We start from the raw sequence: 136,864 nt of genomic DNA, 5'->3' as shown, positions 1-136,864 counted from the left end.
CAGAGCTCAGGAGTGTGGGTGAAGGGACTAAGGGGGGTCAGAGCAGGGGTCAGAGGGTGGGCTCAGAGCGGGGGCAGGAGTGAGGGGGTGCTGGAAGGCCTGGAAGAGCTGGCGGGGAGCGGGGCAGCCAGATTGTTTGAGGTGCGGGTTGTGCAAGCCCCAGGCTATTCTGGTTTTGGGAAGCAGCTGCCTGTGGCCTAACCACATCCCGGGCCTGGGTGCGCCCGCCCGCCCGCTCCCTTCCGGGCACCTTTCTCTGACCCTGAGCAGTCTCCTGTCTGCACCAGCTCCCAAGGCCTCCTGGTCTGGTCAGACACGACCCCACTAGCCTTGGATGGACCCCAGCCCCCTGGCCAAGACAGGAGGTCAGGCCTTTCTCCCGGGGGCCCCCTCGAAGGAAACTCAGGAGTGGGATAAGCCGGCACCAAACCTCGAGGCTGACCGGGTCTTATTTGTGCATCTCATGTGACTGGGGGCCCGTGTGCTGCTGGGTGGCCGGCTCTGCGTGTGTCAGTCTCATGTAACACCTGTCTGTCTGCCTCCCTGTGTGTCGGTCCTGCTCTCTGGAGCTCTGTCTGAGTCCGTGTGCACCTGCCCTGGTGTGAGGTGCTCAGTGTGTACATGTCTGCCCTGTGCCCACCTCTGTGTGTGTCTGTGTGTCTTTCTCGGCCACAAGGGCCGAAGGGCTCTTCTTGCTGTCCTCCTGCCTCTCTTCCACAGAAGGACTGGGTGGCAGCGGGTGAGCGGCTGCCGATCTTCCACCCCCGGCCCCCAGGGACCACGGGCCTCATCACGTAGCCCCGGGATGCTCAGGGCCACAGAGCAGCTGCTGCTCACTGTGCCACCCACTCCCCAGAACCCGGTGGGGCTCACAGAGCAGCAAGCCCAGCCCAGCCTGAGTCACCACGTCCCCTCACCACGGTGTGTCCCCACCCCACGCCCGCAGAAGGCACTTCCGAGTCCCAGCCACCCGCGGAGCCCTCCCACCCTGTCGCCCCCACTGACCTGCCATCCCCTGGCTGAGCCCCTCCCCCGCCCGGTGCTTCCCCGAGGGGCCCTCAGCCAGCCTCTCCCTGCTCCCTGAGCCCCTCCACCAAGCCCCCTCCCTCCACAGAGTTATGGCCCCCTCACTAGGTTTCCTCTCAAGTGAGGAGCTCTTGGGGACCAAGCGGCAGCCCTGACGGCCCTGGCGCTCCCTGCCCTCCCAGTTCACGGGGCGCTTAAGGGGGCCACACTAGCCGCCTCCCCTGTGCGACCCACACCCCATACCGTAGGTTGCCCTCGCTGGCCCCCACTCTGGCAGCCACCCTGCACTGAGAGAAGTCGCTTCCCAGCCCCGGTCGATCAGGTTTTGCCCAGAGCCCGGGTTTGGGGGGCAGCGGCTGGGCTCCTACCTGCGGCAGGGGTCTGTGTGCCCAGACGGGGTTGCTGCCCTCCCAGGCTGGTCTGCTCCCAGGGCACTGCCATCAACACTGCTGTCCCCGCAGCCCCCAGCCCCCACCCAGGCAGGCATGGGGGTGGTTCCTCATTCCCTCGTCCCCGCCCCATAGGCTTCCACCTCTTAACTGACAGGCCCAGGACCCTGCCAGTCAGGAAGGAGTGGAGGGGTCACCCAATGCAAGCCTTTATCCCAGGAGCCCCCTTTCTGCACCCAAGGCCTCGGCTGAGACAGGCTGAGCCTCCACGTCTGACCCCCAGCACGGCTCCGGAGCCCCCTAAGTGTGTGGCTCTCAGCGGCAGTCTAAGTGAAGGAAGCGATGCGAGAGACAGGCTGCTACAGAGACAAGAAGAGACGTCGGTCCACATGTGCTATATAGACATGATATCTCCGGAGGGACACGAGAAAGCGGCGACTGGTGGCCCTGGGGTTCAGGAGAGGGAGCCAGGGCCAAGGGCTACTTGAAAGAATGCTTTGTAAGATATGATTCCTGGGGTTTTCTTAAAAATAACATAGGAGGGGAGAATTGGGTGAGGTCTAGATGAGATAAAATGGCCAAGAGTTGATAAATGTTGACTTTGGTGAGGATTCCATGAGGGTCAGTGAACTCCTCTCTCTCCCTACCTGTGTGTATGCTTGAAATGTTCTTTAATAAATAGTTTTTTTAATGAATTATATAAATACTGATAAATAGACCCAAACAAAGGAGAGCCATCAAAGACCCTCTCTCCCCTGAGAGAGTCCCAGCATCTACTGCTCTCCTGGGAACTCCCCAGAGCCTGCAGCTTCAACGCTCCTGGTCCCCTGTCCCCTGCTAGGTACCCTGTCTGGCTTGCTCTCACCTGAGGCCACGGCACCTGCATCCCAAGGCCAGACAAAGGGAGACCAGGAAGATCCCTCAGAAATCACCCAGATCATCTGCCCTCCCAGAGGGGCCTGGGACTGGCCTGAGGTCTCAAGCGCACTGGGGCTTTCCTCCCACTGACCCTGACCATCCACTCACCCAGGAGGAGGGGCCTGCCCCACCTGAGATCTCCATGAAGTCATCCAGGCTGGGCTGCAGAGGCGTCAGGTCTGGCTGGATCATGTCAGCGTTGCCAACATAGGCTGGAGGGGGCAGTGGTGATGTCAGCAGCATCGGGCAGGGCGGAGTGGGGGCACCCATGCCTGGCCATCCTCCCTTGGCTGCCTGGATCCCCTCAGGCCTCCCTTTCCTGGCGCAGCCCCTCACCGTCCTCGGGGGGCAGCTGCAGGGGTGTAGGGCCGGGCTGAGTCATGGTGAAGAGTGTGTCGGAGATGTCGGACAGAAAGCAGTCGAGATCCAGAAGCTGCCGCCCGCCGGTCTCCTCCTCTGGGCCCGCCAGCAGGACGGGCACCACGCTGGTGAAGAGCTGCTCGCACCATCGCTCCGGCGGCTGCCACCCCCCTTCCACCTGAGGAGACAGAGCTGTCAGCAGCCCCAGGTGGGCTCCACTGCCCTACTCCTTCCCAGTCTGGAGACACAGGGGTCTCCCACCGCCCCCTGCCTGGGGGATGAAGTGGTCAGCCATCCAGGGGGCCTCTCTGCAGACAGCCCCTCCTCTCCTCTCTCCGGTGGACCCAGTTTGCTGCCTGAAAGGCTAGGGTCACCCCACTGGCCTCCAACAACTCCTCCCAGGAGAGAGGCTGGGGTGGCCTGCTGAAGAGATGAGGGTCCCTTCCTGCCCCTACACTTTTCCCTACCTGGGTCCCCAGTTCTTAGAGCCCCATGCTTCCCCACCACTTGCTTAGTGAACCAGAAGGCTTGGGGTCTTCCCACCACTGCGCTCCAATGCTGCCCTTCCCAAGAGGAGAAAAGCTCAATTAATCAACCAGAGGACACACCCACTCCACTCACGTCCCACCCTCACCCCACCACCACTGCCTCGCCCACCCAGAGGGAAGCATCCATTCTCTGGGTCCAGGGAGCACCCACCTGCTTTGGGGCCAGGAGATCCCCTTCCCTGCTGGACTTACGGAGCTGCAGGAACACACAAAGGTGGACACTGGATCCCTTTCCGCTCCTCCATCGCTCCCCGCCAAGGCCTCCCTACTCACTAGCTCCCCCAGATCAACCGGATCCCTCACTTCCCCTCGGAAGCTCTTTGGCCCTGGGAGGTAAGGAGGTTGCGAGGAGGCCCTGTGGCCACTGGGTGGCGCTGTCGGCCTGGGTCTTAATGGAGGACAGGGTCGGGGTTGGGGTTGGGGGGAAGCCCTCCGGGGCTCTTGCAAGAGAGGCCGTGGCCAGAAGTCGCAGGGGAAAGGGCCCCCCACTGACCCGCTTCTTGTAGTAGATGCGCCACTTATGGTACTCGCGCATGACCACCTCGATGCGCCGCTTCCAATAATTCCCCTCCAAGACGACGGCCTGAGGAGGGCCGGGTAGGGGACTCAGTGCGAGGGGCGGCACCGACCCCACCCCTCACCCAGTCTCCCTCTGCGCCAGCCCCTCCCGCTCAGCATGAGGAGTGATGGGCAGGAGGGGCCTGGCTTGGTGGGGCGGCAGGTGGTTGGTCCTGTGGTCTCAGCTACCTCCGGTTTCCGGTGCTCATCAGCCTCAGGCCCCTGCAGGGGGGTCACGAAGCCACACACGGGGCTCTTCCTCCGCTCCACATCTGAGAGAAGAGCGCCAGGTCAGGGGTGTCCAGCTCCCTCATCTCCCATCCAAGGGGACTGGGACTCAAGTGCCACACTATGAAATCCTGCTTGGCCTTCCATGCTCTGATTAAGTGCCACCTCCTCCAGGAAGCCTTGCTGCCTGCTCTAGCTCTCCCAGATCTCCCTCTTCTATGAGACTCTGTAAAACAAACCTCCCACACCCCATCTGCCCCCTTGGGAGCCTAGTAGGTGTGCAGGCAATGCTTGCTGAATGGCATTGTTGGGCCACACGAAGTTAATTGCCCCAAGAAGGTCCTGGTCAGGCTGGCGGGCTAGAGGTCCAGAGCCCTGGTCCCCTGCTTCAGGATACCCAATTCCATCTGAGAGCCACCGCTGGCCCACTTCAGGCCACCTGCCTGAGCCCTTTCTCTGCCTCCTCCACTCCCATCCCTGTCTTCAACCTTATCTCTCTCCAGGCTCCTTTTTGGCCTATAAACAAATTCCAGGCTCTCCTTTACCTCTCAAACCTTCCCCTTCCTTTGCTTCCCAACAAGCTAAATTTCTTCCCATCACCCCTTTGCTTTCCTCCCAGACTCTGGCAGACCTGTCACTCACCACATCCACCTCTGCCCTCCCAGTTGCATTGTCACCTCCGGTACCTCAGCATCTGCCCGCACACCCACCCCGCTGGCCCAGCTCCTGAACTCAAGGCTCTGGCCCTCCCCAGTCCTGTCCTCCGAGACCTTGGCTGCAGGGCACCCTCCTCCTCCCTAAGCCCCGGGAACCTTCCCTCTGTTCTCCTACCTCCCTGACCACTTTTCACTGGCCCTTCTGCCAGGCCCACTCCCCCTAGCCTCTCTCACCCTGCTCCTTTCCAGTTTCAGACCCATCTTCCAGCTGCCTGGGGAACCTCCATTAGGAAGTCTCAAAACACCACTCTCAGACGTTTGGGAACTTCCCTCCCAAGCCCACGCCTCCTCTGGACTGCATCCCAGTCTCCCAGCTCCCCACCATCTCCCAGTGTCCCCATCTAATCCTTGGACTAACCCTCTCAATCCCAAGGGTGTGTGGCATTTCTTCCACCGTCCCCGCCCCTCCCTATTCTCACTGTTCCCCCTGGTCTAGTGTCATTTCTCGCCTAGCCCTCCCTGACTCCAGCCTCACACTCTCCAGCCCATCTTCCTGCTGCGGCCAAGTCAATTCTTCCTAAAGGGCAGTACAGGTCTAAACCCCTCCATGGCTCCCTGAACCTCCAGGATAAAGCCCTCACCCCTTAGCCTGGCTTCCAAGCCCTCCGGGACTGGCCCCACTGCTTCTCCTGCCTTTCCATTGCCTTCATATGCCCCACCTTGAAGCCAGACCCTAACCGCCCCCCCCCCCCCACAACAGCCCTCTGGTTTTATTCTACGTGGAATCCCCTTCCCTTCCCTCTGCCTCATCACGTCTGCCCTCCCATCAGGATAGCCTAGGGCTGCTCCTGTTCTAGGAAGCTTTCCCTTGTCTGAAACCCCATGGTCCCATGTGCCTCACTTTCCACCCTGCCTTGGCCATTTCTCTACATGCTGGCCTCTCCGTTGGGAGTGAAGGCAGAAGCTGTTGCTTTTAGCCCCAAATCCTTACATCTGGCACAGAGCTTGGCACACAGCAGTCCAGGCTGCGTGGACTCCTGGGGGTTAGAGCAAGGAGGATCTCAGAGTATCTGTTCCTGGCTGCCTAGTTGAGGATATGAGCACCAGGAAAGACTGGGCTTGCCCAGGGCCCCCAGAGAGTCAGTGCTGAGCAGGCCCGGTCAGGCTCTGCCCTCCCCCACTTGGCAACCCTGTGCTCTGGACAGAAGGGCAGGGATCATGTGGCTTCGTAGAGCTGGGACATGCTTTATTTAACAATGATAAGTTCATCCATTCATGCAGCCTCCTAGGCCCTTGCACCTATGCTGGGATAGATGCTGGGACAGGGGATCCATGAATGAATCGGGGAGGAATCTCCCAGCTTAGTGGGAGAGACAGGAAAGCACAACATCACACGAGCTAAAGCAAGGTGGAGAGTCAGCTCATGAGAGGTGCTCTGGGATATCAGAGGAAATCAGGATGACTTGGGGGTGTGGAAAAGGAAGGGCTCTTGGAGGCCAGGAGCCTGCCGAAAGGGTGGGGGTGTGAGGGGGAGGAGCCAGGCAGCCCTCCAGCAACCCCACTCCTCCCCCTTTCCTGCAGCCCCCCTTCAAACCTTCCGTGTTCGGGGAGGAGGAGTCCTGACATTGGTTAATAATAGCTGTTGCTATTATCGCAATAATAGTAGTAAATCCCAGCAGCTCACCTTCAGGGAGCCCTTGTGTGTTTCAGGCCCTGTGCTGAGATACGGACCATCTATCTCGCTGAAAACTCACAGCAAACCTCAGCAATAGGATCTATTATGATTCCCACTTGACAGATGAGCAAGCACCAACTGGGGGAGGCTAGGGACTTTCCCAAGGTCACACAGCTAGGGTGTGCTGGAACTTGACTCAATCCCCCTCTGACTTAGAACTTGGGGTCCTTCCATCAACTTGTGCCACAAGCTGGGTGAGGACCCCTGGGTGGCATCAGAAATTTCTTCTGCAGAGAGAAGGGTCTGCACCCCATCCAGCTTTGAAGGGAAAGGGTACAGGGTGAAAGCTCAGGGTGGGGTGGGAGGGTGAGGGAGTTAGAGACACCTTCTCCCCCCGGCCTATCAGCTTCCTGGTTTGGGCAGGGCCCGTCCTTAACATTCTCAGGCGAGGGCTGGAAGCCAGCCAGCTGGGAGCAGTGAAAGGAGCACTGGGCTGAGTTGCAGAGCCCTGAACTCACAGCCAGTCATAGCTCTGCTCCTTTTATGCTCAGTGACCCTGAGTAAGTCACTCGCCTTCTGGGTCTCACTTGCTCATCCATAAAATGGGGGTGATAAAACCTATCTCCCAGGGTTGCTAGGAAGCCTTAAATAAGACGATTTAGGAAAGTGCCGGGCACAAAGATGAATAGAAACCAAAAACAAACAAACAAAAAAAACCCACTTGTTTTCTCTGCTTGAATGGAATCCAGTGGAGCCACTACAGAGAATACCGTGTGTGGTCCCTCCTACACTGTGTGTTCCCAGCTCAGCGCAGCCTTTGATCCTACAGGGGGACCTTACTGAGCTGGACAAGGTCCAGCACAGGTCTCTCAGCCTCTGCTACCCTGCCATGGGGCATAGGTGGGTTTTGTATCCCCAAATGAATGACCGTGACCTCCTCAAGGGTACATCGGATTCAACCATCATTTATTAAGCACCAACTTTGTGCCAGCCCTGTTCATACCCGTTATCCCCATGCCAGCCATCAAAGTTAGGACTCTTGGCCTCATTTTATAGATGAAAAAATGGGTTCAGAGAGGTTAGACAACTTGCCTGCAGTCACACAGCCAGCAAGGGGCAGAGACAGGGTGGGAAACCAGCTCTGGGTGACTCCAAGACCAGAGTCCCTTCCACATGGCCTCTCTGGGCCCCCTCCCCGCAAATCTCCATGGTGGGGAACCTAAGGACGTCAGTAGAAGGCTGGTAGAGACCCACCAGGATCTGAGTTTCCCCTTTGCGAAGGGGTGCGATTGGCCCGGATAGTACTGAACGCCTCTTTCTACCCTGGCATTTGAGGCACCTGACTACACTAATGGGATGCAGAATGGGCCTTGAACCGTTCCCCAAATCTCAGCTCACTTTAGGACTTCCGAAGGGTGACCCCTGCTGTGTCCAACTTCACAGTGCAGAGCGCCCTTTGGGACACATCCCCCAAGACCCTCTGGGTTTAGAAGCTGTTGAGGGGTCCTGATGCTGGGAACCTGGCCTCCCCCAAAGCTCTCTGTGGCTGCTGGCCCTGAGGGCCCTGGGGGTTTCCGGGGCGGCCCCTTTGTCAGCCCTCCTGCTGGGGCCTGTGGTGCCCACTCACACTGGATATACCAGGCCCTCCAGATGGCGTTGTTGAGGCGGATCTTGTCCCGGCACAGCAGCTTGAGGCCTTTGAAATTCTTCCACTTGGGAGAAACCAGCTTGCCACTGTCAGAGGGAGAGGGCTGGGTCAGGGGGGGCGTGGAGAAAGGGCATGGTTGGAGGGGGCTGGCTCCACTTTCTTCCCATGCACGAGGCACTCATCTATGGTGGGCAACTCGATGGACACCCCTCCCAAATCCTGTCCCTCACTCTAATCTGCCTGAAGTGTCTACCCTGAGAGGCAGACCTTTAAAATACTCTCCCAGGTCCCCACTTGGGGCCTCTGTGTTCTTTGGTGAGACCTGCTGAAATCTGTTTATCAGCTCAGGTGTCAGAAAGACAATGCCCATTGGCCTCACAGGCATCTATCTCATAGGCTGGCTAAGGAGGGTTTTCGCCTGTTTCTTACTTAAGGAAACTGAGGGTCAAGACACGAAGGGGACATGCCCAAGGTCACATGACATGATGGAGACTCACTCAGGACCTGTGGCTTTTTCTCCACCAGTCTCACTGGCCCCCGTAGGCCTAGGGGATGGGTAAGCTTTGTCTGAGTAGAGACAGAGCCTCTTCACCAGAGGCAGCCTCCAAGCAGCCAGCCACGGCCTTTTCACTGCCCCTCTGGTGTCTGCCCAGCCCAGAATCCCAGGATGGCAATCTGGACTGACCTGGAAGGTGCACCCCTTCCCAGGGGTGTGTGCAACACCATAGCCACCAGGGCCCACCCAAAGGAAGGCAGCTAGGATGGTAGAGTGATGGCAGGGGGCACCTTGACCCTAACCCTGACCCTGACTCTAACCCTAGTAGTCAATCAAATCCATGAGACGGAAGGGCTCTACCAGGTGAGGGGCTTGACTCTCAGGGTCCTGATGGGCACAGGCCAAGTCTGCCACCCCCGGGGAGCTGGCCTAGGAGGCCAAGATGTTCAGGGTCTTAGACCCCTGCTGGCCCCTCCCTCGCTCCTCATGATTCACAAGCTGGGCTATGCATGAGTCCCCTCTTCTCCAACCCTTGCTCACATGGAAGGCTGAGGCCCCAAGGCTTAGTCTTTCAGAACGCCAGGCCTGCTCTCTCCAGGGCCCTCTCCCAGTTCCTGGGGGTGAGGGGCAGGTGGGTGGCAGTCTGGCTCCTGCAGCCCCTTGAGTGCATGGGTCACTGGGTCCCCTCTACTCTCTGGTCTCCAAGCTCCTGTGTTTGCTCTGGGGTTGGGGGGGGACTGCTACCCCCAGGCACAACAGGCCTCATTACCCAAATAGAGTACATGGCCCAAGCACCCAGGCCCGCTGGCTGGCCCCTCTCCCTCCTAAGTCAGATAAACACCATCTGTCTAGAAGGGAGACATGGAGTAGGGGCACTCTGATACCTCCTGGGCCAGCTTCTTCTGTGGCACCTGGGGGGACTCCTGAGTTTGTTGCCCCAGCCTGTATCCCAGCAACCTCCCAGCCCACTCTGATCACCCCGCGCCCTACCCCCAGCCTGCCTGCCCTCCCTCCTCCATTTCCCTGCTGAGGCTACAGCGTTTGTGGCCAGGCAGGGCTGGGGGAGGTGAGACAGTGACATCCACGCCCAGGAGGAAAGGATTTGGTCTGTGCTGGGCCTGTTGGCTGGGAGGCAAGGAGAGGGGCCCAGCCTGGAGCCAAAAGCCTGTGACCAGGGTTCAAGGGATTCTTACGAGCAATAGAAATTCTGGGAATCTTGGGGATGGGATGGAGAAAACTCAGAACACCCCGCCCTCCCCTGCCCACACACACATATCTACCTTGTGGAAATTTCCCTGGAAATTTCCTTAGAGTCCTGCTTGCTCCACCTCACTCCTGAGGCCATTCTTTCCATAGCTAGCCAGCTCTGACCATGAACAAGTGTTCTCTTGGAACTTCCAGAACCTGCCTCCCTGAGGGTTCCACCCGCAGAACCATGGAACACGGGCCTCCTCCCAGTGCAGCAGTCCTCTCTCTGCCCATACAGCCCTGCTGAGGGTGAAGGCTGGTCAGATGTCTACAGGCTGTTCTCCGGGTCAAGCTGGCCAGTTCTTCCTGGCACCTCTGGACTCCTTGCCTTGCTGTCCCTGCCCATCTCCTTACTCTCTTGGGATACCCCAGCTTCCACAATCCTCTCCCCTCCAAGGAACCCCTACAATTAGGGGTCTTTAAGGGCTAAAACACTGTCCCAGTCTGAGCCTCAGTTTTTTCCTCTATGGGGGAACTCAAAGACTCCTCTGACACCGAGCCACTACCATCCCTGGCACTTAGGACCCCACCCGGGGCGGGCCACAGAGGTTGAATATTCTGGGGGTTTAGGGAGAAAGCCCAGCCCTCTCTACCCCAGCTGCCCCTGTATGGGGTCACATCAGCTTCCAGTCAGCCTCCTAGTGTGGGCGGTTCTTGGAGTGTGCTCTGCCCCCTGCCTTGCCATTTCCCCTGAACCTCCCCTTTTGGTCACTGTGGTCTGAGATAGGGGCATGAGCCAGCCCAGGCAGAGCAGTGTGTAATGTAAAGCAGAAAGCTTAAGTTGGGAATGGATGGGAAAAGGGGGACCCTGGGGGAGTCTGGGGAGCAGGGGTGCCCAAATCTGGTGTACCGTGACCTTAGATGCCCTTTCCCAGGAGGTCCCCTGATGTCCGAGGAGGGGCGGGAGGAAGGGATGGGAATTTGAACTTTCCACACAGGTCTGGCGCTCTGGATGATCAGATTGCAACACGACCTGGGCCCGGGGCCAGAGCGTGTGGGCCAAGGTTACAAAGCGTCCAGCCAATGGGAGTCGAGGCTGGGCGCCACAGTGGGGGGTGGGCAACACTCTTCCCCAATCCCCACCCCAGCTCTGGATCCCAGTCAGAGCAAGTGCAGGTCTGTAGCCAGCGGTTCTCAGAAGAGGAGGAGGAGCCGCAGAGGAAGAGGAATATTTACACAGAGAAAAGATCAAGGCTGGCCGATCCCCCTTTCTCCCCTACGGTTCTCGGTTGATAATTTATCCTGGTCCCTCCGCTCCGGGGAACTTTGCTCTCCGGGGCACTGAGCCAGGACCCCGGTTCGCGCCCTCCCCTGGGACACAGGAGTGGAGCTGGGGCCGTGCGCGGCCGGCGTGCTCTGCGACGCGCCAATCAGGGGTCCCAGGCAACATTAGGCGCTCAGCCTCGCGTGGCGACCCGGGTGGGCGAGGCCACGCCGCCCGGACACCAGCCCCGCGCGGCCTGCAACACCCACTGCCGGACCACAGCTGGGAAACTAAGAGTTGCGCCCCTCTGGGCCGGCCGGGGCACCCTCCTCCCGCCACCCTCGACCTAGCAGGTCAAGAACAGGTGTTCCGGCAATTGAGGGGTGAAGGGTGGACGAGAGACTGGGTTTCAGTCGACGTTGGCTATGAATTGGGACAACATGGGCGCGAGGTGTATCGCGAGGGTGCAAGAATAGAGCGGGCCTGGGCGGGGACTGCTGCGTTGGGAGCGGAAGGCTACAGGTTGTCCGGTGGAGTGGCCCCCGGGGTGGAGGGTGGGAATGTTAGGATGGCCTAGGGTCCTGGGAGCGCAAGGGATGCCCTGGGGGAATCTTTGGGGGCAGAGGGGTCGGGACGGGAGAGAGAGGCCCGCGGTGGGCCTACGGAGGTCGAGGTGGAGGGCAGGAGATCCCAGCCTTAGGGAAGGGGGTCTCGGTGCTGAGGAATGGGAACCAGGAGGCGCGCAAGCATGTCGGGGGCCAGTGGGCTGGGCCGGGGTCAGAGGACGCTCCGGGCTGGGGAGAGGAGGGTATCCAGGATGTCGCCGGAGTCTCTGAGAGCAGCCGGGACCAAGGCTGGGGGCCCGGTGGGGTGTCCGGGGCCCCAGCGCGCGGTCCCGCCATGGAGGGCCGAGGTCGTCGGCCCCGAAGCCCCCCTCACCTGTAGGCCAGGCTCATGCACTCGAAGAGGCGGGTGAGTGTGGGGTCGATGCTGCGCGGCCCGAAGTCGGCGAGCCCCAGGGGCCCCTCCTGGTCGCGCCGCCGGGTCAGCGAGTCGCTGTGCGGCGATGACACCATGAAGTGACCGCTGTGGATGACCTGCGAGCGGAGCAGCCCGCCTGCGCTGCGCCGGGTACTTGGGTCCTCAGAGTCTGTGTCTGAGTCCGAATCCGGGCTGGGGACGACCCGCGGGCCCTGCAAGCCCGCGACCAGACCCGCCAGCGCTCCGGCCGTGGCCATAGCCGCCGCCGCCGCCTCGCCTGGGCTAGGTGCAGCTGCCCGCGCAACCCGTGGGGCCAGGCCGGCTCATTAGCATAGCCCCGCCCTCCAACCACGCTCGAGGGGCGGGGCCTCGTGGCGTGTGGGAGTGGACGGGGCTGTCTTAAATTAGCATAATCAATGCGCCAGGTGTGAGAACGCTGGCCCGGAGCTCCCGCGGTCTAGAGTTTGGAAGAGGAGGAGGTCCCTATGTCCCCTCCCGTCTTTCCTTATGCTGTGACCACTTGGAGTCCTGGTGGAACCGCCCCTACTTCACCCAAAAGGGGTCTCAAGAAGAGTCGTTCACACCTGAGCCAGAAAGCGCCTCAGTGCCAGGGATTCCTGCCCCCAGGGGTGCCCTCCCGTGAAGCCCCTCACCTAACTACTGCCCCCCTGCTCTCTTTGATCTCCCGGCTCACATTCACTCTCTCAGTGCTCCACGCAGCTGGAAGCACCCACCTCTCAGAAGTCTCGCGTGGCCTACCCACAGGAAGGTCTCAATACCTCCAGTTACCATTATAATCATCACTGCACCTGCACAGAGGTCCTGGGGGTTAGATGAGCGTGAATCCTGCCTGGCCACGCAGGATCGTTACCAGTGGTGATGGGTAATCGCTGGCAAGGCAGAGCCTTGGTCACCCTCCCCTGGACATCCCCTAGGCAGGCCATCTGCTCTGGGCCCCCTCCTCTCACCGACCCAGTGGTCCACCTTGTGTTCCTGTTTCTGAAGGCCCTCTTCTCACCCAGAGGACACAAACGAGGCTGTTCGGTCTGAGGCAATCACACCTGTCACCTCACTGGCGCCTTTAACAATCCTTAGAGGTAGAGTTCTTGCCCCACATCAGAGCGGGCACCAGAGTCCACAGGAGTGCAAACAGGCCCACGGATCTACAGAGGGACAGCCACAAAGCCTGGTCTAGAAGAATTCCGGCATTCCCACCCAGGGCTATCTCTGGTGCGGGGACAGGTGAGGGCTGGAGGCAAATGTTAACCTCCCTTGGTTTTGCAGAGGGTGTGGCCTAGTTAAGACACAGGAGGGAAAGGGGAGGAAGTGGTCATTTGGGGGCTGAAGGCTTGGAAAAGGTTCCCCCATACACTTTCTTCCATCCCCTGGTAGGATCACACAGCTCCCACAATCAAACAGCAGTGCCCCGAGGGCCCCTGGGACTGCTTGAGGTGCTGAAATGGTTACCCAGGCTGGTCACAGGCCAGCCCTTCCACACACCACGTCCCTTGGACAGGTTCCCTCTGTCCCTGACAAACAGTCACCTCACATTACCAGGAGCCCCAGCTGCCCTGCTCCACTTGCCCCCTGCTGCTCTCTGCAGGTGTTCCCTCTCCCAAATTCTGGGGCTCCTCATATGCCCACCTCAGCCTGCCTCCTCTGGAGAGAGGGCCCTCCCTAAGTGGCCCTTTTGGGATCCTTGGCACAGTGGATTTCCCTTATGTGCCTGTCTGACTTCTCCCCTGGCCTCCGGGCCCTGAGGCAGAACTGTGTCCTAGAGTATCTGAGCCCCCATGCTGGGCACCCAGGCACTTGGGGAACGCACTGTGGAGGTAGGAGTAGGAAACAGGGCCTCCTCTCCCTTGGCGCCTCCTAGCTTCAGGGGCCCTGGCTTAAGCAGACACCTGAATTGATCCTGCTCTGCCACTAATTCCATGAATGACCCTGGGCAAGTCTCTGTCTTACTGGGGATCTGTCTCTCTGTAAAATGGGGAAGTTGAATTCAGTGATTTCTTAGGGTCCTGCAACTTGAACCACCCTTGGTTCTAAGTCCCTGCTATCAGCATTCCAGCTCACCCTGCCAGGCTCCTCAGGCCTCCTGTCCCCAGGAGAAAATCTCAGAGTTGTGTTCTGTGGTTCAAAAGACTTTCCTTTGAGCTGGTTCTCAGTAGAGTGGATTATCTCCCTCACCCCTTGCCCTAACCCTCCACAGGCATCTGCACCCCATTTCTGCCCTCCTGAGGGCCTGATAATACCTTTGGAGGCTTAAGCACTGAAAAGACAATCCCTCTGCACATAATTCAAAACAAAACAACACTACAACAAATAAAAGGAAGTCCAAGATAAACAAGGGCCTATTGTATAGCACGGGGAACTATATTCAATATCTTGTAATGACCTATAATAGAAAAGAATCGGAAAAGAATATATATTATATTTATATGAAAAAAATATATATATATAAAGAATATATATAAAAAATGGAATCACTTAGCTGTACACCTAACAAACTAACACAACACTGTAAATCAACTATACTTCAATTAAAAAAAAAATGACACAAAAAATACAAAACAGTTACCCAAATGAATTTTGGAAAAAAATAAACTCACTTATCTGAATAAAAAAAGGAAGTCCACAAATTCTGATTTCTCCCATGATGACATCTTCAATCTTAAAAATACGTATATCAATTACTAAATTTTAAAAAGTGTTCTGGGACTTCCCTGGTGGTGCAGTGGTTAAGAATCTGCCTGCCAATGCAGGGGACATGGGTTCAATCCCTGGTCCAGGAAGATCCCACATGCGGCGGAGCAGCTAAGCCCATGTGTCACAACTACTGAGCCTGCACTCTAGAGCCCATGAGCCACAACTACTGAGCCCACGTGCCACAACTAGTGAAGCCCGTGCGCCGAGAGCCCGTGCTCTGCAACAAGAGAAGCCACTGCAACAAGAAGCCTGCGCACCGCAATGAAGAGTAGCTCCCGCTCGCCACAACTAGAGAAAGCTTGTGCACAGCAACGAAGATCCAATGCAGCCAATAAATAAACAAATAAATAAATAAAACCCATCACTAGTCTAAATAAATAAATAAATAATTTGATTAAAAGTGTTCTAAATGCCTCAACTTTCCTGAGGCCTTGAATGTGTGCTTCCTTCACTTTACCCAGCCTCCCCCAACCTATCTGTATGGCCATTTAAGGGAGTACGTATTCCTCATTCCAGGCACTGTGTCCAACACTTTTGAACCATCATCTCTAATGCTACTGAAGTAAGTGTTATTAGCTTCATATTACAGTTGAAGAGACAGGCTCAGAGCGGGGAAGCAGTTACTCAAGGTCCCCAGCTGAGAAAAGGCAGAGCCAGATCTGACTTGGAAGCCCTGGTTCCTACACCTATGAGGCTGCCACTCTCCATAGACCGAGGGCATAGCCGTTTCAGAGTGTCCTTGCCCAGATGACAGTGCAGACTTGCGTGTGCTAGCCCAGGTCACCCCTTCGCTCCTTTCCCATTTGGCCTGTATCACCCAGTGTTTATAACCTCTTGCTACAGACAAGTCTTTTTCACAGCTGTGGAGATGTAGGGCGAGGTCTTGACTGGGTGTGAAGATGTGGCCGTCCCAGAGGTCCTGCCTGACACCAAACCCTCCCTGTCTCCCAGCCTTAGTTCTCAGGATTGCTCCCCCAGACTGCCATTCGACGTCAGGAAAGCTTACCCATCCTAGATGGACCCTAGATGCCACTTCCTCCTCTAGCATCTTGTTCAGATACAACTGTAATTTCATTCTGCCCTGCGTTCACATGCACCTGCCTCTCTTCCCACTAGATGGCAAATTCCCCGAAAGCAAGAATCACATCTTACTTCTCTCAATGGACCATTTTCCTCTCAAGTGCAAATGGGAATTTTTGAATGAATGAGTTTATATCTATCTACTAAGTGTGCTCTACCTATTCATCTGTCTATCTATCTATCTATCTATCCACCTATCCAGCCAGCCAGCCACATACACACACATAGATAACATTTATTAAGTGCACATTATGCGCCTGTCCCAGTGCTAGGTATTTCACTTTTGCTAAAGTTAAAACATATAGAAAAGCAAAGATTTGGTACTCTTAATATCCATAGAGATGGAAAGTAGATTAGCAGCTGCCAGGGGTTGAGACTAGCTGGGTGTGGGAAAATGAGGAATGATTACAAGGGGTATGGGGTTTCTTTTTGGGGTGATGAAAATGTTCTAGAATTACATAGTGGTGATGTTTGCACAACTTTGTGAAATACTAAAAGCCAGTGAAAAGGGGTAAATTTGATAATAAGTGTATTATATCTCAGTAAAAAAAATTAGGCATTTAATATATTATTTCACTTACTGATAATCCTCCCCACTGTGTGTGTATGTGTGGGTGTGTTCGTACTCTTATTGCCATTTTACGGAAGGGGAAACTGAGGAAGGGAAGTGATTCAGAGGGTTGTTGTGAGAATTAACTATAAATAGTTAATGTTTATGGAGCCTAACCTACTCAGTCTAGGGAATCTTCCTAACAGCCCCATGACTTTCAACCCATTTTGTAGACAAGGAAACAGTCTTTGCTGAAGGTCACAAGGGAAAAAGAGAATGGGAGGGACTTCCCTGGTGGTTTAGTGGTTAAGACGCCGCACTTCCACTGCAGGGGGACTCGGGTTCGATCCCTTGTCAGGGAACTAAGATCTCACATGCCACGTGGTGCGGCCATAAAACATAAATAAATAAAATTAAAAATTTAAAAAAGAGAATGGGATTCAAACCCAGGCAATCTGATGGAAGCCTGCCTTACAAATACCTACTTTCTCAAATTAAAAGGACTAGCAATTGTTTGTGAGGATGTGGTGTGCACAGAACCCCATCCACTGCCACCATCGCTGTGTGACTTGGCACAATCATTTTGGAAAACTATTTGTCCGTATCTACCAGAACTGAACATCCACGTACCTTATGACCCAGCAGTTCCACAGAAACGTGCACGTATGTGCACCAAAAGACACGTACAAGAGTATTCAGAGCAGCATTATTCTTATTAGCTCAATATTGGAAACAACTCAAATGTTTATCAACAGGCGAACGGATAAATATATCACAGCACAGACACACTACGGAATCTTAACACAGCAATGAGACGAACACTCTACCACCAGATGCAACCATATGGATGAATCTCACTGACAGTCTGTTAAGCAAAAGCAGCCTGACATGGAAGTGTGGATGCTGTAAGGCTTCATTTATATAAAGCTCCAAAACGGGCTAATCTCTGGTGTTAGGCTGTGTTTTAGCCTTGGGATGACTAGAAGGGATCAAGAAGGGGCTGCTAACGTTTTGTCTCTTTATCTGGGTTCAGGTAACAGGTGTGTTCACTGTGAGTATTCACTGAGCTGGATACTTATGATGTTTACCCTTTCTATATGGACGTTAGACTTACAAGTTTTTTAAAAGAGAGACTCAGTTTGCACGTGCACATGCAGCCTCACGGAAGCCTGCCTTGGCTGGGGGTGCATCAGGCATCTAGGAGGTGGGGAGAGCGATGGTGCATCACGCCCAGAGGAGGATTTGGCAGGGGGAGAGAGCGTTGAGTGAGTTGAGGGAATAGAGGATGGAGAGGTAGATGAGAGTGAGAAAGAGGAGTCTTAGCTGTGTGTCTAACCGGCGGCAAGTAGGGAAGTCATTTCCCCTGTCTGGGTCTCAGTTTCTGTATCTGAAAAATGGATGAACAAATCATGAAGAGACAATTGATAAATATGACTACATCAAAGAGGAAGTTGGACTGGATGAGTTTTCATATCAGAAGCACCCAGCTGTTCTATCAAAAAATACGGGTCTCATCCTATGAGGAAAGAAAAAAGTCACTTCTCTTTGCGAAAAGTACACTTCATGCTTACAGACCTTCTGCTTCTATATTTACGTATAGTGATATTACAAGTAGTGTCATATTCTTCATACATTTTTTTTTTTTCAGCCGTGTTGGGTCTTCGTTGCTGCACGCAGGTTTTCTCTAGTTGCAGCGAGAGGGGGCTACTCTTCGTTGTGGTGCGCAGGCTTCTCACAGTGGTGGCTTCTCTTGCTGTGGAGCCAGGGCTCTAGGCGCGCGGTCTTCAGTAGTTGTGGCACGTGGGCTCAGTAGCTGTGGCGCATGGGCTTAGTTGCTCCGCGGCATGCGGGATCTTCCTGGACCAGGGCTCGAACACATGTCCCCTGCATTGGCAGGTGGATTCTTAACCACTGCGCCACCAGGGAAGTCCCAGTTCATACACTGTTTTTCATAAATTTATTTATTTTTGGCTGCATTGGGTCTTCATTGCTGCGCGCGGGCTTTCTCTAGTTGCGGCGAGTGGGGGCTATGCTTAGTTGCAGTGTGCAGGCTTCTCATTGCAGTGGCTTCTCTTGCTGTGGAGCATGGGCCCTAGGCGCGCGGGTTTCAGTAGTTGTGGCTCGCGGGCTCAGCAGTTGTGGCGCACGGGCTTAGTTGCTCCGCGGCATGTGGGATCCTCCCGGACCAGGACTCGAACCCCCGTCTCCTGCATTGGCAGGTGGATTCTTAACCACTGCGCCAGCAGGGAAGCCCCATACATTTTTAAATTACGAAAATACCAAGTGAAAAAATAATCCCAAATAGACTACGTCTGACCTGGATCGAGAACCACTTGTCTTTGTGCTCTGAGACTGTTAGAGTGGAGGAGGAGGGAAAGGAGGAGGAAACACATCAGAGTATATATCAAGTGAGTATCCAGCTATCTGCCCACCCATCCATTCATCTACCTGGGCATGTATCTATGCATCTTCTCATTTACCTATACGTCTATCCATCCCCTAATAGTCAGACTGTCCCCCTATCCACGCATTCATCTATCCATTCCTAACCTGTCAATCCATCCATCCATCTCTTCATCCATCCACCCAGCTCCTACCAGTCAATCTATCTGCCCCTCCGTCCTTCCAGCTATACATCTACCTAAGTTTCTATCTCTTCATCCATCCCCTTACCCACATACCCACTCACCTGCCCATCCAGCACACATATGAACTGGCTGTGGGTATCAGGCCCTCAGTTAAGCCAGGGGTAGGGGGGTGGGGGGATGCTCAGATACTTATAACCTGCATCCTGCCTCCAAGCAACTCTGCATGGGAGAGTGAGGCATGCCCACCAGCAACTCAGAGAGGGGCAGAAATAGTGCCTGGGACTATTTTGAGGCCTATCTCAAGCACATCCTCTTCTAGAGAGCCTTCCCTGTCCCCCAGGCTGTGAGTCAGGGAAGGCTGTCTAGATGAAGGTGTGCTTGAGGTGGGCCTCAAAAGACAAAGTGGGAAGCAGACACACAGCGAAGGGAGAAGCTGTTATGGGAGGGGAGAGCAGGGGCAAAGGCAGGTCTGGGGAGAGCAGGAAGCCAGCAGCCCACAGAGCTGCCGTGCTCCGGGCAGCCACCTCCTGGCCCCGCCCCTCATCTGGCTCCAGTGTGCACTGAGGCATCTGCACCAAAGCATGCCCCGTGGGCCACTGCCAGCTCATGGATTCCCTTACCAGTTCGTGAGATAAGAAAAAGACATAAATTGAGAGCAAGTGTTTAGAAACATTTATATTGATTTAATGGAGTAATCTGATAGTTGAATGTAATAAGAAGAAGCTGAGCTTATAATTTGTCTATTTTTTAATTTAATTTTTATAGTAATTCGTTTTCTATTCTTTTTTGCATACTTATGCATCCATGGCCGATTGAAAATAAAAATGAGCCCTTTGCCCGTCTGTATGGACTGCAGGCACTTAGAGAAGCTCTGGTAGGTGGCACAGCCTACACCCATGTACCCTCTGCCGAAGTGACCTCCAGGTCATTACCACATTTCCCTGAGAGAGGGGCAAGGCGAGGACTATCGTCCCCATTTTATAGCACGACTGGCCCAGGTTCTCACAGAGTAGGTGGCAGGGCTGAGATTTGAACCCAGGGCTGACACTACATCAGGCAGCTTCCCATGAGCTCTTGCTCCAGGGTAGGCTGAGCTGGGGGGTGGGCCCAGGAGAGGAAGGGGAAGCATCTGGAGAAAGAGCAGTCCAGAGCCTGTCCCAGGGTGTCAGTGGGTGCTCAGGGCACTGAGGGGGAGGACAGGAAGACTTCCTGAGGAGAGCGGCCCGAGGGTCAGCCTGGGCTTCCCCACGTGGTCCCAGAAGAACCAGGCCCCAGGATCTCTGGGAACGTACGCTGGGGCTAGTTCCAGGCCCGGCCCACTTCAATCCCTCTCCAGCTCCTTCCCTCCTCTTCTCCTCCTGCATCCACACTCCCCATCAGCCACCCTGTGGGATCCCTGAGGCTAGGGCTTCTGCCCATCCTTCTTGTGCCCAAAGCCCAAAGTTCAGCCAGCGAAACGGGTCTCTGCCTGGCCCTTGGCAGGAGCCACTGCACATTCAGACACATCCTCTCCTCTTGTCCTGGGGGAGACTAGAAAAACAGGGATTATGATTACTCCTCACTTACGAGCTTGAGGTCACAAGGCTCTAATTCCTGACCCTGTACTTTTTGACTAGTATGGTTGAATAGTAGAGAGGAGAGGGAAGCCATTCCCTTAGGGCCCTGGGGTGAAGCCCATAGTGGGGCAGGGAGTGGGTGGCTGGCGTGTAGTGCCAGCTGGGGAGGAAGAAAACAGTGGCCTGTGGCATAACTAGAGGGGTTATCTGCCCAGAAACTGTTTTTTTTTTTTCGGCCTCGGCTCAAAGCTTATGAAATCTTAGTTCCCCGACCAGGGACCGAACCCGGGCCCTTGGCAGTGAGAGCGCCAGGGAATTCCCTGCCCAGAAACTTCTTATTCAGCACTGTGGCTGCTTCCTGGGCAGCCTGAGAACCCCTATCCCAGGCCAGGAAGAGGCAGGAATAACATGGGCCAGGTGAGGCTTTTTTCCTATTCTGTCAGTGGACCAGTAACATGGGACTATATTTTTGCAGGACCATTTGGCAAAATCTATTACACCAAAAATGTTGGTACTCTTTGACCCACCAACTTCAGCTGCAGGAATCTGTCCTATAAAAATATCTTCATAAGCGTGCAAAGATGTACCAGGATGTTCCTTGCAGGACTGTTTATAATACTGAGAAACAGGAGAATGGTTGAATAAATTTTGATGTCCCTACAGTGGAATACTATGTAGCTGTTAACAACCTCATCTGTAAAATAGTGATAATAGGATTTGTCTCTCATAGTTTTTAATGGGGATTAAGTGAATTAATACCTGCAAAGTGCTTCCATAGTAATGCTAGCTGTCATCATTGTTACAGCTGTAGAAATAGGAAAAAATCACTAAGACGCAACGCTGATTAAAAAAGAAACTTATAAAACAATAGGTGAAGTGTGATCCCATGTGAGTAAATTAATAATAGTAAACACACATACGAAAAAAGAAGAAAAGTCTGGACATACAGGCACCAAACTATGATACTGGTAGCCTTTGGTGGGTGGGTAACAGAGACATTTACTTTATAAATGTCTATAAATTTTAAAGTTGGGTAATACCTGTGTATTGCTTTTGAAACCAGGGGGGGAAATCCTCCAAAAAAGTAAAGAAAACAAGAGGAGTAGAAGATGGTATGGGAACCCTTCCCCTCTTTTTGAGGACCCCGAAGTCCAGAGATCAAAGCTGCCTAAACAGCAGAAAAGACTCCCTGTTTGGCTGATCTGACACTGGGGAAGCTGGGGCCGCAGCTTCCCACCCCAGCTTGTCTGACACTTTATTCTCATTCTGCAGGGCCCAAGGACCCCATGGGGACACCTTCCCTTCAGGGCATAAGGCCCAGGAGGCTGGCTCATCAGGGAGGCTGGGTCGTCTCAGGCAAGTCATCTGCCCTCTCTGGGCCTCAGCTGCCCTCCCTGTAACATGGGCAGAAGCAGCCAGCCTCTTGCGTGTTGTGAACAGCTAGGGGAGCAGAATGTGCCACTGGCATCACAGCAGAGCAAAGGATGGGGGCCAGCCTGGAGTTGGTGTTTCACCAAGAGTCTGTCGTCTGTAAAAATGCCGATGGCTGCCATTTGCCAGTGGGCAGTTTTTACTCACAACACTGCTGACACAAAATGCGTGATGTCTTTTCCAACACTTCTCCAATTCACCAATACCAGCTGGGTGTCCTCCAATTCAATTCCATTGTGACACTGTCTACCTGGAGTTAGCATCAGATCCCACAAATTAAGGGCTCGGTCCCACAAGCCTGCCTCCACTTCAGACACCAATCACAAGTCCAGGTTGTCACCGGTACTTTTGACCAACCAGCTATAAATCAGGAGATCCTGTGATCCCTGGCTGAGGTTCCATAATTTGCTAGAAAGGCTCACAGAACTCAGGACATCTCTTTACTTACACTTTCCAGTTTAGCATAAAGGAGACAACTCAGGAAAGCTGAATGGAAGAGACGCACAGTGCAAGGTATGGGAGCAGAGAGTGCACAGAGCTCCCATGCCCTCTCCTGGTACGCGCCCTCCCAGCCCCTCCATGTGTTCGCCAACCCAGAAGCTCTCCCAACGCCTTCATTTAGGGGTTTTTATGGAGGTTTCATTACATATGCACGATCGATCGATTAAATCATTAGCCCTTGGTGACTGAACTCAATCTCCAGCCATCTCCCCTCCCCGAGATGGGGGGTGGGGCTGAAAGTTCCAACCCTCTAATCATGCCTTGATCTTCCTAGTGACCAGCTCAGAACTATCTAGGGGGCCACCAGTCAGCTCATTAGCATACAAAAGACACTTATCACTCTGAAGATTCCATGGGTTTTAGGAGCTGTGTGCTAGGAGCCAGAGACAAAAACTAGCTATGTATGTTTCCCATTGTACCACAACCAGGCCTCCCAGTGGCCTGCCAGGCCCTGAACATTGGTTGTCATGTCTAATCAACCCACCCAAACACCTGTACATAGGGCTGATGGTCCCCAGTTTACAGAGCACACCTAGCTCAGGGAGTTGTTTATTTACATGTGTTAGAGAGAGTAGGACAGTCATTCCAGGTCATACAGTTAATGAGTAGTGTAGCCTGGATTTGAAGCCAGGTGTGTCCGAAGGCAGAGCCCAAGTGTGTCCTTCCACTGGGCTGCTCAGAGGCACTGAAGGATGACCTGACCGCCCCTAAATATCAAGTATGATAAGCCCACCCCCAAGACAGAGCTGAAGTGCAGGGGCCAGGGTGGAAGGGGCAGCTGGCACACAGTAGGTGCTTTGTGAATACTTGCTGAGTCAACGAAAGACTGGTAAGTCCTTCTCCCTACGCTCTCTAGGAGGGGGTGTGAGGATTAGGGTCTCATCAGCTGCTCAAGACTCATATCCACGACCTAGAAGTTTGTAAGTTGGAGAGGGCTGCAGACCACGTGTCCGCAGACCTCGTTACACAGAGGGAAAGTGGGGCTTGAGTTGGCTCAGGGGCTGCCTCAGACCACCAGCATGTCATGTCAGTGACCACGCCAGGCCTCCTGCCTCCCAGCTCTGGGCCCGCCAAGCTGCACCATCGGGGTCTCACGAGAGCGGGCCAGGAGAGGCAGAACAGGGCCCACTGTGTTAGTCGACCCATTCTACAGAGGAGGAAACAGAGGGCCGGAAAGCAGGTGCGCCTGGCAGTGCAGCCTCCTTCTTTGTGCATTTCTGGCCACCTCTGCATGTCGAGGCGGGGTGTGGGTGTGGTTGCCCAGAGTCAGTCCCCGGAGAGTAGAATGGGGGTGCCTTGGAGGGGTGGAATGATTGTCAAGGCCAGGACCTCCCTGGCCGCTCAGACCCCTGCCTGCCTGAGAAACGTCAGGGTCAGACGATGCCCGGGCCGCCCAGGGCTCCCTGGCACAGAGGCGTGTACTGTAGTGCTCAAACCTGCCCCTGTTCTGTGTCTTTGGGGTCCTCTCTGAGTGAGACCCCTATACAAGGAGGGAATGGTATAATGGGCTTTGAGCGCTGGTTTCTCATCTTTCTTTTTTTTTTTTTTAATAGATTTATTTTATTTATTTATTTTTTGGCTGCGTTGGGTCTTCATTGCTGTGCGCAGGCTTTCTCTAGTTGCAGCAAGCGGGGGCTACTCTTCGTTGCGGTGCGTGGGCTTCTCACTGCGGTAGCTTCTCTTGTTGCAGAGCACAGGCTCTAGGCGCATGGGCTTCAGTAGTTGTGGCACAAGGGCTCAGTAGTTGTGGCTCGCAGGCTCTAGAGTGCAGGCTCAGTAGTTGTGGCGCACAGGCTTAGCTGCTCCGCACATGTGGGATCTTCCTGGACCAGGGCTCAAACCCGTGTCCCCTGCACTGGCAGGTGGATTCTTAACCACTGCGCCACCAGGGAAGCCCCTGGTTTCTCATCTTTAAAATGGGTGTGGTGATATGATGTTATATTTACTTTAGGGGGTTGTTGTGAAGATTAAGTGAAATATGTGAATGACGGCCAGTGGTTGGCACATGGTAAGTGTGGGTTTCCTTCTTTCTTCTCTCTCTGCCTCTCCCACCCCTGCCCTTTCTTTTTTTCCTTCCTTCCTAGCCAACAGCTCTGGGTGTGGTGTTAGAGAAAGAACCAGGTGCTGCAGGATACAGACAATGAGGGGACAACCTCCACCAGGGGACTCACGGATGGAAAAAGCCATCTCAAACCAGCTGTGGGTGGGCCGACAGTCAGCTCGGCCCTGCCCAGAATCCCCAGGCTTCCTCAGTGCTGGGAGCTCTGGGAGTCATACCAACCGTGGTCCCACACCAGCCTCATCAGGGCTTCAGACTCCTGGACTGACACGGGAGGGGGGTCCCAGGGAGGCACATCTCTCTCACCCAGAGTCATGGGGCTACTGGGGACCCCCAGCAGCTGACTATCACCTGCTCACCCACCTGCCTGCTGACCTCCATAACTCAGGGCCAGCCAGGAGGAGGCGTCACCTATTTATTGGTGCCAGGCCCTGTCCTGGGCATGTCCTGTTCCTGCTTGCTGGGGTCTGTCAGGGTCTCCTACTCAAGGTCAGCTTAGCCCACCTCGCAACATGATCTGCCTTGCCCTGTATCTCAGGAGCAGGAAAGACAGGTGGAGAAATGGATGAGGTGGGCACAGGCCATGAGGACACCCGTGAGCACCCATGAATACACCCCCTGTTGTGTGCTGCTCCTTGAATGCAGAGCACACACTCGCCCAGAGCTGCTGCCCAACAGTCTGGGTAAGAATGCTTAGGCCCAGGTTACAGATGAGCAGAGTGAGGCCCAGCAGAGGACAGGGTCACCTGGAGGACAGTCAGAGGCAGCAGAGAGAACAGAAACCAGAGCTTTGGAATCAGGCTGCCTGGGTCTGAACCCAGCCCTGCCATTTCCAGGCTGTGGGACCTTGAGCCAGTGCCTTGACTTTTCTAGGCCTCTGTTTCCTCATCCGTAAAGTGGAGAGAATATCCTCTTCCATCTCAGGTTATCAGGAAGCAGGAAACAGAGACAGAAGAGCCCCCACACAGTGCCTGGCACACAGTAGGTGCACAGCGAGTTTCAGTTCCTCCTCCCACTCCCAGCTGGCCCTCTCTTCTCCTTCCTCTGCTTCCGAGCCCAAACCCCTTCTTCAGCCCTGACCAGGGGGTGAGAATTGGCCTAAAGAGGGCCCCTCCCAGCCCGACAGCGCCAACATAGGTCTCAGCCCGCCTTTGCCCGCCACAGGGCCAGCAGCGAGGTCAAGGGCAGCCTCAGAGGGAAGACCCTGGGAGGGGAGTCTGAGGTCTGGGCAGGTGAGGTCGTGGGAGCCTCCAAAGCGCGGCCCCTCCCATTTCCATTCCACTCTGCAGTTCGTCAAAGCTCATTCCCATCCACCTCAGCTTACAAAGTCACCCGCACCAGTGTCAGAGGATTTCATTCACAGCGTTCCATGACCCCACGTGGGGCCCTGACCCCAGCTCTCAGCGGCCCTCTCACCTGAGCGCAGGTTGAGTCCTGATCCCAGCCTGAGCCCTGAGCACGATTCCAAACTGAGCCCAGGTCTAAGGTAGATTGTGTCCTTAGCGGGGTAAGGGGGTAGGGGTGGAGGGGCGCATTCAGAAGAATCACCCTCTCAAGAGAGGGAGAATCCTGGCTGTCACAGCTCAGAGCTCCTCCGCTGGAACCCCCCTCCTTCCCCAGAAGCTGTCTCTGCCCTGTGGCTGAGGAGCTGAGCCCCCCCGGGGTGGGCCTGAGCCCAGCGCTCAGGTTCCCAGGCCTGAGAGCCCCAGGCCCCTCTTCTGAGGATCTGGCCAGATGCTGAGGAACCTGGGCAAGGTGGAGGCCAGGGCTAGACCCCTGGCCTCACCTGCCACCTGATCCAACTGACCCTGTCACATCATCCTCCTTGTGATGGACCAGAGACCTTGTTTGGGGGGGGCTGCCCTGTACCCCAAAGCATCCTGGTGTCCCAGTTTGTTCTGTCCCTGTCTCCATACCAGTAGCCCAGGAACAAGCCCCCCCATGTCACAGAGGGAGAGCCAGGCCCAGAGAAAGGAAGTAACATGCCCATGGTCACACAGCCAGACACAGGCAAGAGCTCGAAGCTCCTAAACCCAGTCCAGGCCTGACTCTGGCTTCCTGGCCCCGCAGTGGACTCAGGAGACCTGGGGTTGGGGGCAGCGTGGCTGGGAGAAGGGTGGCTGGGAGCCGGCAGGGAGCCCTGGTCTCCCTGAGCCAGACCAGCGGGGATGCCTTTCACCACTTCCCTAGTCCCTACCTGTTGACTAGAAGCCTGGTGACTAGGAATCCACATGGCTTCCCTGCCCCACGGAGACAGCTGGCTTCTTCCTGACCAGCCCGGAGGAGTCTGGGTCCTTGCCCCGATCCAGGGCCCACTTGGAACCAGCTTCTCTATTGGCACCCACAACTGTCCAGGGCAGGGGGGAATGACAGGGAGGAAGGCCCTCCCTCTTGGCTTCCTGGACCCACACTCGGCTCCATGGAGAGCCCCCTGGACCAAGATTCAATCCCAGCCCAGCCAGTGGGACCGAGGAAGCAGTGGGAGCCTGTGGGCCTCCTGGAAGGGCAGGCAGGGTGAACTCTTCTTGGATTCTTGATCCTGAGCCCTCTCTGGGGTATGAGCTTGCCTCTTCGCTACCCGCCCCCCACCCCACCCCCGGCTTGAGTGAGGGGGGCAGGTACACGAGAGTATTAACCCCTTCAGCTCAGCAGAGCCATAGAAGCGCCCCTCCCCATTTGACAGGTGGGGAGACTGAGGTCCAGCATAACGGAGGCTCCGACTCTCCTCGGGCTAGGCACCTGCCCCCACCTGACCCCCTCCATGCCCCTTACCTGGATTCCGCGCGATCTGCGATGGGCGTGGTGGCTCCCAGCCAGGGCCACGGGGTCTCCCGTGCTGCGTCCGTGCGGCGTCCGGGGCGCACGCGGGATGCTCCGGGCCGACGCCACTCGCTCTCAGTGTCTTCTCTGCGCCGGCGGCAGATGGCTCTGCGCTGCCTACGCAGAGGGTGTGGACGCTGGCACTGCCCGGCCCCCGCCCTCCCGCCCCCTCAGGGTGTCCTTTGCCCCTTGATCCGGTGCCTCCTTCTCTCCTTAGCACGTGGGTGGCAACCGCTCACCCAGCCGGCGGCCTGTGGGGCAGCCCTGGCCCGGGCCATGAGCCCAGGCGCCTGCCAATCCCCGTCTGCGACAGGCGCGTGCCGCTCACCTTTAACCTCCCTCTCCGCAGGGCTTAGTGCCCGGCTCCCAACCCGCGGGCTGGGTTGGAGAAGGGAGGAGCCACAGGTGTGGAGCCAGGCCCAGGTGGGCGGAGGCAGAGCCTGGGCCAGCCTCGGTTACGCCCTGAGCCGCAGCCCCTCTTCTCTCTTGAGTTCCCATCCTGCTCACCGAGACCCATTCATTCCCTGAGCGCCAGCTCCACTCATACCCCGTCCTGAGCCCCCTCCTGCCTCTGAGACCTGCTCTCTCTGCCTGATTTCCCATCGTCCTCACTGATCCCCACTCCCATTCCTTGAGCAGCCCTCCCCTTCTCACACACACCCACCCCTTATGGAGCCCTCCCCCTCCACACACCCTTTACCCTCCCTGAGCTCCCGGTTCCTCCTGGAACCTCTTTCTGGCCTCCTTTCTCTCCCCTGGGTCCCTGTCTCCTCCTATGCCTCTGCCCTCTCCCCGAACCCCACCACTAAGTCTAAGTATGTCTCATGCAATATTTGGGGCATACTTATACTAAAAGATTATTCATACTGTTTATCTGAAATTCCGATTTAACTGAGCATCCTAGATTTATTCTACCCATATGTAAAACAGGGGAGGCAGGGAAGTTCCGACAGGATCTTCTCTCTCCAGGGCCCCTCTTAGCTCCAGCTACACTTATAGAAAAACCTCAGGTTGACCTGGAAGTGGTCTGGAGGGTTACATCCCTTGCAGAATAAGAGGAAAGCAAGGTGAAGATGGGAAGCAGGGTGGAGGGGATGGCCTTCACATCAGAGAAAGACAGAGGGAAGCAGAAGTTCCCTGAGGCAGTCCAATCCTGGAAGGTTTCCTGAAGGAGGAGGACGTTCATGGTTACTTTGACGCTGAGAAAGAAGAGAGGTGAGTTAAATGACTCTGGTGGATGGCTCCCCCTCCCTTAATGGAAACTGGGGAGGGTTGGGGGTCTCCTCATTTAAGGAAGTCTCCTGAAGATAAGTAGAAGGTATCTCCCCCTTTATATGAAGATTCTTTAGAGTGAGGACAGGGTCTCATTTCAGCAACAAATTACTTCCATTTCTAGCTAAGATTTGTCAAGCACTGACCACTTGCCAGGGTCCTGCCTACACTTCCTAAGCCCTTTATGTGGGTTTATTCATTGAATCCCTTCAACCACAAAATGGAGTGGGTGTTTTTCCTTATTTTACAGATGAGGAAACAGAGGCACAGAGATACTGAGTAATTTGTCTGAGGTTCATACAGTGAAATTTGAGTCCAGGTGTGCTGGTCCTGCACCTGCCATGTAATAGAGCCTGTGCTGGGGGCTGGGATTGGAAAAATGACACAGATTCTGTCTCACAGGGGACCTCGAGTCTAGCAAGGAGTGGGGATGTGTGAGTCTTTAATGACTCTGGTACAGGTCAGGCTGGGATCAGGGATGGGACAGAGTGTGCTGGGAAGGGAGGATTGATTCTGCCTGTGGAGGAGGAGGTGTGTGCTAGGCCAAAAGGATGGGTCAGTTCTTCAATAGTTTTAGGACAAGGCATTGGGAGGAAGGGTATTCTTTTTCTTTTTCTTTTTGGCCACATCACGCAGCTTGCATGATCTTAGTTCCCCGACCAGGGATTGAACCCGGGCCCTTGGCAGTGAAAGCACGGAGTCCTAACCACTGGACCGCTAGGGGATTCCCATGAAGGGCATTCTAGGTAGCGGGACGTCTTGGGCAAAGGCAGGAGAGGTGTAGAGATGCAGTGTGAGACTGGGGAATAGTCAAGAGTCTGGCTTGAGTGGAAGGGGGTCTATAGGCAAGTATGAGATGGGGGAAAAGGAAAAAGGAAGAAAATCATAGAGGAACACAGACATTAGACAAAGAAATGTAGACCCCATCCAGAAGAGGACAGGGAGCCATAAAAGAGGGGAGGGGGCGCTCAGCCCAGGAGGGGCATGTCTGCCTCAGCTGGGCCAGGACTGCACAACTGCCTTGGGGAGGTGGAGGGAGGACTTGCCCAGCTGAAGGGACTGACTGTCACTTTGCCAAAGGTCTTGGGTCTCATTCAACTCTAGATCCAGCCCCAGAACAGGACCTTTGTTAACAAAATAACACACTTGTAAATGTCGGCAGAATTGGGTGAAGAGGATTTGTCGACAGATCAAAGCTTTAGGGGTGAGAAAGGCTTTCCTGATTTGAGCCTAAGTGCCTGGCAGGATGCTGACTGTCTAAATCAAATAAGGGGGTATGGGGGAAACAGACTGTGGGCAGAGGTGGGAGATACTGCATCGTAGGGCTGCTGTGGGGTGACGTCCAGGAGGCTGCTGTCCTCAGGATGGCAGGTAATGTCTGAGCCCCTCACAAGGAAGATGGTGGAGCTCTGAGGCTGCTGAGGGTGTCAGGCTGCTTATTTCTTCAGCCTCCCGTGTACCTAGCCCCGTGCTTGTGCGAACATGTTCATAATATGGTAGGAGAGTGTCCCCCTCAGCAGAAAGATAAGACGGCTGAAGTCGGAGCATTCACTTTTTATGAGGTTCAAAACAGCTACAAATGATCTATTGTTTAGACTCCTGTGTCTATATACCAAAACTATTTTTAACAAAACAAAGGAATTCCATACCCGATAGAATGGCTAAAAAGAAAAAGAGTAAGCATATAAAGTGTTGGTAAGAATATGGAGTAACTGGAACTCAGATACTGCTGGTGGGTATGTTAAAAGAGTTTGGAAAACTGTTTGGCGGTTCTTAAAATGTTAAAGACACCTACCACCTGACCCAGTCGTTTCATTCCTAGGTATTTAGTCAAGAAAAATGAAAGGCTATGTTCATACTAAGACATATGCAATGTTAATAGCAGCTTTGTTTGTAAAAGCCTTAAACTGAAAACAACAACAACAAAAAAGCCTTAAACTGGAAACAATCAAAAGGTCCAGCAATAGGCGAATGGATAAACAAATTGTGGTATATCCATACAATGAAATATTATACTGAGATAAAAAGAACAAACTGATAAATGCAACAGTCTGGATGAATAACAAAAGAATTATTCTGTGTGAAAGAAGCCAAATAAGAAAACTAGTATACACTGTATGATTCCATTTATGTAAAATTCTCAAAAATGCAGTCTAACCTGCAATGACAGGAAGCAGATCAGGGTTATCTGGGGATGGAGTTGAGGGGTGTGGGAGAGACTGGAGGGAGTGATTACAAAAGAACATAAAGGAATTTTTTTTTTAATTAATTAATTAATTTATATTTTTGGCTGCGTTGGGTCTTCGTTGCTGCGCGTGGGTTTTCTCTAGTTACGGTGAGCGGGGGTTACTTTTTGTTGTGGTGCACAGGCTTCTCATCGCAGTGGCCTCTTGTCACGGAGCACGGGCTGTAGGTGCGCGGGCTTCAGTAGTTGCAGTGCGTGGGCTCAGTAGTTGTGGCTCGCGGGCTCCAGAGCACAGGCTCATTATTTGTGGCACACAGGCTTCGTTGCTCCGCGGCATGTGGGATCTTCCCAGACCAGGGCTCGAATCCGTGTCCCCTGCATTGGCAGGCGGATTCTTAACCACTGCACCACCAGGGAAGTCCTGAGGTCCACATTTTAAAAGGGATATGTGTGTGTGTGTGTGTGTGTGTGTGTGTGTGTGTGTGTGTGTGTGTGTGCTGGGATAACTGGATATCCACAAGCAAAAGTATGAAGTCAGATCCCTACCTCACACCATATACAAGATTAACTCAAAATGGATCAATGACCTAAATGGAAGAGCTAAAACTATAAAACCCTTAGAAGAAAACATAAAGGTATAATAAATCTTTATGATCTTGAATTAGAAAATGGTTTCTTAGATATGATGCCAAAGTACAAGCAACAAAAGAAAAAAATAGATAATTGTACTTCATCAGACTTTCATAAAAACTTTTGTGCATCAAAGGACGCCATCGGGGCTTCCCTGGTGGCGCAGTAGTTGAGAGTCCGCCTGTCAATGCAGGGGACGTGGGTTCGTGCCCCAGTCTGGGAGGATCCCACATGCCGTGGAGCGGCTGGGCCCGTGGGCCATGGCTGCTGGGTCTGCGCTTCTGGAACCTGTGCTCCGCGGTGGGAGAGGCCACGGCAGTGAGAGGCCTGCGTACCGCAAAAAAAAAAAAAAAAAAAAAAAAGGACACCATCAAGAAAGTGAAAAGACGACCTACAGAATGGGAGAAAATTATAAACCATATATCTGATAAAGGACTAGTTTCCAGAATATATAAAGAACTCTTACAACTCAGAAATAAAGAAACATGGGACTTCCCTGGTGGTACAGTGATTAAGAATCTGCCTGCCAATACAAGGGACATGGTGGTGCAGTGATTAAGAACCTGCCTGCCAATACAAGGGACACGGGTTCGAGCCCTGGTCCGGGAAGATCCCACATGCCACGGAGCAGCTAAGCCCATGCGCCACAACTACTGAGCTTCTGCTCTAGAGCCCGTGAGCCACAACTACTGAGCCCATGTGCCACAACTACTGAAGCCCGTGCACCTAGAGCCCATGTTCCACAACAAGAGAAGCCACCGCAATGAGAAGGCCGCGCACCTCAATGAAGAGTAGCCCCCGCTCGCCGCAACTAGAGAAAGCCCGTGTGCAGCAAGAAGACCCAACACAGCCAAAAGTAAATTAAATTAAATTAATTAATTAAGAAAAAATAAAGAGACCAATAACCAACTGAAAAATGAGCAAAGTGTCTGAATAGGCTTTTCCCCAAAGTAGATATAAAAATGACCAATAGCACATGAAAAGATGGTGAACATCATTAGTCACCAGAGATGTGGAAATTGAAATCATGAGATAACACTTCACACCCACTAGGAGAGTTATAATAAAAAAAGATAGACAATAACAAGTGTTGGTGAAGAAACTGGAACTTCATACATTGCTAGTGCAAGTGTAAGATGGCGCAACTGCTTTGGAAAACAGTCTGGCCTTTCCTCAGAAAGACTAAACGTGGAATTATCATATACCCACTCATTGGTATATAAGCAAGAGGAAAAAACATGTCACATAAAAACTTGTATGACAATGTTTATAACAGCATTATTCATAATAGCCAAAAAGATGAAACAACCCCAATGTTCACCAAGTGATGAATGGATAAACAAATTGTGGTAAATACATGCAATGGAATATTATTTGGTAATAAAAAGGAATCAATAGATATACAATGGAATATGATTTGGCCTTAAAAAGGAAGGAAATATTGATATGCTATACAACATGGAAGAACCGTGAAGACATTATGCTCAGTGAAACAAACCAGTTGCAAAAGGACAAATACTGTATGATTCCACTTATATGAGGCACCTGGAGTAGTCAAATTCATAGAAACAGAAAGTAGAATGGTGTGTATCAGGGGCTGGGGTGAGGGGGGAATGGGGAGGGAGTATTTAATGGACATAGAGCTTCAGTTTGGGAAAATAAAAAAGTTCTGGAGATGGATCGTGGTGATGGTTGCAGAACAAGGGGAATGGACTTAATGTCACAGAACTGTATACTTTAAAATGATTAAAATGGGAAATTTTATGTCACATATGTACCACAAAAAAAATCAAAAGGAATCATTACTAATAAATTCTACAACATGAATGAATCTTTAAAACATTATATTAGGACTTCCCTGGTGGCGCAGTGGTTAAGAATCTGCCTGCCAATGCAGGGGGTACTGGTTTGAGCCCTGGTTCAAGAAGATCCCACATGCCACGGAGCAACTAAGCCCATGCGCCACAACTACTGAGCCCACACACCACAACTACTGAGCCTGCGTGCTACAACTGCTGAAGCCCACGCGCCTAGAGCCTGTGCTCCACAACAAGAGAAGCCACTGCAGTGAGAAGCCCATGCACTGCAATGAAGAGTAGCCCCCCGCTCAACGCAACTAGAGAAAGCCCACGCACAGCAATGAAGATCCAACGCAGACAAAAATAAATAAATTAAAAAAAATAAATTTATTTAAAATATATATATTAAATGAAAGAAGCCAGTCACAAAAGACCACATATTATAGGATTCCATTAGTATGAAATGTCCAGAACAGGCAAATCTATAGAGACAGAAAGTAGGTTAGTTGCCTGGGGCTGGTGGTCGGAGTGGGATCTGGGGGAAATGGGGAGTCACTGCTAATGGGCACGGAGCTGCTTTTCTGGGGTGATGAAAATGTTCTAAAATTGTGCCAATGGATACACAGCTCTGTGAATATACCAAAAACCATTGAATTGTACAATTTAAATTGTTGAATTGTATGGCATGTATCTCAATAAAGCTGCTTTTTTTTTTTTTGAGGGGGTGGTGATTGAATCCTTGGAGAATAATGAATTTAAAGGCTGAATCGGACTTCCATGGTGGTGCAGTGGTTAAGAGTCCGCCTGCCAATGCAGGGGACACGGGTTCAAGCTCTGATCTTGGAAGATCCCACATGCCGCGGAGCAACTAAGCCTTGCGCCACAACTACTGAGACTGCGCTCTAGAGCCCGCGAGCCACAAGGACTGAGCCCTCGCACCACAACTACTGAAGCCCACAAGCCTAGAGCCCACGCTCTGCAACAAGAGAAGCCACCGCAATGAGAAGCCTGTGCACCGCAAGGAAGAGAAGCCCCCACTCTCCGCAACTAGAGAAAGCCCGCGCGCAGCAACGAAGACCCAACGCAGCCAAAAATAAATAAATTTATTTATTTATTTTTTTAAAAAAAGACTGAATCAGGGAGCAGAACCATGAAGATGAAGTGTTCCCTTTCTCCAGTCAGCCCCTGGAAGATAGTAGGTACCCCACAAATTAAATCCAATGGATCATTTCTAGAAAGAGGAACCCATTGCAGTTGCTGTTTTTGGAGAACCGACTAAGTTCCAGACATTGTGGTAGACACATATCAAGTCACCTAATCCTTCAACTACCCATTTTAAAGATGATATAATTGAGATTCAGGGAATTAAGGACTTTGCTCTTGGTCACATAGGAAGTGGCAGAGGTCAGAATGGGACCCAGGTCTGTCTGACTTCAAAGCTAAGGTCTAAAAATTGACCCTAAAAATTATTAATTTTATATAGAAGTTTTCAGGCTTACCCCAAAGTATTAATATAAAGAATAATACAGTGCACACCTGTGTACTCTCACTCAGCCTAAGAAACTGAACTATCTCTTAATGCCATTGAAGTCCCCTCTGTCTCCTCCCCGATTCCATCCCTCTTCTGCCAGACAGCCACACTGCTGAATTTCCTGTACTTTTACTTTGTACGTATCTCCAAGCAATAATATAAAGTACGGTTCTGCATGTTTCTAAACTTTACATAAACACTATTATACTGAATGTAGTCTTCTGAGGCTGCCTTTTTTTAACTGTATTGTTTGTGAGATTTAGCCAAGTTGACACGTGTAGCTGTAATTTGCCCATTTCTGTTGCTGTGTAGAATGAAGTGTTCCACTGTATTGGACATTTGGGTTGTTTCCAGTTTTTCGTCATTACAAGTAGAGACACTGCAAACATTCCCGTTCTTGTCTCCTAGTCCAAGACAGTGAAAATTCCTAGGAGTTTGTGTTAGTTTCCTATCGCTGCTGTAACAAATTACCAAATTAGTGCCTTAAAACAACACAGGTTTATTATCTTACATTTCTGGATGTCAGGAGTCTGAAATGGGTTTCACTGGGCTGAAATTAAGGTATTGGCAGGGGCGCACTCTCTCTGGAGTCTCCAAAGGAGAATCAATTTCCTTGCCTTTTCTGGTTTCTAGAGGCTGCCTGCTCGTGGCTTCTTCCTCCAGCTTCAAAGCCAGCAACGTAGTGTCTTCAAATTTCTCTGTCACTCTGACCCTCCGATTTTACTGTCAAACCTCCTTCTCTGATTCTGATCCTCCTGCCTCCCCCTTATAAGGACTCTTGTGATTACACTGGCCCCACCTGGATGATCCAGGATAATCTCTCCATCTCGAGATCCTTGATTTAATCACATCTGCAAAGTTCCTTTCACCATGGAAGGTAACAAGTTCACAGGTTCCAGGGATTAGGATGTGGACACCTTTGGGGTCTATTATTCTGTCCACTGCAGAGGGGACCAGCTGGGTAGTGTGATATGAACACCTTTGAATTACGAGTTTGTCAAACTGCCCTCCAAAGTGAATTGATTCTCTCTCCCAATAGCAGTACAAAAGCATTCCTGTCACTTCCCATCCTCACCAACACTTGATATTATCTGACTTTTTAATTTTTGCCAACTTGACACCTGTGAAATGTCTGGACTCTGACTGCTATGCGGTCAAGAAAGAGATGATGGTCAATGGCGCTGAACGTGACAAAGAAGGGCCCTGGCTGTAAGAAGCAGTCCATGACCTTGGCTAGTGCAGTGCCCTTGGAGTTGTGGTGGTGGGGGGCGGTGAAGTCAGACTGAGTCAAGGAATAAGGGGGGGGGGGCGGGTATGAGGAAATGGATGCAGGGAGTACAGAGTCTAGATGGTATGTTAGTAGGCTTGGACTGCCATAACAAAATACCACACACTGGGTGGCTGAAACAAAAGATACCTATTTCTCATAATTCTGGAGGCTGGAAAGCCCAAGATCAAGGTGCCAGCAGATTTGGCTTCTCGTGAGAGCTCTCTTCCTGGTTTGCAGACAGTGGCCTTCTAGCTGTGACCTCACACTGGTGGAGAGAAAAAGAACTTTGGTCTCTTTTCCTCTTCTTATAAGGGCACTAATCCCATCATCAGGCCCCATCCTCATGACCTCATCTAAACCTAATTACCTCTCAAAGGCCCCACGTCCAAATATCATTACATTGGGGTTAGGGCTTCGACATACCAGTTTTGGGGGGAAGTACTCAATTCATAACAGGGTACTTTCAAAATATTGGGTGGGGGTGGTGAAAGGGAGGTATCAGTCTAAAGGCAGAAATTAAAGGTGAAAGAGACAGACAAAGAAAGAGACATAACTACCACAGTGGGGGAGGCATCCTGGAGGGGCAGGTGAAGGTGAGACCCCATAGCAAGGGTACCTGGGCTGGCTTTGGAATGAGGGGAGGTTCCTCCTCCTGGAGGAAGGAGAGAAGAAAGGGCACTGGGGCAGGTGCAGAGAAGATCCAAAGAGGTGGAGCAGGAAGTGGCAGAAGCTCTCCCATGTGATGGGCAGTGGAGTCACCTACTGAGGGGGCAGGAGTGGGTGTAGGAGGTCTGAGGAGTGTGGGGAAGTTTCACAGGGGCCGTTGTTGTGGGATTCCACAGGGGGCCCACTGGGCTGAACAAAGGGGGATTGGTGATGAAGAGGGGACAAGCCAAGGCAGGAGCTCCCATCAGATCTCACCAGGGCCTCTTAGAGTGAAGACTGCCTCTTGCCCGGCCAAAGGAGGGCCGGACAGGGGGAGTGTCTAGGAGACCCCTGGAAGCTTAGTGGAAACAGTGGGTCTGGAGGACGCAGACCAGAATCAGGGAGATCATAGCCAGGAAATTGTGAAGTGTGGAAGAGCTCTTGATAATACCCAGGACCGTGGTGGAGGGACATCAGGGACTGTGGGGCACACAATGCTGCCTGGGGAGGTAGAGAGGGCTTCCTGGAGGTGGTGATGTTCCAGCTGAATCTTGAAAAGGAAAACCAAATTTCACTTGCCATAAAAATGTGGAAGAAGTGTTGCCTTCACAGTCTATCAGCAAGTCTGTCCTGCCCCACTCCATCAGTTTTGTCTCTTTCTCAGACATCTCCACCACGCCCCCTGTGCTCTGGCTGGATTGGGAGAGTCCTTGTTGGGCACTTTCAGCTTCTATGCCTTGGCTTATGGACTTCTCTTTGGTTTCACTATTTTCGCCTTCAACTTCAGAACTCCTATTCATCCCTCAAAACCCAGCTCAAATGTCACCTCTGCTGGTGAGCCTTTCTGTGCCCTGGTGCCATCTTGGTCCTTTCTTAGTAGTGTGGTGAAGTGGAAAAAGCTCACTCACTACTGTTTGATTTTAGACAGGTGACAATCTCTGAGTGTCTGTTTCCTGACAATGGCACTGGCCAAGCCTAGTTGTGAAGATAAGGTACATGACATCCTCAGGCATCACATGGGACTCACAAAGGAAGACATCGAGCCATGACACCCACCATTCTGTCTTGTACTAAAGTAAGCTGAGTGAGAATGTGACTCTGCCTTAATCCATGAGCTCTTAGAGAGTAGAGACAATGCCCTGACAGGGCCCAGCCCAGTGCCCAGCATGGAGGTATCGTGTGCTCCGTGGACACTGCACATACAGGAAGAACTGAGATTGTCCGTCATTTACTTGTAATGTGACTTTGGGGAGGTGACATCATCTCTGAGAATCTGTTCCTTCATCTTTAAAATAACAGTAACTCGTATTAGGTATTCATCTAACTACAGGTAAGGGACTCAACAATTCACTACCTCTAATCCTCACATTGTGTTATCATCATCCTATTTTATGGAAAGGAAAACTGAGGCTGGGGGAAGTGAATGACTTGTCCAAGTTAGCAGCGGGCAGGAGCTCCTGGCACCCGGCCAAATTCAGAAAATTGTGCGAATTCACGGGGTAAATGTGAAATAGCCTTGCAAACTGTAAAGGCCTGGGGTGGGAGAGTCCGTGCCTGGGGGTGTGGTGAATGATGGCCGGGAGGAGAGGAAAGGAGAGGCGCCTTAGATATCCGGACGCCGTGAGGAGGATGGGTTGCCAGGCGATCTGCGGATGCGGGAGGCGCGGCAAGGCGCGGCTCGGCGCGGCTCGGCCGGGGTGGGAAGAGGAGCGGCCTGCCCCCTCCCCATCCCACCCCCAGCCTCCACGCCGCGGCCCCTTTAAGAGCGGGCGGGGCGCCCTCTGGCGGCGGAGCGGCGCGCGCTGCCGGAGCCAGAGCCCCAGCCGGATCCCGGAGCCGGAGCGGAGCGGAGCCGGGGCGGAGCGGGCCGAGCGGGCCGAGCCAGCAGCCGAGCTGGGGGCGCGGGCGGGCGGCATGTACCGGGCCCGGGCGGCGCGGGCGGGGCCGGAGCCCGGCAGCCCGGGGCGCTTTGGGATCCTCAGCACCGGGCAGCTCCGGGACCTGCTTCAGGATGAGCCCAAGCTGGACCGGATCGTGCGGCTCAGCAGGAAGGTAGCGCGGGGGGCGCGGGCGGGGGGCTCGGGGGACGGGCCGCGGCCTGCCGGACCTGCCGACCGACCGAAGGGCCGCACCGGCCGGGCCGAAGGGCCTCCGGAGCCTGGCACGTACGAGTGGGCCCGGTGGAGCCGCCCCCGGGGGAGGGGGCTTCCTGAGCTGGCCTGGGGCGGGTGGGGCGCCGGAGACCCAGGGAGGCGCCCGTGCACCCCCGGGATGGCCGCGAGGCGTGTCCTACAGCGGCTGCTCCAGGGAGGTGTGTTCCGGGGGGCGGGGGGCGGCTGTTTGTGGGGGCCCTGGCTCGCACACCCACGTCTGTAGGGCCAGAAAGGGGAGGCGCCTTCCATGGGGAGAACTAGGGGCCTGTGTGACACCTGGGGGGGCCGTTGGGAGGGCTTCCGTGGTCTGGGAGTGTAAGAGGGGGCTTTGTGTCTTCCGGTGGGGAGGGGTACTGAAAGCTGAGGCGTGTATTCCATAGGCCACCATAAGAGAAAGTTGTATATTTCACAGGAGATAGGCCCGGGCTGGTTGTCTGCGGGGGGGCAGAAAGGGAAAGTGTACATTGGAGGGAGGCAGGCAGGAGGGGCGTGTGCATCCTATAGGGGACAGATGGAGGGTAGTGCGTTCTCCAGGGGCAGGGAGTGGAGGCTCGGCCCGCCTAGTAACAGAAGGAAATAGCGTTCTCCAGGGCCAGGAAAGAAAGGGGTCTGCTTTCTGCAAGAGAAGGAAAGCTGGGAGCAGGTGCTAGGGAATCAGGGAGGAAAAGGGGGTGTGTATTCCTTGGGGTGTGGGGATTCCACTGGAGGGCAGAGGAGGGGGTGCGAGGGAAGAGAGGGGGGTTTGAGGGGGTGCTGTGCAGGGACAGGGTGAAGACATCACTGGAGAGTAAGAGCAGGGGGTGGGAGTGTTTTCGGCACAAACACCTGAGGAGGAAACAGACAAAGGCCTGGAATGAGAGGGAAGCTGCCCATGCATGGAAAATGGGACAGAGGAGGGAGGGGGACTCCTCGGGGACCTGAGCAGACATATTAATTGAAAATTAAAAATTAACTAACATTTGTAGAGGCCTTCGTAGTTTTCCTCACGTAAGTCTCACAACAACCCTATAAGGTAGATGTTTTTAGCTCACTTTGTGGAAGAGGAAACTGAGGCAAAGTGGGGTCTGGGCTCTTATCGTTCCTCCACCTGTTGGCTCGCCATCCTGAGATTGGGGCAGGAAAGCCAAGCTTTCGGCTTGGCCCGTGGGCACTGTTGCCCACAGTGGCAGTAGGTGGCCATGGGCAGACTCCCTGAATGGGCCTCTGGGCTCTTCCCTGCCGGCAGTTCCAGGGCCTGCAGCTGGAGCGCGAGGCATGCCTGGCCTCCAACTACGCTCTAGCCAAGGAGAACCTGGCACTGCGGCCCCGCCTGGAGATGGGCCGCGCTGCCCTGGCCATCAAGTACCAGGAGCTTCGGGAGGTGGCCGAGAGCTGTGCAGACAAGCTGCAGCGACTGGGTGAGGGACGGCCGGGAGAACTGCCTGGGGTGGGGGGCAGCTGGCCATCTGGCTGGGTGGCCTTGGGAAGTGCCAGGCTCTGAAGGTCGGGACTTGGGCAGACCTATTCCCCAGGCAAGTTTGAGGGGTGCTACTGCTGGAAAATTACCGAGTTGGGAAAGTGAGCAGTCGATGGGTAGAGCTGGGTTCGAGAGGCCAAAATGGGCCTGGGGTGCTTTAGGAGACAAAGCCCCTGCTCCCTCTTTCGCACTAGGACTGGGGGGAGGAGCATAGATGGATCTGGCAGGCGCATTGTGCAGATGAGGAAACTGAGGCTCCAGAGAGGGGAGGGGAAGCGTAGAATCACACACAGGGTCAGTGAGAGTCAGGTCTGGGCCCTGGGGCTCTGCTCTGTCTGCCCTGAGTGACAGGCCCTAAGGGCAGGGGCTAGTTCACTATGTCCCTCTGTGGCCCTCAGAGGAGAGCATGCACCGCTGGAGCCCCCACTGCGCGCTGGGCTGGCTGCAGGCTGAGCTGGAGGAAGCTGAGCAGGAGGCTGAGGTGAGAGAAGGGGCAGCTGGGCCTGGGGACCAGGAGGGGGGCCCCATCCTATCATCATCCCCCTCCCCTCAATTCTTACATTGCAGGCTTGAGAGCCCCCCTTCCAGGAAGCCTGCCCTGAGTGCCTGGCTCCCAGGAGTGCCCGCTGCATTGCTGTCCGCACTGGACACAAGGCCCACCGTCCCCACCTGTAACTTTTCCCCCAACTTCCTGTGAACATCTCAGGGCAGCTTAGGCTGGGTCTACAGAGGAGCTGGGACAGATGTCTCAGAGCTGGGTTGGGAGCACAGTGCTCAGTGAGTTGAAGAGGTGGAGGAGGGCCCTGGCCCTGATGAGAGACACCTGTCTACTTCAAGTGTGTCTCCATCTCTGATCCCGCCTCATCCCTGGCCCAGCAGGTCTGGTGATAGTAAGGGAATCAAGGCTTGAGAGTAGAGGACATTCATCCTCAGCACTGTGGCAGGCCCAGGCTGGAACTCAGGTGCCCCATGCCCGAGCTGTGGGTGGTCGCCATCGGGAAGGGTTCAGGGTGGGAGGAGAGAGGACCAGCCCTCAGTCTTTGGTCATGTTCTTCCCAAACTGTCCTTTCCCTCCTGTCCCAGGAGCACATGGAGCAGCTGCTGCTGGGGGAGCAGAGCCTGGAGGCTTTCCTGCCCGCTTTCCAACGAGGCCGTGCCCTGGCCCACCTGAGGCGGACCCAGGCGGAGAAGCTGCAGGAGCTGCTGCGGCGCCGGGAGCGATCTGGCCAGCCAGCCCCCACTGCTGCTGCGGATCCCCCCAAATCCTTCCCCGCTGCCGCTGTCCTGCCCACTGGGGCCGCCCGGGGGCCACCAGCAGTGCCCCGGAGCCTGCCCCCCTTGGACTCCCGCCCAGTGCCCCCGCTGAAGGGCTCCCCCGGGTGCCCTCTAGGCCCAGCCCCTCTGCTGAGCCCTCGGCCCTCGCAGCCAGAGCCCCCCCACCGGTAGGATCCAGGGTATGGCTCCCCACTGGGGGGCCCAGACAAACTTGATGCGTGGCTCCTCCTCCTCCCCCACCGCCGGGGTTGGGGGAGGGGCAGGCCCCTCCCCCTGGCCCTAGGCAGGCCCTGGCCCTGGAGGCTGAACTGGGGAGGAGGGTCACCTGGAAGATGCCCAGAGAGAGGGCCGGGAGTGGGGTGGGCAGGGTATTATGCCTCTGCCGCTGAGGAAACTCTGCCTTTTTCTCCCCGGCTGGGGCCTCCCGGGTGATGGGCCAGCCCCAGTGAAAGAACTTTACTCATGGGGGCCTGGGAAGATGCCCACTTCCTTCAAGGGCCCTGCCTAGGGGGCCTATCGCCCCCTGCCACTCCACTAGGCTTGCACAATGCCAAGGCTGACAGGAGTGTTTTCCATCATGTCCTGAGCCTACCTTTCCCCCAGTTCTGGGGTCCACCACCTAGGAGCCAGGTGGTCAGGCCCCGCTCATGCTCCAGACCCTGGGGCAAGGTAGGCCAGGGGCTTCTGACCTGCACCAGGTGAGAGTGGGCCCTCCCCCGGAAAGACCATTCTGTATTTTTCTGTCCCCGTCTCCTTAGAATGGAAACTTTTTGAGGGCAGGTCCTTGTCTTTGTATGTTCTGTCCCCAGCCCCGCCTCCCAGGGGCCGTCAATAAATGTGATGATGAGGATGACGATGCTGCCTGACTTCTCTCTGCTCCCTCATCCAGCCACTCTGCTGTTGCAGCCTCCACATCTCAGCTCCTGTGCTTCCTACTCTTGAGATGCCCTCCTTTCCTCTCTGCCCATCCAAAGCCTGGCTGTCCAGGTCCAGCACTGCTTCTGCCTCTTCCATGAAGCCTTTTCTGATTACCAACCCATGGGAGTCTTCCCTAACTGTTAAACTTCCCAGCACTTCTGGCCAGAAGCACACTCTGCCCCATCACTGTTCTCCAACTGCCTCACCTGTATGCACCTTCTTTTCCTGGGTGGCCTGTAAGCCCAGTCAGGATGGTACCTGCTCCTTCTCTGGCCTGCCAAATGACCACCCCACTGAGTGATGGAGAGGGTTCCACAGGGCTGGAGCTAGCTGTCTTCAGCTTGGGTAAACATTAGGTGACCAGCTTGGCCGATGACTGTGGACAAGAAGATGAGAGAGTGGGAATACGTCTTGGATCAGCTTAGGTCAAGTCTAATGAGATGAAGTTTGGCAGGAAGTCACAGAAGGTCCTGCAGGTAAGAGGGGACAGTCAGAGTGCTGTAGAAGCTAACGTGATCTTGGTCCATGTTAGTGGGGCTATAACCATCTAGAATGAGGCAAGTGCTGGTTTGGCTTTACTTTTTACTGAAGTTTTAAACTCTAAGGGGACCCCAAAACAGCACCTTTGGAGTATAATGAGAAAGAGGATTGGGGCTAAGTCCCCTATGGAACAGTTGAGGGATCTGTTTTACACACAAGTATGCGATGGCTAGCCTCTGAGTCTCTAAAGGACTGCTTCACATAGAGCAAGACGTTAGAGTCAAGACCAACGGGTGGGAACCACTGGGAGCCAGATTTTGGCTCAGTATGAGGCTCTTGATCCACGGGTGCTGCGGCTGGTAGGCTGGTCCCCATCCCTAAAGATGAGTGAGCAGCACCTGAGTGACTGCTTGATGAGCTCTTAAGAAATACAGGCAATAGTTAGAGGGACTGGCCCATCCGAGCTTTTGGAAGCCCAAGTCCAGTCGGATTCACCCCCAGCAGGGGCAAAGCACTGACAGTGCCCACTTGAGAAGCTTCATCCCACAGTGGCCGTGGTTCTCCTGCTCTCACTGCTAGCACTTGACGTGCTGGAGACAAGGGACGCTGGGGAGGACACCAGGTGCCTGCCTGAGATGACAGAAGACTGAACAGCCCCAGAAGACCTCCCACATTCTCCACACAGCCTGGGGCAAGCTGGGCCCCTCTCGGCCTGGCCTCCCACTCTGGTCCATGCTTCTAGGGAGTTTTTCGTTTGTAACCAAAAGGAAGAAGGGCTAATGGTGGTCATGCCTAAGCCTCCCTCCACTATTGTGAATTGGGGAGCAGCCTCTACAAGGCAGAGGCTAATGTCCACAGTCTGGTTCAGCCTCCCCTCCCCAGGGCAGATAAGAAGAAGAGGAAGGAATGACCCAGGCAAGGGAGGGACTGGGAAGGGAGAAAAGTTTTACCATGAGAACCAGATGGGGTCTTTCAGAAGGCCTTCCACACCCCTCACCTTCCTCAAGAGCTCAGACTCAGTTTTAGAGCACACAGGGAGTGAGGCCCTCTGTATTCAGCTCCAGCATGAAAAACACCAAAGACCTGAGGCAGGTGGGTATAGATACCACCAGAGTGGAATGGGCCTAGTTCTGGGCCATGGGAAAGACTTAGAGTTGGATGGTTAATAAACTTGATTAACCCCTCTGCTTGAAGGTACATGGAATATTCTGGAAAGTTCCAGGCAGTCTGGGCTCTCCTGCCAGATCACTTCTGGAACTTTCTATTTCCAGGTCTGGGGTCGCAGGGAATGCTCCTGGCTGTAATCCTCTGTGAGAGAGAATAAACTTGAGGTAGACCCTCAAGGGGCCCATGAGAAAGGTCCTACCTATTGCAGGCCACCAGTGCTTTTACAAACCAAAACCAAAACCAAAAAATTGCCCAAAGGGCTTCTCTCGTGGCTCAGTGGTTAAGAATCCACCTGCCAATGCAGGGGACACAGGTTCGAGCCCTGGTCCAGGAAGATCCCACATGTGGTGGAGCAACTAAGCCCGTGCACCACAACTGCTGAGCCTGTGCTCTAGAGCCCGCGAACCACAACTCTGAAGCCCCCGTGCCTAGAACCTGTGTTCTGCAACAAGAGAAGCCACTGCACTGACAAGCCTGCACACTGCAATGAAGAGTAGCCCCCACTCGCCACAACTAGAGAAAGCCCACACACAGCAACGAAGACCCAACACAGCCAAAAAAAAAAAAAAAAAATTGCTCAAATAACAAAACTCTCACTCCTTTTTGATAAAAACAAGGTGTTCCTCCCCCTCAAGAAAGTCTATGTGTACCTCCTTGTTTGGAAATCACTAGCTTCTGCATATTTTCCTAAGCCTCCCACCTTGTTTTCCAAATTTGAAACATAATAACATTAAATGTACTTTTGTGTGTGCCTACTAATCAAGGCTTACTGAGCTCAACCTTTACCACTGAATCATGTGGTCACTGCAAAGCCATGGCTAAGAACTTGCCCCTGACCTCCCAGGCTAGAGAGAATCTGATGGTTTCCAAGAGACCAAGTTGGACTAGCTGAGGGTTTACCCCAATTTATACAAGGATTTTACACAAAAGATTGAGTGCAGGAATTGGTGCTATTGTACCAAGGGACCTCTGGCTTTGTTTGGGACCTTGCCACTGCTGTAGAACTCTCAAAAGATTCTTCTTGTCCCACAATGAAAATAAGACTTATACTCTGCCTCCCCGCATAAAGTGTGAGCTCTTTTAATAACATAGGAGGTAACCTAGGGATCTGCAAATTCAAATGCCTGTAGGGGCCAGAAGGTTACAGTGCAAAGCAGCTCTGTTTCCACAAAGTACACCCTTCCCCATTTTCCTGGAAATGCATGATCCCCCCCACCTTTTTTGTTTTTCCTCTTAATAGACATGGGATACAGAGAGAGATTTCTCTAAGAGTAAAATGGTGCAAGTGTGTGCATCACGGCCTCTGACACATCCCCTCTGCTGGTGAGAGTGCAGGGGACCAGGGAGCAAGGTCCCATCTGAAAGGCAGACCTTACAGCTTCTCCCAGACTGTCACGAAAGTATGGGAGGAAGCTCAATGGTGGCACATTTTCTCACTTTTTTGAGAGGAGTCAGAAATCTAGATTTTTATGCAAAGTCTTCCAAGTTTTGAATATTGCCTAAAGTTAAGACACTGTGCTAGCCACAGCCAAATGCTGTGTGCAGGTCAGCTGTGGCCTGTGAACCACGAATCTCGGTCAGTTCTTCGTCCTCTGGAAACAGGCCTTCTTTTGTCTAGCAGCAGTCCCCTCCCAGGACCGAGGATGTGAACACTGACAGGGCAGAGGCAGGATGGGAGGGCCAACCCACCTCAAGACTAGCGACGGAGCCCCAGGTTTGTATAGCCTTAAGAGACAGTGGCGAGATGGCTAGATCCATAGTGACGCTATGACCTTACAACAGATGGTGAAGGTGAGCTCTCTGCTTCTGGGGGATGAGAGCACCTAGCAATCCCCAGCATATGCAAGTTCATGAGGTCCAGACTCAGGTCTTGCTACCACCCTAAAACACTAACAGAGGGACCCCAGCTGCTTTGCACAAACCCGATGGCCCCCAGGGCTCCAAGCCTGGCCTGAGAGCCAAGCCGCTGAGGGCAGGCAAGGCACGCCTTCTACAGTCCTGCTCAGAGGCAGGAGACAGTGTGTGACCTCATCACAGGGCTGAGGAACTGAGAGGGCAAAGGCCAGGAGAGCGCACTGAATTCCAGGGAGTGAAGTAACACCGCTACTTACCAGCTGTCCCTTCTCTCAGCCTCCCTTCATGGGATCTGGTGACATTCCTGGAAGCCCAAAGGCCCGAGACAAGACCCCTACTCCGCCATTTTCCATAAGCAGGTGTGGTGGCCACTCACTTGGGCTCCACCCTTGGTGTCTCAGCTTCAGGCTGTGGCTATAAGGGATGGAGATATATATACATGGTCAGTAATGACCACCGGACAACTCACTGGCCTAAGGTAGGCTATTCTTATTCATCTTGGCTCATGCTGGGACCATTACAGAGGGCAAGGCACACTCAGCGAATGAGATGCCAGAACCGCAGAAGGAAGCAAGAAATCTTACTCCTTCAGCACTGGGATGTGTAAAGGATCTTTTCACCCTGCAATAAATAAAGGACAATGGAGGGGAAAACAGTTAGGCTCAGGAGGAATAAAATGAAGTCCTGATCAAGCCCAAAGACACTACCACAATTGCCTAGACATGTACACCTTGACTCCTATGCTCTTGTCCGCGTCGCCCCATTAGGATCTGTGTGTGCCGCTCACTCAGCCTGGCACTCTTCTTCACGCCTTACCCAATGAGCACAGCATGGAGCATGCTGGGCCCCTCTTGTCCAAAGTCTCTCTTCCTAGGTCCAAACTTATAGTTTTGTTTCAGTTTGTGACCAAAGGGAGAAAAGGGACTGAAGCTGACCATGTCTCAGCCTTCCTCCTCTATCAGGAACTGGGGAGCAGCCCCTAGAAGGCAGGGGCTAATGTCCATGGCCTGGTTTAGCCTCTCCTCCCCAGGGCAGCTAAGAAGCTGAGAAAGGACAACTGCAGGGGGACCAGAAAGGGAGAAATGATGTAACAGGAACCAGGTGGGGAGGGTCCTTCAAAAAGCCTCCCACACATCTCCCCTCCCATGAAGAGCCCAGATTGAGTTTCAGGGATGGTAGGGAGTGGGGCCTCTCAGAGTTTAGCTCTGGCCTAAAAAAAACAGAGGCAGGCAGAATGGCACTATAGAATAGAGTGGGCCTAGTTCTAGGCCTAAGGAGAGGCTTAGAGTTGGATGATTAATAAATTTTATTGACTACCCTGGTTGGAGTTGCATGGAAAGTTCCAGAAGTTTCACAGAGTCTGGACCCCACTACTCCAAACCTTCTGGGTCTACCTCCATGTTCTGGGGCCCAAGGGGATGTTCTTCACTGTGATTTTCACTGAGAGAAAACGAACTTGAGAGATCTATGTCAAAGAGCCCATGAGAAAGATCCCAGATTATCACAGACCACTAGTGCTTTCACAAACAAGACCCAAAAGAACCCCAACTCCATTTGATCGAAACTTTGATAGAATCTTGTCCCAAGGACACTGTTATGCCCCAACTCCTTGGCTGAAAATCACCAGCCTCTGTACTTTTTACTAAGCTTCACTTCCTGTAGTTTGTGTTTTGAAAAGACTTTCCCTCTTGTTTTCCAGATATGAAACATAGTAACATTAAATGTTCTTTTTTAAAGTACATATGCCCTTTCCCCCAAACCAAGGCTTCATAAGCCCAGCATGTCTGAACCAGAGTAGGCTTAAATCTTTACTACTGAATCATATGGTCACTGCAAAGCCACGACTAAGAGTTTGCCCCCAACCTCCAAGGCTAGAGAAAACAGAATGGTTCCCAAGAGACCAAGTTGCACTAGCTATGGGTTTCTCCCAATTTATCCAAGGACTGCCACAAAAGATTGAGTGCAGGCACTGGTGTTAATATAGCAAAGCACCTCTGGCTTTGTTTAGAACCTACTTAGGCCCTTACCTTTGCAGAAGATCTCCTGCAAAGGTTTTCCTACCCCACAGCTTTACGCTCCACAGTACATACCTGAGTACCTACCATCTCACAGCTAAGCCACACCCCACGTGCAGTGATTCACGGTTAAGAGAACTGGATTACCACAGCTCTAGCCAAGTGACAACCCACTGCACCAATTAGGAAAAGAGGAAACAAAGAACAACCAAAAAACCCTCAGCCAGCTCTGAATAAGGAAGTGCGCTTCCATCCTGTGCCTCCTGTCACTCAACAGTCCGGTCTACTCAAACTCCCCCAATTCCCACAGCTTCAAGTAGCCATGTTTCAAGGACTTGGCTTGTAGGACCTGCGATAAGCACTGCCAGCGAAACAGGAGGCTGGGCCACACTCAGGTGACTCAAAACTCCCAGTTCGTTGCTCTATTTTTGGGAAGGGAGGAGCTGCACAGTTAGCAATGGGGCTGGCTGGTCAAGGGATGACCAGGCGCCAGGCACAGTGTCCCAAGGACAAACCTGACTCTACTGGCACTATATATATATATATGTATGTATGCATGTATATATATATATATTTTTTTTCTTTTTCCCCCCTGCTGCTGCACCATGTGGGATCTTAGTTCTTCAATCAGGGATTGAACCTGTGCCCCCTGCAGTGGAAGCACGGAGTCTTAGCCACTGGACCGCCAGGGAAGACCCTGGCATCATACTTTAATCACTGAGCCTATTAGAACATGGATAATCAAGTGTGACAGACCGAAAGAGAGCAAACGATTTGCTCCTCTGCCATCACGCCCACAGAGTAACCTCTCCGAGGTCATACATTAGATAAGCATGGGAACAGGAAGGCTCATTCCTTACTCTCATGACCTTGCTTTCTTTCCCACTCCCACTCACCACCAACAGAAGGCGGAGTGGGGTCTGACCACCAAAGAATGGCCAGGTTCCCACAGATCACATCCTTACCCTACACTGGGTCTCACCTGTGGCTTGGGGAACTCACAGAAAGACAAGTTTCTTATCACCCCAGAATTTTTCTTTTGGCAGTCACAATTGGTCACATTGCACGTTTCAAGGTTACAGAGGAGCCCCACGCTACACACGTGGGGCAGGAGCAGACGAGTCTTGCTCGGAGCTTTACAGGAAAGCCACAGCAAGTGTTCCAGAAATTGACATCATCTGGAAGCAGGCACCCCAGGGCCTCCAGGAAACCCCTCACTCTCGGGCTTTCGGGACTCCTCATTGGGAGCCTTTTTCTTGGGCATCAAAAAGCCTCCTTTTCTGGACCAGAAGGGTAGGGATATGCAGGTCAATGGCTAAGCTGGACGGGTGGGGAAGGGAAAGGGGAGAGCAGTTCCTTCGGACCCCAGTAGAGGTAGACAACAGCAGACAATGGAGGCAACGGGTTCAAGAAGACAGGAAAGGCCGTTTTCTTGGGGGTTGGGGGGGCGGTGGCGCGGCTGCTCCCCTTCCCTCCGCTCTCCGATTAAAAACGAAAACCCATGATGATGAAAACAGTGAGCAGAACCACGAATAAAGCCGTGTCTCGGGTCTCGTCCCAGCGTAAGCCTTTCTTGGCCCGGTCCTCCCGCTGCTTGCGAAGGGCCTCCCGCCGGGCCCTCAGGCGCCGCTCGCGCTCCAGCTGCTCGCCGTAGTGCGCCTGGTAGAAGGCGTCGAAGTCGAACATGGTGCGGTTGGCTCCCGACGAGGCCTGACCGCGGCCCTGGGTCCGAGAGGCAGGCGGCTGGGTGCGGGGCGAGTCGGGGTCGGTGGCGGGCGTCTTGGAGGGCCGGACCCCGGGGCCGCGCAGGTCCTCGTCGCTGAGCAGGCCGCGGTCATACTTGCGACGCAGGGTGGTACTGCCCAGCACCACGTAGGCCTGGGAGATGCGCGTGAACCGCTCGGCAGCCTCGGCGCTCCCGGCGTTGCGGTCCGGGTGGTAAAGGAAGCTCTGCCGGTAGTAAGCCGCCTTGATCTGCGCCTGCGTGGCCGTGGAGGGGACGCCGAGCAGCTCATAGAGCGCCGTGCGCGAGTACGGGCCGTCGCTCCGGGAATAAGTTCTCGCTTTTAGGCCCAGGCCCAATCCCAAGTTTTGTGGAACCCCCCGGGCCTGCCACAACCTCCACAGGAATAGCCGTGACCACCTCACATCGCGCTGGGCGGCCATCTTGAATGAGTCAGGCGGGCGGTGCAAGATGAACTGGCCAATGGGAGGCGTGCGTTTTTCGCATGCAGTCGGCCCTTGTAGCCAATCGAGTAAAAGAGAAGGCGGGGAGATGGGTGGAGCATGCGTATTACGAGGCGGGCGTCAGGCCGAGGACATAAAAGCCGGACACCCGAAAGAAATCGCGCGAGTGTTGTTGCAGAGGCGTGGGGATGGCGGCACGTGGGCAGAGACCCGAGCACAGCGGGCCTCCGGAGCTGGTGAGGCCTGTCTTCCGCGGACACCCCTCTCCTCTTCTGGGGCCTCCGCGTCTTGATTTCTTCCTCGACTCCCCACCCTTTTTCTTTTCTCGTCCCTGCAGTTTTACGACAAGAATGAAGCCCGGAAATACGTGCGCAAGTAAGTGGAGCTTGGATGTTGCGAGGCGTCAGGGGTCGGGAACCGGCAAGTTGCTCTGGTTGCGGAGGTTGCTTGGAAAGCACGCAGAATTTGGGGGTGGGGGAAGGAAGAGACCTGAGTTGATCCCACTTTTGACACTGGAAGAGTCAATTTTAAACTTTCGAATGGGTCTCAGTAACCTTAGCATCAGAATGGGAGGGATCACGCCTACTTTCTCTCGTACGACAGCTTATTTTAAGCATGTGATAAAACAGGACGCAGTGGAGATGTGTAAGGGATCAGTGCTGTTGGGGGGAAGGAAATAATATTCATGGAATGCTTACTGTACGCCGCAGTTTACATTATCTCAGTAAATCCTTAGGGCAGCTGTTGGTAGAGTATCTGAATTTCGTAGAGGAGAGTTTTTTGTACAATTATGAAGTTAGTTAACAGATGACGGCTAGAGCAAGGACTTCCAAACCTTTTTTTCCGATACAGTATTCTGTAAGAAAGTTCTGCAGATACCTCTTTTCTCTTTTTTGTTCAAATTGGACTATCAGAGTCAGCAAAAACCCTTTGGTCTAGCAAATACAACTTTTTTCCAGTTGCAGAGCCCTGTGTTAGGCATTTTGAAAACTGGTACATGTGACTCTCCCTGGATCTTGGGAAAGCCAGATACACTCTAGACCTCTTCTGTTCAATATGGTAACCAGTAGTCATCAGCCATCTATTGAAACGTATTTAATCTGATACACTTCATGTGAAGAAAATGTAGAATGCTTTATTGTTTTTTATGTTATGTATTGAAATGATGTTTTGAGTATACTGGATTAAATAAAGTGTAATATTGAATATGTTGGGTTAACTATTACTACAGTTAACTTTACATATTTAATTTCTTTTTAAACGTAGCTTCTAGAATGTCCCAAGTGGCTTGCGTTATGTTTCTCATGGACAGCACTGCTATAATTCTTATTGTGTCTTCTTCACCCTTCTATATGGGAGTAGCTACAGTGGATAATTCTTCTAGAAGACATGTATTTAATTAATACAATGTCAGAGCCTGGTAGAGTTGAAAATACCCAATGGTTGGTCATTAGATGAATGATTTGTTAACTTCGCATTAGCTCTGCAGCTACTACAGTTTTAATTTGTGTCAGAACAAAATAACACATTGTATTACATGGACTTCTGGGGTCACTTTTAAATAGTTGTAGTCCAGTTTGTTGACCGGGAAAGGGTACCTCAGGATGATTGTTCCTTTTTCTCTTTCTTTGGCTTTTCTTGGTCTGGGTGAGGTTTTAGCCCAGAGCTCCTTTACCACTTGCTTGTGTTTCTGCCTTTTTATAGCTCACGGATGATTGATGTCCAAACCAAGATGGCTGGGCGAGCGTTGGAGCTCCTCTGTCTGCCTGAGGGTCAACCTTGTTATCTGTTGGATATTGGGTGAGATCCCGGGGCTCACTTCAGATAGTCCAGGTGGGTGGTGGGATGTCTTTGCTACTCACAGTGTTGAGTCCCCATTTGATTGTGTCTTCCAGCTGTGGTTCTGGCCTGAGTGGAGATTACCTCTCAGATGAGGGGCACTACTGGGTGGGCATTGACATCAGCCCTGCCATGCTGGGTAAGTATGTCCTATTTGGCACTGGAGTGGACTCCCCTGCATGAGTATGGAACAGTGATGCAGATTGATTCCTCACCTACTCTTCTCCAATGTAGATGTGGCCCTGGACCGAGACACGGAGGGAGACCTGCTTCTGGGGGACATGGGTCAGGGCATCCCCTTCAAACCGGGCACCTTTGATGGTTGTATCAGGTGAGAGTCTTCAGGTCCTGCTTTTAGTCCTGCAGGCCAGTGCTTCCCAAACCTGGCTGTGCAGCAGAATCACACAGAATACTTAAAAATACACATCCCCCAGGATTTTCAGATGTGTAAGGTCAGAGCAAGGCCCCCAAATATGTATTTTGTATTTCAAAACTACTCCTGTGATTATCTTGCACTGCCAGGTTCAGGCACCATGGTATAAGTTTCTCTGCTTTGTGTGTGGGGGTGTGTGTGTGGGGGGTGGTCTTCTGAGCCTCTAGGAGCCATTTTGTGGGTCCCAGCAGCCATCTTGTTGACTTCTTTTCAAAGGACTTTGTAGTGGAGAGTGACCCCAATTGCTCCAGTCTCTTCGGTGGCTTAGGAGTCGTTTCTGTGGCGTCAGGTTCAAGTTTTGAATGTGTACCTAGTACTTTGATAACAGATCTTAGAACACTGAAATTACAGTTAGAAACGTGAAGTTGTTCTTTGTCTTCTGTGGTAAGTTCTGTTTAGTATTTGGTTTAGTGTTTTGTTGGTGGGGTGGAGGTAGGGGCTAGGGTAGGAAGTCATAGTTTAATCATTACCTGGGGGAAGACCTCCTGTGATAATAGATTGAGCTGTAGCGATACACAGTAGGAATCTGGGTGAGGAGTACAAATCTGGATTTGAAGGTTTTTTTTAGGGTATGGGATTAGCTTACATGTGGGAACAAAACAGGAGGGGAGAAAAAACATTTCAAAGATAGCAATTGCTTTTTAGTAATGATCAGGTGAGATGTTCTAAGCTGCAGAAAACCAAAGGCCAGCAATTTGGTCTTGTATGTTTCAGGAGTAAATAGTCATTTTTAGTTTGTTTTTAAGAGGAGGGGGTGGTATGGCAGGCTTTTTCTTTTCAACATTTGTTACCTGCAAGAAATTGTCCAAGGTGCTATGCTGTTTGTGGAAATAAAGGTCCCTGTTTTTAAGACTCCATGGTTTTTTAGGTGCTATAAGATGTGGACCAAGTTACTAAACGTGAGCCCCAGTGTGGGGTGTGTACTAGGGAATCATGGGACCCACCAGAGTTATGAAGAGAAGTAAGAGCACAGGAAAGCAGGAGGGGCCGGGGCTGGGCCCTGAGGTTGGGAGGAATTTGGATAGTCAAGGAGAGGGTTTCAGAGTGAAGGAACAGTGTGAGCAAAAGCACATAAGTGGGTGGGGAAAGGAGTCTAATAGGTGTAGGGAGGAATGAGAAATTCTACGGAAGATGAGATTGTGTGGGGTCGGTTCCTAGAGGCTTTTAACTCCATCCTGAGAAGTTTGGGTTTTACTCAGTAGTTGATGGGGAGCTGGGGAGTGACGAGATCGGGTCTGTGTTGTAGGAGGATTATTTAAAAGAAGAGAGAAGACGCGAGAGGAGAGATAAGTTAGGTTGTCGAAGCGATGGAGGCGGTAATGAGTGCTGACCAAGGAGAGTAGTGGAGGAACGTAAAAGCTGAGAGAGGCGGTTGGACACACCAGCAGGGTTTGGGGTTCTGTAGAAGTATGTGCACAGCAGTGAGGAGCGGAATGTCGGAAAGGAGGACATACTAGCTGCTTGAGGCTTTAAATCTGGGGATGGTGGAGACAGTTAGCAGGTACAGTTGAAGGAAGTGATTTAGGAGGAGAGCGAATGGCTTTGTGTAAGTCCAAAGCATATTTCCCTTGATTGGAGGAAGGGAATGAAGGGGTAGGTGGCAGGGAGAGCCTTGACCTGCTGAGTAATGCTAAACTTGAGATGTGTGCAGAAGCAAGGTTGAGGAAATGTTTCCTTGGACTGGCCACGAGAAGTTCACATTCACCTTCTGTAGACCCTATTTGGTCCAGCGTTGTAGAATAGTGACCTGGAGTGGACCTGCACGTGCCAACAAAGAGTCGGGGGCAGGAGGGTTTCGCCTGGAGATCGAACCTTGCGTATCGCTCCCTTTCCTGACTAGGTCCCTTCCTCTTTCAGCATTTCTGCGGTGCAGTGGCTCTGTAGTGCTAACAAGAAGTCCGACATTCCTGCCAAGCGCCTGTACTGCTTCTTTTCTGCTCTTTACTCTGTTCTGGTGAGTATGAGATCTCCTTCCCACCTGGGCTGGCTGCCTGTCCCTCCCTTGCCCTGCAGATAGCATGATGAAGTGGAGGTGCCCCGTGGGAATGCCATTTAGATGGGACCACACAGGATGGCAGGACCTCATTGTTGGCTACTTTGGTCCAAGTCTTCAGCCCCCAAAAAAGGAAAGCTCAGGGGGCTGACGCTCTAGTGAAATGCGAAGACACTGATGTCAGAATCTGAGACTGATCACAACTCCTGTGTCCAGTCTGCTGAATACCAGTCAGAAGTTGGCTTGGGGGCCTGGACGCCACAGAGGGAGGACAGGGACAGCATTTCGAGGCCACACAGAGGACACCTTCTAGAGTGCTCACATCCTTCAACTCCCACCTTGCCTTCCACCTACTGCCAGTGCTCAGATGGGGAGCAGGGTGGTTATTTACCACTGAGAGAGCCTTTATTAGCTTTTTCTTGTCTTTTATTTATTTGTTTGTTTGTTTATTTATTTATTTGGGCCACACCACTCGGCTTCAGGCCCCTGCAATGAAAGCGCTCGGTCCTAAGCACTGGACTGCTGGGGAATTCCCTGTCTTGTCTTTAGAAGTGATGGTGTTGATTTCCACTGTTTACTAGGATTAGATGATAGTCTGCGATTCTAAGTCCTAAAAGTGAGTTCTTTCACTTTTTTTTTTTTGGATCCGGGTGTTTCTTGGTCCCCTCAGTCCCCTCACCTCACCCCTGGCTTTCTTAGAGTGGGTGGTTCTGGCAGATAGCTGCGTCTTGTGCATTACATGGTTTCTCTTCCTCTCAGGTCCTGGGGTTAACCCTGAAGTTCTGAGGGCCTTTGTGTTTGGTTTTCTCTCTGCTGAAATGCTCTTCCCTCAGACATTTTAAATAGCCCAGCCGTCTACTACATTCCGGTCTCTGCTCCAGCGTCCCTCAGAGAGAGGCCTTCCTTGAGCCAGAAGTAAACTTGATAGTTGCTGTCATGCACCATCCCTTGTCCTAAGTTATTTTTCTTTTTGGCACTTAATCACTACTGTAAATCAGCTACCTCACCCACTAAAATGTGAGCTGCAGAAGTTCGGAGGCTGTCTCTTTTGTCCATGGCTGTTTCCCAGCCCTGAGAACAGTATACCTTGCACATAATGGGAACTCAATAAATATCTCGTGAATAAGGAAAGGAGGAGTGTCTGGGTCCTGACCCCATGGGATATTTGAAAGATAACCATGTTTCTGTTGCAGGTCCATGGAGCTCGGGCTGTCCTGCAGCTGTACCCTGAGAACTCAGAGCAGGTGAACCCCTTGGCTAGTGGAGGTGCAGGGAAGGGGGAGGGACCCAGAACAGGTAAACATCATCCTGCTCCTCACCCACCTGCCCTCCTGCTGTTGGGAGGTGATGGAGTAAGCAACCTTAGGCTGCTTGGTGGGAAGGGAGGGGCTGAGCTCCTGGGAGTGGTCCCCGTGGCCCCTGCTGGCACATTTTATGACCTAATGTCCTAAGGAAGAGGGAGGGGTACCTGGGGCGAGGGGCGGGGTAGGGGGGTCTGTCTTCTCTTGACAGATAAACCATCTGATATTACTGATTTCCATAACCGAAGAAATAACTGGGGGTGGGGGAGGGACATCAACAGTTGTCTGTTCTGTGGAGTGTGACGCATGAGCAGTGAGGGGTAGGAGGTACCGACTCTGACGGACAAGTGGCGAGCTGTCCCTGACTAATAACATGAATGAGTCTGCCTCGCAGTTGGTGGCCATTCATCTCCTGAGATTTGAGTCGGGAGGTGGGTCCCTGGGCTAGAAAGTGAGAATCAGGGGGACTTGGTTGGTCTGTAATCCCCCGAGGGAGGTATCTGCCGTGGCTGGTTCTAGGCTGCACCTTCTCTGCGTGGCTTTCAGGGACTCAGAACTGGGAATAGTCTGATAAAGACCCTCACTTCTCCCAGACAAGGTCCATTCTGGGACCAGAGCGGGGCCAGGGGAGGGGACGGGAAGCTGCTGCTCCCCCAGCCGCCCTGCCTGACTGCGCGCTTTTCTCTCCCCAGTTGGAGCTGATCACGACCCAGGCCACCAGGGCCGGCTTCACTGGTGGTGTGTTGGTGGACTATCCCAACAGCGCCAGAGCCAAGAAGTGAGTGCCGGGAGCCAGGGTGCTGCCCGTGCTGCAGGAGAGAGGGTGGCGGTGTGGCCCTCACAGGCTGCTGATGTGAGCACCAGGGCAGTGCTGAGTTGGGTCACTGGGGCCCCGGGCAGGCAAGAGGCCTGGCTGTGTCTGTATCTGTTTGTGGCAGGGAGGGGGAGGACTTGTCTTGCTCTCTGAGCCTTTCTGAGCCCAGCCCTCACTCTGCACTTTCTTGTTTCAGGTTCTACCTCTGTTTGTTTTCTGGACCTTCGACCTTTATACCAATGGTGAGGGACCTTGAGTTTGTAGGCCCATCTCTTCTGGCTTCCCTTCTTCTGGGGCCGGGCCGTCTACCTGTTAGAAGGGCTCAGGCCTGGGTGCCAGGCCTTCTGGGGCGGGGCAGGTGGGTTGACAGATCTCCAGGGTGATCTGAGAGCACTTTGGTTCCTGCAGGCCCAGAACGAAGATAATGAGGAAGAGGAGGCCAGGGAGTCCACGTTCACGGTTGAGAGGTAAGGCTGTCGTTCAGCCCTGCCTAAGGCGCAGGCAGTTGCTGCCACCAGGTTCATTAGACACAGCAGCAAGACTCCTCTGTTTCTCTCTGCTTTCACCAAGCCTGTCAGGGTCCGGTGTGGCAGAGACACCAAGGCGGAAATAGGACCTGGGAACCCTTCAGACCTGTGCCTGCACCTGCCTCCGGCTGAGCTAGTGGAGCCCTTCCGGGTGTCTGTGGGCAGCCTTCCTCTCTGCCTGCCCTCTTGCCATACCCAGCAGGCTGTCCCCTCCTCCCAAGGCTGCTTCCTTCACCTACATCCCGGACCCCATCCCCACTTGGCCCCTGTGGCTCTCATTCCTCTCACGCATCCTCATGTTTACCCTCCTGAGTCATCCCCATCAGCACACAAACATCCTGCACGATTTCCCCTTCTTCAGAAAGGGTCCTCCCTTAACCCCATAACAGCTCCTGGCGTCCACCCTGTTCATCGGCTTCCCTTTATGACCAAACTCCTCACACTGTCTCCTCTGCCATTCTCACTCCTCTCCTCTGGCTCATGCTTGTCTCATCACAAATTGCTCTCTTTTTTTTCAGTACGTGGGCCTCTCACTGTTGTGGCCTCTCCCGTTGCGGAGCACAGGCTCCGGACACGCAGGCTCAGTGGCCATGGCTCACGGGCCCAGCCGCTCCGCGGCATGTGGGATCTTCCCAGACCTGGGCACGAACCCGTGTCCCCTGCATCGGCAGGCGGACTCTCAACCACTGCGCCACCAGGGAAGCCCCACAGATTGCTCTCTTGATCAAGACCACCGCCAGGCTGTCTCGCCAAACCCATGGTCACTTCCCAGTCTTTTTTCCTTCTCCACCTTCATTGTAACTTGCCTGCTTATTAGGAGCTGATACAGCCGATCGCTCCCCTAACGCTTTCCTCACTTGGCCTCCCACCCACGGTCCCGGTTTTCTGTTAACCTCACTGGCTGTTCCTTCTCGGTCCACTCTGGGGCCCACCCTGGACCCCTTTTCTCTCTGTGCTGCTGCCTTAGACACCAGCTACAGGTTCAGAACCTCCAGGTTTCTATGCTTGGTCTCAATCCCACCTCTGCTTTCCAAACCACCTCCCCTCCTAAATATCCACACCTGGACTTCCACGGGTCTCTGGAACAAAACAGAGCTCTTGGTCTTCATCCCCGAACTTCCTCCCTCCATCCTTTCCATTCTCAGCCCTTCCTGGTTTCCTTACATTTTACATCTAGTCACTCCATCCCTTTTCCCCACTCCTACCTGGTCTCTGTCTTTGCTGCCTAGATTACTGAAAGCTACCTCACTTGTCTCCTTACTTCTGACTTTGCCTCTTTGAATTCATTTGCTGTGCAGCAAGACGGGGACTTCCCTTTTTCTTTTACTTTTTTGAAATGTAAATCATATCTTGCCATTTCTCTGCTCAGTATCTTCAGCTGAGTTCTTGTTACCTTTATTTTCCCTACCTCCTTTCACTGCTCTAAATCATAAGTATTCGTTTACTTGGTATTACTTCTGTCCCCAACTAGAATGAAAACTTGGTGGGGACTTGCACTGTATCCCTGAAACCAGAATAGTGTCTTGTTAGCAAAAGGTGTTCAATATTTGTTGAAGGAACAATTGATTATAAGGTAGTGAAGAATGAGGTGTTTCTTAGTTCTGATTAGTAGGGGTGAAAGGTTTTCAGACTCTCAAGACGTTTAAGAGGAAAAATGAGCCGAGAATGGATGAGTTAGGAAGGCCCACCTGTGGTGAAAATCATGAGTGCGGTCCTCCTGTCCACCATGGATTGATGCCCTCTGACCCATTGGCCCTCCGCGGTCATCTCCCTTAGCTTCCTCACCCATTCCCCGTGGGGACTTGGGGGCTCTCCTAGCCGTTTCTGCTCTAAGGTGCCCATTGCTTGCTCTCAGGGAGTGGTCCCGTTTCCTGCTTCCGCTCCATCTATCTTAGGCTCCCTCTTGTCCTCACGCCAATGTCTACAGACGACGTGTCCTAACTGTAAACTTAGGTAAGTTGTGGGACCTGATCATCCATTTCTCGTGTTTAAAATTGGGGGGGATGTGCCACCCTCTTGGGCAGTGAGTTGAGTCGAGGGCATGTCTGTACAGGACTCAGCACAGTGCCTGGCGCGGACCTCATTTCCCTACAGGCTCTTCCTCTTGAAGTCCTCGGATTTGAGGAGGGTGGGAGGAGGCCTTTGTCTCCTGTAAGGCTGATCGGGCTTCTCCCGGTGCTGTCACTTCTGTCTGATCACATTCAGGCCACTTACTGTAAATAAATAGGTAAATCAAGGAAAAGTATTTTAAACCTTTACCTGACTTGTCTCTAATTTCTTCCCCCCGCCCCCCAACAACTTTGCCTGACCTATGTATTCCGTAATCCTCGTCACCCGGCCTCTACCGTACCACTCGTCAGCTGCTCTCTCCAAAGGCTCCGTCCCCTCTGGCATTTGCACTGTGGACTCCGCTCTCCTCTTGGCACCTGTGGTTGGGGTCGCTTACCGTCTTCACTGCTCCCTTTGTCTCCCCTGATGACTCTTTCCCATCGTCCCTTCCGCAGCTCACATCTTGCCCCCTGTTCACTGTGCTACCCCAGAGCTCGTCCTTCCTTAGAGACTCCTGGGGATTAGTCCTGCATCTGTTTAGTCCTGCATCTCCAGCAGCCTGCTTTGCACCTGGCACATCAGACTCCTGCCCCCTCACTGTAGGCCCTCTTAACTTTCTTTCGTGAACTGCTATCTGCACACCCCAGAGTCTAGGACATGTTGTGTTCCTCCTGTGGTAGAAAGCCTCGCTGCTTCCTGGAGGGAGAGCACACTCCTTGCTGGTTGGTGTTCACACCTCCATGAACTGGACCAGCCAGGTGGGATTCTGAGTTGGTGTTTTTTTTTAATCTGACTTTTACTATTAGGTTAGAACAGATGAGAAGTAGGAGCCGGAAGGGTGTGTCATGCAGTCCGGCTTCCACTGGTCCTCAGGCGAGGAGGACACTTACGAGGACGACTCAATCTTCAGCTGACCCTCAGAGTCTCACTTGGACCCTTCCCCTTCTTACACTCAATGACTCCAGGCAACAGGGCTCTTCTGCTCCCTAACCTCCCTCTTCAGTCCTTTCCCTGTGCCTCATTTTCATGTATTGCTTCTTGTCTGGAATGCTGGCCCGCCTTCTGCATGAAGCAGCTTATCTCTGTGGCCCTCTCCTTTTCCCCATCACTGCCTTAGCAGCTCCTGGCCTCCCTGCTCTTGCTTTGCCTCGTGCGGACGGTCGCTACCACAGCCCAGCCGTGGACTCTTCAGGGGCAGGGCTGGTTCACAGCCACTGTAGAACGTCCACGGGCCGTGCACGCAGGTACTCAGGGAATGGTTACTCAGAGGGCAAGCAGCTTCCGTGGTGTGTTCGACGCTGAAAACAGTTGGAGTCCAACTGCCAGGTGGGGATGTGGTTTGAGGGCCCAGGCTCCCCCGTTCTCAGGGCCTCTCTCCCATAGAGCTGTGGGAGGTCCCTTTTCTCCTCAGCCAGGACTGGAGGCCAAGATCACCCCTTGAGGATCATTGTCAGGGCTGCCACGAGTGGGGCAGCCTTGTTTTCCTACCTCAGACACCTGTAGTTGCTGGGAGCCCCAACCTGGTCTGTACCAAGCATGCTGGCCTCACAGCCAGACTAGGGCCTGCTTTCCTTGGATCGGCTCTTGTGAGCCCCAAAAGTAGCTTGGCCCCTGCCTGCCCCACAGGCAGGTATGTATGTATGCCTAACCACGTGGTCAACCGCGTGGATGCCTGCGAGCGAGGGGGGGACCCCACGTCTCCTGCCTCCTCCTAAACAACCGCTCTGGCCCCAGCAGATGTCACCAGGAAGGGGGTGTCCAGAATGGGGGCTTCTGTTGTGGAAGGGGCATCTGAGGCCACCTGGCTCCAGGGAAGCTCACCACACTTACTTGCTGGGATTAACCTGGGTGCCAGCCAGGCCACTCTGTCCTGCTCACAGGACCTGCTCACAGTTGTGTCTCCTGCACAGGGTCCCGTACAGGATGGCGAGGCGGGGAGTGGTGAGGAAGAGCCGAGAGTGGGTGCTGGAGAAGAAGGAGCGCCGCCGGCGGCAGGGCAAGTGAGTGCAGGGTGGGGTGGGGGGGTGGGGGGGTTCTGGCCACCCAGGGCCCGGGGGCTCACCTGCCTCAGGGGTCCCAGGGGGTCTTGTTGTTTTTCCTGAGATGGTTCTGTTCTTCCCGCCCCTGTTACTTCTTCACACAGGGAGGTCCGACCTGACACTCAGTACACCGGCCGCAAGCGTAAGCCCCGCTTCTGAGCAGGCGGCCGCGTCCAGCGGGACAGCTCCGGAACCGCACAGTTGTGAGCTGAGCCATCCAGCCCAGGCACTTGCTTCTGGAGGGTTTTCTGCGTATTAAAGTGCCTACTTTATCAGCTGACAAGAATAGTGCTCTAGGAAAGTTCTAAAAAGGTTTAAAGTTCTAAAAGTATTTTCTTCACTAAAAAAAGTTCTGAGAGCATCCTATTTTGTTCTAAAAGCAGTAAACCACTTTCTGTGGAACTCCGGCTCTGGCATTTTCCAGCTCTGTGATCCTAAACAGATTTCTGAAGTTCCTCTATTGGTGGGGGCTTGATTCCCAGGTTATCAGTTAGGGTTTAAAGAACTTAATGTATGAAAGCATTCTTTTAACCTGCAAGGAACAAGGTAGATTAATTTAGAGCTGCTTATATGTGACTTAGATGAGACTATATTATGTATAACAACACCAGGCAAAGTTGGGAAGCATGGGCAGGATGAAATGAAAGGTATCCGTGGTACCCACTGGCCTGAGGCCTCTGCCCAGTCTGGTTTCCCTTTGGTCTGAAGGCACTATCCAGCCCAGCGGCCTGGGCTGACTTTAACCCCGAGCCGCCGCATCAGCTGACCAGTCCAGCACTTGGTTGCCTCTGGGGCCTGTCTTCTCTCCAATCACTAGTGGTCAGAAGGACAGGTTTGGACCCGGGTGGGGAGACTGTCTAGCAGGGTGATGAGCGGGGATCCAGTGGTGGCTTGTGACTCCGGGAAAAGTGGGAAGAGGGGGTCGATCTGGGCCCACAGTACAGAATAGGCGTCAGGTGTTAGGCAGGAGTGGAGAGATGTTCAGGCTGGGGTGGAGGGGCCAGAGGGTCTGGAAGGTGAAGGCCAAGGGAGGCGGCTGGGATCCTTGGTCTCTGAGCCCCGTGGTGCCACGTAGGATCAGCCCCAGTCCTAAGGCCGTGACACTAAGAAGTCTAGAGCAGAGGCATGGTACAGGTACAAATGTTTATTCTACATAAAAATTTCACAAAATGGGCAGCTGGTTGTACCAAGACCTTTGGTGAAGGGGTGGAGGAGGGGGAGGGGAGTCGCTGTTCAAGAAGGCAACACGGACAGCGGTCACAGTCACTGGGCAGGAGCAAAGCCGAGGGAAGGCGGGGCTCAGACCTGGCCCCGGCCCCTGCTGCATGCGCTCGCATGCATGCTCCTTGCCTGTCAACGGGCGACGGGTTTTGGGTGGGGGCACATCTCAGACTTGAGAAGTCCCGAGACAGTGGGGAGGAGGGAGGTGCCCCTCCCTGGCTGGCTGCTGAACACTGCATCCCAGACACCTGACACCCACGTGGCACGTCAGTGGGGGGCAGCAAGGGCAGGACGAGATTGCGGGCGCCTGAAGGGATGCTGACTTCCCGAGCGCAAGAGAGCAGGGACCACTGTCCCAAACATGCAACACACAATGGCTTGAGGACCCGACTAGGGCCTGCCAGGGAGAGTGGCTGGCCCGGGCCGTGGGCTTTACCAGTGCAGAGGCCTGACCGGGGCCCGCTCTGCCTCCCTAGCTCCGAGGGTGGCTGGAGACCAGGCACCAGTCAGCCTCTTCCAGAATATTACCTGGGGTCAGGCGTAGCCCAAAGGGGTTGCTCCTGGGGCTGTAGGAATGTGGGAAGGGAGGCTGAGGCAGCTGAAGACCTGTTGGACTCTGCCCCGAGGCAGGGGAGGAAGCCTGGTCTTGACACGGCCAGAAGCCAGAAGCCTTAGCCGGCCACGGCACCCTGAGCCTCCCTGGCAGTGAATTGGCTGTTAGAGGCTTAGAGCTGGGCTGTCTCTCAGGGCCACCCTTCCCCGAACCTGAAAAGCAGCACCATGTGGCCAGCTGGTCCCCAGCCCTCAGGGGGCTTGGCTTATGGGGACAGCTGGAGAGGACACAGGATGGGGCAGATGGGCTGGTCAGTAGGAGGCAAGGTTGGGGTCCAGAGAGCCTTGATCCCAGGAGAGGGCAGACCCCAGGCTGGAGTGGAATTACTGAAGGCTGGGGGAGGGGAGCATAGCTGACTACCCCAGGCAGCCCTGTCTATAAGGGGAGCGGCCTGGGCCAGGGCCTGAGTCTGTCCCTTGCCGGCCCATCCCCACCGGGCTGGCTGTTCCCCAGCCTGGCTCCCCTCTGCCTCCTCTGTACAGACGCACACTGTCACAAGGATCATGCACACGACGGCTCAGGGCAGGGTGGGAACGGGGGCCCTGTGCAGAGAAAGCGGTGTGGGGTGGGGAGGAGAGGGCCCGAGCCAGAAGGTGGCAGCAGCCAGGCAGCCTCCCGGGGTGGGCCATCCAGAGCGCAGTGGCGGTGGGGTGGTCTCTACCCGAAGATGCCTCCGAAGGTGGAGGCGATGATGATGCCCAGGACCACACAGCAGATGATGATCATGATCTTCTTCTGCACAGGGAGGCGAGGAGAGACCTCAGCGTGGAACTGGGGCCAGGAGGGAGGCTGTGGGGCGGCTGGGGAGGGGCTCTGGGGAGGGATGAGGGTTGGAGAGTCTGGGGGATTGAATGAGGGAGAAAGTGAGGACCTGGAACATGTCTGGGTGGGGTTTTAACTGGGCACCAGAGGCTCTGGTCAGAGCTGAGGGAGGGTGCAGGCAGAGCGCGGAGGGGGTTGTGATGGTCCGGGGGCTCCGTGCGTGCGTGAGGACGTGGGCTCGGGCAGGGTTGGGGCTACTGACCCGGCGAGCCTTGCTCTGGTACTTGACGGCCTTCTTGGTGTCAGACACAGCCCTTTCCACGTAGTCCACCGAATGTTCCACGTTGTACTCAATCCTGTCAATCATCTCTCCCTGCAGGGCCAGGGGCACCCGAGCTCCAGAGGGCCCCCCTCAGGGTTACGAGGGGGCCCAGGGCAGGATTTCGGGAAAGCAGCCTGAGGTTAGAGAAAAGGGGAGTGTGAGGGGGATGGGGCAGAGCTTCTCACCCGTGCCCTTCGCCCCTGCCAGGCACCCCGGCACCCTGTGCAGCTCCCTGAAATGCAGCCTCAGCCAGGGGGGCGGGGACCATGCAGAGGACGCTCAGAAGGGGCCCTGACCCCAGGGTTGGGCAGAGGACAGCACAGGGCAGAGGAAGGCAGGGGCGGGAGTGGGTGGGCTGGAGTCTGGCCAGAGTGACGATGGTGAGCCCCCCACTCCATCCTCCCCAGGCACGATGGTTCCGTCCAGCCCTGACAGGCTTTGGTCTTCAACCTTTAAGATCCCCCTGCCCAGTCCCACAGGCCTCGTGGGCCCTGCAGTCTGGTCCCAGGAAGCCCCCGGAGGCCACTCGACCATGACAATGCCCAGGACTCCCAGCAGCAGCGTGTTGAGGGCTGGCCGCTCTCTCCAAGCCCACTGCTCCCACTGGCGTCCACAGCACCATGGTCTCTCGCCCCAGTGGAAGCAGCAGCCTCCTCAAGGCCTCCCTGCTTCCTAACTCGGGCCATGCCACTCCCACACTTAAGACCCTCCAGTCTAGAAGAGACTCCAGCAGCCCAGCACCGCCTGCCAAGACTCCACCTCTGTCATCTCCAGCTCTCCCTGTGCTCTAGCCGCCCGGATCTCCTTTCTGCTCCTCACATAAGTCAGGCTCTTGCTGGTCTCAGGACTGTGGTGCTGCTGGTCCCTCTGCCTGGGCCAACTGCTTCACTCTTCCCCTGGGAAGTCTTCGGAGCTCAAATGCCGCCTCCTCAGAGAGGCCTTCTCTGACCACCCCGTCCAAAGTGGCCACTGCAGTGACTCCGTCACTCCAAGTGTGGCCCTTGGACTAGTAGCGTCGGCATCACCCTTGAGCTTGTGAGACATGCAAATTTATGAACTCCCACCCCACCTACCGATGTCTGGGAACGGGGACCAGAATAGGGGAACGTATAACAAGCCCTCCTGGTGGCCCTGGAACACTTTAAAGTTTGAGAACCGCTGCTCTGTCACGTCGCCTCCTAACGTCTGGCACAACTGGAGAATATGCCATTCATCATTTACTTATGCTGCCCTTTTGCCCAACAGACATTAGCTCTCAGGGAGCAGGCCCTCAGCTGTCCTGGTCACGGCTATACCTCCGGCTCCTAGAAAAGTGCCCATCCACACTGCCCACATGACACACAGCTGGTGAACAAGACAGGACAAGGCTGGGTGAAGGTGGGTAGGGCCATGCAGGGCCTGGGGTCTTGGAAGGCCAAGCAGAGCCATGCAGAGAGGATCCTTCAGGTGGGCAGGACCCTGAGGGCAGTTTCAACGGCACGTGGTTAGTTACCTGAAGACTTGGTCCCTCCCGGGCAGGGCAGCGTGGCGGGCAGAGAGGGTAGGGTTAGTGCCGCCCTGGGTGCTGCTGGGGGCTGGGGGGCGACGGTGGGGCCCCGGGCGCTCACCTGGCTCTCCACGAGCAGGGCCATGTCCATGAACGTGTCGTGCAGCCCTGGGTGCTGCTGGGGGCTTGGGGGGGACGGTGGGGCCCCAGGCGCTCACCTGGCTCTCCACGAGCAGGGCCATGTCCGTGAACATGTCGTGCAGCTCCCGGATGCTGCTCTCCAGCTTGATGATCTCACTGTGGCGCGTCTCGATCTCGCTCAGGGCCTGCTTGGAGATGCTGGAGTCCATGATGATCTAGAGGGTGGGAGCAGTGGGCTGGGACCCAGGGACCGGCTGAAGGGAGCGGGGGTGGGGGACTGGGACAGCAAGAGGCCGAGGGTGGAAGCAGGCCACCGGGATGGGCCGTGGCCTGAGCAGCACGTTCTGACAGCAGAGCCTGAGGCTTCTTCCTCAGCCGCAGCTCTCCCCCCACTTTCTGCTTGGCGCTTACTAGCTGTTACCTAACTTCTCTGAGACCTGATTTCCTACCTGTAGATTTCCTACCTGTAACACGGGGCTAACCCTCCCCACCTGTGCCCATGCATAGTAACAGCTGAGTGGTAGTTGCCCCGAGGGGCCCAGGCCTTGAACGGCCTTTCGGCCTCTCTCCCATCCCCTCTCCTCCTGTTCTTCCTCCCATACTGAATGTAGCCGACACCCCCTCCTAGAACCACACGCCCAAGCTGCCTCCCCTACCTGTGTGCCACCTCCTTCAGGAAGCCCCCCTGCCGGGTAGAACATGGAGCTTCACGTGCATGTAGAGAGGCCAAGGGCACCGTGTCCTCCAAGAGGGGTAAAAGGTCCTGAGGCTGGTGGGAGGAGCCCCTAGCCGGTGGCAAATGAGCAGGGGTAGCTAGGGAGCGGACCCGACTGGGAGGAACCGGGAGACGGGTCTTAATTCCCCCTTTGCCCCTAACATTTGTGTGACCTCTGCCTGGTCCCTAAGCCTCTCTGGGACTCGGCCTTCTCTTCTCTAAAACCTGCCACACAGGTGGCTGTGTCCAAAGACTGCCCAGATCCGGCGCTCTGCACGCACACCAGGGTCCCCAGGGGGAGGGGTCCACACTCACCCCGGAGGCAAAGATGGCGGGGTTCCCACTCTCCAGCATGTCCTCCAGCTCCTCGCTGGTCGTGGTCCGGCCGGCTGTGAGCAGGGGTCACGCTGAGCCCGGTCTTCCCCAGGGTGGTCAGCAGCAGCCCGGCCCCGCCCCTTGGCCCCACCCCCTCAGCTTACTGATCTCCAGCTGCCTCTGGATGCGGCCCTTGCAGCGCTCGCGGTAGTCAGTCTGCGTGGTGTTGTACTCTGACATCACCTCCACAAACTTCCGGGACAGTGTGGAGTGCTGGGGGCCCGAGATGGGGGTGCAGGTGTTAGGCCCACCCCACCGGGCCCCAGAGCCTCAGGTGCCTGGCTGCCCACCCCAGAGGTCCCGCCCACACCTGTGTCTTTCGGATCCTCAGGTCAGCGGATGAGCGGCTCAGGCCTTCCTCCTGCTCGATGCTCTGCTCGATACCTGGGGAACAGCCAGCTGCTGATAACCTGCCCCATTCACCGCTGCCTCGCCACCCACACACCCAGGATCTGGCTCAGGACCCTCCCCTGGGGGGACGTGTCTTGTCTGTTGAGTGGGGTCACACAGGAAGCAGAGCAAGAGAGAGCTCCAGGCACTGATGGAGGCGGGGCCAACAAGGGCTCTTCCAGGCATGATGTGTGTGGGGGTGCGTGCATATGCACAGACACACCTGTGAGGCCTCAGGCACACACCAAGCTGTGTATCTGTGTGTGTACACCTACTATGTGCTAGGCCTGGTGGCTCAGGCCCACCCTGTCTCTCTCCCGCTCAGGAAGGCTGTGCATGGAGCGAGGAGTGGGGCATGCCGTGGAGGGGGTCGGGGGGTGGGCAGGGCTAGGTGGCCACAACCACAGGGCACGGGACCCCTAGGCCTGTGCTTTCCGGGGCATGCATGCCTGTGCTCACGTGAGCGTGTGGGGGCTCCTGTGTGGGACCAGGCACTGCTGGCCACTCCTTTAACTCTCTTTAGCTGACAGTGTCCAGAGTGGAACACTCCCTGGACGGAGCCTCAGGCATGTGTCCCAAGGCCCAGCCCAGAGCCTGGCACAAACAGGCCTTGCCAGGTAGCTGCTAAGTAAACGGCGCGTGAGGAAAGAAAGACCCAAAGTACCCCTCAGAGCCAGTGAAATTCCATGGGCTGTGTGGGGGAAGCAGGCCTGGAGTGCCCCCCACATCCCAGACAAGGCCTGGAGCCCAGACTCACTCTTCAATTTGGAGCGAACTTTGTTTGCTGTCTTCTTTATGTCAGACATGAGTTCCTCCAGCTCTTCCTTGGTTTCTGGGGAGGTAGAAGGGGTGGCGGGTAGACACCCTGGGCTCCCCCATGCCTGATCTTCAGGCTCAGGCCCGAGGGGGCTCTGGGCAGACCCTGGGTCTCCCCTTGTCCCCTGGCTAAGAGTCCGCCTGCCCCTCCAATCCCGGGCCGGGGCCACACCAGCTGCAGCCTCACCCCTTCTCGTGTGTCTTCCAAGGAGCCTCCCTTCTGCCTTCGCCGGCTCCCCCCAACCCCCTGCCAATAACAGATGGGGCTAAATTTAAGGCAGAAGTAATTGTGGAGCAGCTGGTGATGCTGAAGGTGGCACTGGGGAACGTTTACTTGATAACTTGCCTGAGTCGAAGGTGGAGGTGCGGGCTCACCTAGCGCTACCTGGTGGCTCTGGGGGTGGACATCCAGCCGATGGGCTGATGCGGGCCAGGGGCCAAGGAGGCAGAAGCCAGCCCCCATCAAGCACCCTGGGCGGGGCAGACCCTGTTCTCTTCACAAAGTCCCCCTCCCCCGGTGCTGAGCTCAGTGAAGGCCAACTGCTGAGTGCCCGGTAGGTGGATGGGGGCTGGAGGCACCCGGCCGGGTGGGGGCTGTGAGAAGAGCTTCAAAGAGGTGGGCCCCTGGGGTACAGCCAGCTCTAGAGGTAGCATGGAGCGGGGCTATGAGGGGGTGAAGCTGGGGGAGGGCTGTGGCGTAGTTTCTGGCCCTTGTTCCAACTGGAACCATCTCTGGAAAGCTGGCAGAGGCCATGGAGGTGCCCAGCTAGCCCTGCTCCCTGCGAGGGGTTGGCTGGCAAAGTGGGGCAAGATGGCTGCTTCCCTCTGGGGTGCTGGGTGGAGCCCAGCCTCAGGGCAGCCCCCCATGGCTCCACCCCCTGGAGAAACCAGGACTGAGCTCCTGGCTGGAGCCTTTCTCGTCCACCCTGTGCTTGCTTCTGGGGTTGGGGCTTCTCCCATAGGGGACTCGGGAGGGGCATTTACAGTGGCTGATCAAGTGGGAGGGCCACTTCCCAAGTGGAATGTGAACGAGGTGGAGTGGGGGGCTTCCAGGAGCGGGGGAAGAGGCCTTGTTCGTAGGAACAAAGGCAAACTCGGTTACCAGCTGCTCTGACGTCACAGCCTCTTTTGCTCAGACCCAGAATAGCCCAGCCTGGATGGCAGCCCCCAGAGGAGGCAGAGCAAGCCTTGGCCCAGGAAAGCCCCCCACTCACTGCCAACTTTCTTTGTGATGCCCCCTCAGCTCTGCTCCGCCTCTGCCCTAGAACCCTTAATGGGGAGCCCCCTCCCCTTGGGGAGTGCCTGTTAGCCCATGTCAGTGACCGTCAGCCGGGTCCTGACTGCCCAGCTCATGGGTGGCAATTCTAAACTGGTCACTAGTGCTGTCTGATGAAGGTGGCACAAGGCAGCCAAGGCTGGGGGAGTTGGGCAGTTCTGTCCCCTGCCTGCCCCACCTTCCAGCAGGTGAGAGGCCAACTCCCAGCTCTTTATAGTCTCGCCCCACAGTCAGCCCCCTCCTGCACCTCACCAGGAGTGACCCACCAGGGACACGCGCTGACCCGGATACACACGGGCCCACAGACAAACCACATCACATACTGCCGTCCCAGACAAACCTCTAGGGAAAGGGGCAAAGCACGACGACACAGCAGCTGCACTGGATGTACGCCCTGCTCTGGGGTGTCCCTCTTTCCTTCCCACTTCTTCCTGGGCTAGTCTCCCCGGCTCCCAGCTGACTCACTCTGCCTTCAAAGGGTCTGGCACTGGCCTCAAGTTCAAGCACACTTTGGGGCCGTGGAGAGATTTATTCTGGGTGCTTGAGGATGCCTGTGGGCCTGGGGCTGAGAGGCCATGGATAGGGAGGCAGTGCTGGAGTTGAGAACAAAATCAAGCTTTGGGTGCCTGGGTGGTGGGCTATGGGCCGTAGGTCCTTTCCCATGAACACCTGGGCAGCAGCCGGACCCTCCCCCGTGCTTTGTCTTGGGGCCCCATAGGCTGGCGCCTTCCAAAGGAGCTGGAGAAGGGAGAGAGGAGGTGAGCAAGCCGCAAGAACAGGCAGGCAGTGCACACACCCAATCTGATGAGTCCAGGTGGCTGACCTGGGCCCCAGCCCGTCACTGCCTCCCCAGGGCTGAGGGTGAGCCCCCTCTATGGGAGGGGGTCACGGGCCTGCATGCCGTCAGCCTGGCCCATGTTAGTGTAGTAGTAATCAACACCTCCACGGGAATCGTGACAGCCAGGTCAGTGGGACCCGTCTGGAGACAGTGAAACGCAGACACACACAGCCTCCCTGTGCAGAGGGAGAGAGGTCACTTCCTGGAGCCCTGAGAATGCCCGGCTCTGGGGTACCAATGGCCAAGTGCCAGGGCTGCCAGCTTTTTCCGGAAACTCTGCCTGCTTGGCCGGCTTGCCCTCCCACAGCGCTGATGCCTCAGAGCTGCCATCTGCTCCCCTGGGGAGGCGAGGGAAAGGGAGAGGCTGGGCTGAGAGGCCCTCTATTGATCAGAGGCCGCTGCCTCCCTCCTAGCTCCCTCCCAGAATCCCAGGGCTACAGCCGGCTGGCCAGCCGCGCCGCCTTAGAAAACAGCCAGCTCACCTGGGGAGGGCGGGTCCGGCGCCTGACCCCGCCCTTCTCACCAGGCATCCGGTAGGTGGTACTGGGCACTGACCCCACCCCCACCCCGGGCCTGGGACAGCTGTTTCCTGAGGCTTCCCATGGAGCCCTCCCCAGCCTGGCCAGGCGCAGGCAGCCCTCAGCCGACCAGCAATGAAGGGCGTCCCTCCCCGCAGCAGCGCCCTCCTGGAGGCCTGTGGGGCTCCTCACACCTACACACTCACTCTCATCAGGGTTGGGGGAGGCCAGGATGGCGCTGTGCTTCCGCTTCACCTCCTCCACGTTCTCTGAGATCTTGTCAATGAAGCCACGGATCTCCTCCACCTGTGGACCAAGGCCAGGTGGTCTGGGGGCAAAATCCAGGGAGGGGGCTTCTTGGGCCCAGGGCTTGCCCAGAGTAGGGCTGGAGGTCAGGGCTCAGGGCCAGGCTGGGCCAGGCTTCAGGGGGTAGGTGAGGGGGGGTGGGGCTGCTCCAAGGATCCTTCTAGACTGGGGTAGGAGTAGGGAGGAATGGGCCATCCCAAACTTTGCTCCCCTCTGAGCCTCAGTGGGCTCATTAACTGGCGCCTGTGGGCTGCTGAGACAGGCGCAGGTGTGTAAGAGCCCTGGCTGCCTCAGAGTTGAGACGTGGCCATCCTGGGTCTGCCAGTGTTTGGGGAGAGGCAGGTGTGCTGCTCTCACCTGTTCGAAGAACTCATCCATGAAGCGGTCTCGGTCCACGGTGACAGTGACATCGTCATCATCATCGCTGTCCTTGGCCTGCACAGGGGTGTGCACACATGAGCAGACCTGTGCTAGGACCACTGGGCCCCACTGGACCTGGGACACCCAAACTGCCCAGCATCTACATACAGCAGGCCCGCAGGCTGCAGCTCCAGGGCCCTTGGCAGGGACAAGGCCTGGCTGCGCCCTCAGCTCCCAGCCGCAGTGAGGAGGATCCCTGGGGACCCAGCATGATCATGGAGAGAGGCCTTGCCTATCAAGTTGGTGACAGGGCCAAGTATCCACCTCCGTGCCAGGCACTCCTTCCCCTGCTCAGCTGCCTCCCCTCCCCCACAGGACTGGGGTCCTCCGAGCACACCCCTCACCCTAGGGTGCTGCTGGGGAGGCCCTGCCGCAGGCTAGGCAAGAAAACCTCAGGGCTTAGTCCCCCGGCCACTGGCCCCAGCTCACACCATGCCTGAGACAGGTTGCCTGGCGTTCCCAAGCTGGCCCTGAGTTCCAAGCTCCCCCTCAGGGGAGGGCCATGCAGGGGGAGGCCTGGGCACCACGAACACGTCCCTGCCAAAAGGTGGGATGGCTCCGATATGGGCCATCCCCACAGCACCCAGGCCGGCTTGAGAGCTCCTGCCTGTGAGGGGCCTCTGATCCGCCAGGCTTGCTCCCTCAGACCTCGGGGAACTCTCCCTCCTTGTTAGTCTTGACATTGATCCTCTTTCCTTCCAGGTCCAGAGTTGGGTCCGGCAGGCACAAAGGGCCAGTCACGTTGCCACTTGGCCCGGGGCCTGCCTCAGCTGCAGGTGCAGGCCTCACCCCGCGGCCCCAGGGGCAGCCGTACAAAAGCCAGCCCATCAGGAGGTGGGGGTGATTACACCTCTGACTTCCCAGCATGCTGGCCACTCTCATTACTGTCCCCCACACCTGGAATCAGCCATGGTCAGCCCACTCTGCTGGCAAGGCCAAGGTCCCTCTCCACAGCAAGGCCCAGATGCTCAGGGCAGGATGGTCACCTGGGTTCTCGGGCTGGGTCATGCCTCCTCATTTCTCAGCGCCCCACAGGAGGAGGCACTAGCCCTCACCCTGATGCTCTCTTGCGAGGATGGAGGCAGGCAGAGGCTGAGGGGCCGGGGAGGCTGAGGGACCGGGGAGGCTGGGCCCCCGCCGGCTGGGGAAGGGGCTGAGTTCTGGGCCCAGCACAGACACTGACTGGCTGAGGGACTTCCCCTCCGGGTCTGTTTGCTCCTCTATGAAATGGGGACAGTGATGCCATGCTGGGGGACGCGGGCTGAGAATGGATGGGGAAGCCCAGCATGTTCTGTAAAGGGCTGTGGCCCTGGGTCTCTCGGGGTCCCACTACCCCACCAAAGTGGGACCAACCAAGAGAGGGGGTTGGTTGGGAGCTTTATGGAGGCGGCCCCCCTCCTCAAGAGATCACACCTCCTCCCCCAGCAGCTAAAATAAATCCTCGCTCCCACAAGTGCCTGTGGCTGCCGCCAGGTGGCCCCCATCCCCCACCAAGCCCACCCTTAGCCACAGAGAATCTAGGAGCCATTTCCATACTTTGAGGCCCAGGAACCAAGCCAAGCAGGAGGAGCACTCCCTAGGGACACCGAGGCAGGGTGCAGCCTGGAGAACCCCAGGGCCCCCTCCCCGGCAGCCTGCCAGCTTGGGAAGTGGCCCCAGGAGTTCCTGCCATTCAGCAGCCTGGCTTCTCTGTCCTTCTGGTGCCCAGAGAAGGATAGGGATGGATGGGAAGAGGCAGAAGGAGAATTTTCCAGCTCCCTTCCCTTCCGGAGTGATGACCCGCTAGAGCCAAAGACAAGGGCGCCGGAGTCACTGGAGATGAGAGTCACTGCCAGGGACCCCGGGGCTGATGCCTCCCTTTGGGCCTCAGCTTGCCCATCTGTGAAATGGACTTATCTTTTCCAGGCATCCAGCCAGTTCTGACCTGCTACCCGCACAGCCTCCCTGCACAGAGGCTGGACTTGAGTAGCTTCTCCAACAGAAGGGTGGTGGCGGGAGAGATGCCACACCCTCCTCCATGCTCTCTATCAATTGGAGGGTTTAGGGCCTGACCTCACAGCCTGGGTCAAACAGCTGTGGCTCTGAGGGGATGCTCCAAGGGCACCCTTCCTTACCAAGTGCTACTCCTTCTTCCTCCTCAGGACCTTTTCACTCTCACGCCCCTCTTCATCTCACTGCCCCAGCCTGAAATCTGATCTCACCACACTCCGCCTATAACCTACAACCATCTCCCTGCCCCTATAATCTACCCACTCTCCTCCCTGCTGTCCCCATGTGGCTCCCTCTGCCGGCAGTGCCAATTCCATGGAGCTGACATTCCCCTCGTCCTTAGATGCCACCCCCTTCGGAAGCCTTCCCCAGCTCCCTGGGGTGGGTATCTTGCTCCTCTGGTTCCCCACACCCTATTCGCATCCCTACTGGAGCCACAGGCACACACTCTCAAGCCCTAAGGGACCTGAAAAGGCACCTTGGCCGCAGCATCTAGCCGCAGCTTTCACACCTCCGGGGATGGAGAGCACACCAGCTCTCTCGGGCACTTCTGCCTATCTGGAGCAGCCCCAATTGTTAGAAAGTCCTTCCCTTTCCTGTGGTTTGGCCCCAGGCCGTAAAGAACCTGTTGGTGCCCTCTCCCTGGGCTGGCCCTGCCAGAGATCTGAAGGTAGCATCCACATCGTTCCTGGGTTTTTCTTCTCAAGTTGACCATTCCCTCCCCTTCAGATCCTTTCCAGAGGCCTTAAGTTGCAGCCCCTGCCCCAGACTTGTTCCACTCAGCCTCTGTCTTCTCCCGCAGTAGAAGATATAAACTGAACCTGCTGCTGATTGTGGCCTGAGCAGTGCCAAAGAGCTGACCCATCACCTCCCTCTTTCTACATAGTCTACCTCTGTTCATGCAGCCAGGGAATCACAGAAGTGATGTTATAGTTCTTCCTGCCAAGGAAAGCCCCCAAGCCCTTCCCCACCCTGTTTACTTGGTTGGATTTGGGGCTCAAGGGAAGGATCTTCATTTGTTCTGATCCTTGCTTCCGTTTGTGAGAATCTGACGGTTTATGCCTTTGTTGCCCCCTGCAACTTCAACCACATCTAGGCCAAAGCCCTGAATGGTTAGGGCCCCAGCTCCCTTGGGGATCCGCCAACCCTCTCTAAGTGGCAGTCACAGCTCCGGAAAGAGGGCTGGACTAGAGCTGGGGACTTGAGAGGCTGCAGCGTGGAGGCGGCAGCTGGAGTCGTGAGGCAGTTATAAACTCAAGGGTACAAACATCTTCTGGACAAACCCACCCAGACATCATATGGGCACCCTGTCTGCCACCTGGCCCAAACTAAGTTCCACCTCTTTCTCCTGAGCCCCCTTCTCTGAACCCCCCTGCTCAGAACCCCCGTTCTCAAGAGTCCCCCAAATCAGAAACTGGGGGGAGCATCCGCACTCTTCCTCCTCCTCTCACATCCAACCTACATCCAATTTGTCATGGTGTTTGTTTTTTGGTTCTAGTGTTCACGGGTTCTCAACCCTGGCTCAGGACCTGAGTCCCTCGGTGGGGGATTAAAAAAACAAAACAAAACAGCTTCCAGACCAAATGAGAATCTATGGGGATGGGGCTGGTGAGGTTAAGTTTTTTTTTTAAGCCCCCCAAGGATGGAGAACCACTGGTCTGGTCTCACTCCTCTCTGGCCGGCTGGCCATCTCGGCTCTAGCATCATCACCTCCGGCCTGAGCAATCAGAAAAGAAAATCGGTGCGGGAGTGAGAAAGCACTGCCCCACCACAGGGACCTGCTGCAACAGGGGAGAGAATATCCCACTAGAACCACCACGTGTGCAGCCCTGGTGGTCTCTCCAAGCAGAGGCTCCAGGATTCCAGGATACCCTCCTGGAAGTAAGAGTGTGAATCCTCCAAGGGGTGCGGAGGCCAGGCAGCCTCCAGGGCGTCCTGGGGGATGGTGGCAGGCTGGCAGGCAGGCTTGATTCATTCCTGCTGGAGCAGGAGTTGCTGTTGTCTGTCTCGAGGGCTATATTTTTTTCCCCTTGTTCTTTTTAATGACTAATCAAAGCCAGTATTACTAAAGCAGAGAGGCCCAGAGCTGAGTCAGGGGTGTGCGAGAGGCCGAGCTGGGTCTCCAGAAAGAGAGGGCTCTCCTTTCTGACCCCTTCCTCCTTTCCCCATCCTGCAAACCTCCCCCTCCCCCAGATCCCTGCCCTCAGCCGGGTCTACCCCTTAGCAGGGCCCCAGAGCAGCTCAGGGAGGCAGCTTCGGGCTGTGGGGAGGGGCTGAGCTCTGCCTCCCTCCAGGTGCTGTGTGACCTTGGATAAACTCCTGGCCCTTTCTGACCTCAGTTTTCCATTTGTAAAATAGCAGGTTGGACTAGATAGTTCCTGGAGGCCATCTGTACCTCAGATGAACACGTACCCAAATCCACTGGGTTTTTTTTTTGTGGGGAAACTCCAAGGAGGTGATGAGAGGGAACGAAGGAAGGAGAGGGCCCCTAGCCTGGGTCTATTCTTACACTCCCATTTCTTCTGCTCTGCAGGGCAAAGCCGGTTGGCTCCACTGTACAGACAAATGAGCATGGAGAGGTTAAGGCACCAACCTGCCTGCTGTTGCCCCGGGAACCCCCAGTCTCTTCCCAGCAGTGAGAGAGAAAAAGGGAACCGGTCAGCAGAGTGCTGCCCCGGTGAGCTGGGCCCTGCTCTAGACCAGATGTCAGGCCCACCCACCATTCTCTGGGTTGGGCATCCTAGCCCCTCTGCCTTTACTCACACTGGTCCCTTCTTTTGGACCACACTCCCTCCTCCCATTCAAATCCAACTCCTCCTTCTGGGCCATCCCAAGTCCTCTCCTTCCAGGAAGGTTCTTCCTGGGTGTGCCTACCCCATTCTCCCTCCTCTTTACTGTCGCAGGCCCCCCTGTGTCTCACATGGCCCAGAATGTAGATAAACACCATTCTGGGCCCAGGGAGGGGTGGGTCGGCTCCAAGGAGTTCTCGGAAAGAAAACCAGGGAGGCCTCTGAACTGGGGGAAGGAGGCAGCTGCAGGCCAGGCGGGGCTGCCTGGGGACACCTTGTCCCCAAAGTCTCCCCAGTATACTCTGGTGACCCAGGTCTTCACCCGTCCTAGGCCTCCAGGCTGCCCTTCTGATCTCTGAGGGCTGTGGAGAGCATTCAGGTCCCCACACCGGCCCACGAGGACCCCTTCATTCTCCCTCTGCATGAGAGGATCAGCTCCACGAGAGATGAGGGCTGGAGAAGGCTGGAGGGCTGGGCCTGGCTTGCAGCGCTGAGGAAACGTGCTAGCTCCTTCCCCAAGTGTGACTTTTATAAATAAGCTCCCTTCGCCTTCCTTCCAAATGTGGTGGGGAAGGAGGAGGAGGGGGGAGGAGGAGGGAGGGAGGCTGGCTGTGGTGCAAGTGGCTGTCCCAAGCGCCACCCTCTGTCCAGCCCAGCTAGCACTGGAGCCTCAGTTCCTGGGGGTTCTGGCTCCTGGGGTTCAAGGTCTCCCCCAAATATGGAGTCAGAGTCAGGAGACCTGTGACCACCCCTCTTGCCCTGAGAAACTGGGTTCTAGGTTTTCCTACCTCCGCTTCATAGATAGGAATCTATGCAGCCCAGAGGGAGACCTGGGGAAATGGCAGTGCCCCATACTAATGGTTCCACCCCACCCAGTGTGGGCTCCTGCCAGCGGACCCTCAAGGCTGCTAGAAACCCCCAAGGGGCAGAGCCACCCAGCCATGAGTACAGCAGCCTTCATGGGCGCTGAATGCCTGGACTGGGGGCCTGTCTGGAGAGGAAGACTCAGTTTACTTTCAGAGAAGCCAGGCCTCACCACCTAAAGACCACTCTGGCTAGTGTGTGTGCGTGTATGTGTGCTGGCTGCAGGGAAGGGGGGAATCACAGACACACCAGAGCAAAGAGCTGGCTTCAAGCTTCCTACAGCCCAAGATCTCTTAGGCCTTAGGTCTCAGCCAGGTCTGAGTGTGACCATTTTTAGGACTAGGTGAAGCCCCTTTCTACCATCCCACTTCATCTTCCAGGCCAGCCACATCTCTTTTGTGCCTCAGTTTTCCCTTCAGCAGAGGGAATGAAGCTGATGAGTCAGAGGATGTCAGACGGAAAGGACTGTGCTCTCCCTGATCACCTGGTTCCCACATACACCCTCCCCTGACCCACCAGGCACCCAAACACCAGCAAATGCACCACACAGCCATTCATCACCGAGATAACCACACTCCTTCTGACTCAACCAAGCACAGGAAACTTGAGGGCAACCACAAGGGCTGGCGGGGGAAGAGTTTAGATACCATACACGACATGAGGGACCATCTTCTTCCTTTGAAACCTCGTGGGGTTTACTCCTGGGTCTGGGCACTCAGCCAGGAATAACACAGGTCTGACGGGAGAGTGGGGGCTGGCAGCCAGAGCAAGGGGGACACTGAGGCAGGAGAGCACAGGTTCCAGCCCCATGCTGCCCAGGAGACAAGACTGGTACAACGGGTGGGAGACCCAGGCACAAATGCAGGGGACCTATGGGCAGAGAGGACAAGCCATGGGATCAAAAGTCCAAAGGACCCTTGGAACTTTCCATATAAGGGGACCCAGGTCTCTGGCTCTAAGGTGGGTAGCACGGGAAGTGTTCTGGGGAGACACTGAGCTAGCCCCGCCCCCGCCACAGAGATCAGCAGGTGGGGGCCTGCCAGTACGGGGGGGTCAGCCGGGGCATCAGAGGAGCCTCAACTGGGTCTAGAGCCCTGATGCCCCTCTCCCCACAGGCAGGCTTCCCTTCCTTCTCTGTCCCCCCCAGCCCCCCCACCCCAAGATTGCCATCTTTAAAGGGAGAGGTGCGAACACCCTGGTTAATAGCAGAGGCCAGGGGAGGGGGGCCTTGACGAGGAGGAGCAGGCGGCAGGGGTCTCTGTCAGGGCTGGGAGAGGGCGGGCTCCGACTCAGAAGCTTTGCGCATCCTTCTACTTCCCCCACCGGAACCCCGCCCCAGAAGCCACACCCCAGGGGCCCCCGAAACACAGGTGGAAAAATAGGTTCAGGTAGGAATCCGACCAGGGAACCCCGGAAGGGTCTGGAAACGCCGGCCCGGGCTGCCCGGAAGCCAGGAATGTGGACCGGGAGCGGGTCTGACCCCTCCCGGACCAGGGCGGGCAGCAGATGCCGATCGCCACCGGGTGGGGAGCCACAGGTGACGGGAGCTACAGGTGATGGAAGGTGATGGGGGCGGCGGTCGCCCCGCGAGACAGCGCCCAACGGAGGAGCCCGGCCACACCCGACCGCCCCGTTTCCGCAGCGCGCCCTGCAGCGGGGCTCTGGACAGCGGACCGCCCGCGGCCCCTTCCCACCGGTCCCGCCGTCTGTCTAAACCAGAGGAAGGGCAGAAGGGTCAGTGATGAGGCACCGTGGGGAGAGAGAGTCGGGACCTGCTCCGCGGGGCGAGCGAGAGGTCAGGCTTCGGTCCCGCCACCGATATTCCAGAATACCCCTTCGACCCCCGAAAAGAAGGGGGCGCCGAAAAGTTTATCCAGGACTCCGGGCTCCAGTCGTCAGTCCGCGAACCATCGGAACCGAGCTCATGCGAGCCCGTGACCCCAGTGGGTCCAAGGGGCGGGACCCGGATGGGGGTCCCCGGCTCGGCACTGCTCCCTCCTACCCTGGCCAGGGACGCAGGGACTACCGCCCCAGAGGTCGCCAGAGGTGGTCGGGGAGCTGCCCGGCCGCTGGGCACGGGCGGCGAGGGGCGCCGCGCAGGGGCCGGACTCACCGTGCGGAGCTCCTGTGTTCGGTCCTTCATGCTCCCGGGAGTGGCAGCGGCACCGGCTGCAGCCCTGTGAGCCCCGCATGCGCGGCGGCCGCCCCGCGGCTGCGCAGCGCCAGCCCGGCCCCGCCCCGGCCCCCGGGACCCCGGCCCAGCCCCCAGCCCCTAGCCCGGCCCCGCCCCTCGCCCGCCCCGCCCTGGCGGGTCCCAGCCTAGAGCCCAATTCTGGGACTCTGGCTCCCCGCTCCCACTGCCCACCCTCCCCCACACCCAATCAGGTCCTCCGAAGGGTCACAGCCCAGGGACCTCATCCCCCTGCGTTCTCGACGCCCGCCTGATCCCTGCCTGGGGTCGGTTCCCAGAGTCTCTGCTCCCTCCCGTCCCAACTCCGTCCTCCCTCCTCCCATCCCTCGACTCAGCCGCTCAGCATCCCTCCTTCTGGACCCTGGCTCTTCACCCCCAGGGCCCCTCATATCCCCGGGGATTTGCTAGAGGTTAGACCCCACCTCCCTCCTTAATTTTATTGCCTTGGGACCTCCAGCATCCCCCTCCAAAAGCCTCCTCGAGCCAAAACCCTCTAGAGTTCCAGCCTTTGAGCCCCTACCCTTCCTGCCCTCTCCCAGCGTCTCATCCAGACTCAGGCTCTGGCCCCTTCTTTCCCCAGGATTCCTCAGTTCACAGTCTGATGCTGAGTGACCACCACTTTTCCTTTAGTTTCCACTCCCAGCAAGATGCAGGCACTCCTCTATTTTGGGGGAAGGTGATCTAAGTTATAGCCCCATCTCTTTCCCCTTTCCCTGTAGTCCCAGTCCTGCATCCCAGCCCCGGGCCTGAGATCCTACTTCCTAGCTAGAAGCTGGGAGTAGCTAAGCAGGGGCTGAGCTCCTCTGGACTAATGAGAAGGTCTTCTCAATGCTGTGGAGGGGTGGTGGCTGGGGGCTAGTCAGTAGCAGATGCTTCTTTTCTGGTCCCTGCCAGCATCTTGTTGAGCGGCAGCCACACACACACACCCCCAGCTGCCCCCTCTGTGCCCTGGCCCAGGTGCTCTGACCTCAAGCCAAGCACTCCCCCTTCCCTTCCCCAGGGCTACCAAGGTGTTGCTCTGGAGCTGGGCCAGCCCCCTGCTGACCAGTATGTCCAGGCCCAGCAGTTCTCCGAGACTGTGGGCACAGGTTAGCTGGCTGGCAGACAGGCTGGAGACACTGTTCCAGCCATCCCTCCTTCCCAGGAAAGTCTGGTCCAAGACTAGCTCGGACGTAGCCTAGCACGAGAGGCAGCCACATCCCTTCCACTTGTCCAGACCTCAACCTTGAGTGTCCCACAGAGCAAGTGTTGGTGGTGCCCCATTTGACAGATGCGAGACCAGAACTCACCTGCTAGAGGGACTTGCCCAGGGTTACAGGGAACAGGTGGCAGGGAAGCTGCTGATTCCTGGTTCAGAGTACTTTCCTCTGTGCAGGGTGACTCAGTGGGGTGAGTCATGGGTGCAGCCCCAGAGCCCAGTGTCTGGCCCTGTGGGGAGAGGGCAGGAAGGGGAGACACAGCTGCTGCCCTTAGAGAATCCTGGTGTCATGCCAAGCATCACTTATTGAGATGAATATTAAATGGTAGCGTGAAAAATGAATAGAGAATGAATGTGTGCCCTTCAACTTAAACTGCCTTTCTGATACAGGTCTTACTCTCATTCATTCATTCATTCATCAAACATTACCTGGGAATGCACGTTCTGGGGATACTGTTCTGCACTTAAGGTGCTCCTAGAGTGGTGGGGGAGACAGATATGGTTTCAATATGTGAAGGATTCAGGGTGGCTTCCCAGAGCCGGTGACATTCAAGCTGGATATTGAAGGAGTGGCATTGCAGCAGGCAGTGGTGCAGGCATTCTAGACAGAAGGAGTGTGCCCAGACGCTGGGGTGAGGGTGGAGAGCAACTGGAGAACCTCAGGAGCCTGCTGCAGTGCTCAGGTATGGGGATGAGCGTGGGTGGGAGATGAGTCCAGTGAGGGAGACCTTGAACGTTAAACTTCTTTGTGAAGACAAGGCGGGAGGCAATCAAGGGTCCGAATTTCATTCCCTTAATCAAAAAGCATCTACTATGTGCTGACTATTCTAGACGTTAGGGACATGGCAGAAAACCAAAGTCCTTGCCCTCCATGGGTTCTAGTAGAGGAGAGAGATGACAAACAAGAAAATAACATACATGATGGTGATAAGATATTATGAAGAAGATAAAGCAGGACAGAAGGAGTAGGGTGCCGGGTTTGAGGCAGGATTCCAGCTTTAAATCAGGTGGTCAAGGAGGGCCTTGCTGAGAAGGTGCCACTTGAGTACATATTTAAAGGAGGTGAGGGGGTAGGGCTGCCCTGGTGGTGCAGTGGTTGAGAGTCTGCCTGCCGATGCAGTGGACACGGGTTCGAGCCCTGGTCTGGGAAGATCCCACATGCCGCGGAGCGGCTGGGCCCATGAGCCATGGCCGCTGAGCCTGCGCGTCCGGAGCCTGTGCTCCGCAACGGGAGAGACCACAGCAGTGACAGGCCCGCGTACCGCAAAAAAAAATAATAATAATAATAAAGGAGGTGAGGGGGGCTTCCCTGGTGGTGCAGTGGTTAAGAATCCACCTGCCAATGCAGGGGACATGGGTTCGAGCCCTGGTCCAGGAAGATCCCACATGCCACGGAGCAACTAAGCCCGTGCACCACAACTACTGAACCTGCGCTCTAGAGCCTGCCTGCCACAACTACTGAAGCCCGCGCGCCTGGAGCCTGTGCTCCGCAACAAGAGAAGCCACCGCAATGAGAAGCCCACGCATGGCAATGAAGAGTAACCGCCAACTCGCCGCAACTAGAGAAAGCCCGCGCACAGCAATGAAGACCCAACGCAGCCAAAAATAAAATAAATTAAAAAAAACTTTTTTTTCTAAATAAATAAATAAAGGAAGTGAGGGAGTGAGGCATGTAGGTCTCTGGGGGAGGAGCATTCTGGGCAGAGGAAACATCAAGTGCAATGACCAGGAGCAGGGAGTGTGCCTAGCATATCGGAGAGACAGCAAGGAGGTGAGGATGCCTGGAGTGCGGAGGGTGAAGAAGAGCTCCAAGGAGGTGAAGTCAGAGGACTCGAGGGAGGGGCGTTGGAATTGACTGTGTGTTCCTTGGCTTTGATTCTGAGGGTGATGGGAGCCCCCAGAGGGTTTTGAAGAGAGAAGGTACCTGATCCATCTTGGGCTTCAGCAGGATTGCTCTGATTGCTGAGTGGAGAACAGACGGAAGGGGACACGGGAGGAAGCAGGGACGTATTTAGGAAGTTGTTGTGATCACGCAGGCAGCTGGGCCAAAGGTGATACAATGGTGGTGATGAGAAGTGGTCACATCCTGGATACATTTTATTTTTATTTATTTTATTTTATTTTTTGGCTGTGCCACGTGGCTTGCAGGATCTTAGTTCCCCAACCAGGGATTGAACCTGGGCCACAGCAGTAAAACCGCCGAGCCCTAACTACTGGACCACCAGGGAGCTCCCCTGGATGCATTTTAAAGGTAGAGCCAACTGAGAGAAAGAGAGGCATCAAGGATGCCTGGAGTCAAGTTTTTTGCCCTGAATACATGGAAAGATGGTGTTGCCATTTGCAAAGATGGAGGAAAAACTAGAGAAGGAGCAGGTGGCAGGTGGGTGGCAGGTGGTAATAGGATTCGGGGTTTGGACCCTTAAGTTTGAGTGGCCCATTAGACATGCCACCAGGGAGGGCAAGTAGGCCACTGCTCATAGGAATCTGGAATTTGTGGGAGAGGCCCGGGCTGGAAGAGGCCACCATAGATGGTCTTAAAGCAAGGGAAGAGGCTCATCTATAGCAGCATGGAGGCCAGCTGGAAGGCTGCTGCGTTGTCCAGGAGAGAGACTGGGACTGTGTGAACAAGAGCAGGACCCATCGGCTGGAGAGAAGGGTCAAAGGCATTCAAGAGATTTATTTAAGGGAATTCTCTGGCAGTCCAGTAGCTATAGTTAGGACTCCGTGCTTCCACTGCAGGGGGCACGGGTTCCATCCCTGGTCAGGGAACTCAGATCCCGCAAGCCGTGTGGCCAAGAAGAAGAGAGAGAGAGAGAGAGAGAGAGAGAGAGAGAGAGAGATTTAATATGACTTTATTTCAATTATGAAAAGAATATGTTTGTTGTAAAACATTAAAACAGTGACAGAGACTTCCCTGGTGGCAGTGGTTAAGAATCCGCCTGCCAATGCAGGGGTTGCGGGTTCGAGCCCTGGTCCGGGAAGATCCCACATGCCGTGGAGCAACTAAGCCTGTGTACCACAACTACTGAGACTGCGCTCTAGAGCCCGTGAGCCACAACTACTGAGCCCACTGCCACAACTACTGAAGCCCGTGTGCCTAGAGCCCGTGCTCCGCAACAAGAGAAGCCACCGCAATGAGAGGCCTGCGCACCGCAACAAAGAGTAGCCCCCGCTCGTTGCAACTAAAAGGAAAGCCCATGCGCAGCAACGAAGACCCAACGCAGCCAAAAAAAAAACAACAAACAAATAAATAAATTTATTTAAAACAAAACAGTGACAGATATTATGAACTAGAAGCCACAGGCCCTGTGACTGACCACGTGCCGATAAGCACAGAACTGGCACCTGGGAGAGGGGTTCGACCAGGATGTGTACTATTTAAGGTTTCTGCCCTGACATCCAGAGGAGACAGGCAGACAGTCAATGAGGAGTTAGTGTGGCACACAGGCTGGAGACTTGGAAGGCAGGAGGAGCCTGGCTTGGGGTGGAAATGGAACCACAGTCTAGGGAAGTGTGTGCATATGTGTGTGTCTGTGGGTGTGTGTCTGTGCCTATGGAAGAAGGTGAAGGGCTGAAGATGAAACTGACAGGTGAAGGATGGCCAGAGACAGAGGACCCAGAACCATGGCAGGAGCTAAAGGAGAAGCTGCTGCACAAGGTGCCAGTGAGCACCCGAGCAGCCACCTCCCTGGGATCAGGGACCACTTGGCAGACGTGGGGCATTTGACTTGGGGCTTAAAGGATGAGTAGGAGGTGACCAGGTGGAGAATGGGGGAAGGGCATTCTGGGGCAAAGCTGTGAACAAGGACATGGACAGTGAGAGAGCAGGGCTTCGTCCCTGTGGGAACCAGGCAGTCCCCACAACACACATCACTCCCATTCTTTAATGTGGTTAATTGATGGAGATTCAGTCCAGAGCAATGTTCTGTAGAGCCCTCTCCCCACTCTCGTTAAAGGGGCATCACTGTGCCCCAACACTGGCATTCTGCACCCCTCTACTTGTTCAGGTTTCCTTTTTTCCTTGAGGAGCGGGGAAATGCTGGTACCACAATATAGCTTTCCAGGTCCTTTGTGGTCTGGCCCTGCCTCTCTTCTTGGAGGCCACCTTCCCTCCCACCCTGTGAGCAGCCTTAATGCCTGACCTGCACATGCCTGGGGCCCTCTCCTCCCTCTTTTCTCCTCCTCCCCATGCAGCTGGCCAATGACTTCTAGTCCTTCCCCGCTAGACATCACCTCCTCCAAGAATTTGTCTCTGACCACCCAAGAATGAGCTTTGGACTCCTTCTGCGTGGTCCCACAAAGGCCTGTATTTATCCCGACTATAGCACTATTGTCCTGTGTGCATATAGTGTGTGTTAAGTGTCTGTCCCCTCATTAGATGGGGACACATAAAGGGAAGGAACGGGGTCATGTTCTTGTAGATTCCCCAGGGCTGGCACAGAAAGTGTGTTTGCAGACTGAGCTGTAAACACTTGGATGCTTGAATGAGGCGTGTTCCTATAAAGGAGCACTGAAGGAAAGGCTGGGCGTCTGGGAGCATCCTCGCCCCAGCACAATTTGGGGTTTCCATCCCAACAGCGGGGAGGGTGGGAGTGGGGATCCCTAATATTGGGAACTGCTGCCACCTGCTGGGCAAGGCCGGTGTTGCCTTGCCCACGCCCTCACGGCGGAGCACCTGTGTGCCCAGGTTGGGATGATGACAGTCACTACCTGTCCTCCAGAAACTCCCGGGCTGGTGTGAGAGACACCCTGACAGTGACAAGACAATGATGTGGAAGTATATGGGCTTTCGGGGTCTGGAGGCGGAAGGGGAGGCAGCTTGTGTAGAATTCAGGAATTCTGTCCCCGGGGCAGAGTCGTGAGGGGCTCAGAGCAGGAAGGGCCAGCCAACCCAGGCTCCGAGGCTGGGGAGAGTGCGTGTCTGTGTGTGCGTGTGCGTGCGTGTGCGTGTGTGTGTTGCTGATGTTCTCCTGTTGTGGCTTTTCTGCTGCTTTCTGGCAGATTTACTCCCTCTTTCTCCTCCCCTGGGAAGTCTGGCCCTGGCCCATTATTGTACAAAGTGCTGGCCATTGTGTAAGGGTCACTCTTACTGTGACCCTATCAGGAAGGCCCTCCTTTAGTTCCATTTCACAGATGAGGACGATGAGGCTCAGAGAGGTAAACACAAACCAGGTACTGAAGGTTGGGTGACATGGTTTGTAAGCCACCTAGCCCTGCAAATCCAAGCTGTTTTGACCACAAAGTCCAGCCCTGCCCAGCAGGCAGCTCTCCTTCCCCCTTCCAGACTCCCTAACCCCAGCCCACCATCTTCTAGCTCAGTCTTGAGGCCTGGGCTCAGCCATCCTGGGGGTGCAGCAGAGGAGGGAGATACGGGCAGTAGGCAGCTGGGGAATGAGTCTCACTGCTCAGTGTGTGATATTTAAGGTATTTGTGATGGAATTGACTATATGCCTGAATACATTGCCCTCCTTTTCCCAATGAGAAGATTTTTAAGAAAGAAATTTGGCTCACTAGTCTAATTAAAACATTTAGGGGTGCAAATGAAATAAGCGGCTCCCTAGTAATATTTAGTGAAAACATTTAAAATGGAAATACTTTAAATCACATATATTTACAAATAACTTTATTTCAAAACAATTCTTTTCCACGCTCACGGTTTGTGAAAGTTCATTCAAACCCTTCACTTGTATTTCTGCTTCTCATTGTCATGTCATGTGTCATCCCTAGCACCTCCTTTGAGTTCCCTAATACAGTTTTCTCGAATGTGTCATCTTCACTTGTGCTTGGAAATACAGAACTCTTTTTTTTTTTTTTTGGCTGCACTGCATGGCATGTGCAACTTCCCCGACCAGGGATTGAACCCGTGCCCCCTGAGGTGGAAGTGTGGAATCTTAATCACTGAACCATCAGGGGAACCCAGAGCTTTTTGAATCCATGAATGATGCTGTTGCTGGAAAAATTATTCCAAGTCATGAGAACGGTTATCTTTCGTCTCAGTGGTAGGTTAATATTTGTGATCTCCCTAGGATAGTACAGAATTATATAAAATAGCAATCTCCTAGTCTTTTATCATTCTCTTGCCCTGCTTTCTTTTTCTTCACAGCACTTCTTACCGTCTGGTATACTCATTTATTTATTGTTTATTGTCTATCTCCCTTCCCTAGAATGTGAGCTCCGGTGGTCAGGGAACTTTGTCTATCTTCTTGTTTTAAGTCTGTCACTTGGAAACATGCCTGAAGCATAGTAGGTGCTCAATAAATATCTGTAGAATGAACGAATATAAATGTCTTAGAAATGTTTGATAGCCCAGTGGCAGCCAGGACCATGCATGCAGATGGCACTGGTGTGGGATGGGAAGGCAGCCCTGCCAGACCCACCCCCATGTAAGGAGGGCATCTAAGTCAGGGGCAGCCTGTTGTCTCAGAGGATTAGCTACCTACAGGGAGACTGAACAAATTATAAAATATATTGAAGACAATTGGGGAAAAGGCAGTAAAAATCTGGAAAGGGGGAAAGCTAGGATGAACCCTGTGCCATTGGAATTTAAGGTCTGAATGGAAACTATTTTTCAATATATGGAAATTGTATTAGTTTGGGTTTTCGGAGAACCAGAACCAATAGGATAAATATAGAGAAAGAGACTTATTATGAGGGATTGACTCACGCAATTATGGAGGCTGAGAAGTCTCACAATCTGCTGTCTGCAAGCTGGAAACTTGGAAAGCAGGGTGGTGGAGTTCCGGACTCAGACAGAAGGCCTGAGAACCAGGGAGCTATAATGGTGCAAGTACCAGTTCAAGGGCAGGAGAAGACCAAGTCTAGCTCAACAGTCTGAAAGAGAGAATTCAACCTCGCTCTGCCTTTTTGTTCTATTCAGGCCCTCAATGAATTGGATGATACCCGCCCACATCAGGGAGGGCCACCTGCTTTACCCAGGCCACCAAGTCAAATGCTAACCTCTTCTGGAAACACCCTCACAGACACACCCAGAAGCAATATTTAACCAGGTATCTGGGCATCCAGCAGCTCAGTAAGGTTGACATATAAAATTAACCATCACACAGATAAAGGAATAAACATAGGTATAAATGTGTATGTTTATGTGTGTATATAAACATGTGTCTACTGAGCGGGCCTGGCAGTAGAGGTTACCCTAATTGCATTGAGCACAACTAACACCCAGATCTCGGTTTCTAAATATTATTCTCCAGCAAAAAGAAACAGGTATTCTTGTTGAAATGGCTAATTCTAGGGCTGGGGCAGGGAAAAACAAGATGAACCTGGAATATCTTATTGAGCCAGAAAAGAATGGACGTGTCCAAAGAATGATGCGACACATCAAAATGACAAGAGGTCAGCAAGGGGCACCCGTTGACCAATCCTGGGACAATTTAAGCATTAAAATAAATGATAGGAATGGATTATAACCTATGGAATAAAATAGGAAATCACAAGTTCATCTGATAAATAAGTAAATGAATAAATAAATGGGGGTGAAGAAAAAGTTTTTTATAATAGAAGGCCAACTAATAAATGTAGAAGAAATGATAAAATTGGAAAATCACCATTTGCAAACCATTGTATTAATAATTAATTCAGGCAAGAAACATCAATGGATGCTGAAACCTATGGGTGAAAGTGGGATGAAGAAAAGGGTGTTTCATAGTCTTAAAGTACCTCCCTTCCCCAATACCTACTAATTATGATCAAGTGATCAACATTACCAGCACCAGGCGTCATGGTTCCAAATGATACTGAATACAAGAACACAGCATCAGGAGTTCCCTGGCGGTCCAGTGATTAGGACTCAGCGCTTTCACTGCCATGGCCTGGGTTCAATCCCTGGTCAGGGAACTAAGATCCCGCAAGCTGTGCAGCATGGCCAAAAAAAAAAAAAAAAAAAAAGCACAGCATCGTTTTTGTGATATTTCTGCCCAAAATATATAACGGTGGTCTAATTGTGAGAAAGAAACGGACAAACCCAAATTGAAGGACAGTCTACAAAATAAGTTCCCTGTAATTTTCAAACATGTCAAGGTCAAAATTCAAAGAAAGGCTGCAAATTGTTCTAAATTGAGGGAGACCAGAGAGATGTGACAACTGGGTGTGATGTTTGATACCATATTAGTTTTTTTAACCCTAAAAGGATATATATATATATATATATATATATTTTGACATTGAAGAGCAGTTTGAAATTGCTTCAAAGTAAAAAGTTAAGATAAAAGAAATGCCTGGCATGAGTGTTAGACCTTTCTGGCTGACTCCTGCTGGCCTGCGGGATTCATTATTGGACAAGCTCCTGTGGAACCCCCGTGACTGGATGTGAGGGGTCTTTGTGCTCCCACTGTCCCTGGACTCCCTGACACCCTTTTCTGACTATATCTGTGCTTCATCCCTGCTAGCCCCAGAGATCCGAGAGCAGAGGTCCTGTCTGGATCATGACATACAGCAGCCTCCAGAAACACAATGAATGAATCTCCTCCACAAAAGGGGTTTTTGGGGGTACAGCTCAATTCCACCTCTTCACCTGGGTTCAACCAAAGAAACTGGAGTCTGGCTGTTAGAGGTGCACCTGGTTGAGTGGGACCCAGACAAACCAGGAGTCATGTCTGCAGGGAGCTTCCTGGGGGGTCTTGGAGGAAGTATGTACTATTTAGAGTGGGGTTGAGGGTCTAATCCCCAAGATGGAACCTTGCTGCAAAGGCCTCTCAAAGGGGAGGCCCTCTTACACGTTTGAGGTTACTTGTGCTCTCAATGGTCACATCGAGGGGGGGTGTGGGATACTGAGATTCTGAGACTTCCCCTGCCCGCCCCCCCTCAGAGCACAGCACCTCCACCCACACTCCAGGATCAGAATGTTGGGAATACTGGAGGAATAATGAACACTATTGTGGGATACTGGAGGATATTGCTAGGGGGGATGGACGGTTCAATGTGCTAGGAGGCATTTGCCAGGAACGGTTGAACTTTTGCCCTTCTGTTTTCTGCTGAGCTAAGGTTATGGTTGTATGTGTGGTGATGCCACTCAAGCTTCCAAGATGCCAACTCCTCAGCATGGGGGACTGGGGCACCTGTCTCTCAGCGTTGACGTCATCCGGCTCTCACTCCTTTCTTATCTCCTGATGTGAGTAGTGCGCCCCCTTGAGGTGAGGGGCACGCATGCCTGGACAAGGAATGGGTGAAGAAACTCTGGGTCTGGCTGGAGGGTTCCAGGATCCGGGAGTGGAGGCAGGGGCATGGTCAGCCTACCCGGGGCGGAGCCTCACAGGGAGTGCCTTGACAGGAAGGGAGGGCAAAGGGCCACGTCCTCCGCCTGCCCCACCCTGCTGACAAGAGTCCCAGTCACCAGGCCACCCTCTCAGTCTGGGGCCCTCGAGGGGTAAGTGTCCTTCTGAAGCCACCTTGTCTCTTTCCTGGGGATCAGGTGAGAATTCCTTTCCTCTTGTGGGGTGGAGGGGGGCGGTCCAAACACCCTGCCCCCTCTGCTTTCCTTTAGGTGGGAAGGGGCCACACCTACTAACCCCTCAGCATGATGCAGTCCCCTGCCCACGAGACCGGGGCACTGGGGGGCAGGTACAGAACGTCTCAGACCCTTCCCCTCCTGACATCAGCCTCAGGGCCAAGGCCAGGGCGGAAAAGCCAAGTGGGGCACCTCATCCAGGCAAGCCGCAAACCACTACTGCCTCCTCTGTCACCCTACCACAGAGCCCAGAATCCCAAGTGGCTGGAGCGCTGGGGGACACCCAGACAGAGCCCTCGCTGGACCAGGTCCTCCGGGAGCGGGATGAAGCCATTGCCAAGTGAGAGGAAGCTGCTTGTGGGGGATGGGAGGGTGGTGGCTGGCTCACCCTCAGGCTCTGTCCTGCCAGGAGGGGAAGGGGGGACATCAGGCATTCCTGGAAGAAAGGCCACACAAATACCCACTCTGTCACAAGGCGGGGGCTGTGGCCATACTTGTCCACCCCCAGGGCCCAGAACCAGATCTGCAGGCTCTGACGCCCAGGCTGCTCTCTCTGCCCCCTCAGGAAACGGGCAGTGGAGGCTGAGTTGGACATATTCAAAGCCAAGTTGCGAGCTGTGGAGGCCCAGCTGCTGGAAGTTCTGGAGGAGAAGCTGAGACTGAAGCAGGAGGTGGAGGCCTGGGAGGTAGGGTGGACCTGCCGGCCAGGCCCAGGGGGCTGGGCCAGACGGGCACAAGCCTGGCCCCTGAACCTGCTCTCCTGCCCCCAGGATGACATGCAGTGGATGGTGAGGCAGCAGGTCGAGAGTCAGCTGCAGAGAGAGTCCAGGGGCGCTCTGGGAGCCCCCATGGACCCTGGAACTGCCAGGACCCCCTGGGTCAGATTCCCCCTGCGTTGGTGGGGACGTTGGCGGTGAGAGAGCTCAGCCCAAGACCTTGGGAAGAGTAACTTTATTCATTAAAGTTTAAGGTCTGACACACCCCCGACGCATCCTTGTGCCCTCTCAGTGCCCACCTGAGTCCTTCTGTGCAGAAACAAGGAGCAGCCCGCAGGGCCTTGAAGCCTGGGGTTTTGTGTCCCCTTCTGGCCTTCCTTAGGCCAGGAAGTCTCGGACTGCAGCCATGAAGTCCTGCGGGCAGTCGCTGTGGACCCAGTGGCTAGCGTTAGGCACGGTCTGCATCTGGGCCCGAGGGAAGAGCCGTCTAATCTCAGGGTGGTGGCTGGGACTGTCCGCCGGAGAGAAGGCCACCGAGAGGGGGTGAAAGTAGGAAGATGGAGAGAGAAGGAGAGAAGTGGAGGCCAAGCGGGGAGGGATGGGGAGCCACGTGAGTCCACCTGCCTAGTGGTGTTTCTGGGTTTTCAGGCACCCCCTGCCCACACCCCAGCCCTCCCCAGGCTGGGGGCTGGATAAGTCAGGTATGCCCCTCCCACCACCCAGCCTGGCTTACAGCACGAATTGAGAGTTTCCACCCAGGAGGAAGAGGGATGGCCCAGAGTAGGTTTCTCGTCGTGGTGGGAAGTTCAAGATCTTGTCCAAGTGCTGGGCCAAGGCATCCAAGTTCACCCTCCACATAAAGCGCCCGTCCACCTCCACCAGGTTGGTGAGCAGGAACTGCCGCATACTTATGCTCTGTGGGGGTCCAGCAGTTGCGGGTGGGAGGGACTCCTTGTGAGGCCCGGGGCTGCCACTCTTCCTTTGCCCACAACACCATACAGGGGCTTGGGTGTATTACCTGGATAACACAGCTGAGCTTCTCATCCACCAGTTTTCGGGCACCAGAGAGGGACGCCTCATCGGGGATGTCTATGGCCCTCATGGCTGCCACGTAGTTTGGAAAGTTCAAGCTGGACGGGCTCTCCACTGGGCTGATGTCCACGGCAATCAAGCGCTCCACCAGCTCTGGCTGTGGGAGAGAATCAGACTGGGGACCTTAGGGCAGGCATAGCAGGTCTCAGGCCTAGTTCCTGGATCCTGAACTTGGCCATCCAAGGCTCACTGGAGTTCCAGGTTGCCTGCTGGGCACGCAGGGTCTACAGTGGATGGGAAGAAGCGCTGGATAGAGACGGCTCACCCTCTGAAGTGCGAGCAGCATGGCTGTCCTGCCTCCCATGCTGTGGCCAATGAGGACGCAGGGCACTAGGCCCAGCTGGGGCAGGAGGTCCTGCAGATCCTGGCTCATGGCCTCGTAGCTCATGTCTGGGCTGTGGGGGCTGTCACCATGGTTCCGAGCATCCACTGTCAGCACCTGGGGAGTGGGCGAGGCAGGCAGCTCTGGCATCCACATTCAGGGCATAGCCAAAAGCCTGGCAGATCTGCAGGCTGAGGGAGGTGGAGAGCCTGGGGTGGTGGGGAGATCCAGAAGGGGAAGAAGGGCCCGAAAGGTGAGAAGGCCCAGTTCTCAGACCTTGGAGGCCCAGATGACGAACCTGGAGCCACTGTGCCAGAAGGTCCAAGGAGTGTGACCACGTCTCTGGAGGTATGGCCTAGCTGGGTGGCAACTCCAGAGAAAGCAGACACCAAGAATTGGCAACAGCTGGAGCACAGCAGGACGGGCTGCTGGACGAGGTGGAAAGCCCCCTGTCATCCCTGGTGAACAAGCAGGGTCTGGCCCCCTTAAGGGGTAGGGTATTGGTGCTTAGGCATCTGACAGCAGAGCCTAGGTTAGGGTGCAGCACTTAGACCTGTAACACGAATGAAGGACTGGATGGGTGAAAGCACGAGGGAATGAATGGGGTTCATCTAGGGCCTGGGTCTGCCCTGGGGCCTCCAGCCTTAGAAGGTCAATCTCTTCTTTAATTTCTGCCGAGAAGGACCTGCCACTCCCAGCGCTGAGGACAGAGAAGCTGGCCACACCGCGGCCTCCTCTAGGGCCCCGCCCACCAAGGCCCCACCTCCCTCGGGTCCCCGCCTCTCCCGGAAGCTCACCCTCCGGCCGGTCTGCTGGGCCAGGGCCTTGGCGATGGAGTTGAAGTTGGTTTTGCAGCCGAAGAGCCCATGCAGAAAGACGAGGGGCGGGCGGGTTGCCTCCCCGTCCAGAAGTCTGTAGGAAAGCGGCACCGGCCTGGCGGGAGGAGCAAGGGTAGGGGAAGGGTCTGAGCCGGCTGGCGAAGCGGCCTGGGAGAGGGCGGGCCCAAGCGGAGGAAGTGGAGCCATCTGGGTTGGACTGGAGGGGGAGGGGCGAAGGACGAACTTGCACCTGACACCCTTGACTGACCTCGGCTCGGTGCCGCCTTGGCTGCTGCTGGGTGCGACAGGCACTCTGGAGAAGCTGGGACTGGAGGGGCCGAGGCTCCTATGGGGGAGCCTCCAGGCGCTGGCCCAGCGGAGCATCTCCCGGATCTCCTTCCCGGCGCGCACCTCGTGTTGTCCCCCGGCTCCGCCTCGCTCGGAGCCCCGCCCAATTCCGACTGGAGCTCCGCCTTCTCCCCGCCCCCTATCGCGGAGCGCCCCTCCTTCGCTCACGTTTCCTTACGTAATCCCGGAAAACTGTCCCCCCCCAGGCTCCGCCCCTTGCGTCACTACGAAACCCTGTGGGCACCGCGCCCACAGGCGAGAGCACCGTACCTGGCCACGCCCTGGGCGGAGCTAACCAATACCCTGGCCCCGCCCCGCTAAGCTCCGCCCGGCCCCTCCCCGCGCAGAATTCTTGCGGGGAGTCGGAGCCTGAGTTTTGGGAATCACGTTCCCGCAGCTCGTGACGTGCTGGGTTTGGGGCTTGAACCCTCGCCGCGGGGCAGATCCTTGCCAAGCCGAGGAGGCGCTGCCTGGGCCCGCTGTGGACCCCGCACCTGGCCTGCTCCGGATGCTGTATTTTCTGTGCCGCTGGCGGTCGCAGGCGAGGGGCGCCATGAGTGGCTCCCGTCGTCGAGGCGTCAGCTTGGAGGCGCCGTGCTCTATAGCTGGGGGCCCAGGCAGGCTGGACGGAGCACCTCTTACTAATCCTGAAGTCTACTCTAGAAAGAGCTAGGAGAGACTCTAGAGGTCATTTCCAGCCCGCCCTTCGACCCCCGCTCCTGCCCTTTACTGATGAGGAAACTGAGGCAAATAACTTACAAGCGGTATAACGTAACCTCTGGTCTGCGAGTCAAGGTGGGAGGCCAGGTGTTTGTACTAAAGGGGGCATTTGCTGCACTGAGCTGAAATGGTTCAGATCTGCTCACCTCCGCCCCCCATTTACCAGCAGAGAAATAAATAAGACCTTTATTTCCCACCCCCCTCAGCACATCGTGCAGGGAAGTCGCCTCCTTTTGGAGCACTGACTGGCTGCCGTCTTCTCTGACCAGTCTGGGGTAGTGGTGGCAGTGGCGACATTGTCTCAGGTCTCAGCTGGCTTCCACAGCAGTCCAGCCTTCAGCAGCTGCAAGAGTAGCTGCTCTTTCTACAGCATTCTTCTGCTCAGAAACGGTCAGGGGGAATTTCCTGGTGATCCAGTGGTTAGGACTCCGTCCTCTCACTGCTGAGGGCTCGAGTTCAATCCCTGGTCGGGGAACTAAGATCCCACAAGCTGCGCAGTGCCAGGCACCCCCAAGGACTATACTGCACACCTCCCTTCAGGTCCTTTCCCACACCACTTCCCACTGGGATGCTGTGTCCACTTTCCAGATAGCCAGTTGCCCAAGTCCTCCATGTCTTTTAAGGTCCAGGATAACTGCCACCTCTTCCTCAAGCCTTCCCAGCGTTTCCCAGTTGAAACTAATCTCTTCCACCTCATGTTCTCAAAACATCTGTCAGAGTCTGGACTCCTATGTGTCCACCAGGCTGGGGGCTCCTGAAGGACCTGGGTCATGTTTTGTTCATCTGGCGCAAAGTGCAATAGTAATTTTACTGAATGATTATGGAGAGATTCAAGCACTAGCTGAGGCTTAGGTGTAGGCTCAGCTGGTAGCTGGGTCAGTGCCCCCTCCAGGACATGGCACCTGGGCTAGCCAGGGATCCACTGGCTTCTCCCCCACCTCCTTAGGACAAGCCTGATGGAGTCAGTACAGTAGGATGCATCCTAACTCCATGGCCTCATAAATGCCTTGCCTAATGAAGTGGCCCCCATCTTGAGCCAGCCTGGTGATGGGCAGGTGTTTTGTTCTAATCTGAGGAGGACTTTGAGATCGCTGGGGACTCTAAACACACCAGGTGGTGTGATCATTTGTTGCCAGCATAGTCAATAGGGGCATGATGAGAACATCTGAGCTCTGGAGGGGGGTTGGTCCAAGGCCTGGGAGGGGTCCTTGAAGGAGATCAGGTAGGAAGTTTTTCTAGAACTGGTGGATAAAGGGGAAGAGGGTTGATGTCATGGTGGTGATTCAGAAGAGTAGCATTTCAAAGGTGGTTTCAGGTGGTCCCCCATCCCCACCCCAGCCTACTGTCTAACTGAGTAACCTGAGCCCGGCCCACAACCCTTGACCATCTGCCCCCAGTCAGAGTCCTGGGTCTAGGGGCAGAAGCAGTCTTGAGACGTTTCTGAGTCCTGGGCCCCAGCTGTGTCACGTGGCCGGTCAGGACCTGGCTGGCTGGCGAGCAGAAAAACCAGTTGGCTTGAGGTTTTCACTTAACACTCCAGAATAAGCAGTGGGACCAGGAGAGGGGTTGTTGTTACCTTGGAAGGACTCTGGTGATGGGGTGTTGGGCAGGGGTAAACCTTAGGGCCGTCCACCCCTCCCATCTTGTCAGGAACAGGCCAGTGGCCTCGCTGGTGGTTGGTGAGGGTCTCCTTCTTGGGGGGTGTCAAGCCCCTGATATGCTGAGGTTGATGTAGGGGGAGAAGCGGGGCACAGAATGAAGACGCTCGACCTCGGTGATCGACTCTCCACTTCCGCATCTCTGTTCCCAGCCGTCCGAACTGGGAAGGTGTTAGCATCCTTATTTCACTGCTGAGAAAATGGAGATTTGGGAGGTGAAGTCACCCAGCTCCAATCATGCAGCCCCCGTGTGGCGCAACCCGAAGTCCTTGCCCGGCTGTGTGACTCCTAGTGCAGTGCTCCGAGTATTTCGTCACCGCCCTTCTGGCTGGGGACTGACAGCCAAGGGGGTGTGGCCTGCGGCCGCAGGAACACTGCACCCTGGTGGCGGCGGCGTTGAATGGGTTAAGACAGGGAGGTGGCGGGTGTCCCTTAACCGCACCTGGCTCAGTATCGGTCACGTGGCCAGGGTTTCACCTGCCCCGCTGAGCAGGGACAATCAGGCTGCTTGTTTCTGCGATTGGTCACCATGGTGACAGGAGGGCGCCTGGGGAGGTCATCAGGGCAAATTCCTGCCCGCCGCCAGGTGGGGCAGGGGTGTCGGTCAGGCGGGTGTCACCGGGGCTCCTGGAAGACCCCTCGAGGTTTCCCTTGGGGCTGTCCCCGTGGCCCCCCTCAAGTGACTCCCATCCAGCATCCTCCCATAGCACCCCACCCCCAACCCAACTTCTCTCTTACCAGATTTTGAACCTGAGTTTATTAAACTGCCAAGACTTTCGTATGCATTATCTTGTTTAATCAGCACAGCAGCCTGTTCTGCGTGGGAGCGGTGGTAATCCCCTGTGCCTCCCCCGACTCAGGGAACACTTTGAGAACATTTGCTCCTGCCTTCTTTCACTCAGCAATCAACAGATATTCTTGGGGCCTCATGCCTTTCTAGACACAGGCACCTTTCTAGACACAGCCAGTGAACAAAACAACAGACTAACAGCCACACAACAGTGGGTGGTGTGGAGTATTTACTTTCTTCGGAGCGGGTTGGGGAGGCTCATGGGGACCCCGTGTAGAAGACAGAGACTGCGCGTGATCATCCTCTAGCCCCGGTGTCCAGAACGCCTCTGGGGACCATTTCTGCCACCTCCAGGCCTTACCTGTACCTCCTCCCCTCCAAGCTCCCCACCAGACCCACAGATCCTCCAACTCCTGCTTTCACCTACTTGCTCCTCTGCCCCAGAACCCCCGACAGGCCCTGCTAACTATTTTTTTTTTTTTTTTGCAGTACGCGGGCCTCTCACCGTTGTGGCCTCTCCCGTTGCAGAACACAGGCTCCGGATGCGCAGGCTCAGCGGCCATGGCTCACGGGCCTAGCCACTCTGCGGCATGTGGGATCTTCCCGGACCGGGGCACGAACCCGTGTCCCCTGCGTCGGCAGGCAGACTCTCAATCACTGCGCCACCAGGGAAGCCCGACTCTGTGTATTTTGAAACCCAGCAACCTTCACTCCCCTTGAGAAACAGCAGCCTGCAGGTTGCACACCAGCCCCCTCTGCCTGCATTTTGGAGCCTTCATTTACTAAGCCCTATGTGCCAGGCACAGGGGATGCAGGGGTGAGCCCAGATCAATTCACAGACCTGACAGTCTGCTGGGGAAGATACGAATGGATGTGTGATCACACACCCAGTAAATATGCAAAGGAAAGTGAGAGCATAAAACCGAGGAATCCGACTGGCCCTGTAGAAGTGATGCTTGAATGGAGATCTGAAGGATGAGTAGGAATCGGCCAGGTGAGGGGGTTACAGTGGAGGAGGGTGTTCCAGAAGTTGGCACACCATGTTCAATGACAAAGCCATCCCATTTCTCAAGGCAGAATCAGGAGTCATTTCTGATGCCTCCTTCCTTACCTCCTCCACCCCCATCCGATCTCTCACCTAGTTCTGTTGATCTTTATCTCCCAAACAGCTCTGATATCCATCCACTTCTGTCCATCTCCACAGCCCCATCTCGCCCCTCCATCACCACCTTCTCACTGGACCTGTCCATTTTGGCCCTTCTAGTATTTTCCCTACATAGTAGGCAGCTTGATCTTTTCCAAACATCTAATATATTTCTATGTTATTCTAGTTTGTTCCTTTTTACATTTTCCTATTTTTCTGTGCTCTGGGTTCTGTGTTCAATGCTCCTGGCGATGCATGTGGCAGACCAAAGAGTAGAAAAGCTGGTTTTTGTGTTTCAAAAGCTGAAGCCCAGAGGGGAAGAGGAAGCCTCAGTAGAGATAAGTGTTTGGGCCAAGAATGGGAGGGGTCTGCCACTTACTTCTTGGCAGGGTCCCCAGAAAGGAATGGCTCATGGGCTTACTAGGCAGGCAGGATCATAGGCAGCTTGCAAAATTGTTCCCAGCTCTGAGCCCAAAGCAGACACAGTACAAACCACAGGACCAAAGGGACCATGGAGACAAGATGGTGGTGCCTCAGCAGTGATCACTGTTGCCTGAGGGCTGGATACTGTCCAACTTCACCCTTCCCCCAGCCTCCTCCCTCATCTCCCCCCTCCAACACACCCCCAGCAAATTTGGCCCTGCTGAATGTCCTGGAATTGTGGCCCAGCCACTGCCTCAGCAGAATGGAGCATCAAGGAAATAATGTTATTGCATGGCTCAGTTTATGAACTGAGGTAATTGCCACAATGCCATATACACGGACTTTCTTTATAAATCAACAATCCGATGATTCATTTGGCAAATATTTACTGGGCACCCGCGGATGCTAAATATGAATTTTAGCGTCAGGGATATGGCAGTTACGTGGCCCTCTTCCTCAAGGACAACAAAAAGCCAAAACCAAACCCCCCCCCCCCCAGCATTTCTACTTTCAAGTGGGCAGGGTGCTGTGTTCAATAATTGGGGTGGGAGATATTAAGTAGGGTGGTAAGGAAAGGTCTCAGGTAAGGTGAAATTTGGAGGATAAGAAGGAGGCAGTCATATAAACACCAGGGGGAAAAGTGTTTTAGGCAGAGGGAATAGTATGTACAAAGGCCCTGAAGTACACAAGACCTTCCCTTGTTAGAAGAACAGAGAGGTAGGCAGAGGAAGCTGGAGCAGAGAAAACAAAGGGGAAAAAGGCCTATAAGAGATGGGCTGGGGTGGGTCCATGTAGGGGCCTGGTAAGGGATCTGGTCTTTATTAAAGAGAAATGAGAGCCAGTAAGGGTTTAAGCAGGGAGAGATATGATTTCCATTTTACAAAGACTATTTGGCTATGCAGGAAAAGGCTGGATAGACAGATTAGAGGGGAAGTGGAGGAGAGGAAGGAAAATCAGCTAGGAAGCTATTGTATTATCTAGTTGAGACAAGATGGTAACTTTTGACTGTGAGGTGGCCGTGGAGATAGAGAGAGGTAGATAGACTTGAGATATATTTTGAGTTAGAATTAATAGGATTGGATGAACAATTATTTTTAGTTTTAGTTTTTATTTTTGGCTGCAGGGCGTGGCTTGTGGGATCTTATTTCCCCGACCAGGGATCGAACCTGCACCCTCAGCAGTGAAAGCACAGAGTCCTAACCGCTGGACCACCAGGGAATTCCCTGGATGAAGAATTAGATGCATATCCCCCTCTATAGGGTACAAGTGGTAAGGGAGAATCTAGAGTTCCACTTGAGGCATGTTAAGTTTGAGATGCCCATGAGATAGCATAATAGCTAACATTTATTGAGTTTAACATGCCAAGCACTGTTCTAAATGCTTTATATCCATTAACTCATTTACTCCTCATAATGACTGTGAGAGGGTACATGTATTATTTAATCCCTCCTTTAATAGCTGAGAGAATTGAGCAACAGAGAGGTTAATTAATTGCCCACGATCACACTGCTTGGAAGCTGCAGGGCCAGAATCCAATCCCAAGTGGTTGGGCTCCAAGGGCCATGCTGTTAACCAGTGTCTTCTACTGTCTTCGTGGCATTCAAGGAGGCAGGTGGATGCATGAGTGGGGAGCTCGGAGGAGAGGTCTGGGAGCTGGGGGATGTTAAAGCTGTGGAAATGGGAGAGACACTCACAGGGGATAAAAGTGCATTGGAGGAAGAGAAGAGGGCCTAAGACAGAGGACCTTTGGAGGATGGCAGGAAGGGAGATGGAGGAAGTGCACAGAAGGAGGAGGAAGGCCAGGCGAGGGTGGTGTCACAAAGAGCAGGACAAGTGAGGGTTCTGAGGAGGAGAGAGAGCAGCCACCTCTGTCAACAGCTGCTGAGAGCGTGACTGTTGGCCATGGCAACCTGGATGCCCCAGGGACCTTGCCAGGAGCAGCCTGGAGTGGTGAATGGCTGGGGGCAGGAGCAGACAGGAGGGGCTGATTGGCATGTGGGCAGAGAGGAAGCAAAATCAGGGGTGAGATAGCTCTTGAGGTGAACAGAGAAATGGGGTGGCATCTCTTTGGAGATGTGAAGTCAAGGAACTTTCTTTTTTTAAGATGGGAGATAAACATGTTTATATGTTGATGTGAAGGATATAGTAGAGAGTGGGTGGTATTTGCTAATGCAAGAGAAATAAGGTATTTCTGAGGGAGATTTTTTTTTCTATCTACCTTTTTTAGTTTTTATTTTTAAAAATTAAAAAAATTAATTTATTTTTATTATTTAATTTAGTTTATTGGATCTACCTTTCTTTATAATTTAAATTTTTAATTTTATTTTCTTTTATTTTTTGGCTGTGCTGTGCAGCTTGCAGGATTTTACTTTCCTGACCAGGGATTGAACCCAGGCCCATGACAGTGAAAGCGCAGAGTTCTAACCACTGGACTGCCAGGGAATTCCCTGAATCTACCTGTAAAAAAAAATACTTTTTATTATGAAAAATTTTAAACATATATGAAGGGAGATAGAATCACCATCACCCATCACCCAGCTTCAACAATTATCAACTCAAGGCCAATCTTGTTCCATCTGTACCCCATGTATCTCCTCTCCCATCTCTGCATTATTTTGAAATAAACCTCAGACATCATACTATTTCATCTGTAAATATTTCAGTATGTTTCTCTAAAAGCTAAGGACCTATTTGTTTTTTAAACATAAACCACCATATCATTTACATACTTTTTTTCTTTCTTCCCCTCCGCACCATTGGCATGTGGAACTTCCCTGACCAGGGATCGAACCTGCAGCCCCTGCAGTGGAAGCACAGAGTCTTAACCACTGGACCACTTAATATTCCTTAATATTATCAATTATACACTCAATGTTCACTTTTCTAATTGTCTCACAAATGCCATAAATTTTAACAGGTTGCATCAGGAAACAATTAAGATCCACAGCTGTGATTGGTTGATATGTCTTGTGTTTCTTCTTTTTTGATCCATATGTCCCTACATCTCATTTTTTTCCTTGAGTTTTGTTGTTGTTGTTGAAGAACCCGTTTGTCCTATAGAGTTCTCCACATCTGGATTTGCTGACTGTATTCTGGGTATATGTGTTCCTCTCTCCTTTGCATGTGCTGTAAATTGATCTTCTGATCTAGAAGATTGATCAGATTCAGATTTCACTTATTTATTTGCTATTTTTGTTTTTCTGCAAGGGTACTTCACAGGAGATGTTGTACTTGATTCTTCTTTTACGGCAGCCAAGTTGTACTGGTTAGGACCCTTTTGGCTGGAAACCCCAAATCACACTGGCTTAACCAATAAGAAAAGCCGCATCTCCCACAACCAAGAGATCTAGAGGAAATTCAGGGCCCCGAAGAGGAGACGGTTACTGGATAGAAAATGTTTCCAGGGCTCCAGGTTCCTCCTCTCCAGATCGACGTCCTCATCATTGGTCGCAGTCCTCGGGCTCATTCTCTTTGGAGGTTCAAGTTGGCATAGAATTCCAGATATCACCACCTGACAGGACAACGCCCAGGGGAAGATGGGGTGCTTTCTTTCCTAGGCAAGTGGAAGCCTAGTCCTGCGGCCTGGCAACAGACCTTCCCTCCTGTCTCACTGGCTGCAAAAGTGTCACATGCCCACTCTGAGCCAATCACCATGGAGGGAAAGAAACCAACCACCATGATTGGCTTAGTCTAATCAGGAGTTATCACTGGAGCTGGGGGTGGGGATCTGCTCTAGTTATCTATAGATGCATAAAATGAATATCCCGTATCTTTGCACACTGAGTATTTCTGAACAATGTTACCTAGAAGTGGAGTTACTGGATCTCAGACTATTTTTTTATACTTATAAGGGACCTTATTTTTTGTAGAAGTGGTCAAATTGCCCTCCAAAAAATTGGTTATTGTATCAATATATACTTCACCAACAAGGGAAAAGGAAAACAAGAGGCAGAGGAGTGCGGTCCTTAACAACTTGGGCTCTAGAAGACCAGATGCCTGAGTTCAAAGCCCAGCGTCTCTGTGTAATGTCTGTGTGAACTTTGGGCAACTAGTATAACTTGTTTGTGCCTCAGTTCTCCTATCTATAAAATGGGGATAATGATGATAATACCACTATTCAGTCAACACTTACACTTAGAAATTGTTAGCTATTATTTTCTCTCATATGGGGTATCATCAAAGTGCTGGTTAGTGTCGCCGATCCTTTCTCCGCTCTTGACTGCGCCTCTGGGAGGCTCACCTTTGCAGGCTGTATTAGCTTTGTCTTCTGGCTTCTGAGGGCGAGAAGAGAGAGATGCTGGCCTAGTTGTTTCTCCTGCTGCTCCCAGGTTTGCTGTGGTTCCAGCAGAGGGTGTGTCCTTCTATAGCTGTGGCTACTGTCCAGCAACCCTGTTTCCCATGGCTCCATCTTTCAACCCCGTAACGCGGTTTCCTCCCATTGCTTCTTTAGGCTTGGGGGTGGTAATGGCTCCCCACTACTGTTAGTTTCTTTCTTTCTTTTTTTTTAATGCTGCTGGAGATGCAACTCTTTTTATTTAGTTATTTATTTTTGGCTGCGTTGGGTCTTCGTTTCTGTGCGCAGGCTTTCTCTAGTTGAGGCGAGCAGGGGCTACTCTTCGTTGTGGTGCGCGGCTTCTCATTGCAGTGGCTTCTCTTGTTGTGGAGCATGGGCTCTTAGGCACGTGGGCTTCAGTAGCTGTGGCATGTGGGCTCAGTAATTGTGGCTCGTGGGCTCTACAGCCAGGCTCAGTAGTTGTGGCGCACGGGCTTAGTTGCTCCACGGCATGTGAGATCTTCCCGGACAAGGGCTCGAACCTGTGTCCCCTGCATTGGCAGGCGGATTCCTAACCACTGCGCCACTAGGGAAGCCCTCTTTCCTTTTTTTGTTTTTAATTGTTAGTTTCTTGGTACCTCAATATCCTTTACTGAATTCCCTAGCTCTACCCATACCTCTCTGTACATAGTCCCTCCAATAAAGTCTCTTTAAAATCAAGCATGCTGGACTTCCCTGGTGGTCCAGTGGTTACGACTCTGCCCTTCCAATGCAGGGGGCACAGGCTCAATCCCTGGGTGGGGAAGTTCCGCTGGCCACGTGGCCAAAAAAATAAAAAATAAATAAATAGAATAAAATCCAGCATGCTGTCTGCTCTCTGCCAGGCCCCCAGTGATACAATTAGTCTTTAAAGTTTGCCAATCTAAAAGGGGGGAAAATTTGTTTCACTTAGAGAATTTAGAGAAATACCACTTAATAGGGAAGTTATACATCTTTTCATATGTTTATTAGCATAAATAGTTATTTTTATAATTGCTTCTTCTCCTTTGCCGATTATTCTTTTGGACTGCTATACTTTCTCTTGTTGATTTGCAGGAACTCTTTATAGTAGGTGTTTTAACCATTTTTCTGTTACATATGTTGCAAACATTTTCTCCCTGTTTCTTGCTTATCTTTGACATTTGTTCATTTTTCCCTTCTATTTAAATTTTTTTATTGTGGCAAAAAACACATAACATAAAATTTACCACCTTAACTATGGAGTATAGTTCAGTAATTTTAAATAAATTCATATTGTTGTGAAACATATATTCAGAACTTTTTCTTTTTCTTTATTTGGGATCTTAGTTCCCCGACCAGGGATCGAACCAGTACCCCCTGCTGTGGAAGCACAGAGTCTTAACCATTGGGCTGCCAGGGAAGTCCCCAGAACTTTTTAATCTTGTAAATCTGAAACTATACCCATTAAAGGACAACTCCCTTTTTCCTCCTCTCCCCGCCTTGGTAGCTATCATTCTGCTTTCTGTCTTTATGAATTCGACTCCTCTATGTACCTCATGTAAGTAGAATCATACAGTATCTGTCTTTTTGTGGCTGGATTATTTCAATTAGTATTTATCTTTAAGGCTCACCCATATTATGGCATATGTCAGAATTTTCTTCCTTTTTAAGGCTGAAGAATATTTCATTGTATGTATAGACCACATTTACTTATCCCTTTATCCATAGATGGACATTTGCATTCCACCCCTTGGCTATTGTGAATAGTACTATGAACATGGGTGTGCAAATATCTCTTTGAGACCCTGCTTTCAACTCTTTCGGGTATATACCCAAAAGTGGCATTGTTGGATCATAAGGTAGTTAAAGTTTTTTACCCCCATACTGTTTTCCACAGCATCGGTACCGTTTTACATTCCCACCAAAAGTTCCAATTTCTCTATATCCTTGCCAACAGTTGTTATTTTCTGTTTTATTTTTCTTTTTGAGTTTTAGGAATTCTGTATATATCCTGGATATTAATCATATATCAGATACATGATTTGCAAATATATTCCAAAACCATCCCGTGGATTGCCTTTTCATTCTGTCCATAGTATCTTTTGATGTACAAAATTTTAAATTTTCATCAAGTCCAATCTGTCTATTCTTTTCTTTTGCTGCTGGTGCCTTTGATGTCATATCCAAGAAATTGTTGCCAAGTCCAACGTTGTGAAGCTTTTTCCCCACATTCTTCTAAAAGTTTTGTTGTTTCACCTCTTATGTTTAGGTCTTTGATCCAGTTTTAGTTTTTGTATAAGCTGTCAGGCAAGAGTCCAACTTCATTCTTTGGCATGTGGATATCCAGTTGAAAAAACTGTTCTTTCCTCATTGAGTGTTCTTGGCATCCTTGTTGAAACTCATTTGACCATTTTTGTGCGAGTGTATTTCTGGGTTCCCTATTCCATTTCATTGGTCTATATGTCTGTCTTTATGCTAGTACCACACTGATTTGATTACTATAGTTTTGTAATATTTTGAAATCCAGATGTGTGGATTCTCCAACTTTGTTCTTCTTTTTGGCTATTCAGTTCCCTTGAGATTCCATATGAATTTCAGAATGAATTTTTCTATTTCTGCAACACAAAAACAAAAATGTCGTTGGGATTTTGACAGGCGTTGCATTGAATCTGTAGATCACTTTGGGTGGTATGGATGTCTGAGCAATTTTAAGTCTTTCAGTCCATAAACATGGGGTGTCTTTCCATCTATTTGTGTTTTCTTTAACTTCTTTCAGTCATGTTTTGTACTTTTCAGTGTACAAGTCTTTCACTTCCTTGGTTAGGTTTTATTTCTAAGAATTTTATTCATTTTGATGTTATTGTAAGTGGAATTGTTTTCTTACTTTCCTTTTCAGATTGTTTATTTATTTTATATTTTTATGCACTCAAATCTGATCATCTTTTGTTTGACTTCTTCTGGGGTTTGTGTCTTGCTTAGGGAGGCTTTCCTCATTTTGATATCATAAAAATGCTTTCTGCATTGTCTTCTAGTTCTTTCTAGTTTGCTTGTTTGTTTTGTTGTGTTAGACCTTTAAAGCATCTGGATTCCCAATGAATTGCCAATGATTAGCATGTGGACAGAAGGCAAGGTGGAAGGATAGGGATAGTAAAAAGTGTTGGGACTTCCCTGGCAGTCCAGTGGTTAAGACTCCTCTTTTCCACTGCAGGGGGCACGGGTTCAATCCCTGGTCAGGGAAGTAAGATTCCCGATGCTGCTGTGCGATGTGGCCAAAAAAAAAAAAAAAAAAAAAGTGTGGAGACTGGGTGGGGAGAGGGAAAGGAGGAGGGGCAATATAGGGGCAGGGGATTAAGAGGTACAAACTACTAGGTATGAAATAAGCTACAGGGATATGTTGCACAACATGGGGTATATAGTCAATATTTTATAATAACTATAAATGGAGTATAACCTTGAAAAATTGTGGGTCACTATACTGTACACCTGTAACTTATATAGCATTACTGTACATCAACTATACTTCAATAAAAGAAAAACTGTGGAGGCTGGAACAACTCTAGGTGGCTGCATTGTTGGGTCTGGGAAGGAGGCACTGAAGGGTCTGGAATACCAGGCAGAGAAATTTGGGTTGAAATGTAACTCCGTGTCCCTACTCAAATTTTTCAAACTTTCTCTTACTGGCTTGTATACAAAGTTTGTACTTCAACCAGGTTGACCTTTTGGTCAACTCCTGACTTCTGGTCTGACACTTTGCCTTTGCCCAATCAGTGACTCCTGCCTGGAAAGCCTTTTCCTCTTAGCTCTGCCTATCTAAAACCTACTTATGCAAGACCTTTTCAGGGACCACCCCCCCCCACTGCCCACAAAGCCTTCCTAGACTGTTACAGCTCTTCATGACCTCTGAACTCTTCTAGAACCAATCTGCTGCTGTTCCCTGATTGCACATTAGACACAGTCATTTTTGTCTCCAAGAGGCACCATGGACATTAACCTTGTCTCTTCTTTATTGAGTATCAGCTTTGTGCTGGGCATTCTGCTAGGCTTGGGGCATATAAAGGTGAACAGGATGCTTAGGTCCTTCCCCGACAGAGCTGATGGTCTAGGGCAGGAGAAAGACAAGAGGTGATTCTGTCCACCTGCCAATGCAGGGGACATGGGTTCGATCCCTGGTCAGGGAAGATCCCACATGCTGCAGAGCAACTAAGCCCGTGTGCCACAACTACTGAGCCGGTATGCTGCAACTACTGAAGTCCGCGTGCCTAGAGCCCGTGCTCCGCAACAAAAGAAGCCACTGCAATGAGAAGCCCGCGCACCGCAACGAAGAGTAGCCCCCGCTCGCCGCAACTAGAAAAAGCTTGCGCACAGCAACGAAGACCCAATGCGGCCAAAAAAAAAAAAAGAGAGAGAGAAAAGAAAAAAAGAGGTGATTCTGACACAGAGGGACAAACGCTATGGTGTCACCCGGGATGCCCAGGACTCTATAGGAATAGGCTGGGTGTCAGGGAAGCATCCCTCAGATCGGATATAAAATGACCTCTAAGCTTCCCAAGACGGGTGAGGTGAAGATGGGGAAACTGTGCCAAGAAGAGAGGATGACTTGTGTTGAGGGTCCAGAGAGCACGATTTTTGAGGAAGGGAAGGCTGTCTAGTGGGGTTGAGCCTTGGAGGCCGGGGTGGGGAGGCAGGGTGGGACAATGCGCAGGGTGCAGGCAGAAACTGGAGGCAAGCACGGCTCTGCCCTTGTAGGGGCTCTTTAGGCATGCCGTGGTGTTTGGGGGGCTCTTAAGAGCCACGTCGGCTTGGGGGACTGGAAGGACTTTAAATAGGGGAGTGACGTGGCCAGATTCAGGACTGTGTCACTTGGCTATTCCAAATGGCTTGGAAATGGACTGAGCAGGGTTGAGGGTAGGGAGAGGCAGTCTGGAGATGGGAGACCCTCTTGAGGCTGTTACAGAAAGGTGGTGATAGCCTGGTTGGAATTGGTGGTACAAGTGGGGAAGAAGAGAGGTGGACGTATCTAGAAATAATAACAGGCTGGTAATTGACAGGAGGTGGCAGAGCCTGGAGCCCAGCCTCATCAGCTTGTGAGCTTCGGTGGTCTCAGCGTGTAATGCCTACCTTGCAGGGTTCTTACGGAGATCAAATAGAGCAGGGACAACATCACCTCTCTTACAGAGGAGAGTGGGAGGTGGCCAGTGACTTGTCCAAGATCCCTCACCAGGGCCAATGCGCTCTCTCTCTCTTCACCTCCTCTGCAGTGCATACTTGTCTTGGCAAGGATGACCTTGAATGGAGCCCTGGCAGGGGAGGGAGAAGGAAGGTATGGTCTGTCCCTCCAGGCCTGCCGCAGACCTTGAGGGAGCCACAATAAATGCTGTATTTGTTTGGTAAAACACTTGGCTTTTAGTTTTGCTAAGAGGAAGAGCTAGAACAGGTGTGGCCAGATCAGGGCAGCCTGCAGCACAACAGTGGGGGGTGGGGTGGGACAGAGCCCCAGGGCCTGGCAGGGGGCTCCAGGGGCTGTGGATTTTGAAGAAATCCAAGGACTTTCTCATGACCCAGCCATCTCCCTCATGTTCCCAGACTCCTGCCTGGCTGAATACACCCAAATATTAACGATACCAACTCAAGTTAACTGACGTTCTACTGTGTGCCTAGCATTGTGCCATGTGCTACTCCTGCACATAGACAGCAACACAAATGAGTGCTGGCCTGTACTGGGTGCTGCAGACCGAGAGAAGCTCAGGATAGTGCCCCTGATCTTGGGAGATGACCTTCTGCAGGGGACATCTCACAAGAAACAGAACAACAACATAGTGTATGTAGTATGTGCTGTGACGGGGTGAAACTAGACTGCATGGGAATCCAGAGGATGGCTCAGCTAATCCTCAACACAGCTCAGTGCTATTATCATACCCATTTTGCAGATGAGGAAACTGAGACTCAGAGAGTGAACTGCCCTGTTTACCCGGTCAGTTTGGTTCCGACTAATTTTCTTCTGCAGGGGGTGATAAGGATAAAAATGGGGATGGAAAAGACAAGTTACAGGGGCCCTCATGGATCATCTGGTCCAAGCCCTATGTTGAAATGATGGGGAAACTGAGACCCAGAAGGGAAGGAAATTGCTCCGAGTCACACAGGGAAAGGAGCGGATCCCAGCTGACTCCCAGTCCAGTCACACCAAATGGCTTTCTCTTCTCTAGCAGTCTCAGGATTTCCTGGGACCCCTCACGTGGGACCCTCCTCAGTTTGTGGTCTCTAGGCTGCAAACTCTATGCCCTCTGTTTAGACCCTAAACTCCAGGAGGAATAAGAAGAGTTTGAGTTAGGACAGATCCTGAAGCCAGGCAAGGATGTGTGTGTGAGTTGGGGTGGGAGGGTGTAGGATGGGGTAGGATACCTCACCACTACCTGCCAGGGGAGCCCAGGAGAGCCCAGGCTTGGGGAGAGACTAGGGAGCTGGGGGAGGGTCTGAGGCCCGGGAATCCTTCCCACCCCACCTGAGGATCTGATTGTGTCTGTCTACCTTCTCGGCCACATCCCTCTGGCTCATGGGTGCTGACAGGTGTGCTGGGGATGAACCACAGTGGGCTGGCTGGCTCAGAGCCTCAGGCTGCAGCTCTGCCACAGTGCGGTTGGGAGGCGTTGCATCCAGGCTGCCCTCCTGAAGCCGGTGGTAAATGAATAACCTCGCTCCTGCCTGCAGGGCCCTCTGGGACAAAGAAGCCACCTGGTGCCCCTCAGTTTTGGCTTGGGCCAACCTGACTCCCTGGTTCCACTGACCAAGAGACCGTGGGGGTGGGTGAAGGCAGATGCAATCCCTTGGCCCTTTGCCTACACTCCCAAATCCCATCTCAGTTCCCTCCCCCTCTACTGCTAAGCCTCTTCCCTCTCTGACACTTCCCCCCACGGAGCCCCCTCCCCTTCACTGACCCCCTTCTCTGAGTCCCTTCCCTCTTACTGGGCTCCCTCCCCTCACTTCCCCATGGCTAAGCCTCCTTCCCTTGAGGCCTCCCCATGGAGCCCTCCCACCCACTGCCCCGAGCCCACATCCCCTCCCTCTAGCTCTCCCTAGGATCCATCACTAGCAGCCCCCCTCACCTTCATATTCCACGTCACTCTGTTTCCTTTCCCGCAGGCTAGAAGACTGGTTCCCAAAGGGGACTGGGCTGGAGAGAGAGTAATGGCAACCCCAAGTCCTTTCCTGGAATCTCACAGAGAATGAAGGATCTAAAGCCAGGGTACTCTTACTGTTCATGGTAACCTACTTCCTCTTCCCCAGGTCATAAAGGGTAAAAACATATCTGTTGTTCCTTAACTAGAGCAGAATTTTTTGGGAGCTATGTGAAGCATTCTACTGAAAAAATCTGTCTGCTCCCGGGGCCTTTTGCTTTCGCTTTGCTGCAGGCCAACAAGTTCAAGATACAATAATTTCGAAATAATTGCAAGCCTCCACAATCCCAAATACCTGTCCTGTGACCTTTGCTCCCCTGCAAGTGGCTTTCCTGGCCTGGATTCCCCAAACCTCTAGGACGCATGGTCTACATGTTCTGTTTCTGCTTCTCATCTCCCACTCACTTTTCTGTCCACTGCATCTGCCCCCGTGCCTCTAGTTAAGGCTGCCAGTGACCACCTCGCCGCTTTTAATCTTCAGGCTTCTTCTTGCCTGACGACTTCCGCAGCCTCGGATGCCATTGCCAACGCCCGCCTTCTTGAAACTTTTTTTTTCTCTTTGGTTTCTAGACTGATCTCATCCACTTCCCTGGTTTCGGTTGCCATATGTATGCTAACAACAGCCAGGTTTACTGTTCCTGAGTTCCAGATCTCTATGTATGTCCAGTCACTTCCTGGACGTCTCTGCCTGGAGGTCCCACAGGCTTGTCAAACTCCGTTCACTCACAAGTGAAACCATCATCTTCCCCCAGCAACCTGGTCCTAGTTTGGTAAATGGTACCACCACCAGCCAGTCAGCGACCTAAGGCAGAAAATTGGGGTTATCCTAGCTCTTTCCACTCCCTCACCCCGCCTATCCAAATGGTTCTCCAGCCCAGCTCATCTTGCTTCTTTTACAGCGCCCCCTCCCCGCCAGGCCTGGTCCCCCACCCCACCGTCCCTGCTTTATTTCTGGGCTGCATCATCTCACACGGGTACAGCTGCACAGCCTCTAAGATGGTCTCCTGCCTTCATGTTTCTCCTTGAGTCCCAGTTCTGCAGGGGCAGCTGGAGAGGTTATTTTAGAGTGTAAATTTGACCAGGTACGTCCCTCCCATGATTCCCATAACATTAGATGAGGGTCCAAAATCTGTAATTCTGCTCACGAGATTCTCCATGACTTGGCCTCTTCTGGGCCCAGGGCCCCATTGCTACTTCCCCCCTCACCTTGCTATCTACCCAGCCATTGGAATTCCACTTTCCTGGCTCTGCACACCAGCCCCCTTTCCCACTGCCTGAACCTCTTATACCTTCTCCAAGACACAAGTGCTTCCAAACCTTGTTTACCTTAGCATTAGAATGTCACCAGAGAGTTCTGAGTCCCCCCGCCTCTTTCTCTCCCTCAAGGGTTTCAGGAAGAAAATGAGGCCCCTCTCTCATCTCTTCTCCTGGTGAGAAGATTCCACTCAGCTTCCTTTGGTGGTGTGTTTTACCAAAACAATAGATCTTTTTGTTCTCCTTTCCCAAATATGAAATCATAGCATTGAATGTGCTCTTTCACACACCACAGGGGAGATTCAGGTGTGCGGGAGTGCTGTGGAGGGCGGGTGCTCCAGGCACAAGCCCTGGGGAAGGGGGTCCCTGAAATCCTCCTCCCACCTCCCCCATGCCCGGAAGCGCTCATGCCCGCCCCTCCAGATTGGGGCTTCATCGTCTGAATCCCCAGTGAACAGGCCAAAAGACCAACTAGCTAGTGAGCACCCAGCTCGGTTTACAACCCCACTTTCTCGGCTACCGAAACTCGGTCCCTCTCTAAGCTTCATCCCGGGCAGTGGGAGAGCAGAATCCAGCCAAGGCCAGCCCTTGCGGGGAGAGCTCTGCAGGGAGGTGGAGGCCTGTCCGCGCTCGGGACAAGGAGGCACAGGCAACTGCAAAACGAAAGGCTTTTATTGAAAAATATCAAGTGGCCCTTTTCAAGACTGCGGGTCCCTGCTCAACGAAGGCTGTCAGGCCGCAGCCCGACGGGGCGAACAAGTAGCGCTTGTTTTGTAGCTCCGCGCTCCAGAGGGGCAAGGTTTCATGGTCCGTGCTGGCTGGCCCCTGGACTCCGCAATCCCGCTCCCCGGCCCGAGGAGGGGTGGCGGCTGGGGAAGGGGGTGCCGGGAGGTCCCCTCCCAGTCCAGCGAGAGAGTTGCCTGGCATCTGGGTGGGCTGGTCTCCGATGCAAGGCCGCACGCAGGACTGGTGGGCGCGCCATCTCGTGGGAGTGGTAGAGGCTTCCCGCGGCTGCTCCCTCAGACGTAGTCCTTGCGGTCGTAGGCTGTGCCGGTGCCGGTGCCTGGGCCGTTGGAGCGCGGCGCCGAGTAGAGGATCTTGGCGGGCGTGTATTTCTTCTCGCGCGGCGGGCACGAGCAGCAGAGTAGCGCTCCCCCCAGCAGCTGCAGCGCCGCGGCCGCCCAGCCCACGTACAGGGCGGAGCCCATCTCGCGCTTCTGTGCATCTGGCACCAACGGGTTGTAGAATTCCCGGATGATGGTGTTGGCCGACCAGGACACCGGCACGAGGGTGAGCAAGGCGGCCATCAGGAAGAGCACGCCCGCCACGATGGTGATCTTGGCCTTGGCCGTTTCGTCCTGCACACAGTTTGTGCACTGGGCACCCACGAGCGCCACAAGGAGCCCGAAGGCGGCCAGCAGGATGGCGATGACGATGAGGGCGCGGGCCGCCTGTAGGTCCTGCGGCAGCGCCAGCAGCGAGTCGTACACCTTGCATTGCATCTGGCCCGTGCTCTGCACCACGCAGTTCATCCACAGGCCCTCCCAGGTGATCTGCGCCGTGATGATGCTGCTGCCGATGAAGGCCGTCACGCGCCACATGGGCAGCGCGCAGCACACGATGGTGCTCAGCCAGCCCATGACGGCCAGCGAGGTGCCCGCGATCTCCAGGCCCATGGACATGGCTGCCGCTCCAAGGCCGTCACTGGCGGGCGGCTCCGGGTGCGGGACGACGAGGGGCCGGGGCCGCTGGGGCCTGGGTGGGAGCGGCGGTGCGCCGACGGACTGACGCCCGAATTGATGGACCGACGGAAAGACACACGGATGGCGCGCGCCCTAAAGGGTCCGCTCTGCCCGTTCGCGCAGCGGCTGCGCCTGCACCTGCCTGTGGCTTTGTAGGCGGGCGGCAGCGACTGGGCTGGCCCTGGGCTGGGGCAGGTTAGTCTTCGATCCAGGCCCAGCGCTCCGGCGGGGGAGGGAGGGGCGGAGCCGCCCTCTCCCGGGCCTGGGGACAGTGACGTGGCCCCTCTTCCCACCTTCACTAAGCGCCCTGGGAGGAAGGACTTGGCCAGGAGTGGCTCACGGCGCGGGGAGGGGGGGGTGCCAAGAGAGGGCGGGGCCGAGACCTGCGCCCCCGCCCCTCGCTCCTGGTTCCCCACTGCTCGGAAACGAATTCTACGGGGTGTGGGGTGAAAAGCACAAAGTGCTGGACACTCCTCCTCCCACCTCCCGCATTTTCAGCGCCGTTGGCACGGAAGGCGTGGGGAAGCGGGCGCTGCCAGCTGCCAGGGATCCGCGGGGACAGGGAGGGCCCACTGTGGGCGTGGCCGCGGCTGTTTTCCCAGAGTGGGCCGCTGCCCCGGGAGCTGCGCACCTGCTCCTCGGTCCGTCTGGCCTCTGAGGCAGCGCTCCCAGCGCAGGATCCCGGTCTGATCCAGGCCCATGGCGTTGCCAGCCCTGGACGTCTGGACTCGGCGGAAGCCAGGGACCACCCGCAAAGGCGCCCAGAAGACACCCCTGAGCCAGTGCTGAACTCAGATTCTCTAGCCCCTCTCCAGCTCTCAGCTCTTAACACTCGCAGTGACCCCGGATCCCTTTAGCTGAGCTGCTCTCGCCTCCCAGAGCCGCCCCCATTGAGTCCCTTCCCTTCACAGAGCCCTGGTCCTCTCTCCCGCTGAGCCGGGGGCGGGTGGGGGTGGGGGAGTCAGAACCGGGATCCACCTTAATGAAACGGTGGTGAAAGAGGTTTGATCCAGGCAAAAGTGGGAAGTCAGAGACATTACCTGCAATCCTTGCTCCCACACCTGGGCTATCCCTCGCCCTGCTTAGAGCCCTGCAGAGTTGGCCTTGGAGGGTCTGTCCCCCACCTTCCTCGCTTCCCCTCATCTCAGGGCCCTCATTCTTGCCGTGTCCTCTGCCTGGGACATTGCAGAGACCACATGGCTCACTCCTTTCACCTTTCATGTTTTTGTTCCCAGCCAGGCCTTCCCTAACCACACTATTTAAAATCACAGCTGGGACTTCCCTGGTGGCAAAGTGGTTAAGAATCTGCCTGCCAATGCAGGGGACACGGGTTCCATCCCTGATCCGGGAGGATCCCACATGCCACGGAGCAACTAAGCCCGTGCGCCACAGCTACTGAGCCTGCACTCTAGAGCCTGTGAGCCACAACTACTGAGCCCACGTGCCACAACTACTGAAGCCTGCGTGCCTAGAGCCCGTGCTCTGCAACAAGAGAAGCCACCGCAATGAAGAAGCCCGCGCGCAGCAATGAAGACCCAATGCAGCCAAAAGTAAATAAATAAAATAAATTTATTTTAAAAAATTAAAAAATAAAATCACAGCTGGGAATTCCCCAACGGTCCAGGGGTTAGGACTCCCTGCTTTCACCGCAGTGGCCCAGGTTCAATCCCTTGTGGGGGAACTAAGATCCCGCAAGCCACGTGGGGCGGCCAAACAAATACATAAAATCGCAGCTATTCACCCCACTATGTCCTGTCCCCTTTCTATACTTTACATTCTTTTTTAGCATTTAACACTGTCCATCATACTCTATATTTTTCTTACTTATTTTTTATTCTCTCTCTCTCTGCTCTAGTATGTCAACTCCACTGGGACATCCAGAAGCTCCCCAAACGGGCAAGGGTTTCTGCTGGTTTTATTAACTGCCGTATCTCCAGTGCCCAGAACGGTGCTGGGTCCTCAAGAGAAAGTTGATTTAGAAAGTTCATGCAAAAACATCACTTTCTTGCATTCCTGCAACCTTGTCTGCCTGGGGGCCCTCCTCCTGGCATAAATGACTGATAATGGGACACTACTCTGTCACATGCTTTTGGAATCTAGTCGGAACCTAGGGCACTTCCAGGCGAGATGAGAAACCCCATCAAACCAGGCCTAGGGGTTTTTCTGGTTTGCCCCACATCTCTCAAATACAGGCATGCAGCCTATGTCTTCCTCCGTAAGGGTCAAAGCCCTGGGGTGAGGTAAACAGGGCCAGAGGCCCATGGAAACCAGGGTCCTACTTCTCGCAGGGGCAAAGGTCTTGGGCTGGGCCTGTTGGGGCTGGGTTGGGCAGGGCTGGGAGTGCCCAGCCAGAGGGCCCCGCTGGTGCTGGGCGGGGGCTGCCCCGGAGCAAGTTCTTGAAGCCCAGGTCCATCCAGTGGACTGCTGGCTGCTGCAGTTTCCTGGTTAGTGGCGTGGCTTTGGGTCGGAGGAGAGGCAGAACACTTGGGCAGTGTGGCTGCGTATAGGGTGGGTGCCTGAAATCACATGCTTTTGTCCTGAGAGTGGGCTTCCTACTGGTTTTGCCCTGAGCTCTATCTCTTGCTACCTGTGAGGCTGAGGAGAGTCACGTCCCCTCTCTTAACCTACATTTCCTCCTCTGCCAAATGAGGAGACTGTTGCCTACATGACCTACCTCACAGGGCATTGATGAGAACGGAGGAAACGTATGTGTACTGCAAACCAGAAAACAGCCAGGACCAGACAAACCAGTGGGCAGAGAAACAGTGTGGACAAGGTGGAGGGTTTAATTGGACAGACCTGAGGTGGAGTCCAGCTCCACTCTTATCAGTCCTGTGGCCTTGAGCAAGTCCTTTCCCACCTGGACTTGGTTTCTTCATCTGTGAAGAGGGGTTTGTTCTGAGCTGCTTGGGTTCGGGGTTGGGGGGGTGGTGGGCAGGAAGAGGCACCTTGTTCCTGAGCCTGAATGAGGTGGATGTGCTGGGCAGGGCTGTGAGGAGATGAGGCCAGCAAGACAGAAAGCTTCTTGCCCAGGGGCCAAACTTCAGGGACGCTGGGCAAATAGCTTCAATCAGCGTTTTGCTCAATATCGTCCATGGTCCTTACAACTCAATAATAAAAAGACAAATAACCCAATTAAAAAAATGGTCAAAGGATCTGAGTAGACATTTGGAATAGACAAGGAAGACGTACAAATGGCCAAGGTGCACATGAAAAGTTGTCTGACACCATTAGTCATTAGGGAAATGCAAATCAAAACTACAAAGAGGGATTTCCCTGGCGGTCCAGTGGTTAAGACTTTTCCTTCCAATGCAGGGGGTGTGGGTTCGATCCCTGGTTGGGGAGTTGAGAGCCCACATGCCTCATGGCCAAAAAACCAAAACATAAAACAGAAGCAATACTGTAACAAATTCAATAAAGGCTTTAAAAACGGTCCACATCAAAAAAATCTTAAAAAAAAAAACATACAGAGATAAAACTTCATACCTGTGAGGATGGCTAGAATCAAAAAGATGATAACAAGTGTTGCAGAGGATGTGGAAAAGTTGGAACCCTCCGACAATGCTGGTGGCATTGTAAAATGCTGCAGCTGCTTTTGAAAACAGTCTGACAGTTCCTCACAAGGTAGAATTACCATAGGACCCAGCAATTCCATTATTAGGTATTTACCCAACAGAAATGAAAATGTACGTTCACACGAAAAACTTGTGCACGAATGTTCATAGCAGCATTATTCCTAATAGCCTGAAAGTAGAAATGCCCTAAATGTCAGTTGATGAATGAATAAACAAAAAGGAGTGTATCTATACGTGCAATATCATTCAGCCATAGAAAGGAATAAAGTTCTGATATGTGTTACAACGTGGATAAACCTTGAAGACATTATGATAAGTGAGAGATAGCAGTTGCAAAGGATGGCGTATTATATGATTTCACTTATAAAAATGATCCAGGACTTCCCTGGTGGTGCAGTCGTTAAGAACCCACTTGCCAATGCAGGGGACACGGGTTCGAGCCCTGGTCTGGGAAGATCCCACATGCCGCAGAGCAACTAAGCCCGAGCACCACAACTACTGAGCCTGTACTCTAGAGCCCACGTGCCACAACTACTGAAGCCCGAGCGCCTAGATCCCATGCTCTGCAACAAGAGAAGCCGCTGTAATGAGAGACCTCTGCGCGGCAATGAAGAGTAGCCCCTGCTCGCCCGCACTCAGCAACAAAGACCCAACGCAGCCAAAAAAAAAAAAAAAAAAAAAAGATCCAGAGTAGGAAAATCTATAAAAATAGAAAGTAGATAGGTGGTGGTGCTGCGGTGGTGGTGTTGGGAGAAAATGGGGACTAACTGCTAATGGGAACAGGGTTTCTTTTTGGGGTGATGAAAATGTTCTAATGACACAATTGATTGTGTTGATGGTTGCATAGCTCTGTGACGATACTAAAAAACCATTGAATAGTACAGTTTAAATTGTGAGTTGTATGGTATGTAAATTGTATCAATAAAGCTGTTAAAAACCACAATGGTGCTGGGTGGGGGGGGCTGCAGTGTGTGTTCGTGTGGTATGTGTGTCCCCAGAGAGTGGGAATGAGGGTGGGATGAAGCTGTTTTTTAATGGAGAGTACTGTGGGAGTTGGTGAGAGGAGGGTGAGGCTTGGGGGCTCCAAGCACAATGCTTGTCTCCTCCTCCTCCATTCCTGAGCCTCCTGTCTAGAAACAGCAGCATGAGCCAAGGTGGGACCGATGCTCCAACATCCCTCCAGTTAGTGCTGAGTGACCATAGGAAGGGGAGTTCTGATGCTGTCTTGGTCCAGGAGAGCTTCCCGTAGGAGGAGGTTGGGCAGGAGCTGGTAGAGAAGGATTTGGCTGGTGGAGGTGACTAGGTGCATTTGGGGTGAATTGTGTGTGTGTAACTCCAAGAAGCAAGGGTCTAGAAAAAGAGGAACTGAAAGAAGAGTGCCCCCAGCTAGGAGATTAGCCTGTTCCCCATCTCCCACCCAGTGTTCAGCTCCCCAGAAGTAGCCATCACGTCCCCAAGGCCTGCCTTTCCCCTACTGCAGTGGCGGCATCCTCCCCTTTCTCCCATCCCAGCACACTCAGCCTGGCCCCCACCTCTCCCCAGTGGGCAGTCTGTACTGAATTACACCATCGGCTTTCTTGGTTCTCCAGTTTGCAAATGGCAGATTGTGGGACTTCTTGGCCTCTATGACTGCATGAGCCAATTCCTATGATAAATCTTCTATTATGCGTATCTGTATATAGTCTATTAGCTCTGTTTTTCTTGAGAACCTTGACTAATGTGGTAGAATGCTCCAGTGAAAAACTGGGCCCGTAGATTACTTTCTGGGAGTTTTAAAATTACAAATACTTAATACTTACGGGTCTATTTAAATTATCTATTTCATACTGAGTGAATTGTTGTAGCTGTGTTTTTTGAGAAATTGGACCATTTCATCTAAGTGGTTGAATTTATGTGTGTTCATAATATTTCTTATTATCCTTTTGATATCTGTAGGGTCTGTATGATAGCTCCTGTTTCATTTCTGTTGGCAAATTGTATTTCTCCCTCTCTCTCTCTCTGTCAGCTAGAGGTCTGTCTTTGTCAGCTAGAGGTTTGTCATTTTTACCAGTTTTTTTTCCCTCAAAGAACCAGCCCTTTGCTTCATTGATCTTCTCAATTATCAATTTCCTTGATTTTTGCTCTTCTTTATTATTTTCTTATTTCTACTTGTTTTGGGTTTATTTTCTCCTCTTTTTCTAAATTCTTGATGTGGGAGTGTAGATTATTGATTTGAAACTTTTCCTCTTTTCTAATATATGCATTTAGTGTTATAAATTTCTCTCAGCACTGCTTTATCTATGTTCTACAATTTTGATATGTTGTACTTTCATATTCACTTATTTCAATGCATTTTAAAAAAAATTTCCCTTGACCTATGGCTGCCTTTTGAGTTATGGAACAAGAAGTGTGCTGTTTAGTTTCCAAGTGTTTGGAGATTTTCCTGTTGTCATTCTGTTATTGATTTCTAGTTTGATTCCATTGTGGTCAGAGAGCATACTATATGATTTCAATTAATTTAAATTCAATTAATTTCAATTAATTTCAATTCAATTAATTTAAATTCCCTGGCCATCCAGTGGTTAAGACTCAACGCTTTCACTGCCAGAACCTGAGTTCAATCCCTGGTGGGGGAATTAAGATCCTGCAATCCAAGCAGCACGGCCAAAAAAAAAAAAAAAAAAAAAAATCCGTGGAGATTTCATTTTGGCCCAGGATATGGTCTATCTAGGTTTTTAATTTTTAATTAAAAAAATTTTTTTTTCAGATTTTTTGATGTGGACTATTTTTAAAGTCTTTATTGAATTTGTTACGATATTGCTTCTGTTTTTTGTTTTGTTTTTTTGCCCCCGAGGCATGTGGGATCTTAGCTCCCAGACCAGGGATCGAACCTGCGTTCCCTGCATTGGAAGGTGAAGTCTTAACCACTGGACCTCCAGGGAAGTCCCTATCTGGGTTTTTTAAACAAAAAAGTATTCTATAAATGTTGATTAGATCCTGTTTGTTGATGGTGTCACTGAGTTCTATAACTTTGCTATATTTCATCTAGTTGTCCCATCAATTGTTGAAAGAGAAGTGTTAAAGCCTCCAACTATACTTGTGTTTTTGTCTATTTGTCCTTTCAGTTACGTCAGCTTTTTCTCCATAATTTGCAGTTTTGTCGTTTGATAATGCATACACATTTAGGATTACTATATCTTCTTGGTAGATTGACCCTTTTTTCGTTACATAATGTCCCTCTCGGTCTCTGGTAATTTACTTTGCTCTGAGGTCTAGTCTCTCTCATACAAATATAGCCACTTTCACTTTCCTTTGATTGTTTTCATGCTATATCCTTTTCCGTTTACCTTGCCTATGTCATTATATTTGAAGTGAGTTTCTTGTACACAACATATATTCGGGTCATGCTTTTAAGCACTCTGATAATTTCTTTTAATTGATACAGAGGCATACCTTGTTTTATTGCGCTTCGCAGATACTGTGTTTTTTTACGTTGAAAGTTTGTGGCAACCCTGTACCAAGCAAGTCTATCGGTGCCTTTTTTCAACAGCATTTGCTCACTTGGTGTCTCTGTGTCGCAGTTTGGTAATTCTTGAAATATTTCAAACTTTTTCATTATTATTACGTTATGGTGATCTGTGATCAGTGATCTTTGAAGTTACTATTGCAAAAGGATTATGACTCATGAGGCTCATGATGGGTAGCCTTTTTTAGCATGAAGTATTTTTCAATTAAGGTACGTACATTGTTTTTTAGATATAACGCTATTGCACAGTTAATGAATACTGTATAGTGTAAACATAACTTTTATATGCACAGGGAAACCAAAAAATATGGGTGAGTCACTTTGCTGTATTTGCTTTATTGTGGTGGTCAGGAACCAAAAGTGCAATATCTCTGAGCGATGCCTGTATTTAGACTATTTACATTTAATGTAATTGTTGATGTGTTAAAGCTTAGTCTGATATTTTATTTTTTGTTTTCTGTTTGTTCTCTCCATTTGTTTGTTTTTTTTTCTGTTTTCTTTTTTCTGCTTTCCTGTGGGTTACTTGAACAGTTTTGAAATCCATTTTATCTATAGTGTTTGTTCTTTTTTAAATATTTATTTATGTCTTAGTTGTTGCATGCAGGATCTAGTTCCCCAACCAGGGATCGAACCTGTGCCCCCTGCATTGGAAGTGCGGAGTCCTAACCACCGGACCACCAGAGAATTCCCGAGTTTGGCTATTATTTATTAAAGTTTAAAAGCAATGCCTACTTATACAGGAAAGTCAAAATGGAAAAGGATATTAGAAAAATTATAATCCCATCCATTTAAAGATACCATTATTGACATCTGGTTTTATACGTTTCAAGATGCTTTTCTAGTCATTGCTGTTCAAACGTGGTGTCCGCTAGAATGTAAACTTGATGACTGTAGGGACCTTGTCTGTATGCTTCAGCACTTTATTTTTAGCAGTAGAATAGTGCCTAGCAGAGGGCAGGCACTCAGTAAATACTTGTCAAATGAATATGTGAGTGAGTCCTGTTGTACTACTGTTATAATACACTGTAATTAAAATTTTTTAATTGAAAAAAGTTTTCATATTTCATATCTAGGCTCCCCATTGGCCTTTGTGGTGTGGGGATGGGTGGGGCCACAGTTTCTTCTCTGGTGTTTGTCCTAATATAGAATGCTTAGTTTTAAATTTTATTTAAAATTTTTTTTGGCCGTGCCTCATGGCTTGCAGGACCTTAGTTCCCCGACCAGGGATTGAACCCACGCCCCATGCAGTGGAAGTGCGGAGTCCTTAACCCCCACTACACACAAACGGCTGACAAATATTTATTGAGCACCTACTGTGTGCCAGGCACTGTGTAGGCACTGAAGGCAGGGTCAAGGGTCATTCCAGCTGATGACTCCTTGCATTCTCCCCACTTCACCCCGCCCCCACAAAAACCACTGCAGGGATGAAGTATCACTCTTCTAGCTACCACTATCTCTAAGAACCCCAAATCTGTCACCCCATAATAAAGCTGATTTGAAGTGTTACTATCTTTTGGAGGGACTGCCAGGAAGTTCCCCTAGAATGATTATTGTTCAAAAGTTTTCTGTCCTTTTAGGCTGCCTCTTTCCTGGTCTTTTGACCGGAGAAAGCAGACTTTTATTGGGGCTTTTTTGGTTTTGTCCAGTGGTATCTCCCACTTGCCTACATCTTCAGTTCCATGTTTGGGATACATGCGGGAGAAAGAAAACCCAGGGCACTGGCACAAAAACAGACACCTAGATCAATAGAAAAGAATAGAGAGCCCAGAAATGAATGCACACTTATATGGGCAATGAATCTATGACAAAGGAGGCAAGAATATACAGAGGGGAAAAGACAGCCTCTTCAATAAATGGTGTTGGGAAAACTGGACAGCTATATGCAAAAGAATCTAACTGGAATACTTTCGGGCTTCCCTGGTGGCGCAGTGGTTGAGAGTCCGCCTGCCAATGCAGGGGACATGGGTTCGTGCCCCGGTCCATGGGTTCGTGCCTCTGGTCCAGAGGTCCTGAGTTGGTCTGCCTTCCCTCCACATTTCAATCTTCTCATGCCTGTTTTATCTATAAAATCCAGGGGTTTCAGCTGTACTTGGCAGAAGGAATAGGAACACGTATGTCTATTTCATCTTCTCAGGAGTCAGTCCCCCAACTGTTGTCTTTCTTTCCTTCTTCCTTCCTCTCTTCCTCCCTTCCTTCCTTCCTTCCTTCCTTTCTTTTTCTTTTGGCCACGCCATGCAGGATCTTAGTTCCCAGACCAGGGATCGAACCCGTGCCCCCTGCAGTGGAAGCGTGGAGTCCTAACCACTGGACCACCAGGGAATTCCCCCCCACCCCACACACCTGTTTTCTTTCACCTGGTTCTCTGTACACATATTCGTTACCTGCTCGGCCCATGTAACCACTTGAGTTTGAGACCCCTGGCTTAGCCTCTGTAGTTTAGTGTTTTGGCCCTGGGTCTCCTACTGGCAACCAGAATGAGAAAAAAGGAAAAGGAAAAGAAAGAAACCCCAGGGAAGCTCAGTTGGGATAGGCTGGGGCTGGGGGCACTGCAGGAGAGAGGCATGTGAGACCCCAGCCCCCAGCCCCTGCACTGTGCTGTGTCTTCACTTCACTAAGCCTCCCTTCCCAGGAACAGAGGGTAATGGACTCTGTTGACTTCTAAGTTTATTTAAACCTTGGGGAACCTTATCATATCTTCACGCAAACGGCACAAAGTTAAACAAAGCAGCTTCTGAGGCCCAAGGAGAGCATAGTTGATTTAAGATAGGACTCTATCAGAGGTTACTCAACCCTTAGTGCCTCCCATGTTATCACTGACAGAGGCCACGTTCGCCAGTCAGGGCAGTCCCATGGCACTCTGTGCCCTGACTCTGAGCTCCAACCGAAAGGAGAGTCTTGCTGCTGAAGGAGCTCAAATATCTTTGTTGGCTGATGAAGAGCCCTATGGGTACCAGGCAGCCTCTTCCCCAGACAGCCCAGTCCCTGCTCAATGGCCTTGTGACTGCGGCGGCCACTGTGGCAGGGAGGGAGTCCACGGAGGGCTTTCTCTCACCAAGGCTGACCCCTGTGGCTTCTGGCCGCAAAGTAGCACCCATCCTGAATCCAATACGGCGCTCTCCTTCCTTAGGGGCCAGCCAACCTAATGGGACTGCCGTCGCTCCAGACTCCTGTTGTGAGGATGTCAGCAGTGTGTCCGTACATCGATAGGTGCCCATCTGGGATCTGGATTTGTTCTACTTGAGCATCATGCTTCTGCCAGGACTACTATTCATGGACTTACTCATGCCTCATTTGCTGTCCTAGTGAATCTTGCAATATTGTTTCTGATCTAGAAGCTGCCTTACAGCAAAAGAAGTATGGGGTGATATCCTGGGAGTCCTGCTCTTATCCTGAGCCCCACCATCTAGAAGCATCTGGCCTTGCAGGGGGGATGAAAGGGCCCTTTGAAGACAACTGTGGTTCCACCTGGGAGACAACAGCGTGGCAGCTCAGACGGCCATCTTGCAAATGCTCTCACACCTCGTGCTGTTTCTCCTGCCGACAGAACACGTGTGTAATCAGACCTCCTCCTCCCCTGGCCTGCTAAACAGGATTCAATAATTGCGCACCAAGTTTGCCCCAGCGCCTCCCACCTTATTGAATATAAGGAGGAAGAGCTGCTTGCTGGAGGAAAGGCAACGCAGATACATACAATAAAGCGTTGCGATGGGCAGGGGAGGAACGGAGCTCGTTAGACTGGGAGTGAAAGAGTGGTTTGGGGGGTGCAGCTTCTAGAAGATTTGCTTAGGACCGATTGTGGGGTGTGAGGAGGGGAGAGGGAAGGTGGTTTTCACCTGAGTTGTGGTAGACCACATATTTTGATAACTTTGACATCTTTCAAAAGTCAACGGTGGGGGGCTTCCCTGGTGGCGCAGTGGTTGAGAGTCCGCCTGCCGATGCAGGGGACACGGGTTCGTGCCCCAGTCCGGGAAGATCCCACATGCCGCGGAGCAGCTGGGCCCGTGAGCCATGGACGCTGAGCCTGCGTGTCCGGAGCTTGTGCTCTGCAATGGAAGAGGCCACAACAGTGAGAGGCCTGCGTATCGCAAAAAAAAAAAAAAAAAAAAAAGGGTCAATGGTGGGGATTTCCCTGGTGGTGCAGTGGTTAAGAATTCGCCTGCCAATGCAGGGGTTACGAGTTCGAGCCCTGGTCCGCGAAGATCCCACATGCTGCGGAGCAACTAAGCCCGTGCGCCACAACTACTGAGCCTGAACTCTAGAGCCCGTGCTCCACAACAAGAGAAGCCACCACAATGAGAAGCCCACGCACCGCAACAAAGAGTAGCCCTCTGCTCGCTGCAACTAAAGAAAAGCTCGCGGACGGCAACAAAGACCCAATGCAGCCAAAAATAAATAAATTGACAAATAAACATTTAAAAATATGTTAAAAAAAAGTCAACAGTGGGGTGGGGGTTAGGGGGTTCCTATGTACTTCTAGATCATGCTTTGTAAATGTGACAGCAAGCCTGGGTGGCATTAAATCTCTAGGACCTCAGTGTTATTTGAGGATCCAGGAACTGAGGGGCAAAAATGGGGGAGGCATCACCCTGAAGTACACCCAATGACCCACTGTCAAGAATTTTGTTTCCTGAACTCTGTGGAAGGAGGGATGCTCCCCTGGGGTGTTGCATGGTAACAGGCCCACTGCGCTGGAAGGGAGGAGGCCCCCTGACTGTTTTGTGTCCCTTGTCCCCCTACAAGAACAGGCAAAAAGGAATCACTGCAATGGCTGAGATGATTGACTCTGACCACGGAGGGTAAATCAAGTCACAGTTACTGGGGGGGAGCATATGGGCAATTCGTGTAGAGCTCAGGGACCCTCCTGGGTGTCTGCATTCTGCTGTCACCAGTGATAAATGTTCACAGAAGACCACCACCACCCCAGGCAGGGCCACCAAGGGCTGGTTATCTCTGTGGGAAAAGAATGCTGGCCCAGCTGGGGCTGCCAAAGCTGAAATGTGGAGTGAAGGAGGGAAGGCACAATCCGGGGTCAGCTGCAGAAACCAAGATGGCAGCCCACCAGCTTGCAGCCAGACTGTAAAACTGCCCTCTTCCCTTTGAATATATATTTTTAAATTACGAGGGCAATTCCTTGGTGGTCTAGTGGTTAGGATTTGACGCTTTCACTGCCATGGCCCAGGTTCAACCCCTGGCTGGGGAGCTGTCCCGCAAGCTGGGTGGTGTGGCCAAAACCCCTCCCCCCAAAAATTCCCACCCAAAAAACCCTGGAAAGAATAATATAAAAAATACCCATGGGACCCCACCACTCAGAGTTAGCAAGTTGTTACATTCTGCGGGAGACCCTTTGCACTCCTTCCCTATCCCACTCACTTCTCTTCTTCTGGGTAACACAGTCCTGAAGTTGACATGGCATCTTCCTGTTCAGATTTGTATAGTTTTGCTACTTAGGTGTATATCCATCCACAATACATAGAACTTCTTGCATATTAAACATTTTTACATGGATGGTCTTATATTGTACACATCATTCTGCAATTTGCTTTATTCAATGGTGTTATGTCTTTGAAACGTATACAGGAAGCGTTAGTTCATTCATTGTAACTGCTGTGTATATTCCATGGTGTGAGTATGTCACAGTTTATATCCATTCTCCTCTTGATGAGCATTTGGATTATCTCCAACTGTTTTGCTATTACAAAGATGTGACATACATCCTTGTAAATGCCTCCAGGTGCATGAGTGAGAGTTTCTCCGGAAGTGGAATTGCTGCATCATAGAGTATATGCACCTTCCACCTTACCAGACCTTGCCAAATGATTCCCGAAAATTGTTGCCTGTTAGTATTATACACTCCTTCCAGCACATTAGAGAGTTCCTATTGCTACACATCTCTGCCAGCACTTGGTAGCGTCAGACTTTTTGTCATTCCGTGGGTGTCAAGTTGCATCTCATTATTATTTTTAAAAATTATAATCCTGCTTAGTTTTTTAAAATATTTATCTATTTAGTTGTGGCTGCGTCGGGTCTCAGTTGTAGCGCACAGGCTCTGTGTTGCGACGCACATGCTTCTCTCTAGTTGCGGCATGAGGGCTCAGTAGTTGCAGCACGTGGGCTTAGTTGTCCCGCGGTATGTGGGATCTTATTTCCCCGACCAGGGATCGAACCCACGTCCCCTGCATTGGAAGGCAGATTCTTAACCACTGGACCACCAAGGAAGTCCGCAGTTTCTTTTTTTTGAGGCACAAAATACATTCACTGAGGTCCTTGAAATGAACAAATCTTAAAGGTACAGCTTGAAATTTTTACATTTGAACACATCATGCACCTACCACCCAAATCAAGATACAGAGCATTTCTATTACCCCAGAAGGTTTCCTGGTGTCCCAACCCCATCCTTCTCCCCAGAGGTGGCCACTTTCTAACTCCTGTCACCATTGATTACTTTTGCTTATTTTTGACCTTTGTATAAGTGGAATCACAGTGTGTACTCACCTGTACCTGGTTTCACTCAATCCAATATGTGTGAGGTCCACTCACGTTGTTGTGCATGTCAGTAGTTTATTCTTTTTTCATTGTTGTAGAGCATTCCATTGTGTGACTATGTCACAATTCCTATCCATTCTTGTGAGCATTTGAATGGCTTCCAATTGTTTTTCTATTACAAACAAGATGTGACACATGTCCTTGTCCTCCAGGTACACATACCTGAGAGTTTCTCTAGAAGTGGAAATGATGGGTCATAAGGTATATACGTCATCCACCTTACCGGATATTGTGAAATGATTCTCTAAAATTGTTGTACTAACCAACACTTCCTCCAGCATGTTGGAGTTTCTTTTTTTAAAAAATTAATTAATTAATTAATTTTTGGCTGCATTGGGTCTTCGTTGCTGCGCACGGGCTTTCTATAGTTGCGGTGAGCAGGGGCTGCTTTTCATTGTGGTGCGTGGGCTTCTCATTGCGGTGGCTTTTCTTGTTGCAGAGCACAGGCTCTAGGCACACAGGCTTCAGTAGTTGTGTCACATGGGCTCAGTAGTTGTGGCACACGGGCTCAGTAGTTGTGGTTCACGGGCACTAGAGCGCAGGCTCAGTAGTTGTGGCACACGGGCTTAGTTGCCCTGCGGCATGTGGGATCTTAGTTCCCCGACCAGGGATTGAACCCGTGTCCCTAGCATTGGAAGGCAGATTCTTAACTACTGGACCACCAGGGAAGTCCGAGAATTTATATATTTATATGCTGATCCCCATGCTGTTCCACCTTGTGACTTTTCTGGAATTTGGTGACTCATTTTGCTCTGGAGAGAAACCTCAGTATTCACCCTATAACTATTCCCTCCAATTCCCATACTTTTGTTTTGGGACTTACAGTAAACACTGGCAGTTTCTGTAAGTTTCAATAAAAATAATCATGTCTGGCACACCTGCTATCTCTAACACTGAGGCCCTGGTCTGATTGGAGAGACATGGCCTTGCCTTTGGGGAGACATTGCCGAGAAGAGACAGGCCCTGCCCTGGGAAGTCTCAGTCTGAGGTGGGTAATCACATATGCTGGGAGCAGATGCTGCAGCTGGGGGCAGACATGGCCAATGTGCTCAGGGGCTGGGGATTCCAGGCACTCCTTGGAGAGGCGATTTTGCAGCCGGCTCTTGTTACATGGACACCTGTGCTGAGACATCAAGATTATGTGTGTTCCCTGAGATGGAGCCTAAGGTGGGGGACAGGAGGCAGTGAGGGTGGGTTGGGGGGGCACCTCAGATTCTTGCGATAAGACAGTGCTTGGCCCTGGGGTGGTTAAAACCCAGTGTGTGCTGTCTCTCCTCAGCAGGAGGCTGGGGTCCCCCCCACCCCGATTTGGCATTCCCTCCACCTCCGCTGCCCCAGCGCCTTCCCTCTCTTTCCCTCAAGAGCCTCTTAAACTGGCCGACTGAGAAGCCAGATTGGTTCTGGGCCGGCAGAGAGGGCCCACACCTGGGTCCGGCTGAGTCTGGGAGCTGGGCTTCGGGCTCACCGGGTGCTGTGCTTTGCTGTGAGGGAGTGACGGTGGCTTCTCGGTGCGCTGGCTTCTGGGGGCTCTGGGGGCTGTCGCGGATGGCGGGTGTTTGTTTCTGGGTGCGGAGGTTTGGGATTGCGTTTAGCCTGTGGGTGTGTGTCTGCCTGAGTTTGTGTTTGTGTGGGAGGTGTGTTTCTCCTCCAAGGTGTCCACTGTTCCGGGCATGGTCCGTCCCTCCCTGCGGGTGACGGTGGGAGGCCTGAGGTGAGAGTAGCCGGGGTGGGGTGGAGCTGTTTTCTCTCGGCCGGGCCTGGTTGGCTGTTTGAGAGTAATTCCCAGGCTCTGGGGTGTCAGGAGCCTGGGAGGGGGAATGAGTCACTCCCTCCTCCCCCCCACCAGAAACTTATTCCCTGTCCCGGGGGCCAGGTTTCGCCAGGAGCCATAAAGAGGCCCTGCCCAAGCCTCTTCCGCTTTCAGGCAGGCGGGCGAAACCCAGCCCGGGGGCTGCCTCGGAGCCAGGCGCTGCCCAGCTGGCATGAGGCGGCCTGGACCCACCCCTCAGGGCTTTCCCCGGTCTATTCTATGTGCTGAATATTCTGCCCGCTCACAGCCGCTCCTCCCATGGCCCCTCCCATTGCTGAGCCCCTCCCTCACTGAGCCCCCCTCCCCTCACTGAGCCCCCCTCCCTCACTGAGCCCCTCCCCTCACTGAGCCCCTCCCTTCACTGAGCCCCCTCCCCCACTGAGCCCCCCTCCCCTCACTGGGCCCCCCTTCCTCACTGAGCTCCCCTCCCCTCACGGACCCCCTCCCTCAATGAGCCCCCTCCCCTCACTGAGCACCCCTCCCCTCACTGAGCCCCTCCCCTCACTGAGCCCCCCTCCCCTCACTGAGCCCTCTCCCTCACTGAGCTCCCTCCCCTCACTGAGCCCCCTCCCTCACTGAGCCCCCCTCCCCTCACTGAGGACCCCTCTTTGAGCCCCCTTCCGCTCTCTGAGTCTCTTCGTTAAGCTTTTCTGGGGGCGGGGGCGCGGGAGGGCGTGAGCTCGGAAGCGCGACTGGGTGAGCGGGCTGATGCAGAGGGCCGGAGGCTCAGGGCAGGGTCGGGCTGCGTCTGGGCCAGCCTGCCTTTGGCCTGGCTGGCTCTCCATTTCATCCCGAACGTGGGGGCCAGGGTTCCTGCCATCTTCCCAGGCCCAGGGGCATGATGTGGAGGAGGGAAGAGTAGGGGGCTGTGACTCCGGAATTGAGTCACCCCAGGGGCTCCTGGACAGCCCCTACCTCTGCTCCCCTTCTTTCTCTCTCCTCACAGAGGCGCACACTCGTCTGCCTACCCTCCTCACCACCCACCTCCGTGAGGGCCCAGGAGAAGTCTCCCTCCTCATTCCTAGGCTCTTGGTTCTCAGGTCGGAGCCCTTGGTCTAGGCGCCCTCACCCCATCCGACCCGACAGACCCAAGATGGGGTGTCAGGGCTTTCCTCGGGGGTACTTAGAGGAAGGCTGCAGTGACGCTCACCTCCACTGGGGGGCGCTCCTCTACTGCCGGGGCCACAGCCACCCCAACCCCATGGGTTACTCCTCCCCGTGGACCTCACAGTCCTGCCCGGATGCCCACCTCCTCCGCCTGTGCATCAAGGCCTCGGCCACACTGGCTGTGCCCTCCGCAGACACCCAAGGGCGCCCACCTCAGGCCTGCCCCGCTGGACCCACCCTGGGGAGAACGGCACTGGCCATGCACACAGCACTGGTCGGCCTTTATTTTTCATCATGATGAAAAAAATCTGTACATCCTGTGGTTCACCATTTACCCTGAACCCCCTCCCTTCGCTGAACCCCACCTTAGGGGTACCTTGGGCGGCCCCATCACTTTTCTGACGATCACAACATTCCCTGTTCACTCTTCCACCGCCCTTAGCAGGAGCGATTTTCGAAATTCCCATCCACGGGCTGGAGTACACGGCGGAGGCTGCAGTGACCATAAGCAAACACACGGGGGCAACACCTGAGAGGGCCGGGCGGGCCCAGCCTTGGCGGGGAGATGGACACGCAGCCATTGTACCCCGGTATGCAGCGCCACTGCCGAGGCCTCTGTCACCTTGCTGGGCGTCCCAGCTCATTCTGGACAGGGGGTTGTAGCGGTAGAGATGGGGTGTTGCCTAGGACAGGCACCCTGTATTTCCACCATCCTGCTAGGTCCCCGCGCCCTTTACCCAGCCCACACCATCTCGGGTAGGTCTCACCACTCCAGCGTGTCCACAACCCGACCAGCAACCCTTGAAGACAGGGCCTGAGGGTTTCTGAGTTTCTCCCCGGTTCCAGCAAGCTCCCGGCTGTCTTGAAAACAGACTTGAGTAGACTTGATGTTTGGTGTGGTGGTTACACACTGGCTGTGGTTTCAGACAGTTCTGGGTTCAAATCCTGCCTCCACAAGCTGTGTGACCTCGGGGAAGTCACTTAAATGCTCTGAGCTTTGGTATCTACATTAGTAGACTGGGATGATAGCCCTTTTTTTTTTGGATCTTAATTAACAGAATCTTATTAGTTCTCTCCTACATATACCCATGGTATCAGAGCCTTGTTTCAGAGCTCTTCCTTCCTCCTGTTCACTGTACAGACCTGGAACCCAGGCCTGCCCAACAATCCCTATAGAAGACAGTGTTAGTGTGTTTGGGTCCTTCTTTGGAAAGCTGTCACCTCTCTTTCACCTGAACACTGGGACTAACCCCAAATTCCAGGCAGTCACTTCATGTTTTTGAGCTGTAGCAGAACAAATGCATGGAGATTTCTTTAAGGCTACAAACTTTACAAGTTGGTCCCATTAACAATGACCTAGAGGCAGGAGTTTTGTCTTTTTTGTTTTTTTTTTTTTGCAGTACGCGGGCCTCTCACTGTTGTGCCCTCTCCCATTGCGGAGCACAGGCTCCGGACACGCAGGCTCAGCGGCCATGGCTCACGGGCCTAGCCGCTCCGCGGCATGTGGGATCTTCCCAGACCAGGGCACGAACCCGTGTCCCCTGCATTGGCAGGCGGACTCTCAACCACTGCACCACCAGGGAAGCCCAAGGCAGGAGTTTTTTAAACGGCATGAATCGAACACTTGCACGTTTCAACAGAATACAGTTTACATTCATCTCTAAATCTGAGATTAAGAAACTATCAGCTGGTTTCCAACTGGTTTCAATACTGGTTTGAAATTTGAATAATTTTACTGTGTAGACATTAAATATTTTGTTTAAATATGAAACATTAAATCTTTTCCTGACTATCCAGACAGAAATAGAGAAAGCAGGAACAACAGGCAGGAGAAGAAACAGTCCAGTTAATAGACTTGTGACTTCTATGCCATCTGTAACAAGGGGAGGGACTTCGGCATGGGTTTCAAAATCGCCTGGAAGCTGCCGCCTAAAGTCACCTCTACTCGGCATAAACCCTTTTTTCTACACAAGGTGTCTGATTCCTACAAAGGCAAAAGAAACCCAGAAAACAAAACAGAAAGAACTGGGGTGGTCTCTCAATGAGTTACAGTGGATATCCTGTAGCACTGAAGGAACTGTCATTTTATTTCGTACTACTGAGCCCTTGCCACGCAGAAGAGCTCTTGCTGAGAAATAAAAAACTTCAATCCTGGTTCCCCTCAGAGGACACCTTGAGCCTGGGTAAGGTCCTCAAGACGAAGGTTTCCTGCTAGCAGGAAGCTATTCTCTCCTAACTTCTAGGCTTACTGCATACTAGTTGAAAAACAGGCCACTTGGCTATTTCAATAAATCTCAATGTCACAGCCCTTTTTTTTTAATGTTTATTTTTTTCAAAGGAAAACAGCAACAGCCAGTTGGAAACCTATTTATTCTTCAACTCCAGTTTTGTTTAATTTAGAAGTGACTTACTGATTCACTATATTAACCACCCCTCCTCCCCCCCAACCTTTCCTCTTTAAATATTTATCTTCTACTTTGCTGAATTCTTCTAAGGAGATTGTTCCAGTATATATCTCCAGGTCCTTGCTTTGCTCCTTTTACCAAATAAATAAATAAAAATTAAAATGCAAAATGCAATTCCCTTGTGCATCTTAAGGGCTCCAATTGTCAAAAATAGAAAAGAAAAATCTTTGGAATAGCCAATTAAGTTGAATTTAAAAAAAAAACTCGCACGACCATGTGTAAAATAGTTAGTGGGAACCTGCTGCATAGCACAGGGAGCTCAGCTTTGTGCTCTGTGATGACCTAGAGGGGTGGGAAAGGGAGGGTGGGAGGGAGGCTCAAGAGGGAGGGGAAATACGTATACATAGAGCTGATTCACTTTGTTCTACAGCAGAAACTAACACGACATGGTAAAGCAATTATACTCTAATTTTTAAAATTAATTAATTAATTAAAAAAAAAAAACCCTCACGTGAATGTGGTTTCTCTGGGGGCAGAAATCCACTCCTATTATACATCACAAGGTCCTGAGGGGTAACAGAGGCTGTGTGGGGCCTGCCTGGCACCTGACAGGCATTTGACAAGTGCTAATTATTATTCTTTTCAAAGCAGCTCTGTTGAGCTCTAATTCACACACCATGCAATTCACCCATTTAAAGTGTATAACAAAGTGTTTTTTTTAGTCTATTCAGAGTATGCAACCATCATCACAGCCAATTTTAGAACATTTTCATCACACCAAAGAGAAACCCTGTACCCTCTACCACCCTATGCCACGTCCCCTCCAGCCCTAAGCCACTCATCTTCTTTCTGTCTCTATAGATTTGCCTGTTCTAGACATTTCATGTAAACAGAATCATACGACATGTGACCTTTTGTCTGACACTTGCATTTAGCATGTTTTCAACGTTCACCCATGTTGTAGCACGGATCAGCACTTCATTCCTTTTTGTGGTTGAAAAATAATTCCGGTGCATGAATATAGCCCACGTAGTTGATCAGTTCATCCTCTGACGGCCACTTGGGTTGTTTCCCTTTTGACTGTTGGAATTATGCTGCTATGAACATTCAGGTAGCTATTATTATTAATGTCACTGCCCTTGTCTTCCAAGATAACAAGGCCTGAGTGCCCCAGACTGTCCAGAGCACAAAGAAGGGAAAAAGCCGGGAGGGCTGTTTTGTACCAGATTCATCCCAAAGGGAGGCCCGGGTACCAGAGTTACATGGGATGGGGGATCCTTCTCCCCATCAGCAGGGAAGCCCAGTGTGTATGGATATGATTCAGGATATGAAGCAGGAGAGGAAGGCTGGGCCAGATTACGGCAGACTTTAGTATGGGGTGGGTAGGGGTGGAGGCGCCTGGGGAAGACTTCTGTGGGTGAGTTGGGCTTGGGGGTGAGTGGGCGTGGAGGGTGAGGCCGGTGGGAGGCCAGCAAGGAGGCTGAGGAAACCATGGCTGGTGTGTGCATGTGTGTGGGGGGCTTATTGCCATATCAGTTTGCCTCTGCTCTCTCTTCTTCCCCGTTCCCAGCAGCAACTGGTCAGGCTTGGGACTGGGGTGGGGTGGAAAGAGAGCCAAGGCTGAGGCAGAAGCTCTCCCTGGGCTTGACTTTGAGGTAAAGGCCGAGGTCAAGAAGAGCTGGGGTTTGGTGTTCTGGAGTGGGGACAGGAGGAAGGGATAGCAGAGAGATTCCCCTATTGGAAAGCAATGATGTGGGCGGGTGGATGACTTGAGAGTGTGTGGCATGTGGGGAGGTTCCTACTACATGCTTCTACCATACGCCAGGCACTACTCACAGGAATGAAAGGTGATACCTTTTAGTTGATGACTATATGGTTCCTGGACAGTGATTTCTTTCATTTCGTTTTTTGGCCGTGCCACGTGGCCTGCGGGATCTTAGTTCCCTGACCAGAGATCGAACCCGTGCCCCCCTGCAGTGGAAGCGCGGAGTCTTAACCACTGGACCGCCAGGGAAGTCTCGAGGCCAGTGATTTCTGATTCCTCGGTGTTGCTGGGAGGCCACTGAGCCCCAGACCCTGAGGGGTCCAGGCAGACTGGAGCCTGGAGGTTTCCACGGCACCCAGGGCTTGGCACTGGCTGATGGTTCAAGGAAGGACTTCCCGATGTCCTGGGATGTCGAATATCCCTGGTCAGAGATGGAGCTGCAGGAAGTTCTGAGGCTGAGAGCCCTGCCAGCCCGCTGAGGTGGCAAAGAACTGGAATGAAGTGGATTAAAAGAAAATAAAGAAACACGCGGGACCCTTGGTGCATGCCCAGGTGTGTGGTGGCAGCTTCATGCTGATGTGGGGCTGAACAGCTGTGGAGTGATGCTGACGGGCAGTGACACCAAGCCACTGGCGCCTGGCCAGCCCCCTGGGTACCTGCAGTCCCCCAACCTCACTGGAGAGAAGCAGGGATTGTATGGAGGGGGAAGGGAGGGTGTGACCAAGGGCTGTGGGTGAGCGCTCAGGTCCTTGTCAAAAGTTCAAATCATGTAGGTTGGGGCTTCCCTGGTGGCACAGTGGTTGAGAGTCCGCCTGCCGATGCAGGGGACATGGGTTCGTGCCCCGGTCCGGGAAGATCCCACATGCCACGGAGCGGCTGGGCCCGTGAGCCATGGCCGCTGAGCCTGCGCATCCGGAGCCTGTGCTCCGCAGTGGGAGAGGCCACAGCAGTGAGAGGCCTGCGTACCACAAAAAAAAAAAAGTTCAAATCATGTAGGTTAAGCCCTGCTATAAAAAGAACATTGAAAAAGAAAAAAAGTTCACACTAACCAGAGGTGTGGCTGCTCCCAGCTGGTCCCCACATCCTGCTCCCCAGCCCATGGCAGGCAGGTCAGGGCCGGCTGTACCCTTCCTCAGGGCTAGACTGATCCAGAGCTGGGAGCCAGCAGAGAATGAGGGCTGGGTCAGTGGGCGCACCGGGCGGTAGGACAAAGACCTGGCAGTTGAACTGGGCCCCAAGAAGGCCAGGGGTCAGGATCTGTGGGTGGTGTCTACCCCAACCATGCCTGGAGGCACTCCAGTAGGAGAATGCCGGCCAGGCCCGGAGGAAAGGGTAATACGATCTCTGAGTCACCTGGGGCTGGGGTGAAATGCCACTTACAATGGATAGATTTTTGGTTTTGTCCCTGGTCTGTCACTGCTGACTCACTGGCTGCCTACCTGGGAGTCCCCTGGTTGACCTGCTAGTTTCTCTCTCCCTCTTGGTATGTCATGGAAGTAGAGACAGCTTCTCTGTAAGCTGTCGTCATCAGGTGTAACCTGCCCAGGCTGCTGGGAGGGAAAAGGTGCTGGGTTCCAGGATCCCCTGGGGTCCGCACTTGGAGGGTGGGCAGGAAGCAAGTAGGGATGACTCCAGCCCCTGGCTCTACCCATTGGAGACAACGTCTGTCTTGGCCCGGGGGAAGCAGGCTGCTCTGGGGGTCTAGCTGGTCCTGGGTCAAGATGTCCCCCTAATATCTCAAGGTTCCATCCACCCGAGAGCAGGGCAGCCCTCCTGGCTCTCCCCATCCAATTAACCTACCACGAAGGCCCAAGTAACAGCTGTCTGGGCCTACCCTTGCTCAAAGCCTGTCCATGGCTCCCCTGGGCACCCCAGCTCTTGAGCTGGCTACTTGAGGCTTTTCCTGATGTGCCCAACTTGCCTTCCAGCCCAGCTCCACCACCTGCCCAGCTCCAGACACCACAAGGCCCCCGAAAGGCCCCTAGTCTCTGCCCCTTGCCGCTCCCCTTTTTAGAGAACTCTCTCCTTTCCATAGGATTCTAAGCTTTTACTCACCTCTCACAGCTCTCCTTCCCTCTCCCTCCTCCAGGAAGCCCGCCTTGGGCCCAGGATGCTGCTGACCCTTTCCTCCGGAGCCCACACAGAGCTGCCTTCTCTGGTCTAGGGAGTTGTCTGTTTAGATCAGGGGGTCTCGAGGGCAGGCACTGGCCCAATTCCCACTGTTCTCATGATTCTCATGGCCCTGGAATGTCACATCAGTTCTCCGAGGCTTAGTTTTCTCATCTCTAGAATGGGACAGATGGTGCCCTGCATGGTTTTGTAGTGAGAAAACATGATGTCTCATAATACTAAGGCACCTTAGCAGGCCCAACTCCTGCTGGCCAGTGACCTGGCTGGGGGGTGTGGGCTGGGCAGGACTGATCCCTCCAAAAGATTAGAAGGTCCTCGGGGATCCCCTGGCCTTTAAGTCCTCTTCTTCCTCTGCCTCTGGAAAATGGATGTATCATACAATCAAGAGACAGGGGCTGCTCTGAAGTTAGGTAGGGGGAGCAGGAGGGAGGGATGGGGGGGCGGGAAGGAGTTCTCCTGTCCCTGGGATGGACCCCTCTGAGAAGCAGGGCAGTGGCTTGTGAACGGTGGACAGCAGGGTGGGCGGTGAGGATGGCTCCGGTCTTGCATAAATATGGGCTCTTTGAAACTGCCAGGCAGAAGCTGGACTCAGAAGCACTAATTTCATGGAAACTAATTAAAAACTCACTCAGTCCCATCCTGTCTTTCAGTCTCCCTCTCTTCACAGAGCCCTTCCCCCGCTGAGCCCCTCTCTCTAGCCAAGCCCATTCAGAGCACCCACATCCCCCCACCCACCCCCCGCCCCCGCTCAGCCCCTCCCTCTCTCTGAACCCAGCTCCATCCCTGCCATCCCTCCATCCCATTCCCAGAAGTGCCTGGGCCGTGGGGCTGCAGCCAGCAGCGTGGCCTCGCTTCTCTTCCTTGGAGATGCCACCCCACCCCACCCCACCTTCTCCCTCCATGTATGTGGGGAACCAGGCCTGTCATTACCCCCTCCGGGGCCAAGTGGGGAGCGTGGCCACCGGTGTGGGCTGCCAGGCTACGGGCAGGGGGCTACCCACTCAGCCCAGGGCCTGGCCTCCACTTCTGAGCCCAGGGCCCGTGGCTTTCTAGGGCCTGGACTGGGCCCGCCGGACCCCTGTCAAGGCGGCGAGAAGAATCTCAGTGGACTGAGTGGGCCTTGCTTCCGTGTTTTCACGGAGCATCCCACTGCCTCAGAGGGAGATGTTGTCCTCCTTCCCCGGATGAGGAAATTGGTTGAGAGAGTTTAATTCTATTGCCCAGTGTCGCAGAATTGGTAGTGACAGAGCTGGGACTCAACCCGGGGAGGGCTGGGGTCATCTCAGAAGAGAGCCATAAAAGGACCACGACATTCTGCCCCAGATTCTGAAAGTCCCAGCCTGGGGCCCAGCCCTCCCAGCCAGGGCTGGGCCTGCCCTAGTGAAATCCCCACTGTTGCCAGAGCCAGCAGGAGGCGGCCAGTGCATACCGGCCCAGGGTCTGGAAGTGACCGCCTGTTTGCTGGAAGCATCCAGGAGATCTTCCTCCTGGGACCATCCAGGACGATGGCTCTGAAGTGACTCGAGACACAATCTTTACACTCACGGAGAATTATGACACCCCACTGCAGATTATTCACTAAAATTTAAACAAATTTTTAACTTAATGACATTGTCTCTGGTTAAAAAAGAACAGGATCTTAACTTGTGTCTGTGGGCAGAGAAGTTAGTGAACTCCTGCAGAAATAAATCGTTTTGAGCCAACTTCCAGCTAGACTGATTTCTGAGCTGAGAGTGAGGCTTCTTCCTTTTTCTTTTTTTTTTTCGGAAAAGCCATTTGGTTTTTTTTTTCTCGGTAC

The 136,864-nt window shown here is 53.3% G+C and overlaps 8 protein-coding genes across 16 annotated transcripts in view; 3 read left to right on the top strand and 5 right to left on the bottom strand.

Moving 5' to 3' along the window:
• The window catches only part of MLXIPL (MLX interacting protein like), a 17,631-nt gene extending 5,295 nt beyond the window's left edge, over positions 1 to 12,336 (bottom strand). For both annotated transcript variants that reach the window (XM_079945557.1, XM_079945558.1), the window contains exons 1-7: positions 11,894 to 12,336; positions 7,986 to 8,092; positions 3,989 to 4,071; positions 3,735 to 3,824; positions 3,393 to 3,437; positions 2,670 to 2,871; positions 2,465 to 2,545 (exon numbers count right to left, since the gene is read on the bottom strand). In XM_079945557.1, the coding sequence (XP_079801683.1) occupies positions 2,465 to 2,545; positions 2,670 to 2,871; positions 3,393 to 3,437; positions 3,735 to 3,824; positions 3,989 to 4,071; positions 7,986 to 8,092; positions 11,894 to 12,192 (907 nt within the window). In that variant the 5' untranslated portion in view covers positions 12,193 to 12,336. The remainder of the gene's footprint in view (positions 1 to 2,464; positions 2,546 to 2,669; positions 2,872 to 3,392; positions 3,438 to 3,734; positions 3,825 to 3,988; positions 4,072 to 7,985; positions 8,093 to 11,893) is intronic.
• A 15,761-nt stretch (positions 12,337 to 28,097) lies between these two features.
• Positions 28,098 to 50,091, bottom strand: DNAJC30 (DnaJ heat shock protein family (Hsp40) member C30). 3 transcript variants are annotated; one of them, XM_079946140.1, is made up of 3 exons: positions 48,862 to 50,091; positions 46,122 to 46,278; positions 28,098 to 28,428 (listed from the first exon to the last, which is right to left on the bottom strand). In XM_079946140.1, exon 1 carries the CDS (start codon positions 50,043 to 50,045, stop codon positions 49,365 to 49,367), a length of 681 nt encoding a protein of 226 aa, XP_079802266.1. In that variant the 5' UTR covers positions 50,046 to 50,091; the 3' UTR covers positions 28,098 to 28,428; positions 46,122 to 46,278; positions 48,862 to 49,364. The 3 variants fall into 3 exon arrangements, with proteins under 3 accessions (XP_079802266.1, XP_079802267.1, XP_079802265.1); XM_079946141.1 differs by lacking the exon at positions 28,098 to 28,428 and adding an exon at positions 42,710 to 42,739; XM_079946139.1 differs by lacking the exon at positions 28,098 to 28,428 and having other exon boundaries at positions 42,733 to 46,278.
• Positions 36,830 to 42,625, top strand: VPS37D (VPS37D subunit of ESCRT-I). Of its 2 annotated transcripts, XM_079946133.1 has the most exons (4): positions 36,837 to 38,613; positions 39,940 to 40,111; positions 40,569 to 40,651; positions 41,254 to 42,624. In XM_079946133.1, the coding sequence occupies exons 1-4, from the start codon at positions 38,131 to 38,133 to the stop codon at positions 41,614 to 41,616; spliced, it is 1,101 nt and encodes a 366-aa protein (XP_079802259.1). In that variant the 5' UTR covers positions 36,837 to 38,130; the 3' UTR covers positions 41,617 to 42,624. The 2 variants fall into 2 exon arrangements, with proteins under 2 accessions (XP_079802260.1, XP_079802259.1); XM_079946134.1 differs by lacking the exon at positions 40,569 to 40,651 and having other exon boundaries at positions 36,830 to 38,613; positions 41,254 to 42,625.
• Positions 50,092 to 50,194: 103 nt separating the features above from the next.
• On the top strand, positions 50,195 to 61,450 carry BUD23 (BUD23 rRNA methyltransferase and ribosome maturation factor). The gene is made up of 12 exons (XM_079946138.1): positions 50,195 to 50,302; positions 50,404 to 50,441; positions 51,771 to 51,866; positions 51,962 to 52,044; positions 52,140 to 52,236; positions 54,196 to 54,292; positions 55,525 to 55,575; positions 56,325 to 56,410; positions 56,643 to 56,688; positions 56,855 to 56,913; positions 60,933 to 61,022; positions 61,166 to 61,450. Exons 1-12 carry the CDS (start codon positions 50,255 to 50,257, stop codon positions 61,218 to 61,220), a joined length of 846 nt encoding a protein of 281 aa, XP_079802264.1. The 5' UTR covers positions 50,195 to 50,254; the 3' UTR covers positions 61,221 to 61,450.
• A 164-nt stretch (positions 61,451 to 61,614) lies between these two features.
• Positions 61,615 to 79,078, bottom strand: STX1A (syntaxin 1A). 2 transcript variants are annotated; one of them, XM_079946135.1, is made up of 10 exons: positions 79,016 to 79,078; positions 71,198 to 71,275; positions 70,741 to 70,840; positions 67,844 to 67,918; positions 67,007 to 67,080; positions 66,801 to 66,909; positions 66,637 to 66,710; positions 65,684 to 65,821; positions 63,920 to 64,030; positions 61,615 to 63,630 (listed from the first exon to the last, which is right to left on the bottom strand). In XM_079946135.1, the coding sequence occupies exons 1-10, from the start codon at positions 79,043 to 79,045 to the stop codon at positions 63,553 to 63,555; spliced, it is 867 nt and encodes a 288-aa protein (XP_079802261.1). In that variant the 5' UTR covers positions 79,046 to 79,078; the 3' UTR covers positions 61,615 to 63,552. The 2 variants fall into 2 exon arrangements, with proteins under 2 accessions (XP_079802261.1, XP_079802262.1); XM_079946136.1 differs by lacking the exon at positions 61,615 to 63,630 and having other exon boundaries at positions 63,951 to 64,113.
• Positions 79,079 to 79,092: 14 nt separating this feature from the next.
• On the top strand, positions 79,093 to 90,686 carry LOC307198523 (uncharacterized protein; the record flags this gene model as incomplete). Its single annotated transcript, XM_079945482.1, has 6 exons — positions 79,093 to 79,287; positions 80,094 to 80,181; positions 89,657 to 89,718; positions 90,000 to 90,094; positions 90,320 to 90,440; positions 90,525 to 90,686. The coding sequence occupies 6 exons, from the start codon at positions 79,093 to 79,095 to the stop codon at positions 90,669 to 90,671; spliced, it is 708 nt and encodes a 235-aa protein (XP_079801608.1). The 3' UTR covers positions 90,672 to 90,686.
• Positions 90,687 to 90,709: 23 nt separating this feature from the next.
• Positions 90,710 to 93,170, bottom strand: ABHD11 (abhydrolase domain containing 11). 4 transcript variants are annotated; one of them, XM_079945239.1, is made up of 6 exons: positions 92,971 to 93,160; positions 92,682 to 92,817; positions 91,828 to 92,001; positions 91,489 to 91,659; positions 91,204 to 91,385; positions 90,710 to 90,897 (listed from the first exon to the last, which is right to left on the bottom strand). In XM_079945239.1, exons 1-6 carry the CDS (start codon positions 93,084 to 93,086, stop codon positions 90,849 to 90,851), a joined length of 828 nt encoding a protein of 275 aa, XP_079801365.1. In that variant the 5' UTR covers positions 93,087 to 93,160; the 3' UTR covers positions 90,710 to 90,848. The 4 variants fall into 4 exon arrangements, with proteins under 4 accessions (XP_079801365.1, XP_079801364.1, XP_079801363.1 ...); XM_079945238.1 differs by having other exon boundaries at positions 90,710 to 90,981; positions 92,971 to 93,157; XM_079945237.1 differs by having other exon boundaries at positions 92,682 to 93,170.
• A 17,968-nt stretch (positions 93,171 to 111,138) lies between these two features.
• CLDN3 (claudin 3) lies at positions 111,139 to 112,792 on the bottom strand. Its single transcript, XM_079945194.1, has one exon. It carries the CDS (start codon positions 112,164 to 112,166, stop codon positions 111,504 to 111,506), a length of 663 nt encoding a protein of 220 aa, XP_079801320.1. The 5' UTR covers positions 112,167 to 112,792; the 3' UTR covers positions 111,139 to 111,503.
• Between the last annotated feature and the right edge of the window lie 24,072 nt (positions 112,793 to 136,864).

The sequence above is a fragment of the Stenella coeruleoalba genome, assembly GCF_951394435.1.
Source record: "Stenella coeruleoalba genome assembly, chromosome: 15".
Classification (NCBI taxonomy): Eukaryota; Metazoa; Chordata; class Mammalia; order Artiodactyla; family Delphinidae; genus Stenella; species Stenella coeruleoalba.
This window is presented reverse-complemented; position numbering and strand designations above follow the sequence as displayed.

What these genes read in the sequence shown, in the direction of transcription:
- VPS37D (XM_079946133.1), top strand. Translation starts at nt 38,131, where the DNA reads ATGATGGCCGGGAGGAGAGGAAAGGAGAGGCGCCTTAGATATCCGGAC. An exon ending in TCGTGCGGCTCAGCAGGAAG is followed by an intron (nt 38,614 to 39,939) that starts GTAGCGCGGGGG and finishes CCCTGCCGGCAG; the next exon opens with TTCCAGGGCCTGCAGCTGGA. An exon ending in AAGCTGAGCAGGAGGCTGAG is followed by an intron (nt 40,652 to 41,253) that starts GTGAGAGAAGGG and finishes CTCCTGTCCCAG; the next exon opens with GAGCACATGGAGCAGCTGCT.
- DNAJC30 (XM_079946140.1), bottom strand. Translation starts at nt 50,045, where the DNA reads ATGGCCGCCCAGCGCGATGTGAGGTGGTCACGGCTATTCCTGTGGAGG.
- BUD23 (XM_079946138.1), top strand. Translation starts at nt 50,255, where the DNA reads ATGGCGGCACGTGGGCAGAGACCCGAGCACAGCGGGCCTCCGGAGCTG. An exon ending in GCCCGGAAATACGTGCGCAA is followed by an intron (nt 50,442 to 51,770) that starts GTAAGTGGAGCT and finishes GCCTTTTTATAG; the next exon opens with CTCACGGATGATTGATGTCC. An exon ending in CTTCGACCTTTATACCAATG is followed by an intron (nt 56,689 to 56,854) that starts GTGAGGGACCTT and finishes TGGTTCCTGCAG; the next exon opens with GCCCAGAACGAAGATAATGA.
- STX1A (XM_079946135.1), bottom strand. Translation starts at nt 79,045, where the DNA reads ATGAAGGACCGAACACAGGAGCTCCGCACG. An exon ending in AGTTCGCTCCAAATTGAAGA is followed by an intron (nt 67,081 to 67,843) that starts GTGAGTCTGGGC and finishes GCTGTTCCCCAG; the next exon opens with GTATCGAGCAGAGCATCGAG. An exon ending in CCAGAGGCAGCTGGAGATCA is followed by an intron (nt 66,711 to 66,800) that starts GTAAGCTGAGGG and finishes CCCTGCTCACAG; the next exon opens with CCGGCCGGACCACGACCAGC.
- ABHD11 (XM_079945240.1), bottom strand. Translation starts at nt 93,086, where the DNA reads ATGCTCCGCTGGGCCAGCGCCTGGAGGCTCCCCCATAGGAGCCTCGGC. An exon ending in CCCAGCAGACCGGCCGGAGG is followed by an intron (nt 92,002 to 92,681) that starts GTGAGCTTCCGG and finishes CCCACTCCCCAG; the next exon opens with GTGCTGACAGTGGATGCTCG. An exon ending in GGAAACTCTCAATTCGTGCT is followed by an intron (nt 90,982 to 91,203) that starts GTAAGCCAGGCT and finishes TCCGGCGGACAG; the next exon opens with TCCCAGCCACCACCCTGAGA.
- CLDN3 (XM_079945194.1), bottom strand. Translation starts at nt 112,166, where the DNA reads ATGTCCATGGGCCTGGAGATCGCGGGCACCTCGCTGGCCGTCATGGGC.